This window comes from Macaca mulatta, chromosome 6 (genome assembly GCF_049350105.2).
Source record: "Macaca mulatta isolate MMU2019108-1 chromosome 6, T2T-MMU8v2.0, whole genome shotgun sequence".
Taxonomy (NCBI): Eukaryota; Metazoa; Chordata; class Mammalia; order Primates; family Cercopithecidae; genus Macaca; species Macaca mulatta.
The window spans coordinates 185,387,384-185,528,392 of NC_133411.1; the positions used below are offsets into that span (position 1 = coordinate 185,387,384).

Here is a 141,009-nt window from a genome sequence, read left to right on the forward strand (position 1 = left end):
AAACATACGTGTGCATGTGTCTTTATAGCAGCATGATTTATAATCCTTTGGGTATATACCCAGTAATGGGATGTCTGGGTCATATGGTACATCTAGTTCTAGATCCTTGAGGAATCGCCATACTGTTTTCCATAATGGTTGAACTAGTTTACAATCCCACCAACAGTGTAAAAGTGTTCCTATTTCTCCACATCCTCTCCAGCACCTGTTGTTTCCTGACTTTTTAATGATCGCCATTCTAACTGGTGTGAGATGGTATCTCATTGTGGTTTTGATTTGCATTTCTCTGATGGCCAGTGATGATGAGCATTTTTTCATGTGTCTGTTGGCTGTATGAATGTCTTCTTTTGAGAAATGTCTGTTCATATCCTTTGCCCACTTTTTGATGGGGTTGTTTGTTTTTTTCTTGTAAATTTGTTTGAGTTCTTTGTAGGTTCTGGATATTAGCCCTTTGTCAGATGAGTAGATTGCAAAAATTTTCTCCCATTCTGTAGGTCGCCTGTACACTCTGGAACCAAAAAAGAGCCCACATCTCCAAGACAATCCTAAGTCAAAAGAACAAAGCTGGAGGCATCACGCTACCTGACTTCAAACTATACTACAAGGCTACAGTAACCAAAACAGCATGGTACTGGTACCAAAACAGAGATATAGACCAATGGAACAGAACAGAGTCCTCAGAAATAATACCACACATCTACAGCCATCTGATCTTTGACAAACCTGAGAGAAACAAGAAATGGGGAAAGGATTCCCTATTTAATAAATGGTGCTGGGAAAATTGGCTAGCCATAAGTAGAAAGCTGAAACTGGATCCTTTCCTTACTCCTTATACGAAAATTAATTCAAGATGAATTAGAGACTTAAATGTTAGACCTAATACCATAAAAACCCTAGAAGAAAACCTAGGTAGTACCATTCAGGACATAGGCATGGGCAAAGACTTCATGTCTAAAACACCAAAGCAATGGCAGCAAAAGCCAAAATTGACAAATGGGATCTCATTAAACTAAAGAGCTTCTGCACAGCAAAAGAAATTTCATGTACTCTTCACAGAACCAGCGCTGAAAGCCTTTTCTGTCTCACCAGATCAGCCTTGCAAGGGGATGAGAGTGGGGCGCAGGCGGCTGAGAGCCTTGCTGGGAATCACACAGGTCGTCCGTGGAAAAGCGTGTACCAAGACCCAGGCCTCTCTGGAAGGTGGGCAGAGGAGGCGTTCGGAGGCAGAGGTGGAAATGAGAACAGGAAATCTAAAGAGAGGTGGCGGACGAGAAGGGGCAAAGGACGTGCAGAGGAAGATAGAGATTGAGGGATGGTGATAGGGCAGTGTAAGCAGCAGAAGGGAAGGGCAGGAAACTGCCTCGAAGAGAAGGGGCAGCGGCAGCACGTCAGGGGCTCTTGGTGAATCTCATTCAACAAATGGCAAAATGGAGCCCAAGTGGTTTGCCCAAGGATGTCCAGCACTTGGCAAGGTGGCAGCTAGAACCCGCGTCTCCTAATGGCGGTCCAGGGATCTTTCTTCGCCTGTCACAGGGACAAGGGGCCAGTGCAGCGCTAGTGCGGAGAGACAAGACTCTAGGCACGGAAAAGCAGACGCCGGGCCGGGGCTCCAGCGCTGCAACCACGGCGGTGGACGGAAAGCTCTGCCGACGGCTGGGGGCGCCATGAATCGTCGAGGATCCGGGGAGCCCAGTCCAGCCCTTCCTAGCAAGCGACCGCGAAGCGGCAATGGGACGGTGGTCGAAGCCTGCCCACAGCTTCCGCTTCGAAGGCGGCGTTGGAAATGCCGCGCCAGTATCCTTCGGCACCTCCCGAGAGATGGTCAGGAGCTTTTGGAAACTTTAGGTCAGGGGCCAAAGACCAAAAGGCTGGTATTTCGGAACGGCCACATCTCCTGAGAAACCTCCAAGAATAACAGGTTGCCGGAAAAAGGTTAGAGAGCAGCCGAAATCAGCCGAATGCCATTCGGGGGCTCCGGAGTTTCTCGAGGCACATTCGGGCCCTCTCGGCTCTGCAAGACTCCACTGGAATCTCAGGTCTCGAGCAGATCGTTTCGTCGCCTAAAGGGTAAGGGCGACTTGTACCGACAGTCCCTCGGCAGTTTCCGGAGGTGTTCGGGATAGGCCCGAGCGTGGCGCCCTCTGGCGGCGACCAGGGGTGGGGTAGGGGTTAGTGGGCCAGCGCGCGCAGACGCAGCTGCGCGCCGGCGGTCGTTCAGACCGGATGTGGTTGTGGCTGAGGTCAGTTCCGGCGGGTGACGGTGCGGACGGGTCAGGAGCGTAGAGGCGGCGGCAAAATGGCGGCGCCTGAGGAGCGAGATCTAACCCAGGAGCAGACAGAGAAGCTGCTGCAGTTTCAGGTAGCAGCGAGTACTCGGTGCAGCAAATGCCTCCGCGGGATGGGGAGTGGGCCCCTAGAGGAGTTCAGAACTTTCCTCAGATTGGGCTCAGATTCTTCTTAGACCAGCAGGCCGACCCCCTCCCCCCAGACTCCAACTGCCCTGATTCCCCCGGCCCCCAAGCCTCTGTTGGTCCCTATCCTTCCAGCCATCGCTGCGGCCAGACCCGCCTCGTTTGTGCTTCTGTGCCCTCAGCGTGTCAGCTTCCCTGGTTTCCCTTAGCGGCGTCAGTCCTCAGCCATCCTTCCCAGCCCGGTTATCGGTCGGACCCTCTCCGCCCAACGAGTCTGTATCTGCCGGAGACGCTTAATCCCTACCGCGGAGTTGGCGTCAGTTCGGGTCTCTGACAGAAAAACCTCCTGCCAACATCCCATGCCATTTCCACAAACATTCCCACAAACTGAGGCCTCTTGGATACCAGGTTTCGTGTTGGGGGTTCCGGTCGGGAAGGGGGCACCTACACACAGACCTGGTCCCCGCCCTAGAGGTGTGGGAGGACACCAAGTGAGAAAACAATGCAAGGTGCTAAGTGTCATCAGTGGCTTCTGACGGGATTTATTACTTTTGGCTTATTCCTGGATTCCTGTGCTTCACTATGCTTGAGGAGGGTGGTAACTTGCAGGAATGTTATGTTAATACAGGACGTCGTATTAAGAACGTTTGCCACTAATCACTTACCCTTGAGCTGGAGAATGGTTGGAGGATACCACTAGGGTGGGTAACCTTGGCACTTTGTTACCAGTTTCTTATCTCTGAAGAGACTGTCTTAAAAATATCTACCCCCAAGCCGGCCGCGGTGGCTCACGCCTGTAATTTCTGCACTTTGGGAGGCCAAGGCGGGCGAATCACGAGGTCAGGAGTTCGAGACCAACCTGGCCAATATGGTGAAACCCTGTCTCTACTAAACATACAAAGATTAGCCGAGCATGGTGGTGCACGCCTGTAGTCCCAGGTACTCGGGAGGCTGAAGCAGGAGACTCGCTTGAACCCGGAAGGCGGAGGTTGCAGTGAGCCGAGATCGCACCACTGCACTCTAGCCTGGGCAGCAGCAAGAGTGAAACTCCGTCTCAAAAAAAAAAAAAAAAAAAAATCTACTTCCTGAGGATGTTCTGGAGATCAAATGGACATATGGATGTCAGAAGGGCCTTGTGAACTGTAAAATGCCCCCAAATAGTATTTCTGCTATTAATTTGACTTAGGATAGACCTAACGTTATTGATACACTTATTTCCTTATATAAAATGTGTAAATATTCATTTATTCAGCTATATTTATGAAGAACCTTAGTGCTCAGCGCTGCTAGGTGGAATCCCACTTACTATTTCAGATGTAAGTACTTTGTAAACTTAGTGTACATAACCTCATTTAATACAACAACCCTATGAGGTTCATACTGTTACAGTCGCTGATTTACAGATGAAGGGTATCAGGACCAAGAAATAAAATGCTTAGGTTACACAGCTAGAAAGTGATGATGTCAGATTTAAAGCTATGTCCATCTTCCAGAACCCTTCCCAGGCTTCTGACTTCTGTCTTGTACAACTTATATGTCAGTGTACAGTTGAGTGTGGAATGCAGATGCTGAGATAATAAATATTTTTTTGGCGAGTTCTCACTTTTCTGCAATTTCCTTGAATAGACTTCACTATAATAAATTTTGAAGTGGTTATTTTTTCCCCTCTTAAATTGAGCAGTGGGTTGGAAGTGTATAAATGGAAAAATGCTGTCGTAGATGTAATTGACATTTGATTGGAATTTTTGGTAGAGAAATTGAATTGATGACCCAGCAAATTATAATTAAAGAATGAGTAAACAGCAGACAACCAGCTTACACTTCCATTACACTTCCAGGTAGACCACCAATTTCAGAGTGTTGTTTAACTTTGGCAGACCATTTTACCCCCTAGAACTCTTCAGGGGTAAGCTAACATGTTGTTTAAGTGCAATGAAGCAATGTGAGTTATGGTATCTTTAGTCTCATACTGGGAGAGCATGAATATGAATATATGATAGCATTTCTGAAGTAAAGTGCATAGGAACTTCCATCTTATCTTCTGTGGAGTTTTTTTTTTTTTTTTTTGAAATGGGGTTTCGCTCTTGTTGCCCAGGCTGGAGTGCAGTGGCGCGATCTCGGCTCACTTCAACCCATGCCTTCCGGTTTCAAGCCATTCTCCCGCCTCAGCCTCCCGAATAGCTGGGACTACAGGCATGTGCCACCACACCCAGCTAACTTTTTGTATTTTTAGTAGAGACGGGGTTTCACTATATTGGCCAGGATGGTCTCGATTTCTTGACCTCATGATCCACCCGCCTTGGCTGGGATTACAGGCGTGAGCCACTGCGCCGGGCCAGAACTGTGGAGATTTTTATTAGAAGAGAGGTGGGTAGCAGGTTTGAGCTGTATTAAGATTGCCTTATGAAACTGGATTTATTGAGGGAAATGCATCTTTTTTTTTTCCATTCTATAAGCAATCGCTGGATCAGATTCATTATCCAAATTGCCATTAAACCAACATTTGTTGAAACTCACTAGATGCCAAGCATTATACCAAGCATCAGTTGATGTTCATTAACTCTTTTTTTAAGAAAAATATTTTAGGCTGTGTGCGGTGGCTCACGCCTGTAATCCCAGCACTTTGGGAGGCCGAGGCGGGTGGATCACCTGAGGTCAGGAGTTCAAGATCAGCCTGGCCAACATGACAAAACCCCGTCTCTACTGAAAATACAGAAATTAGCCAGGCATAGTGGCACATGCCTGTAATCCCAGCTATTAGGGGGACTGAGGCAGGAGGATCGCTTAAACCTGGGAGGCGGAGGTTGCAGTGAGCCGAGATCGTGCCACTGCACTCCAGCCTGGGCAACAGAGCGGGACTCTGTCTCAAAAAAGAAAAAAAAAAAAAAAAAAACTTTAAAAGTAGAGATGGGGGTCTTGCCATGTTGTCCAGGCTGGTCTCGAACTCCTGCCTCAGCCTCTCACAGTGTTGAGATTACAGGTGTGAGCCACCACACTTGGCCCCTTAACTCTTTTAAATCTTTTAAAAGTGTAAAGGATTAATCTTGTTCATTTTAATAATGAAGAAACAGGTTCTGAGAGGTCAAATAGCTTGCACAAGTAGTAAGTGGTAGAGATTTAGAAATTTATATCCACTACCATCTTGTGTGTAACTTAATGGAGAAGTCAAGTACACACATGAATAATGGGTATATGATACACACACACACACACACTTCAGCCCAGGCTGAAGTGCGGTGGTGTGATCATAGTTCATTGCAACCTCAAACTCCTGGACTCAAGTGAATTCTCCCACCTCAGCCTCCTAAGTGGCTAGGACTAGAAGTGCCCAGCTAATTTTTGTTTGTTTTTGAGACAGAGTCTTGCTCTCTTGCCCAGGCTGGGGTGCAGCGGCACGATCTCAACTCACTGCAGCCTCCGCCTCCTGGGTTCAAGCTATTCTCCTGCCTCAGCCTCCTGAGTAGCTGGGATTACAGGCAGCTGCCACCATGCCTGGCTAATTTTTGTATTTTTAGTAGAGATGACGTTTCCCTGTGTTGGCCAGGCTGGTCTTGAACTCCTGACCTCAGGTGACCCACCTGCCTCAGCCTCCCAAAGTGCTGGGATATTACAGGCATGAGCCACTACTCCCAGCCCTGGCTAATTTTTTCTTCTATTTTCTTTTTTAATTAAAAAAAAAAAAATTTTTTTTTTTTTAAATTTTTTAGACAGGGGCTAGCTCTGTTGCCTAGGCTGGAGAGCAGTGGCATGATCATGGCTTACTGCAGTGATGAACTGAAGGCTCAAGCAGATCCTTCCACCTCAGCCTCTTGAATAGCTGGGACTACAGGCTTGTGCTACCACGCCTGGCTAAAGTTTTCTGTGTGTGTAGAAACGAGGTCTCCCTATGTTGCCCAGGCTGGTCTCGAACTCCTGTGCTCAAGCAGTCCTCCTGCCTCAGCCTCTCAAAGTGCAGGTGTGAACCACTGCGACTGGCCATAATGTGGTATTTAAAGAGTGCTATGGAGCTTAGGGAAGACCAAGAGTATTCATGAGGGGAGAAAGATGGTTTAGCAGTTAACAATTTTTTTTTTTTTTTTTTTTTTTTGAGACGGAGTCTCTCTCTGTTGCCCAGGCTGGAGTGCAGTGGTGCGATCTCGGCTCACTGCAGCCTCAGCCTCCCAGGTAGCTGAGATTACAGGCATGCGCCACACGCCGGCTAATTTTTGTATTTTTAGTAGAGATGGAGTTTCACCATGTTGGCCAGGCTGGTCTAGAACTTCTGACCTCAGGTGATCCGCCTCCCTCAGCCTCCCAAAGTGCTGGGATTACAGGCGTGAGCCACAGGACCCGGCCAGCAGGTAACATTTATTAAGTATCTACTATGCCTTAGGCGTAGTGTTAAAGTATAACTATTAACGTTTAATCCTTACAGCAGTTTTTAAAGTACCATAGGTGGTATGCATAAGGAAACAAATCTATCGATGTATTTGCTCAAGGTGATTGAGCTACTAGGTAGTGGAATTCTAGTGGGTCTACATCTGTACTTTAAGGCTGAGCTCTTACCAATATACCTTGCTACTTTGGAAGAGGAATAGAATTTCAACAGGTGTTGGGCAGAATATTCAAAGCTGAAGAAATAGCTTGCACAAGGTAGGGAGATGGGAAAGTGAAGTGTCTGTGGTGATGAACTGAAGAGTATTGGAAGCGGACAGTAAGACTAGAAAGGTAAATTAAAGCCAGATTTTGGAGGCCTGTCAAAGCTGGCTTCCAGCTTTGAAATGGTTTAAACTTTAATCTGTAGACAAGGGGAGCCATCAAAGGATTTTTCAACGAGGGAGTGGCACTAGGTTTCAGGTTTGCTTCACTAACAGTATGGAGTATGTGTTTGGAATCTCCACAGGGGTTAGGACAGAACAGGATGACACGTTAGGAGTTGGTTCTCAATATGTTTTTTCATTTGGTATATTGAAATTAGGGAAAGTAAAATATTTGGAAATCTCAGGTTTCCTGTGTTTCACTTTTTTTGTGACATGATTTGGTTAGAACTCCCCAAGGCATTTTATTTAATATCATGTTTCTCAGCCTATTTGATGTCTTCTAGGATTCTTCTATAGTTCTCCACCTCTGTTTGTTTTGGAATCAGTTGAATATGAGTAACTATTGCAGATAATTGTTTTAAGCCATTTCAAATGGGAAAGAATAAGGACATAGGCTTTAAGGAGAGCTAATGCAGGTATGTGAAAGGTTACTTTTATTGGCGTTCATTTTCCCAGATTTCCAAATATAGCAGACTCTCCTAGTGCCTTGGTTCACTGCCTCTAGATTGCTGTTGGAACAGCTGGAGAAGGATGACATGGACAGAGAGAAGGGGGAACTAAAGGAGTTACGCAGGCCAGCAGAGGAAGAAATGATCCCTTTTCTGCTTGCACAGGAGGAAGAAATGTATGGCCCTCATCCTTTTAAATGACAAGTCTGAACGCTGGGCTGTAGAATCAAATTTATAACTCATTTTGAAAATCTTTCTTTTGCCTTCACCTGATTATTACCTAAAGGGAAAAACACATGGTGCTGTTCATGTATTGAAAACAGAACATACGATGGTCCAGTTGAGGTTTTTTTGCCAGAGAATTTGGCACTGTTGAGAAAACAAGAGCTTTGAAAATCCAGGCAAATATGACTTAGCTTTTCAACAGCTTCTGGTGCGTTCTGCGATCTTAAACAGGTTCTTGCTTCTTTGAACCTTTTTCATTTTCTATAAAATGGAGATACTGGCCGGGCGCAGTGGCTCATGCCTTTAATCCCAGCACTTTGGGAGGTCAAGTCCGGCGGATCATGAGGTCAGGAGTTTGAGACCAGCCTGGACAACATGGTGAAACCCCATCTCTACTAAAAATACAAAAAAATTACCTGGGCATGGTGGCAGGTGCCTGTCATCCCAGCTACTTAGGAGGCTGAGGCAGGAGAATTGCTTGAACCTGATAGGTGGAGGTTGCAGTGATCCAAGACCACGCCATTGCACTCCAGCCTGGGCAACCGCAAGACTCCATCTTAAAAACAAAAAAGGCCGGGCGCGGTGGCTCAAGCCTGTAATCCCAGCACTTTGGGAGGCCGAGACGGGCGGATCACGAGGTCAGGAGATCGAGACCATCCTGGCTAACACGGTGAAACCCCACCTCTACTAAAAAATACAAAAAACTAGCCGGGCGAGGTGGCGGGCGCCTGTAGTCCCAGCTACTCGGGAGGCTGAGGCAGGAGAATGGCGGGAACCCGGGAGGCGGAGCTTGCAGTGAGCTGAGATCCGGCCACAGCACTCCAGCCTGGGCGACAGAGCGAGACTCCGTCTCAAAACAAAAAACAAACAAAAAAAAAGTTGGAGATACTATTATCTAGTTCACAGCATTCTTTTTATTTTTTACTTTAAAAAATCTAGTAGGCTGGGGACCTGTAATCCCAGCACTTTGGGAGGCCGAGGCAGGCAGATCACTTGAGGCCAGGAGTTCAAGACCAGCCTGACCGTCTCTACTAAAAATATAAAAATTAGCCAGACATATTGGCATGCACTTGTGATCCCAGCTACTTGGGAGGCTGAGGCAGGAGAATCACTTGAACTCTGGAGGCAGTGGTTGCAGTGAGCCGAGATCGTGACACTGCACTCCAGCCTGGGCGACAGAGTGCGAATCTCAAATAAATAAAAATAAAATATCAAAATAAATAAAAATAAAAATACAAAAGAAGTTAGGTGTGGTGGCACGGGCCTGTAATCCCAGCTACTCAGGAGGCTGAGGCATGGGAATCACTTGAACTCAGGAGGTGGAGGTACCAGTGAGCCAAGATCCCGCCACTGCACTCTAACCTGGGCAACAGAGCCAGATTCTTTCTAAAAAAAAATGTAGTAATATATGCTTGTTGCAAGTTAGCAACATACAATTGTATTTTAAAAAGTAATCAAATCTTATTTTATTTCCCCGTTTCTAGTTCCAGGTTTGTTGTTTGTGTATTTTTGTCTTCTGCATGTACAGATCTACAAACGCTTAATGTGGAAGCTTTCTTAACCTTAACCTTCACTTGACTGATTAATTGGAACAGATATCCTCCTTTCCCTAAACTCTGTTCTGTAATATATTCAAGCGTTTCTGCAAACTTTACTCTGTAATACTCTCAAGTGTCCAGTTGTACTCCTGACAAGAGGCAGTTATGTTTACTCCCAAACTACTGTGTGCTGGTTATGTTTGTCATGTGCATTTAATTAAACACTACATAAACCTATAAAATACCAGTGCAAAAGGAGTTTTCATTGATATGAAACCAAAATGAAAAGCTTTAAACTGGCTCTGTCCGTGAAATTGCTAAAAAAAGAAAAAAATGCTGTTCAGTTAGGTGTGGGCAAGTTAACTGTAAATGACTTTGGGAAAAATCATTGAGATGCAAGATTGTGCACTTACTGCTTGGCAAGTGTTCAGGGTTGCACTCCACTTAAAGAAATCAAATCAGTATGGGTTATGCTAAAAAGATCCCAGCCTGGGCAACATGGTGAAATCTCATCTCTGCTAAAACTACAACAAAAAAATTAGCTGGACTTAGTGGCGCATGCCTGTGGGCCTGTGATCCCAGCTGCTTGGGAGACTGAGGTGGGAGCATCACCTTAGCCCAGGAGGTGGAGGCTGCAGTGGGCCATGATTGCACCACTGCACTCCAGCCTGGGTGACAGAGTGAGACCTTGTCTCAAACAAAAAAAAAAAAAGTAAAAAACAGCTGGGCACAGTGGTGCACGCCTGTAATCCCAGTACTTTGGGAGGCCGAGGTGGGCAGATCACCTGAGGCCAGGAGTTTGAGACCAGCCTAGCCAACATGGTGAAACCCTATCTCTACTAAAATACAGAAATTAGCCGGACTTCGTGGCGGGTGCCTGTAATTCCAGATACTCAGGAGGCTGAGGCAGGAGAATCGCTTGAACCTGGGAGGCAGAGGTTGCAGTGAGCCGAGGTCGCACCAGTACCCTCCAGCCTGGGTGACCGAGCGAGACTCCCTCTCAAAAAACTAAAAAAGATCCAAGGAGTGCCAGTGGATCCATTCCCTGAAGAAAAGGATAGGCTTTTCTCAAAAGGTTGTTGTGTTACTGTGAGTTCTTTGTTAAAATGAAATGTTGACATACTGTGTAGAGTATTTTTATTACTCACTTTGACTTCAGTTAATTGATTAGTTATGGGTCCCATTCTCGCTGGGTAAGAGAACTTCTGTCTTTGTCTTACAGAAATATGATTATATTATACTTAACTGCGTAGCATAGGTAAGTAGTCATGAAGACTGACTGGATTTGTTTATTTGAGACATAGTTTTGCTCTTGTTGCCCAGGCTGGAGTGCAGTGGTGTGATCTCAGCTCATTGCAACCTCTACCTCCTGGGTTCAAGCAATTCTCCTGCCTCAGCCTCCCGAGTAGCTGGGATTACAGGTGTGTGCCACCATGCTCGGCTAATTTTTGTATCTTTAGTAGAGCTGGGGTTTCCCCATGCTGGCCAGGCTCGTCTTAAATTTCTAACCTGAGGTGAGCCGCCCACCTCGGCCTCTCAAAGTGCTGGGATTACAGGCGTGAGCCACAGTGCCTAGCCCAAAATATATTTTTAAAACTTAAAATGAACAACTCCATTAAAAGGTAGGCAAAAGATCAGAATAGACAACTCACCAAAGAAGATACACAGATGGCATGTAAGCATATGAGAAGATGCTTAAATCTTTTTTTTAAAAATAATTTTATGATTTATTTATTTTTAAATTTATTTTTATTTAATTTTTATTATACTTTAAGTTCTAGGGTACATGTGCACAACGTGCAGGTTTGTTACATATGTATACATGTGCCGTGTTGGTGTGCTGCACCCATCAATTCGTCAGCACCCATCAGCTCGTCATTTATATTAGTTATAACTCCCAATGCTCAAATCTTTAAGGATTTGAGGTCCTTAAGGAATTGCAAATTAAAACAACAGTGAAACAGGAACCCTCCTGAGTTCAAGCAACCCGGCCACCTTGGCCTCCCAAAGTGCTTGAATTACAGGTGTGAGCCTCTGCACCCAGCCTCAGCTGGAATTTCTGTTCCATTGGTCTTTTCCTATATGTGCCAATATTGCACTTAATTACAGAGGCTTATGATATATTTTGATCTGGAGGAACACCCCTGCCTCCCCTCCCCTTCCCTTCCCTTCTTGACAGAGTATCTGTCGCCCAGGCTGGAGTGCAATTGTGCAGTCTTGGCTCACTGCAGCCTCCGCCTGCTGGGCTCAAGCCATCCTCCCACCTCCCCCTCTTAGGTAGTTGGGACCACAGGCACATGCCACCATGCCCAGCTAATTTTTGTATTTTTAGTAGAGATGGGGTTTCGCCATGTTGGCCAGGCTGGTATTGAACTCCTGACCTTAAGTGATCCACCTGCCTTGGCCTTACAAAGTACTGGGATTATAGGCATGAGCCACCACATCTGACCTCAGAATAATATTTTTTTGTTTTTTTTTTTGAGACGGAGTCTCACTCTCTCGCCCAGGCTGGAGTGCAGTGGCACGATCTCGGCTCACTGCAACCTCTGCCTCCCAACTTTGTTCTGCCTCAGCTTCCCGAGTAGCTGAGACTACAGGCGTGTGCCACCACGACCGATTAATTTTTGTATTTTTTTAGTAGAGATGGAGTTTCACCACATTGGCCAGGCTGGTCTTGAACTCCTGACCTTCTGATCTACCCACCTCGGCCTCCCAAAGTGCTGGGATTACAGGCGTGAGCCACCGTGCCCGGCCCAGAACAGTATTTCTAACAAAAATAATTGGAGTGGCATTGATTAGAGCAGCATAAAATTTTTCTGTGTACCTCATGGTCTGACTTCACTGTCAAACCTTACATTTTTACCCTTTCTATTTCTATTCCAGTGATATTTTTTAATTTCCCTAACATATTATTCCTTCTCATGCCTCCATACTTGCTCTTCCCTTGTCCTGAAATTTCTCTTTCCACTAGCTTTCAGCTCAGAACCTTGATTTCTTCCTTGATAAGTTCCTTGAAGGACTTAAGGATTTGTTTACTGGTGTGTAGTAATTGTCATAATAATAAAATTATTTACATGTCTTAACTCCACACAGTTTTGGGGGGTTCAAACTGATTGGTGCTTGCTGCATGATAGATGCTTGATTAATATTTGTTCAGTGAATAATTCACCTGAAATCTCAATCCCAAAGAGTTTTTTGTTCTATTCTTTTTTTTTTTCTCTTTCGAACTACAGGCCCATGCCACCACACCCAGCTAACATGGTCTCCTTAAGTTGTCCAGGCTGGTCTCAAACTCCTGGACTCAAGAGATCTGCCTGCTTCAGCCTCTTTTTTATTTTTTATTTTTTGTTTTTTGAGCGTTGAAAGTTAACCATATTCTCATCTTTGCAGCAGTGTAGGGGAAAGAGGTCCATATTAGGAACTTAGCAATTTGATATCTCTGACAGTTACTTTATCCTTGTAGGCCTCAGTTTCTGTATCTGCAAAATGACATAGATATTTGTGTGGGTGTGGGTGTGGGTGTTTTGTTTTTTCTTTCAACTTTCATTTTAGCTAAGGGGGTGAGTGTGCAGGTTTGATACATGAGTAAATGATTTGTTGCTGGGATTTGTTGTATGAATGATCCCATCACCCAGATTGTAAGCGTAGTATCCAACACTTAGTTTAATTTTTCAACACTTGCCCCCTTCCCACTCTACCCCATCTAGTAGTCCTCAGTGTCTGTTGTTCTCATCTTTGTGTCTACGTGTACTCAGTGTGTTTAGCTCCCACTTATAAGTAAGAATGTGGTATTTGGTTTTTTGGTTCTGCATTAATTTACGATGACAGCCTCCAGCTACATCCATATTGCTGTGAAGGATGTGATTTTGTTCTTTTTTATAAGTGCATGGTATTCTATGTGTATATGTACCACATTTTCTTTTTTTTTTTTTTCTTTTTGAGACGGAGTCTCGCTCTGTCGCCCAGGCTGGAGTGCAGTGGCGCCATCTCGGCTCACTGCAAGCTCCGCCTCCCGGGTTCATGCCATTCTCCTGCCTCAGCCTCCCGAGTAGCTGGGACTATAGGCGCCCGCCACCATGCCTGGCTGATTTTTTGTATTTTTAGTAGAGGTGGGGTTTCACTGTGTTAGGCAGGATGGTCTCGATCTCCTGACCTTGTGATCTGCCCACCTTGGCCTCCCAAAGTGTTGGGATTACAGGCGTGAGCCACTGCGCCCAGCCATGTACCACATTTTCTTTATTCAGATCACTGTTGATGGGCATCTAGGTTGATTCCATGTCTTTGCTATCATGAATAATGCTGTGATCAACATATGAGTGTGTGTCTTTTTGGTAGAACGAGTTATTCTCCTTTGAGTGTATACACATTAATGGGATTGCTGGGTCAAATGATAGTTTCGGTTTTTTGAGTTCTTTGAGAAATCCCCAGACTGCTTTCCGCAGTGGCTGAACTAATTTACATTCCCACCAATATTGTATAAGCATTCCTTTTTCTCTATGGCCTTGCCAATACCTAGTTATTTTTTGACTTTTTAGTAGTAGCCATTCTGACTGGTACAAAATGGTAACTCATTGTGATTTTGATTTACATTTCTCTAATGATCGGTGATGTTGACTATTTTTGGCCGTGAGTGTGTATGTATGTATGTATGTGTGTGTGTGTGTGTGTGTGTGTGTGTGTGTGTGTGTGTGTGTGTATTTTTTTTTTTTTTCCTTAGGGTCTCACTTCGTTGCCGGGACTGGAGTGTAGTGGCATGATCTCAGCTCACTGCAGCCTCCGCCTTCCAGGTTCAAGAGATTCTCCTACCTCAGCCTCCCGAGTAGCTGGCACTACAGGCACGTGCCACCATGCCCAGCTAACTTTTGTATTTTTTGGTAGAGATGGGGTTTCACCTGTTGGCCAGGCTGATCTTGAACTCCTGACCTCAAGTGACCCACTCACCTTGGCCTCCCAAAATTATGGGATTGCAGGCACGAGCCACCACTCCCGGCCCTGTATATGTCTTCTTTTGAGAAGTGTCTGAGGTGGGTGTGGTGGCTCACACCTGTAATCCCAGCACTTTGGGAGGCTTAGGCAGTGGATCTCTTGAGCTTAGGAGTTTAAGACCAGCCTGGGCGGCCGGGCGCGGTGGCTCAAGCCTGTAATCCCAGCACTTTGGGAGGCCGAGACGGGCGGATCACTAGGTCAGGAGATCGAGACCATCCTGGCTAACACAGTGAAACCCCGTGTCTACTAAAAAAATACAAAAAACTAGCTGAGCAAGGTGGCGGGCGCCTGTAGTCCCAGCTACTCGGGAGGCTGAGGCAGGAGAATGGCGTAAACCTGGGAGGCGGAGCTTGCAGTGAGCCGAGATCCAGCCACTGCACTCCAGCCTGGGCGACAGAGCGGGACTCTGCCTCAAAAAAAAAAAAAAAAAAAAAAAAAGACCAGCCTGGGCAACATGACAAGACCCAAACTGTACCAAAAATCCAGAAAATTCACCAGGCCTGGTGGTGTGGGCCTGTTGTCCCAGCTACTTGGGAGGCTGAGGTGGGAGGATCACTTGAACCTGGGAGATGGAGGTTGCAATGAGCCAAGCAAGATGGTGTCAGTGCACTCCAACCTGGGTGACAGAGTGACACCCTTGTCTCAAAGAAAAAAAAAAGTGTCTGTTCATGTACTTTGTACCCACCTCCCTTTTTTTTTTTTGAGACAGTATTTTACTCCATTGCTTAGGCTGGAGTGCAGTGGTGCCATCTTGGCTCACTGCAACCTCTGCCTCCCAGGTTCAAGCAATGTCTCTTGCCTCAGCTTCCTGAGTAGCTGGGATAACAGGCGCACACCACCACACCCAGCTAATTTTTGTATTTTTAGTAGAGACAGGGTTTCACTGTGTTGTTCAGGCTAGTCTCGAACTCCTGACCTCAAGCGGTTCACCCAGCTCAGCCTCCCAAGGTGCTGGGATTACAGGTGTGAGCCACTGCACCCAGCTTTTTGTTTTTGTTTTGTTTTTGTTTTGTTTTTGTTTTGTTTTTGTTTTTGTTTTTCGAGACAGGTTCTTGCTCTGTCTCCCAAGCTAAAGTAGAGTAGTGTGATGATAGCTCACTGTGGCCTCAGAGTCTTGCTCAAGTGGTCCTCCCACTTCAGCTTCCAGAGGAGCTGGGCCTACAGGTGTACACCACCACACTGGGCTAATTTTTAAATGTTTTTTAGAGATGTTGCCTAGCCTGGTCTTGAACTTCTGATTTTAAGCAATCCTCCCACCTTGGCCTCCCCAAGTGATGGGATTACTAGTATGAGCCACTCCGCCTGGCTTTTGCCCTTTTTTTTTTAATGGGGTTATTATTATTACTATTATTTGCTCATTGAATTGTTTAAGTTTCTCATATATTTCGGATATTAGGCCTTTGTCAGATTCATAGTTTGCAAAGATTTTCTTCCATTTTGTCTGTTTACTCTGTTGATAGTTTCTTTTGCTGTGTAGAAGCTCTTTAGTTTAATTAGGTCCCACTTTTCAATATTTGTTTTTGTTGCAAATGTTTTTGGGGACTTAGTCATAAATTCTTTGCCAAGACTGGTGTCCAGAATGGTACTACTAGGTTTTCTTCTAGGATTTTTATAGTTTTAGGTCTTACATTTAATGACTAATATTTTTAAACTTTACAGGGGTGTTATAAGAAAGGATCAGAGGCCAGGCGCGGTGGCTCAAGCCTATAATCCCAGCACTTTGGGAGGCCGAGACGGGCAGATCACGAGGTCAGGAGATCGAGACCATCCTGGCTAACACGGTGAAACCCCGTCTCTACTAAAAAAAATACAAAAAACTAGCTGGACAAGGTGGCGGGCGCCTGTAGTCCCAGCTACTCGGGAAGGCTGAGGCAGGAGAATGGGGTAAACCCAGGAGGCGGAGCTTGCAGTGAGCTGAGATCTGGCTACTGCACTCCAGCCTGGGAGACAGAGCGAGACTCTGTCTCAAAAAAACAAAAACAAACAAAAAAAAAAGGATCAGAAAGGCTAGGTGCAGTGGCTCACGCCTGTTATCCCAGCACTTTATGAGACAGAGGTGGGAGGATCACCCGAGGTCAGGAGTTCGAGACTAGCCTGGCCAACGTGGTGAAACCCCAACCCTACTAAAAATACAAAATTAGCTGGGCGTGGTGGCAGGCGCTTGTAGTACCAGCTACTTGGGAGGCTGAGGCAGGAGAATCACTTGAACCCAAGAGACAGAGGTTGCAGTGATCTGAGATCACACCATTGCACTCCAGCCTGGGTGACAGAGTGAGATTCTGTTCTCCAAACAAAACAAGAAAAAAGAGTGGATCAGAAAACACATACTATAGTGCTTGGTTAATAGGTGTTTAATAGGCTGGGCGCCGTGGCTCACGCCTGTAATCTCAGCACTTTGGGAGGCCGAGTCAGGTGGATCATGAGGTCAAGAGATCGAGACCATCCTGGCTAACATGGTGAAACCCCATCTCTACTAAAAATAAAAAAATTAGCTGGGTGTGGTGGCGCATGTCTGTAGTCCCAGCTACTCAGGAGACTGAGGCAGGAGAATTGCTTGAACCTGGGAGGCGGAGGTTGCAGTGAGCCGAGATCACGCCACTGTACTCCAGCCTAATGACAGAGCAAGACTCTGTCTCAAAAAAATAAAATGCAATAGATGTTTAATAAGTAGTTGAATCTAAATCCTAGAGCATCCTCTCATGTCAAGTTTTAAGATTGAAAAGTGATAAATTTTTTTTTTTTTTTTTTTTTTTGTTTGAGACAAAGTCTGGCTCTGTCGCCCAGGCTGGAGTGCAGTGGCGCAATCTCGGCTCACTGTAACCTCCGCCTCCTGGGTTCACACCTCCTTCCTCAGTCTCCGGAGTAGCTGGGACTACAGGCGCCCGCCACCACGCCCGGCTAATTTTTTGTATTTTTTTTTTTTTTAGTAGAGACGGGGTTTCACTGTGTTAGCCAGGGTGGTCTCGATCTCCTGACCTCGTGATCTGCCCGTCTCGGCCTCCCAAAGTGCTGGGATTACAGGCATGAGCCACCGCGCCTGGCCGGTGATAAATTTTTAACATTTTGTGACTTGACATTAAATTTTGCTAATATATATACATCTTATGCATGTGAAATTCTAGGGGTGTGATTTCAAGCTATCTTGAAACATAATGGCAGATTTTCTCAGCCTAGAAGGAGTGAGGGATGGGCAGGGAACAGGGAAGGTCAAATTATTAGATTATTTTTGGAGGACCTATAAAGTTTGTTTCTCTATAGTGTTTTTGAAGTGAAATACCTTCATGTCTCTCAGAACAACTTTTCTGCTTGAATCTGAGCGGTAAACTCACGCTTAGGAAAGATTGAATATAGCCAGCATACTTTTTGTTTCTGTTTGTTTTAGTGGAATTAAGTCTGTTAAGTGAAAGAATCAATACTAGAATAGGAATTAATGGGGGCCGGGCCTGGTGGCTCATGCCTGTAATCCCAGCACTTTCAGAGGCTAAGGCGGGTGGATCACCTGAGGTCAGGAATTTGAGACCTGCCTGGCCAACATGGTGAAACCACATCTCTACTAAGAATACAAAAAAAATTAGCCAGACCTGGTGGCACACTCCTGTATTTGGAAGGGCGAGGCAGGAGAATCGCCTGGCCTGGGAGGCAGAGGTTGCAGTGAGCCAAGAGGGTATCACTGTACTCCAGCCTGGGCAACAGAGTGAGACTCCATCTAAAAAAAAAAAGGAATTAATGAAAGATAATTTATTTGGTTCCCCCAAAATCTAATTGTATTACTTCAGAACCTTTTAAGCTAGTTCGGACTCATCTCAGGATGCTTTTTACAAATGTCTCCTTAATGTGTCCTTCGTGTTTCTTTTTTTTCCTCACTCAGATACTGGAAGACCTCCTGTTTCTCAATAGTAATAGTAGCTAACCTGTTTTAATCTGCACAACCCAAGGGACTGAGCACTATTTTTATTTACATTTTACCAATGAGGAAGCTAAACCTAAGAAAGATGCCTAAGGTTACCAAGCTAGTGCGTGGTAGAATTAGAATAAAGGGTTATTGCTTGTGTGTTTTTTGTTTTTTTGTTTTTTGTTTTTTGTTTTTTGTTTTTTTTTTTTGAGACGGAGTCTTGCTGTGTCGCCCAGGCTGGGGTGCAGTGGCCGGATCTCAGCTCACTGCAAGCTCCACCTCCTGGGTTTACGCCATTCTCCGGCCTCAGCCTCCCGAGTAGCTGGGACTACAGGCACCCGCCACCTCGCCCGGCTAGTGTTTTGTATTTTTTAGTAGAGATGGGGTTTCACCGTGTTAGCCAGGATGGTCTCGATCTCCTGACCTCGTGATCCACCCGTCTCGGCCTCCCAAAGTGCTGGGATTACAGGCTTGAGCCACCGCGCCCGGCCGTTTTTTGTTTTTTGTTTTACTTTTTCTTTCTTTTTTTTTCTCCTTGAGACAGAGTCTTGCTCTGTTTCCCAGGCTAGAGTGCAATGACTTGATCTTGGCTCACTGCAACCTCCGCCTCCTGGGTTCAAGTGATTCTCCTGCCTCAGCCTCCCGAGTAGCTGGGATTACAGGTGCTCACCACCACACCTGGCTAATTTTTGTAGTTTTAGTAGAGACGGGGTTTCACCATGTTGGCCAGGCTGGTCTCGAACTCCTGACCTCAGTGATCTGCCTGCCTCAGCCTCCCATAGTGCTGGGATTACAGGCATGAGCCACTGCACCAGCCTTAAATTTTTCTATTGCTGCTGCGCAAATTAAAATTGCTTGTGTCTCTAACTTTCCAACAAAGCTCAGCCACTTCTTCCACTTACTCTTTTTTTTTCTTTTCCTTTTTTTGTAGGGACAGGGTCTCATCATGTTTCCCAGGCTGGGCGTGAACCCCTGTCCTTAAGGCCTCCTGCCTTGGCCTCCCAAAGTGTTGGGATTACAGGTGTGAGCCACCACACCCGGCCCCCACCTATTTTAATTGCTTGGATAAAGAATATTGTAGGGGTTTTTTTTGGAAATGTTTATTCATGTGGTATTTATGTATATTCAAATATTTATACAGTAAACATCCACACTTGTGTACTGCTATTTGGGTCCAATCAGTTATCAAATATTTGAGAATCTATTATTTGAGATTAAGATATGGTTATATCTTGATTTGCACAGACCATTTGGTTCCACAGCTGGTGTTTCCAAGCTGATTCTTTTTTTTTTTTTTTTTTTTTTTTTGAGACAGGGTCTTGCTCTGTCACCTGGGCTGGAGTACGGTGGCACAACCATAGCTCACTGTAGCCTCAACCTCCCGGGCTCAAGTGACCCTCCCACATCAGCCTCCCAAGTAGCTGGGACTAAATGCATATACCGCCATGCCCAGCTAATGTTTTTATTTTCTGTAGAGGATGGGTCTCACTGTGTTGCCCAGGCTGCCAAACTGATTCTAAGTGAAAATTCTTCAAGGGATGTTAGTATTTTTTTTTTTTTTAGACCTTCCCTTATGTGAAGTTGTGAGATTAAATTTTCTTTTTTTCTAGAAGCAGAACCTTTCAAAGCCTTTAGAAGATTATATTGCAGATATCTTTTTTTTTTTTTTTGAGACAGAGTCTTGCTCTGTCGCCCAGGCTGGAGTGCAGTGGTGTGATTTCAGCTCACTGCAAGCTCCGTCTCCTGAGTTCATGTCATTCTCCTGCCTCAGCCTCCCGAGCAGCTGGGATTACAGGCGCCCACCACATGCCCGGCTAATTTTTTGTATTTTTAGTAGAGATGGGGTTTCACCATGTTAGGCAGGATGGTCTCGATCTCCTGACCTCATGATCCGCCTGACTCGGCCTCCCAAAGTGCTGGGATTACAGGCGTGAGCCGCCGCGCCCGACCTATATTGCAGATTTCTTTTTTTTTTTTTTTTTTTTGAGATGGAGTCTCACTTTGTTGCCCAGGCTGGAGTGCAGTGGCACCATCTCGGCTCACTGCAAGCTCTGCCTCCTGGGTTCACGCCATTCTCCTGCTTCAGCCTCCTGAGTAGCTGGGACTACAGGCGCGCACCACCACGCCCGGCTAATTTTTTGTATTTTTAGTAGAGACGGGGTTTCACCGTGTTAGCCAGGATGGTCTCGATCTCCCGACCTCGTGATCCGCCTGACTCGGCCTCCCAAAGTGCTGGGATTACAGGCGTGAGCCACCGCGCCCGGCATATTGCAGATTTCTAAAAGGAGTATTTGAAAAGAGATATTTGATATGCACTTTTTTTTTTTTTTTTTTTTTGAGGCAGAGTCTCATTCTGTCTCCCCGGCTAGGGTACAGTGGCGCAATCTCAGCTCACTGCAACCTCCGCCTTCCAGGCTCAAGTGATCCTCTTGCCTCAGCCTTCTGAGTAGCTAGGATTACAGGCATGCACCACCACGCCCTGCTAATTTTTGTATTTTTAGTAGAGACAGGGTTTCACTGTGTTGGCCAGGCTGGTCTCGAACTTCTGACCTCAGTGATCTGTCCGCCTCAGTGTCCCAAAATGCTGGGATTACAGGCGTGAGCCACGGAGCCTAGCCAGATATGCACCATTTTCCAGTCTTATTTGACTCCAAACCCTTTGTCCATAGAGAAAAACTGTATTAACATGTTTGTTGATCTTATGCCTAAAGGAGAACAATTTTATATACATCTATGGGCTGATACTCAGCTACTAGTATATACAATAAAGAAATTGAAAGTTTCTTTTTCTTTTTTCTTTTTTTTTTTTTGAGATGGAGTTTGGCCCTTGTCATCCAGGCTGGAGTGCAATGACACAATCTTGGCTTACTGCAGCGTCTGCTTCCCGGATTCAAGCAATTCTCCTGCCTCAACCTGTTGAGTAACTGGGATTGCAGGCACCTGCCACCATGCCTGCCTAATTTTTGTATTTTAGTAGAGACAGGGTTTCACCATGTTGGCCAGGCTGGTCTCAAACTCCTGATCTCAGGTGATCTGTCCTCCTTGGCCTCCCAAAGTGCTGAAATTACAGTTATGAGCCACCATGCCCATCCCAGAAATTGAAATTTTCTGAATTAAGGATTTATTGAAAGCTATTTTAGCTGGGCACAATGGCTCATGCCTGTAATGGGCACCTGGGAGGCTGAGGCAGGAGAATCACTTGAACCCAAGAGGCAGGGATTGCAGTGAGCCGAGATCATGCCACTGCACTCCAGCCTGGCCAACAGAGCGAGACTTCATCTCAAAAAAAAAAAAGAAAAGAAAACAGTTTCTAGTAATAATGAATGGGAGGCATTTTGGCATAAGAGAGAATCTGGGCTTTGGAAGTAATTAGTCTAGATTTCAGTCTTTGCTCCACCATTTACCATTATCTGCATATTCCTAGACAAGGCATGTACATTTTGAATCTCTGGCTTTCTCAGTGATGAAAATAAGGGTTTCAATACTTACAGTATCTATTTTATCACATGGTAGTAGATGTTTAGTAAGTTGCCGGTACTTAATTTGGAGTATCAGTAATTAAATGTGAATAATAAAGATCTGAGTGTGTTTAAGAGTTTGAATTAGTCTAGATCAGAGCCTAGCCACGATCACTTAATTTCCTGAACGGATTTCAGATTTCATTTCTCCTGCTACTATCAGAGAAGGCATACTGTCTATTACATAAAGCAAAGCAAAGCTGTCTGTGTGGTCGGAAGGAGAGAACAAAGATCCCTAGTTTTGCCAAGTTTCTCTCTGGGAATAACTGAAAACAAGACCTGAAATACGCATTCTTAGCAAGCTAAAACCAACAAGCCAATTGGAATTTAGAGAGTATTTAGATCTCAGCTGAGATTTCACACCAACCCCGTGCAGCGTTTGTTAGTATAAACAGATGAGATATGGAAAGATAAACTCCACTTAGGAAAATGAGGAGACTACACCCTGGTTACCCAATCCCTATCCAAATAGCTGTTTGAGCCATCTTGTTAAAATACTACACACCATCTATTATTGTTTGCCATACCTTCTTTGAGTCATGCTTTAGCAAGAGATAGATCAGGGATCACAGTATTTCAAAAGCTAGTCTCCAGGTGACTGACACCTTCTTGTCTTCTGACTTGGGAGAGGCGGAAGTTTGACCAAAGCTGGAGTAGGAAAGTAGTTCACACACTTCTCCAATCTCCCCTATATATTTTACTAGGTGCTTGACCAAAGCTGAAGTAGGAAAGTAGTATAGAATAGTTCACACACTTCCCCAGTCTCCCCTGTGCATTTTACTAGAGATTGATTGGGGTTCAGTCTCTAGTAAAATGCCCCAAAAGTAAATAATGCCTTTCTCCCACTGATACTATCAGGCAGTTACATTTTTAAGTTGCTATAGTTAAATGCAGTGCTCTCCAAAATCCTTGGAAAGGCAGTTTATGGAAGGGGAGTCATCTCTGAAGGGAGGAGGAAGGAGGGAAAGGATCATGGAGCAATGGATTTTTCTCAGTAAGACAGACTGGGATGGACCTGCCCAATGGATGGTTTTCTTTCCTTTTTTTTTTTTTTTTTCTGTCACCTGTCTGTCCCAGACCAGTGGGGGATTTATGGTGGCAGTTGATGACATTAGACACTCGGCCCTAAAACATTAGAGAAGGGGGTGCCATAGTTAACCCTTATATCCATTGCAGCTAATTTGTACAATGCTATCTCAAGCCACCTTAGGTGTCAATAGACTTTTTTTTTTTTTTTTTGAGTCAGTCTCACTCTTTTCACCCAGCCTAGAGTGCAGTGGTGCCATCTCAGCTCGCTGCAACCTTCATCTCCCAGGTTCAAGCGATTCTGGTGCCTTAGCCACCCGAGTAGCTGGAGATTACAGGCATGCGCAACCACACCTGGCTGTTTTGTATTTATACAGAACCGGGTTTTGCCGTGTTGGCCAGGCTGGTCTCAAATTCCTGGCCTCCCAAAGTTCTGGGATTATGGGCATGAGCCACCATGCTCACATAATGCCAGTTTTAGCTGACCTTTATTAAGCACTTACTTCCTCCTCTCCCAAGTCAGAAGACAAGAAGGTGTCAGTCACTTGGAGACTAGCTTTTGAAATACTATGATCCCTGATCTATCTCTTACTAAAGCATGACTCAAAGAAGGTATCACAAAGAAGGTATACCCAAATTGGTATGGGATACTTTCATGTAATTCTTTTCAAAGATTCAACATTCTCAATTGATAATAGGCAAGATAGCAATATCTGTCTTACAGGATCGTTAAGGAAAATGTGAAGATAGCTATCTTAGTTCCTGAAACAGAGTAGGAATAAATGAGTAATAATGAAAAGATCAGTGTTTAAGAAACTAGAAGGGCGGACTTGGTGGCTCACACCTGTAATCCCAGCACTTTGGGAAGCTGAGGGGGGCAGATCACTTGAGGTCAGGAGTTCAAGACTAGCCTGGCCAACATGGTGAAACCCTGTCTCTATTAAAAATACAAAAATTAGCTGGGTGTGTTGGTGGGCACCTGTAATCCCAGCTACTTGAGAGGCTGAGGCAGGAGAATCACTTGAACCCGGAAAGCGGAGATTGCAGTGAGCTGGAATCTCGCCACTGCACGCCAGCCTGGTTGACAAGAGTGAGAATCTGTCTCAAAAAAAAAAAAAAAGAAAAAGAAAGAAACTAGAGAGAGATAAACAAAAGTTGATTGTTAGACTGAGGTAGGATTCATTCATTTATTCAAACATTTCCTACTTTATGCCAAGGCATTGCACTGAGTCTTGGGAGTATAGATTCCCTCCTCAAAAGAAAGTTCCTTTTAAAAGAGAATCATGGCTGGGCACATTGGTTCACACCTATAATCCCACCACTTTGGAAGGCGAAGTGGGAGGATCACTTGAGGCTAGGAGTTCAAGACCAGGCTGAGCAACATGTGGGACCCCCCCCAATCTATGCCCCCCCAAAAAAACAAAAAAAAGTGGGTATGGTGGTACGTGCCTGTAGTCCTAGCTACTTGGGAGGCTGAGGCAGAAGGATGACTTGAGCCCAGGAGCTGATGGTTATAGTGAGCTATGATCATGCTACTGCACTCCAGACTGAGTGGCAGAGAGACCCTCTCTCTAAAAAATACAAAAAAATTTAGGCTGGGCGTGGTGCCTCATGCCTGTAATCCCAGCACTTTGGGATGCCAAGGTGGGTGCATTGCCTGAGGTCGGGAGTTCGAGACCAGCCTGGCCAACATGATGAAACCCTGTCTCTACTCAAAATACAAAAATTAGGTGGGTATGGTGGCAGGTGCCTATAATCCCAGCTACTCCAGAGGCTGAGGTAGAAGAATCACTTGAACCCAGGAAGCAGAGGTTGCAGTGAGCTGAGATCGCGCCATTGTACTCCAGCCTGGGTGACAGAGCGAGACTCTGTCTCTAAAAATAAAAATAAAAAACTGTGAAAAAAGAATTATAATTGGAGTTCTGAAGAAATTACTTTGGTGGGAGCTTGAAGCCTGTGACTGATGTAAGTCTAGCATTCCTCTGCTTCTCTGTTTTACCTCTCTTCCAGAAGTGCTGATAGCCAAACATTATTTTATTGCTGAGCAGAGAATTGGTAGCAAAGCTAATGGAATGTCTCCAGCCAAAACTGCAGTATTCTTTCTCTCTGAACAAATCTGGCATTGCAAAACTTTGGTTGGCACTGAAATGGCAATGAATATTGGCTTGAGACGTACTTAGCATTTGACTTATTGAATCCAGCCCATCCAATATAAATTGGAGTAGTCCTTTCGAAATGCGTTTTGGCATTGTGGGTCAAGAACTCTAAAAATAATGTATATTCTTTGGCTCCAAGTTTTACCTAGATCCAGAAGAAATCCTAAATACAGGCAAACTTTATAAATAGTAGTGTTCATCATAGTGCTATTTTAATAGTGAAAATTGGAAGCAGCCGTAACATCTATATGTAAATTGTTGTAGCCAGTTAGAGTATTGTATAACCATGGTTATGAAGAGTGTATGAAGTTTATGAAGAGTTATAAGGAAGTATTTTGTAAAATGTGCAAAATTATAAATATCTAAGAGAAGTCTCACACAGGTAAGAGAAAATAGAGAAGGCTTCTCAAACCTTGACTTGTATGTAGTGATGTGAGAGGTGGGGTGGAAAAGTTGGTTTTCTAGCCGGGAGAGAAAACACCAGAAGACTCCTGTAAACATCAAAGGCAGAGATGAATGGATTTTCCTCAGCATACATACAGTCTAGAATGGAGAAGAAAAGACCATTAAACAGTTTCCCCTATAATAATTTTATTTAATTATAAAAGAGGTTGAATCAAGCCCTAAACCTTTTCCTTGGAGTGTGGGGAACTAGAAGGAAATATGTAAATGTAAACCAATTGTATTACTAATGATTGGAACCACCACAGGGTAGCCTCTTACCCCACACCATTTCTAATCTTTCTCTAATATTTAAACTTTACCAGCCAGGCGCAGTGGCTCACACCTGTAATCCCAGCACTTTGGGAGGCCGAGGCAGACAGATCACCTGAGGTTGGGAGTTCAAGACCAATCTGACCAACATGGAGAAACCCTGTCTCCACTAAAAATACAAAATTAGCCGATCGTGGTGGTGCATGCCTGTAATCCCAGCTACTCAGGAGGCTGAGGCAGGAGAATCACTTGAACCCGGGAGGCGGAGGTTGCAGCTGAGATCGCGCCACTGCACTCCAGCCTGGGCAACAAAGAGCAAAACTCCATCTCCAAAAATATAAATAAATAAATAAACTCTACCTAACTTATACTAGGTTTAAAAAAACCGATAGAAAACCCAGGTAATCAACCCTGTCTGAGTTATGAATGCAACTGTTTCCAGACGGTGAATGCCAAATGAGTTCAGCACACTAGCTTACTTTGGCTTTTTGAAGAGATCACTAGAAAACTATCCTGCTGACTAGCAGTGAGGTCAGGTAGTTCCCACACAACGCATTTAGTGTGATGAAATAGCGTTTTTACCTTCATCTGGCAGTTTGTTTCCACTTTTTCCCATTCTTTTTTTTTTTTTTTTTTTTGAGACGGAGTCTCGCTCTGTCGCCCAGGCTGGGGTGCAGTGGCCAGATCTTAGCTCACTGCAAGCTCCGCCTCCCGGGTTTACGCCATTCTCCTGCCTCAGCCTCCTGAGTAGCTGGGACTACAGGCGCCCGCCACCTGGCCCAGCTAATTTTTTGTATTTTTTAGTAGAGACGGGGTTTCACTGTGTTAGCCAGGATGGTCTCGATCTCCTGACCTCGTGATCCGCCCATCTCAGCAAAGTGCTGGGATTACAGGCTTGAGCCACCGCGCCCGGCCTCCCATTCTTTTTACCTTTTTAAAGCCAGTCAAATTTAGCAATGAGGGGTTTTATATCTCTTGTTCTTTTTAGAGAGATTTACTTTACCATACATAAAAATTTCTCACAAAGGTAAATAGTTTACCTCGTTGTTTGTAAATAACACCGTTACTCCATTTGCGTAAGCCTTTGAGTACACCTTAATATTTCTCTTCCACCCCCCCATGTTTAATCTATCATCCGATCCTTTTGGCACTACCTCTAAAATAAACCCCAAATATGTCCATTTCTTTTCCATTTCACTGCTGTCATTCTATGCCATCATTCTCTTTTCCATGGACTTCATCTATATAATCTTGCTGGTGTCTTGCTGTCTTTCATGCTTTCTACAGTGACTTCATATGCAAACAGGAATGACTTACTTTAAAATGTGCATATGATCATGTCACTGTCACTAAATTTAGAATGAAGGGTCTGGATTAGTGATTCTCATCCCTATCTATACTTTCTTTTTTTTTTTTTGAGACAAGAGTTTTACTCTTGTTGCCCACGCTGGAGTGCAATGGTACGATCTCAGCTCACTGCAACCTCTGCCTCCCAGGTTCAAGTGATTCTCCTGCCTCAGCCTCCCGAGTAGCTGGGATTACAGGTGCCCACCACCACGCCTGGCTAATTTTTGTATTTTTAGTAGAGATAGGGTTTCACCATGTTGACCAGGCTGGTCTCGAACTCCTGACCTCATGATCTGTCCACCTCAATCTCCCGAAGTGCTGGGATTACAGGCGTGCTCCACCACACCCGGCCTGTTTTTATTTTTTTTTAAAGTAGAGAACAGGGTCTTGCTATGTTGTTCAGGCTGGTGTTGAACTTCAGGGCTCAAGTGATCCTCCCACCTTGGCCTCCCAGAATGCTGGGATTACAAGCATAAGCCACTGCACCCGGCTTATAGCATTTTTTAAAAAGGTCCCTCATACAGGCACACCATGGTGGCTCATGCTTTGGGAGGGCAAGGTGGGAGGATCACTTGAGGCCAGGAGTTTGAGACCAGCCTGGTCAACGTAGTGAAATCTTCATCTCTACAAAAAAAAAGAAAGAAAGAAAAAACAGGGCTCCTCATCTGGTTCTTATACAGGTAAAATGGAAAAATATTGCCTGACATGAATGATCTTTCCCCTGCCTACTTCTCAGACCTTATCTGTCAACTTGTCAAGCTGGTTCTGCCTCCAGTGTTTTCTCCCTTCTTGTTTCCTCCCTCTTTCAAGTTTTGTTTTACTTTTTAAATAAACTTGTCATTAGAAGAGATTTATATTAACAGGAAATTGTGAAGATAATATAGAAAATTCCTATAAATCTCATGCTGAATGTTTCCTATTAGCATCTTGCATTATTAGTGTGGTACACTTGTCACAATCGATGAACCAATATTGATACACTATTATTATTAATGGTTTTTTTTTTTTGAGACAGAGTCTCGCTCTGTCACCCAGGCTGGGGAGCAGTGGCGCGATCTCAGCTCACTGCAACCTCCGCCTCCCGGGTTCACACCATTCTCCTGCCTCAGCCTCCCAAGTAGCTGGGACTACAGGCGCCCGCCACCATGCCCGGCTAATTGTTTTGTATTTTTGGTAGAGACGGAGTTTCACCATATTAGCCAGGATGGTCTCGATCTCCTGACTTCGAGATCCACCCGCCTCGGCCTCCTAAAGTGCTGGGATTACAGGCATGAGCCACCGCGCCCGGCCACTGATACACTATGATTAACAAAAGTCCATTCTTTATTCTAATTCTCTTAGTTTTTACCTGATATTCTTTTTGTGTTCCAGGATCCCATTTAGGGCACTGCATACTATTTAGTAGTCATATCTTAGGTTCCTTCGGGCTGTGATAGTTCTTGGTGACCTCGACAGTTTTCAGGAGTACCAGTCAGATATTTTGTAAAATATTTCTCAATTGACATTTGCCTGATGTTTCTCTCATAATTGGAGCTGGGATTATGGGTTTTTGGCAGGAAGATTTACGGAGGTAAAGTGCTATTTTCACTACAACAAATCAAAGGTACCCTCAGCATGCTTTATCACTGTCAATGTTTTGGCCTTGATCACCTAGCTGTGGTAGCGTTGGTCAGGTTTCTCCACTGTTAATCCCCCCGCCACTGTTTCCATACTGTATTCTTTGGAAGGAAGTTACCATGCCTAGCCCATTCTGGGAAGGAATGAAAAGTTATGTTCTACTTCCTTGAAGGTAAAGGTAAAATATCTACATAAGTTACTTGGAATTCTTCTGCACAGGATATTTTTCTATTCTCCCCAATTTATTTATTCAGCCATGTATTTATATCATGAATATTTTATTGCTGAAAGTGTTCGAGCTTTAGTCACTGGGATCTTTTTCAGTTGAGTCCTCTATCTTTTTTTTTTTCCCTTGGTAGAGAAGGGATCTTGCTGTGTTGCCCAGGCTGGTATTGAACTCCTGGCCTCAAGCAGTCCTCCCACCTTGGCCTCCCAAAGTGTCAGGATTACAGGCATGAGCCACCACTCCCAGCCTCCTCTATCCTTTTGACCACAAGATTCTCTAGGCACATCTTATATATTTCTGGCCCCAGTCCTAGAATCAGCCACTTCTCCAAGGAGCCCTGATTCTTTTTATTAGAGAATGGTATTAGAAACCAAGATCTAGGCATTAGTTGTGCTTGCTACTGGGATGTTGTTGCTTGTAGGGCCTTTCAGCTGACTGAGCAAGGGATATGCATGTGTATATACTAAACTAAGTTTTTCTGTATGCAGTCATCTGTATCTATATTAAGCTAAACATGAGTTGATGTTTCCAGTTCTGTCCATTACCACTCTGTCCATTCTAGCCTTCTTCCTTTGGTTATCTGTCACCTCCCACTTTTACAGTGAGAAAACTGGCTTTCACCATTCATGATGTTTACTTAATTGTTCAAATCTGGGATACATATGCAGATATAGAGGCTTCAGAATTAATACATACTCCCATGGAGAAAAACCTTATCAAGTAGAGGACTGTGCTTATGTGTAATTCCTGTTGCCTTTAGTCTTACAGACTTCATTTCCAAAGTTTGTTAGTTAGCACCCCATCCCCCTTTGAGGAGGTTGTTTCACATATTTTCTAGACAATTAAATTCTTTTGTCAAAGTCTGTGTTCCATCCAGAGATCCTCTGATCTCTTAAATGATGTTTTAAATTTACATACATTAAGGTTCACTCTGCTGTAAAGTTCTGTGGGTTTTTATCTGTCTCAGAGTTTTTGCATATGTTGGCCTTCTGCCTGGAATACTCTTCCCAGATATTTCCCCATGACTGGCCCCTTATCTTTCATTCAGATCTCTGCTCAAATATTATCTCCTTGAGAAAACTTTCCTTGAGCACCCAATCTAAAGGAATCTTCTAGAACAAAATGAAAATTTTGTTAGTGTATTTTCTTCAGTATGTGTGGTTTGTTTTGACCAGTCTCCATTTAGTAGGATGAAAATTTAAAGAGGGCAGGGACTGTATCTGTATCCTGGATATATAGTGAATGTATGTTGATATATGAGTGAATAATCCTGTCCCAGGTGTGTCCAGCATCACTTATTTCTAGGGCATAGTTTTAGTACTGATCAGTAGTGATTGAAAGCAGGCTTGTTCAGTTGGGTTTCCAGCTCACCCTGCTTTACTACTTAAAAAGTGTTTTGGTTGCAAGTTAGGTTAAGTGTTTCAGTATATTAAAGATGGCAGTCACTCTGTTCTCTCCTGCAGTGTTTATAACCATTTATTTAAGGTTATTATTATTATTATTGAGACAAGGTCTTTCTATCGCCCAGGTTGGAGTGCAGTGGCGCAGTCTACTACAGTCTTGACCTCCTCAGGCTCAGGTGATCCTGAGTAGGTAATCCTTCTTGAATGGCTGGGACTACAGGAGCACCACCACACCTGGCTAATTTTTTTTGTATTTTTTATAGAAATGGAGTTTCTCTATATTGTCCAGGCTGGTCTTAACTCCTGGGCTGAAGTGATTCACCCACCTTGGCTTCCCACCGTGCTAGGATTGCAGGTGTGAGCCACTGTGCCAGCCTAAAAGTTATTTTAGGGAGGGATTTATAATCTCTACTCCTACTTAGAATTACATATCAATACCGGCCAGGCGTGGTGGCTCACGCCTGTAATCCCAGCATTTTGGGAGGCCGAGACAGGTGGATCACCTGAGGTCAGGAGTTCGAGACCAGCCTGACCAACATGGTGAAACCCCATCTCTACTAAAAATACAAAAACTTGCCAGGCGTGGTGGCAGGCACCTGTAATCCCAGCTCCTCGGGGAGCCAAGGCAGGAGAATTGCTTGAACCCGGGAGGTGGAGGTTGCAGTGAGCTGAGACCCCGCCATCGCACTCCAGCCTGGGGGACAAGAGCGAGACTTCGTCTAAAAAAAAAGAATTACTGTTAATACCACGGATTTCCCAGCTCGGCTGTACATTAGAATCAGCTGAGGAGCTTTAAGAACAAACACTGCTTCCTGAGTTCTTTCCTGCCTTACTGATTTTCAGGAAAATTCTACAAATTTGTAATGTTTTAACAACCAGCTTGGCATCTAGTCAGAACATTTGAAGTTAAAAAACCCCAACAGCCAGGTATGGTGGCTCACGCCTATAATCCCAACACATTGGGAGGCCAAGGCGGGAGGATCGCTTGAGCCCAGGAGTTCAAGGCCAGCCTGGGCAACATGGTGAAATCCTGTCTCTACCCAAGAAAAACAGAAAAATTAGCCAAGCGTGGTGGCACACACCTGTGGTTCCAGCTACTCAGGAGGCTGAGATGGGAGGATCATTTGAGCCTAAGAGACAGCGGTTGCAAGTGAGCCAAGATCGTGCCACTGCACTCTAGCCTGGGCAGCAGAGCCAGACAGAGCCTGTCTAAAAAAAAAAAAAAAAAAAAAAAAAAAAAAAAAAAAATCCCAAAACAAAATTTAAAAATATAATGTATTAATGTAAAATGAGATTTTCTGATAGTGTCTAGAGGATTTCAGCTTATAGCTATGATGACTGAAGCTTATACAAAAAGACCCTTTTAACTTGGACTGATTCTTCTACAACGATTTAAGCCCATACTGTGTGCTTGGTACTAGTGAATATTACAGTGAATCGTTCCCTGCTCTCAGAGAACTTACATTACCTCTGAGACAGCAATAGAATGAATGTAAATAATCATAAGATAGGAAACAATAGGCACATAAGAGAGAGAGAAAACAATTTTGATATTTAGAGGAGAGAGCAGTCATTTGCACACTGGGAAGATGTTAAGATGAGTCCAATTCCAATTCTTTTTTTTTTTGGAGATGGAGTCTTGCTCTGTTACCCAGGCTGGAGTGTAGTGGCATGATCTTGGCTCACTACAGCCTCTGCCTCCTGGGTTCAAGCAGTTCCCTTGCCGCAGCCTCCTGAGTATCTGGGACTACAGGTATGCAGCACCAATGTGCCCAGCTAATTTTTTTTTTTTTTTTTTTAAGTAGAGATGGGGTTTTACCATGTTGGCCAGGCTGGTCTTGAACTCCTGACCTCAAGTGATCCGCCCACCTCAGCCTCCCAAAGTGCTGGGATTACAGGCGTGAGCCACCACCCCTGGCCTAGAGTCCAATTCTTAAAGAGAATCCACAGCGAGAAGGAGGAGCCCTGGATATCCCAATTGTTTAGTGGGTTGTAATGTAGAGCATTGAAAGTTAAGGGGGTCCTATTAGAAGCCAGAAGGGAATAGTCAAATGAGAAGAGTTCTATAATGGTCAGGACCTAAAATCCAGACTCAGAACTGTCAAAGCCAGCAGTTCTTAAAGGAACTTTTCAATTTCAGTATTTTAAACATTAAAATTTTTTTTTTTTTTTTTTTTTTTTGAGACGGAGTCTAGCTCTGTCACCCAGGCTGGAGTGCAGTGGCCGGATCTCAGCTCACTGCAAGCTCCGCCTTCCAGGTTTATGCCATTCTCCTGCCTCAGCCTCCCGAGTAGCTGGGACTACAGGCACCCGCCACCTCGCCCGGCTAGTTTTTTTGTTTTTTGGTTTTTTTTTTGTATTTTTTTTTTTTAGTAGAGACAGGGTTTCACCGTGTTAGCCAGGATGGTCTCGATCTCCTGACCTCGTGATCCGCCCGTCTCGGCCTCCCAAAGTGCTGGGATTACAGGCTTGAGCCACCGCGCCTGGCCAACATTAAAATTTTTTATTGCAAGTTTTTGTACTACATGTATAATTATAAAAAATGAAAACTTGTATACCTAAAAATCTAAACTTCGGTTTTTGAATTTTGTTTCATTTTTTTAAGCTCTGGAAAAGAAATGCATTCCACATTAAACCCTTCACATTGCACATAAAGGAAACTAAATTCAGAGTTAAAATGTGCCTGTCCATGGCCATAGGGTACAGAATTAGGCAAGAACTTCAGTTTTCAGACTCATCAGTCCATGCTACTACATTCTTGTCAGGTTGAGATCAGTCTCTTTGCCCTGAAGCCTACTGGGTGTTTAGAGGAGTTTCTTGAGGATAGAGGCTATATCTTATTCATTTTCTATCCCTCCAATATAGTAAGTAAGTGCTGTACAGAATAGGCGTATAGCCCACATTTGTCAAATGAAAGGATGGATGGATAGATGGATGGTTTTGGCTTTTATATTAGACTTTAAAGGAATGCTACAGTTTAGCTCTGTGGAAATTCTGGGCATGAGATGTGTACATACATGAACTGTTAGATTTGCTGAATATTGGATATCTGAAGGGAAATAGTGAGAAAATACTGTAACTGCAGTGGCTTACGCCTATAATCCCAGCACTTTGGGAGGCCAAGGCAGGAGGATTGCTTGAGCCCTGGAGTTGGAGACCAGCCTGAGGAATATAGGGAGAACCTGTCTTTACAAAAAACATCCAAAATTTAGCTGGGTGTGGTGGTGCACACCTGCAGTGCCAGCTACTCAGGAGGCTGAGGTGGGAGGATTGCTTCAGCCTGGGAAATTGAGACTGCAGTGAGCAGTCATGGCGCTATTGCACTCCAAACTGGGTGACAGCAAGACCCTGTCTCGAAAAAACAGTGTGGGGGGATGGGGTATGTTAGGTTTTACACAGTTCATATTATAAACTAGGTTAATACCAGTATATAAAACGAAATAAGTTAATGAAAGGCATGACGTTTTGCAGAAAAGGCGCATTACATCATTATTTAGAGGTTGAGTATTCTTTGTCCAAAGTACTTGGAACCACAAGTGTTTCAGATTTGGATTGTGTTGAGATTTTGGAATATTTATGTTATACTGGTTGAGCATCTCAAATCTGAAATGTTCCACTATGCATTTCCTTTGAGACATGTCAGCACTCAAAATGTTTCAAAAAATGTTGGAGCATTTTAGATTTCAGATTTGGGATGCTCAACCTGTACTATCAACAGAATAGTTGTTTAGCATTAAATAATATTTTGCTTAGCCCACAGGTTGAACAATCTTTAATTTTTCAAACTTGAATTTGAGAGAATATTGATCTTAGTCAGTACTCCTAGTTGAAAGCCTTGAAGTTTTAAAAGGAATTATCATTTTTTTAGTTCTTTATGTGTCTAGAACAGTTAGCTGACTGTATAAATTCCGAATCGGTGAAGTTTTACCATACTTTCACACCCACTTGTAACATTTTTTAGTGTATCTTCCTAGCAGCATTTGGTGTAAAAATACTCATATGTATACTGTTGGTTTTTCTCTAAGTAACTTTTTGTTTTTATCCTTCTTTTCAGGATCTGACTGGCATAGAATCTATGGATCAGTGTCGCCATACCTTGGAACAGCATAACTGGAACATAGAGGTATAATAGGATGCATTCTGAGCTTATTTCTTTTTGTCTGGTCTGATTAAGAATCAAAACCGTATGTTTTTCCATAGCAGGAATCTTTTCAGTAGATTTTTTTCAGAATTATGACTCAAAAATAAAAGTGTGGGAAGGTAAAGAATGTGAGAAAGTTTATAAAATCATAGAAAAATTTGTGACTAAATCCCTCGGTATAGTGCCCTACCCCCTACTGTTTGTTAGTATCTTGTTGGGAAAACAGCTGGTTTTTGTATATTTAGTTTTTAACCAGATGTTTTGATGTGAACCTTCTTCTTACATTCTTTGAGATTGTCTGAGTAGTCGTGTTCTCTGCAACTCTTCTCCTTGACCATTGAATTAGCTAGAATTAAAACACTGTCAGTTGATAATGGTAATAGTGTTTTGTCCTCACTATAATGCCTCTGAATTTTTTTTTTTTTTTTTTTTTTTTTTTTTGAGACGGAGTCTCGCTCTGTCACCCAGGCTAGAGTGCAGTGGCATGCTCTCTGCTCACTGCAACCTCTGCCTCCCAAGTTCAAGCGATTCTCCTACCTCAGCCTCCTGAGTAGCTGGGACTACAGGCGCGCACCACTGCACCTGGCTAATTTGTATTTTTAGTAGAGATGGGGTTTCACCATGTTGGCCATGCTGGTCTTGAACTGCTGACCTCAGATGATCTGCCCTGCTCAGCCTTCCAAAGTGCTGGGATTACCCGCGTGTGCCACCGCGCCTGACCATGCCTCTGATTTTTTATTAGCAAGTGTGATGTTAGTTGTTACTTTGAGATAGATCCCCAAGGATGTAAGCTCCCTAAGAACAAAGATTTTTTTGTTTTGTTTTAACTACTGTATTCCTAGCATATAACATGGAAATAAATATCTGTTGATGTTTTCCTTCCATTCTTAGTATATTAATAGTTTATACTGAGTGGATGCTGAATTTTGTCAAACACCTTTTTGATCTCAAATTACTGTTTTAATTATTATCTGCTATTTAAATAGGATGCTGGATTCCTAAAAATGTATTCCTAATATGATTTCATTATTCAACACATTTTTGAGCAATTAAACTCAGGCTCTGACATTATATTAGTGAACAAAAGTAAGTCCTTACTCTTTTTTAATTTTTTTAAGATGGGGTCTTGCTCTGTCACCTGGACTGGAATGCATTGGCACAAGCGTACCTCACTACAGCCTTTGACTTCTGGGCTCAAGCGATTTTCTTGCCCCAGCCTCCCAAATAGCTGGGACTACAAACATGTAACACCATGCCCAGCTAATTTTTAATGTTTTTGTGGAGACGGGGTCTTGCTATGTTGCCCAAGCTGGTCTTGAATTCCTGGGCTCAAGCAATCCTCCTGCCTCAGCTTCCCAAAGTACTGGGATTACAGTTGTGAGCCACCACATCCAGCCAAGTCCCTACTCTTATGGAACTTAATTCTAGAGAATTTCAGTTTGTAATAAATGATGGGAGGGGAACATCACACACAGGGCCTCTCGGGGGGTGGGGGACTGGGGGTCTGGGGGTCTGGGGGAGGGATAGCATTAGGAGAAATACCTAATGTAGATGACGGGTTGATGGGTGCAGCAAACCACCATGGCATGTGTATACCTATGTAACAAACCTGCACATTCTGCACATGTATCCCAGAACTTAAAGTATAATTTAAAAAAAATAAATGAATGCAAATGAGATGAGCATAGGAAATGGAACAGAGGATCTGGAGAGTTTTGCTTTTTGTTTTTTTGTCTTTATTTCTTTTTATTTTTTTTGAGATGGAGTTTCGTTCTTGTTGCCCAGGCTGGAGTGCAATGGTGTGATCTTGGCTCATTGCAACCTCTGCCTCCTGGGTTCAAGCAACTCTCCTGCCTCAGTCTCCCGAGTAGCTGGGATTACAGGCGTGCGCCACCACGCCCGGCTAATTTTTTGTATTTTCAGTAGAGATGAGGTTTCACCATGCTGGCCAGGCTAGTCTTGATCTCCTGACCTTCCGATCCACTCACCTTGGCCTCCCAAAGTGCTGGGATTACAGGCATGAGCCACCGCACCTGGCCTTGTTTTTTTATTTTTAAGAGACAGGTTTGGGCCGGGCGTGGTGGTTCACACCTATAATCCCAACACTTTGGGAGGCTGAGGCGGGCAGATCATGAGGTCAGGAGATCGCGACCATCCTGGCTAACATGGTGAAACCTTGTCTCTACTAAAAATACAAAAAATTAGCCGGGCGTGGTGGCGGGTGCCTGTAGTCCCAGCTACTCAGGAGGCTGAGGCAGGAGAATGGCGTGAACCTGGGAGGCAGAGCTTGCGGTGAGCCGAGATCGCACCACTGCACTCCAGCCTGAGCGACAGGGCGAGACTCCGTCTCAAAAGGAAAAAAAAAAGAGAGAAAGAGAGACAAGGTCTTATTCTGTCACCCAAGCTGGAGTGCAGGTTTGATCATAGCTCACTGCAGTTGAACTCCTGGGCTCGAGCATTCCTCTGACCTCAGCTTCAAGTAGATGGAACTACAGGCCCACACTACCACACCGGGCCCTAGTGTTCAAGTTTTTGTGTGAATATGTGTTTTTTTGTTTTTTTTTTTTTGTTTTTTTTTTGAGACGGAGTCTGGCTCTGTTGCCCAGGCTGGAGTGCAGTGGCCGGATCTCAGCTCACTGCAAGCCCCGCCTCCCAGGTTCACGCCATTCTCCTGCCTCAGCCTCCCGAGTAGCTGGGAGTACAGGCGCCCGCCACCTCGCCCGGCTAATTTTTTTTGTATTTTAGTAGAGACGGGGTTTCACCGTGTTAGCCAGGATGGTCTCGATCTCCTGAACTCGTGATCCGCCCGTCTCAGCCTCCCAAAGTGCTGGGATTACAGGCTTGAGCCACCGCGCCCAGCCCTATGAATATGTGTTTTCATTTCTCTTGGGTCTATACCTAGGAATGGACTTCTCTGAGTCATATGGTAACACTATGTTTAACTTTTTGAAGAGCTCCCAGACTGTTTTCAAAGTGATTATACCATTTTAAATTCCCAACAGCATTGTATGAAGGTCTCAATTTCTCCACACCCTCACCAACACTTGTTAATATTTGTCTTTTAGATCACACTCACCCTAGTGAGTGTGAAGTACTCTCTCTATGTGGTTTTGATTTGCATTTCCCTAGTGGCTAAAATTATGTTGAATATTTTTTCATATTCTTGTTGAACATTTGTGTATCTTCTTTGCAAAAATGTCTATTCAGGTCCTTTGCCAGTTTTTAAATTTGATTATCTTTTTCATATTGAGCTGTGAAAGTTTTTGTTTTTGTTTTTGTTTTTTTGAGATGAAGTTTCACTCTGTGGCACAGGCTAGAGTGCAGTGGCATGATCACGACTCACTGCAGCCTCCACCTCCCAGGTTCAAACAGTTTTCCTTCCTCAGCCTCCTGAGTGGCTGGGACTACAAGTGCCCCATGCCCGGCTAATTTTTGTATTTTTACTAGAGGCGAGGTTTCTCCATGTTGGCCAGGCTGATCTTGAACTCCTGGCCTCAAGTGATCCACCCGCCTCTGCCTCCCAAATTGCTGGAATTACAGGTGTAAGCCAGCATGTCTGGCCAGTTTGTGTTTTTTGAGACAGGATTTCTCTCTGTTGCCCAGGCTGGAGTACAGTGGTACTGTTATGGCTAACTGCAGCCTTGACCTGCCGGACTCAAGTGATCCTTTCACTTCAGCCTCCTGAGTAGCTAGGACTACAAGCACACACCACCACGCCCAACTAATACTTTATTTTTTTATTTTTTTATTTATTTTATTTTTTATTTTTTTTATTTATTTTTTTTTTTTTTGGAGACGGAGTCTCGCTCTGTCGCCCAGGCTGGAGTGCAGTGGCCGGATCTCAGCTCACTGCAAGCTCCGCCTCCCGGGTCTACGCCATTCTCCTGCCTCAGCCTTCCCGAGTAGCTGGGACTACAGGCGCCCGCCACCTCGCCCGGCTAGTTTTTTGTATTTTTTAGTAGAGACGGGGTTTCACTGTGTTAGCCAGGATGGTCTCGATCTCCTGACCTCGTGATCCGCCCGTCTCGGCCTCCCAAAGTGCTGGGATTACAGGCTTGAGCCACCGCGCCCGGCCTATTTTTTTATTTTTTGTACAGATGGGGTCTCGCTGTATTGACCAGGCTTGTCTTAAACTCCTGGACTCCAGTGATTCTCCCACCTTGTCTTTCCAAAGTGCTGTGATTACAGACATGAGCCACCATGCCTGGCGCTTATCTGATATTTGATTTGCAAATGTTTTCTCCCATTCTGTGAGTTATCTTTTTACTCTCTTGATAGTGGTTTGTGGTTTTTGTATTTTGGTTTTTTTGAGAGATGGAGTCTTGGTTTGTTGCCCAGGCTAGAGTGCAGTGGCATGACCATAGCTCACTGTAACCTTGATCTCCTGGGCTCAAGAAGCCCTCCTCCCTTACCCTCCCTGATAGCTGGGACTACAGGTGCATGCCATCTTGCCCTATTCATGATAGTGTAATTTGATGCAGAAAAGTTTTTCTTTTTGATGAAGTCCAATTTATCTACTTTTTTCTTTTGTCGCTTGTGCTTTTGTTGTCATATCTAAGATACTTTTGCTTAATCTGAGGTTATGAAGATTTATACCCTTGTTTTAAGAGTTTTATAATTTCAGCTCTTATATTTACGTTTTTGATGTATTTGATGTATTTGTAGTTACTTTTTATGTATAGTGTGATCTAGGGGTTAATCCACTTTCTTTTGCATGTGGATATCCAATTATCTCAGCATCATTTGTTGAAAGATTATTCTTTCCTCAATGAATTATAAAACTAGGGGCCTACTTGATATTAGCCAAATTTCAAGTTTGAAGCGAGTAATTGAGTTTAGAGGGCACACTGCCCTCCGAAAGACCACTTTCACTTCTGAAACCACCTGCAGTTTCAGATGGTTGCGAAACCATCTTCAGATTTGCTAATTCACTAGAACTCACTGAAAGCTGTTACAGTCATAGTTATAGTTTATTATAGGGAACATATACATTAAAAGCAGCTGATGGAAGAGACAAATAGGGCAGAATTAGCCAGGTGTCATGGCTCATGCCTGAAATCCTAGCACTTTGGGAGGCCGAGGTGGGTGGATCATGAGGTGGGGAGTTTAAGACCATCCTGGCCAGCATGGTGAAACCCCATCTCTACTAAAAATACAAAAAGTAGCTGGGCGTGGCAGTACCTGCCTGTAATCCCAGTTACTCTGGAGGATGAGGTGGGAGAATTGCTTGAACCTGGGAGGCGGAAGTTACAGTGAGCCGAGATTGCACCACTGCACTCCAGCCTGGTGACAGAGCTAGACTCCGTCTCAAAAAAAAAGAGAAAAAGGGGGCAGAGTCTTAAAAGGATTTTGGACATGAAGCTTGCATACTAAAAGGATTTTGGACATGAAGCTTGCATACTACGCTCCTGCAGAGTCAGGAGACATTACCTTCTTGGCATAGATGTATGACAATATGCATGAAGTATAGTAGCCCCCTCCTACCCACAGTTTCACATTCTGTGGTTTCAGTTACTCGTAAACAACTGTGGTTTGAAAATTTTAGGTGTAAGATTCCAGAAATAAACAATTCATAAGTTTTAAAATGCGTGCTGTTCTGAGAAGCATGATGAAATCTCACTCTGTCCCACTCTACCTTACCCAGAACGTTAATTATCCCTTTGTTCAGTGTCTCCACGCTGTATACAGACCCACGTGTTAGTCAATTAGTAGCTGTTATCAGATCAACTGTTGTGCCATTACAGTGCTTTTGTTCAGGTCCCCCTATTTTACTTAATATTGGCCCCAAAGCACAAGAGTAGTGATACTGGCAACTCAGATATGCCAGAGAGAAGCCAGGAAATGTGTCTTTTAAGTGAAAAGGTTAAAGTTCCTGGCCAGGTGTGGTGGTTCATGCCTGTAATCCCAGCATTTTGGGAAGCCAAGGTGGGTAGATCATGAGGTGAGGCGTTCAAGACCAGCCTGGCCAAGATGGTGAAATCCTGTCTCTACTAAAAATACAAAAATTAGCCGGGCATGGTGGCAGGAGCCTGTAATCCCAGCTACTCGGGAGTCTGAGAGGCAGCAGAATCGCTTGAACCCGGGGTGGGGAGTGAGCTGAGATCGTGTCACTGCACTCCAGCCAGCGCAACAGAGTAAGACTCCGTCTCAAGAAAAAAAAAGGGTTAAAGTTCCTGACTTAATAAGGAAATAAAAAAAAAATGTATGCTGAGGTTGCTAAGATCTAGCTTGTGTTTGTGAAATTGTGAAGAAAAAGAAATTCATGCTAGTTTTGTTGTCACACTTCTGCAAAAATTGCAGCCACAGTGCATGATAAGTGCTTAGTTAAGATGGAAAAGGCATTTTCTGAGTGGAAGACATGAAGAGAAACAGCTTCCGATTGACAGCATTCAAGTTTGGTACTATACATGATTTCAGGAATCTACTAGAGGTCTTGGAATATATCCCTGTGGATAAGGAGGGACTACTGTATTGCCAACCAGGGAAGCTTCAGTGCTTCCAGAGTATTTATTAGGGCATCATTACACAGGCATGATTGATTTGCTTGGCTGCCCACATGGTTGAACTCAATCTTCAAGTCAACTGATACCAAGTTGTCCAAAGTTCCCCACCCTAAACCACATGGTTGGTCTTTCTGGCATGGCCAGCTTTCACCCTAAGACTACTGGGTGTTGCAGCTGCAACCTAAAATCTGGTAACAAAGACATGCTTATCAGGTCTGACATAGATTACCTCCCAAAAGGCAAAGGCCAGATATCTCTTTGGGTAAGGCCAACTTTTTTTTACTACATTGAGATAAATATCTATTTTAAGGACAGAGTTCAGGAGGGAATGAGTGTTTTAAACTGCATATCAGTAGTCTGGCAGGAGTTGTATTAGGATCTTTATGTACGGCCAACTCATTACATTTTTAGATTAACTCTGAGAAATATTGTTCCTTTATTTTGCACATAAGGAAACTGAGGCTCATGTTTTTTTCTTCTTTATTTTTTATTTTTAGAGACAGGGTCTCGCTTCATTGCCCCGGCTGGTCTCGAATTTGTGGTCTCTGGGCTCAAGCAATCCTCTCACCTCAGCCTCCCAAAGTGTTAGGATTACAGGTTTGAGCCACCGCACCTGACCTAAGGCTCATACATTGAGCACCTTTTCTGAGAGATGGAGCTAGGATCAGACCGAAGCTTCTCTGCTGCAAACCCCTTCATCAGATGCCACTCATCAGGACTGCTTCACTGCATAACTCCAGGGTTACCGCCCACATTGTATTCTCTGAGGATGGCTTTTCCTGGGATTGTACAGTGAAGCACTTTATATCCCAGCAACCCTAAATAATACATACCATCTGAATAAAGGCAGTGTGCTTGCTGCATAAATGTAGCTTCCAGACAAGTTTCCTCGTCTCCTCTACTGTGTATGCATTCTGGAGCCATCTCTCCACATTGCCTCCCAGTATAGCCGGTTAAAAGGTCCGTGAAGGTACACTCCTCAAGTGACCTTTTGGTGTATTACTGGCCATCCTATTTTGCAATACCACGCAATAGTTGCCTCACCTCTTTTTCTGGGTTGATTTGAGCATCACTGAAACTCTTGCTACTCTGTTTTCCTTCTCAGGCTGCTGTACAGGACAGATTGAATGAACAAGAGGGTGTACCTAGTGTTTTCAACCCGCCTCCATCACGACCCCTGCAGGTTAATACAGCTGACCACAGGATCTACAGCTATGTTGTCTCAAGACCTCAACCAAGGGCAAGTTATTTCATAGCTGGAATTTCCCCCATTTTTATTTTTAAGTATATTCACTTGGTTATATTGATCTCCCTGTGACAGGAGCAAAATAAATATTTAGAATGTAAACCTGTTAGTTAGACTTGGCCCCTTGGGTATATAATTTTGCCTTGATTCCTCAAGGAATTGTTATAGAAACTGCTAAGTTTTTTGTTTTCTATTCTTTGCCAGTTATTTGGAGAGTGTTTTCTATTTCTTAAGTTACAATTTGTTTACTCAAGTTCTTTGTTGCTTCAGTTTACTTAATCTTAAACTACTTTTGAGGAAGTACATGGAATCTTTGTAGGAGCTTTGGCCACGTCTTTGAAATTAGCCTTGAAGGGCTAGTAGCAAGGAGGTGGTTCACTTAAATTTGACAGATATTTAAGAGCACTCCAATAGCCTGGTATTTTGCTACTGGGGATCCAGACATGAATAAAGAGCCAATCTTCCCATTTCAAATTCAATTTTTCACAGTCTAGTGAAGGAAGTCAGATGTGTACCTGATAATGAACTCTGAAGAACTTCTTGGACTTTCTTTTTCTTATCCTTGGGGTTATACTCACTTCTTATACTTTTATACTTGCATTTAGAATCCTAAGAGAACATTCCCTTTAACATTGCAACAGTTAGAATTTTCTCCATCATCAAGCCTTTTTGTGGAGTACTTGATTTTTGTTTTGTTTTGTTCTGTTTGAGACAGTGTTTCACTCTGTCACCCAGCCTGGAGTGCAGTGGCACAATCTTGGCTCACTGCAGGCTAGACCTCCTGGGCTCAAGCAGTCCTCCACCTCAGCCTCCTAAGTAACTGGGACTACAGGTGTGCGCCACCATCCTGGTTAATTTTTGTATTTTTTGTAGAGATGGGGTCTTGCTATGTTGCCTAGGCTGGTCTTGAACTCCTGAGCTCAAGTTATCTGCCCACCTCAGCCTCCCAAAGTGCTGAAATTACAGGCTTGAGCCACTGCACTTGGCCTACTTGATGTTTTAAAACATGTTTCTAAGTAGTGCTTTGTGGTTTTCTGAAGTACAGTAGCAGATTCCCATGTCAGCCGTGGGGCTCCAGAGCTTCCTGTCCACAGACACAGAAAGTGTCTCAGGTTAACACAATGTGACATCCGTGAAATGCTTTATAAACTATAGAGCCCTGGATGTATGCTAGTTTTAATAATTAATAACAGCAATAATAATTAGCATTATTACTAAGATAAGCAGCTATATGGGGATTTGTCATTGTGGTTAATATAATTATTTAACATTTATATACCAATGTCCAAGGTTAGTAATAGTGATTATCTTTCTTCCTATTTCTATATACATTATTTTAGGTTTTTATGTTTGTGTGTTTTGTTTTGGGACAGAATCTCCTTCTGTTGCCCAGGCTGGAGTGCAGTGGCGTGATCTCAGCTCACTGCAACCTCTGCCTCCCAGGTTCAAGCGATTCTCCTGCCTTAGCCTCCCGAGTAGCTGGGATTACAGGCGCCCACCACCACGCCTGTCTAATTTTTGTATTTTTAGTAGAGATGGGGTTTCACCATGTTGGCCAGGCTGGTCTCGAACTCTTGACCTCAGGTGATCCATCTGCCTCAGCCTCCCAAAGTGTTGGGATTACAGGCGTGAGCCACCGAGCCTGGCCTATTTCTGTATACCATATTTTGATGTATAAATCTAAAAAGGAAAGAATGAGTATGTATCATTTGGGGGACATTAACTTGCAACTGAATTTGACAAGTATATAAGTAGCTGTCAAAAATAAGTATTAAAGCAGTTTTGGTTTTTGTTTGTTTGTTTGTTTGTTTTCGAGACAGAGTCTTGCTCTGCCCCCAGGCTGGAGTTCAGTGGCGCGATCTCAGATCATTGCAACCTCCACATCCTGGGTTCAAGCGATTCTCCTGCCTCAGCCTCCCCAAGTAGCTGGGACTACAGGTGCATGCCACCATGCCTGGCTAATTTTTGTATTTTTAGTAGAGATGGAGTTTCATCATGTTGGCCAGGCTGATCTCAAACTCCTGACCTCAGGTGATCCGCCCCCCTTAGCCTCCCAAAGTGCTGGGATTATAGGCAGGAGACACAGCTCTGGACCTTAAAGCAGATTTAATACAAAAATTATGCAAAAAAGAAAATGATAGTAAGATGAAATAAGACCAAGGATGGTGGCACTTAGGAAGGATGAGGTGGCCAGGAAGAAGGAACTGTATTTTAGAGGAACAAATCACATGGAAGGACAAAAAAGAGTCAGAAAATCTGACCTAGCCATTTGATAAAATATTGGAGATTGAGAGAATTGTGTCTAACTTTGTTTTTGGACTTTCAGGGGCTGCTTGGATGGGGTTATTACTTGATAATGCTTCCATTCCGGTTTACCTATTACACGATACTTGATATATTTAGGTATGTACCTTTGGATTTATGTGTTAGTAGAATAGTAAGACTTCAGAGCTCAAATTTAGGCCAAAATAAGTTTTATGCTCTATCAATGTTGACTTGCCAATTTGTCATGAGATTGAATACTCTTCCCGAACTGTCTTTTAATACAGTATAAAAGTATTTTAAATTGTTGAAGCATTGGCAGGCATTGTGAAATGAAATTGTTTTTACATCAGTCTTACCTATTGTTTGCAAAAACCAGTCTGGCTATATTGTCTCCCCCTCCCCCAACCATATTTGTCACCTCTACACTTCGTAGTTGATGTCCACACCCTTTCCTTTCTAACCACTGTCATCTCCTAGCTTCAGACTCCTTAGAACTTTTTTCCTAAACTACTTCTCCACCTGACTACTCACAATCCCAACAAATTCTCTTGCTCTGAGATTACCCAGTTTGCCCTTGATTCCTCCCACAATAGTTGGACCTCTCTAGACACTCCCGTTGTACCTTTACTTTCTTTCTTTTTTTTTTTCTCTTTTTTTGAAACAGAGTCTTGCTCTGTTGCCGTCGCCCAGGCTGGAGTGCAGTGCCACCATCTCGACTTACTGCAACCTTCACCTCCTGGGTTCAGGCGATTCTCATACCTCAGCCTCCCAAGTAGCTGGGATTACAGGCATGCGCCACCACGCCCGGCTAATTTTTGTATTTTTACTAGAGACAGTAGAGATGGAGTCTCATTTTGTTGGCCAGGCTGATCTTGAGCTCCTGGCCTCAAGTGAGCCACCACGCCTAGTACCTTCTGTACCTTTTCACTTTGCTCCAGCAACCCCTAGGTTGCAAACACTGGACCCTTTTATGTATATACCCACTTGCTTCATACCTTCACCTTTCTTCTAGCTTCCTTCATGTACCATTAAGAGAGCTCATCATTGGAAGCTACAGAGGGTCCAGGGCCAGAAAATGAGTGGGGCATAACTTCCTAGCACGTCACACTTGGGTTATCTGGCCCAGAGCCAGATATGGGGAACTAAAATGTTCATGGGCATCCAGGCGAGCAGATGGAGCTGGGATATGTAGTCTGGGCCTTGTGTATACGGGGAACCTGTACCTCCCTTCAAATATGGGACAGCCTTTACCCTGCTGTAGGGCACAGAAGGTGTGGGTCCAGCAGCTGCATAAGTACAAGGGTCAGATAGTACCTTTTATATTGGCCCCTTGGTGTTTTATGAGGCTATCGGCTTAATGACTTTCTTGCTTTAGCAACGTTCTTCATGGTCATCAATTAATTGCTTAGTACTCTTTCCATCCCCGTTTTATTTAAGAATGAACAGGTAGAAACCTTTAAAATCATAATGAAAACTAAGTTGACATCTCTGTTTTTTTCTAAAAAATAAAAAAAGCTGATTGTCCTACATTGTGTAGATTGTAGGAATATTGTATAATGAGGAAAAAAAAATAAAGCCTTTAAGAGATAATTCTAAAATGCTTAATTTCAAAGAAAGTAGTTAAAACATCAGTCTACTAAAGAATTTCTAACCATTCCCCCACATATACAACTTACTACATTTTGTGCTTTTAATTCGCTCTGGAATGTTTGTGTTGATGAATTTGGTTTGATTACTCGGGAGAAATTCCAAGTAGAATTGTATACACGGGGAATTTGTTGGGATAATGACTTTGTTCACTTTTTGTTAAGGAAAGTATTATAGTTTAGTCACCTTGTCTGTGCTAAAAATTTTCCAAGTAAATGAATATTGTTTGCTTTCCCAGGGAAAATATGCATGGCATGTATTACTAATTTTAATGCAGCTGTATCATCCAACCGGCTTGTTTAATGTTAGGTAACACATTAGCCTCTGTCCCATTGCCTTCTCTGGAAACCCAAAGGATAAATAAATGGTACTATGCAAATAGGGTAGGCCCTTTGGAAACAGATGTGTGATACCATTAGGTATGTATTCTTCACTTTACAAGAGCTGCCAGTACTCCACATCTGCCAGGGTACTGTGGAGCAGTTTTATAACTTCCTCCGTGGATACCATCAACAATAAATCATCAAGCAAAATGTACTTGCCCCTTTGAAGAGCAAGTAAATCATAACCGCAACTTTAGATTTGAAGTTCCTATCCGTAATTTGAATAGTTTGGGGTTGTGAACTCAATATTCAAAATCCCAGGAAAACAAAGGAGAAGGAGGAGCAAGTAGGACAACCAGAAAGTGACCTCTGTTCTAAAGCACTGTCCAGTAGAAGTCTCTGTGATGATAGAAGTGTTCTGTATCTCCGCTGTTCAATATGAAAACCATTAAACATGTGGCTGTTGAGCACTTGAAATGTGGCTAGCATTACTAAGGAACTGAATTTTAATTGTATGTAATAGATTTAAATTCAGAATAGCCACATTCGACTAGTGGCTACAGTATTTAGATGGTGCCATTCTAGAGAGTCTGGATGCATAGCCTGACACGTGATCTTTTTGGATACTGTGTCTTCCCTTCCAAATCCTTCTAGCCCTAAATTGTTCCACAAAAAACACTCAGAATTTATGTAGGCCAGTGTTGGAATTTATAATCCCAGTAGTTTGCATTCTTCCTGAACAAGCAATAGAATAACACTTGCTGCTTTATGGCTTTTGAACCAGACTCTACTCTTGGATTTGATGGTCCACTCACAGACCATTCACCTCCCTTTGTTGCGATGCCTCTGGCTCTGTTACAGGAATCTGTACAAATTGGCCCACTCCATATGCACTATAGTAAGCTGGATTCATGTGATATTTATTCCTTCTTCCCCAGGTTTGCTCTTCGTTTTATACGGCCTGACCCTCGCAGCCGGGTCACTGACCCCGTTGGGGACATTGTTTCATTTATGCACTCTTTTGAAGAGAAATATGGGAGGGCACACCCTGTCTTCTACCAGGGAACGTACAGCCAGGTCAGTGCCGCAAACCATGTAGATGCCAACTTACTGAGATGATTCTACCCTCAAAGGAAAGCATAGCCCAGTACTGATCATGTCCTTCTTTTACTTGAAAACCTTAATTAGCTCTTCAGTGCTTACAGGGGGTAATAAAAAAAGACCAAACCCTGTAGCTGGCCCCTCTTTGATCTAATGCTGCCCTTCTTTTGAGGTCTTTTCTGCATAACTTACTTTACCATACCCTCAGTTCCAGCTGGCTCATTCCCTGAACATAGTCCATACTTGCCTACCTCTGTGCCTTTGCTTTTGCTGGTCCCTCCATATGGAATGCCTTCCTCACATTTTTGCTAATTGGAATCTTACCAGTCCTTCAACTAGCTCATGTCACTCCCCACTTATAACTATCCCTGATTGTTGTGCCCTGTCCTCCCCTGTCTCACAATCTAGAATACTAATCTTTCCCTTTGTTCTTCCATAGCTTTTAAAACTTGATAGCAATTTTATATTCTTTCCTATATTATTTGTGTTCATGTCTAATCTCTGCTACCAGACTGTAAGCCCCTTGAAGGCAAAGCCTAAATCTTCTTTATCTCTCACAGAATTGAACAAGAACGTAGACCATAGACTCAGGGTAGCACATCTCATTCAACCTCAGCTATGTAGACCTTTGACTCAAGACCTGACCATTCAGGGAAGGAAAAATTAGAGTTCTGTGGGTGTTAGGTATGTCCCTAGTTTGCCAGAGAAATACATAGAATTAACACTGTGGGAATAGGAAAAACTATGGGAATGCCGTGGGAATAGGCACAAGGGGGTTCTATTATGCAGCCTCCAGAATTCCTGAATCTATCTGGAGAAAGAGAAAAATGCTCACCCTTGCTTCCTGCTTTGATTTTCCCATATCTGCTTTTTATCATAGTCAGTCTCCTCGGTGGCTGTTCCCACCCCACTCAACAAACACTGAGCACCTACTGTATGCCAGGCAGTGTCCTCAGTGCTAAAGATACAGAGATGAGTGAGATGAGCACCTCCCGTGTACCCTCTCTGCTATGATCCTGAGGGTAGACCACCCTTGGCCATGTCAGCAGTTGTACCGTATAGTGTACTCAGGAGCACGCACACGCAGAAGCACGCACAGGAGTCTTGGATGAAAGTCTTTGAAAGTCTTTTACACCCTGTGCTCTTTAGAATGCCTTTGGATCGTACAGTCCATCATTCCTACTCCATATGGCCTAGGATCAGGGTTGTCTTCACGGTTATTTTTTACTTACAAGGATGTTGTAGCTGTGAAGTAGAAAAATTCTCACCTCCCTTTCATATGGTCAGATTCTCCTGTTTTTAATCTTCCTTAGACTGTGGGTGCAGCTGACTTTTCTGTGATTTGTTGGGAACCTGTATTTGTAAGCCTGTCTACTCTCATGTGTCTGTTACAGTTTGAATCCTAACAACACTAAAACCTTTTCATTAAAGCTTGTTAGCATGGAGTTTCTATAGGGAGAGCAATGCCAGGGGTGTGAAGGTAGGAGCTCAGGAATTTTCTGATTTCTCGCTCACCTTTTTTCCTTATTTTTTCCTTTTGTTCTTAAATACATAACTGTATCCATTAGGACCCTTAGCCTAAATATAAGCTCAAGGCACAGTCTTCGTAATAATGAGTGATCTTGTTTCTCACAGGCACTTAACGATGCCAAACGGGAGCTTCGCTTTCTTTTGGTTTATCTTCATGGAGATGATCACCAGGACTCTGATGAGTTTTGTCGGTAAGTGGATTGATTATTTTCCTTCTCTTTTCTGACTCTTTCTGGTGACAGTTCGTAGTCAGCAAGTTGTTCTCATGTCCTTTTCGTACCTTTCCACAGCAACACACTCTGTGCACCTGAAGTTATTTCACTAATAAACACAAGGATGCTCTTCTGGGCATGCTCTACAAACAAACCTGAGGGATACAGGGGTAAGTTATGTTTCTTCTGCCTCATTCAGGTTGTTGGAGAATCTTTGGAATAGTCTGGAAAGACATGCCGTGCCATTTATTACAAGAGTGTTCGTTCTGTGGTAGGATACGATGCTAGTTACTGTTTTATATTGTCTCATTTAATCCTCTCAGCAGTCCTGAGAGATAGGGGGTCATATTACCTTCACTTTATGGTTTAGGAAACAGGCTCAGAGAGTTTAAGCCACTGGCTGAAGATCACACAATTAGCAAGTTTTATTTTTTTGTTTTTTATTTAATTAAAAATTTTTTTTTTGAGATGGAGTCTTGCTCTGTCACCCAGGCTGGAGTGCAGTGGCGCAGTCTTGGCTCACTGCAGCCTCCACCTCCTGGGTTCAAGCGATGGTCCTGCCTCAGCCTCCTGAGTAGCTGGAACTACTGGTGTGCGCCACCACACCTAGTTAATTTTTTTGTATTTTTAGTAGAGACAGGGTTTCACCATGTGGCTTCAGACTCCTGGACTCAAGTGATCAGCCCACCTCAGCCTCCCAAAGTGCTGGGATTACAGGTGTGAGCCACTGTGCCCCGCCATAATTAGCAAGTTGTAGCATATGATTGGGTCTGCCAGATTCTAAAGCCCATTCTTCACATTCAGCATTGCCAAAGCCTGCCACATTCATAGAAATATCCAGTCTTGGCTAGCAGCTTGCCTTTAATCTTAATGGGCTTTTTACTGAAGAGTTTATTCTTTTCATCAACAATTTTAACAGAGCCCTTGCATAGTGAGTCAGTTGTTTGAGTACCTTGAGTACTAATATGGATTTGGAAAGTTCAGATCTTTAGAGATAAGTATTTTTAGGCGTTTAGTAAAAGATATGAAGGCATCCAGTGAGGAAGAATGTAGTCATTTTTGCGGCTACTTGTATCCAGCAACCTTTGAGTTTATATTAGCATGCCATATACTGTGCCATGACTTTAGAACCAAAGATGCGGCAGATGTTGTCCCTGCATCCCGGAATCTGAATCTTCAGCCTATTTGTTTTTAAACATCCAAATTCCTGCATGCATTTTGCCATTCTAATACAGCTTTGACGGGGGCGGAAGGGAGGTTGTGAGTAGAAGGAAGGTAAGGACTTTTTTTAATAGAAGTTTATAAAATCTCTTATTTCACACCATAAGGAAAACATAGATAAAACTCTGTTATGGTAAAAAGTTTAGTCATTTGGAAACCAATTTTCTTTTTGTTTTTTTTGTTTTTTTTTTGAGACCAAGTCTTACTCTGTCACCCAGGTTGGAGTGCAGTGGTGCGATCTTGGTTCACTGCAGCCTCCACCTCCCGGGTTCAAGTCATTCTCCTGCCTTAGCCTCCCAAGTAGCTGGAATTACAGGGACGTACCACCATGCCCTACTAATTTTTGTATTTTTTGTAGAAATGGGGTTTCATCATGTTGGCCAGGCTGGTCTCGAATCCCTGACCTCAAATGACCCAACCACCTCGGCCTCCCAAAACTGCTGGGATTAAAGGTGTGAGCTACCAGCCCAGCCTCAACTTTCTATTAATAAACTTCTTTGGAACAGAAAAACTAACCTTTTTACGGGTAGAGAAAAGATACATGGGGAGAAAGGGTAAGGAAAGGATTAGGCAAGAGAAAAAAGACGATGGTGGAGATTATCATCAGTATCATCAAGCTGAGACTTGCAGCCTTGTGCCCTTTTAGGTTTGAGCCCTTGTACAGGGAAAAACTGCCAGATTCTTTATAGATCCTTTTCCTACCATCAAGTAGACATTATCCTTGAACTCTGCAGCCTTCCCTGGCATCATCACAACAACCACACCGCCACCAGGAAAGCCTGTCTTATTCTAGTCAAGCACCTAGGGATAGGCATGCAAATTGATAACAAAAACAAAAGATTACAAAACTGGGAGGAACTTGGCATGGTGGCACACGCCTGTACTCCCAGCTACTCAGGAGGCTGAGGTGGTCAGGTCACTTGAGCCCAGGAGTTGGAGACCAGCCTGAACAACATAGTGAGACCCTGGCTCAAAAAAAGAAAAGAAAGAAAGAAACTAGGAAGTGGGGAAAGGCAGAGACCAAATGATACCTCCCGTCTTCCTCAACCAGGATTAAAATAGTTCTCTCTCACTCATTGTGAAAAGTCTAAGGTTGATCTTTTTCACCGTCAAGTCCTGCCCTTGATCTGTTGGGTCTTTTTGTCAGTCTCACAGGCTTTACGAGAGAACACCTATCCATTCCTGGCCATGATTATGCTGAAGGATCGAAGGATGACTGTGGTGGGACGGCTAGAAGGCCTCATTCAACCTGATGACCTCATTAACCAACTGACATTTATCATGGATGCTAACCAGACTTACCTGGTGTCAGAACGCCTAGAAAGGTACAAGGGAGTTCCCTTCTGGAACAGAGAGAGACCAGTTGTAAATTTGGAGGGCTGACCTGGGGCTCTACCAATACTGACTTCTTCTGTGCATCAGGCCACTGTTAGCTTTTAGCTTTGCCCATTTATCGTCAAAATATTTACATAGTTTGACCTAAATTACTCTATATCAGGTAATCTGTTCTTAGAGATGTTCAAAATAAAGACAAGGGCTGGGTGCAGTGGCTAACACCTGAAATCCTACCACATTAGGAGGCTGAGGCAGGAGGATTACTTGAACCCAGACTGGGCAGCAAAGTAAGACCCCATCTCTACAAAAAATAAGAAAAAATTAGCCAGGCATGGTGGTACATGCCTGTAGTCCCAGCTACTTGGGAGCCTGCGGTGGGAGGATTGCTTGAGGCCAGGAGTTGGAGGCGGCAGTGATCTCTGATTGTGCCTCTGCACTCCAGCCTGGATGACAGAGCAGGACGCTGTCTTTAAAAAACAAATGAATGAATAAACAAAATAAAGACAGGCCTCTATGCTCAAGAATGTACATTGTGGTATTTAGAATAGCCGAATACAATATAAAGAACTTTGATGTAAAAAAAAAAAAGTGGAATGGCTATAATTCCTCTCCATTACATAAGTTATGTACATTAATTATAGGAAATCCTAAAACCACAAAAAAGCACAAGGAAGAAATTTAAAATCACTGATAATCCTGCCACCACTTGAACATTGTTATATATTTTTTTAATTTTACACACAACACACACCCCTCTATATGTACACATTTATTTGTAAAATTGGGACAATACTTTTTTACAACCCTTCTTCATGTAAGAATGTATCACAGCCTTTTCCCTCATCATTAAATATTCTGCCACATTTTAAAAATTACTGCATAACATTCTATTATCTAAATACATCATAATTTAACCAGGCCACTCTTTTTGGATTTTTGGATTACTTTCTGTTTGTTGCTATTATAAATAGCATACATGGAGATAATTTTTTGCAATTTGTGATGGTTTCCTTAGATTAAAATTTAAATTCCTGAAAGTACAGTTTCTGGGTGAGACAATATAAGTATATGTTTACGACTTTTGATTTGTAATGCCAACTTGCCCTCAAGAAAGTTAAACAAACTTAAATTTATGGAAAGCTTTTAATAACATGGGGACATGCTTGTTACATATTAGAAAAATGCAGAATCAGGCCGGGCATGTTGGCTCATACCTGTAATCCCAGCACTTCGGGAGGCTGAAGTAAGAAGATCACTTGAACTCAGGAGTTTGAGGTCAGCCCGGGCAACAAGGTGAAACCCCATCTCTACAAAAAATACAAAAATTAGCTAGGTGTGGCGGCACACGTCTGTAAGCTGAGGTGGCAGGATTGCTTTAGCCTAGGAGGTTGAGGCTGCAGTGAGTCATGATCGCACCACTGCACTCTAGCCTGGGTGACAGAGCAACACCCTGTCTCCAAAAAAAAGAAAAATGCAAGGTCAAAACCCTATAAATCTAGTGTTATTTTAACTGTGTAAAAAAATGTATAGAAGAGGAAACTTTCTGAGGTAACTGAAATGTTCTTTCTTGATTGAAGTGGTGATTATGTGGTTACATTTATCAAAATTCATTGAATTGTACATTAAGATCTGTGCATTTCATTGCATGTAAATTTTGTCTTAATTTTTAAAGAAAGTATAAAGCAAGAATGTTTTATCTGTTCAACTATTTTGATTGGCTAAATATTTTGGGTAAGACAAAACAGAAATTTGTTGGAGAGAAAATAGGAGCTATGCCAAATGTTATATAGTGTTTTATCTTTGATTAGGGAATCTCTGAATCATTCTGAAAACTCTACATTTTCAGATCTGCTACAATGTGTATATGGATGTATATGTGTGTGTTTTGGTTTTATGAGATCAGTACAAAAATGCAGTAACCCAAAATATGATGTTGATGATCCCTTCATAATAACAGTACTCTGTTACATTTGTTAGAATTAGGGGAAAAATTTTATTGTAAAAGAGGAGAGGACAACTTGCTGTTTTCTTTTCTGCCAAATTAAACTGAGATAAAAGGTGGCTTATTCAGATTCTGCCATGCTTTGCTTTTGGAATCCCTTATGGCAGTGTGAAATAGTCATCTGCTAAGAATATCACCGTTTTTACACACACACACGCACGCACGCGCGCACACACAGAAAATTTCAGTGTAAGAAAACAGAACTTGTGAGAGTGCTGTTTTTCTTCTCTTGCTTTTGATCTGTTCACAGGGAAGAAAGAAACCAGACCCAAGTGCTGAGACAACAGCAGGATGAGGCCTACCTGGCCTCTCTTAGGGCTGACCAGGAGAAAGAAAGAAAGAAACGGGAGGAGCGGGAGCGTAAGCGGCGGAAGGAGGAGGAGGTGCAACAACAAAAGTTGGCAGAGGAGAGACGGCGGCGGGTAATGGACCTGTGGCTTTACTCCCTGTGGTTCCCAAACTGCCGAGACTTTGCCATCTTGGTCTTAAGTGTAAAAGGAATAAATGATAGCCACTTTAAACAGACTAAGAGAAAAACAAAAGGAAAAAGGAAAGAAAAAAATAGAACATGTTGTGATTATGGGTGATTTAAATTTTTCATACCATTTAAATACTCATTCTTTTTTAAATAAAAATTTTTAAAAAGAGACAGGCTTTGCCATGTTGGCCAGCCTGCTCTCGAACTCCTGACCTCACGTGATCTGCCTGTCTTGGCTTTCCAAAGTGCTGGGATTACGGGCATGAGCCACCATGCCTGGCCCTAAATATTCATTATTGATACCAGTATTAGCTGATTTGGCATTTTACTCATTATCTTTTTGTTTTTGTTTTGTTTTGTGTTGTTGTTTTTGTTCCCTAGCAATGTATTTTTTTTTTTTTTAAAGAGATGGGGTCTCACTGTGTTGCCCAGGTTGGAGTGCAGTGGCTATTCACTAGTGCAGTCATGGCACACTACACCCCGAAACTCCTGGGCTCAAGCAGTCCTGCTGTGGCCTCTCAAGTAGCTGGAACTACAAGCACATACCATGGCACCCTGCTCCCTTTCCCCTTTTTCTCAAATAAATACCTAGACATAATAAATAATACATGAGATATAATTGTACTTTAAATTTAGGTTGTTTTTGACTATTCCCAAGAGGTTTTTCTTAGAATACTTAAACATTAATTTTTCTTCTGACGACTGTATAATAAAGCTACATGGTCATTGTATTTATTTCTTGAGCCATAGCCTCACCTTTGCTTTGTGTCTCTGCAGAATTTACAGGAGGAAAAGGAAAGGAAGTTGGAATGCCTGCCCCCTGAACCTTCCCCTGATGACCCTGAAAGTGTCAAGATCATCTTCAAATTGCCCAATGATTCTCGAGTAGAGAGACGATTCCACTTTTCACAGTCTCTAACAGTAAGGACCACCTAAGTTCTGTGAAGTGTATGTAGCATCTGGGCTATAGATTTGGAGCTTTTACTGACTCTTGAGAGTGTCTGTCTGCTGCTCTGATGAACAGGGAACAGAGAGAGAGATGGGTATGCCATCAGTGGATACCAGGAACAGTACTGCAGAGTGGACTGCTGTAGGCTCCTTCAGTTCTAGCTTCCAACTCAAAGCAATGTTTAAGTTTTTGTTTAATTATGTTTGGGCTCTGCTAAGAAAAACAGGTACCTTACATAAGTCCCTCAAAAGACTTGTGTGTTTGAAGATGGGAGACTCTTCTGTGCTGTCTTCCTGCCTTGGCTTCAGAATCCCACCAGACGCCTGCTCTGTAGAAAAAGCACTGGAATGACATACCTGAATATAAGTGCACTTGCAGTTTGGATGCAGTTGTCTTTCTCTTTCTACTCATTTTCTGAGGCCCCATTTTCTGAGGCTACTTTGTATATATGATAGCCATGTAATAGTGTTTGTCATTTCCACATGGAAGTCATTAAAAACAGAAACTCAGTCTCACAGCATGAGGATCAAATTTTCATTCTTCCAGGGTTACTAAATGTGTTTCCTTGGTCAGTTTACTTAATTTCTAAGCCTCAACTTCTTCATCTGTAAAATGGGTTTAATAATAGGCATGGCATGGCACAGTGCTCATGCCTGTAATCCCAGCACTTTGGGAGGCCAAGGTGAGTAGATCATTTGAGGTCAAGAGTTTGAGACCAGCCTGGCCAACATGGTGAAACCTCGCCTCTACTAAAATTACAAAAATTAGCTGGGCGTGGTGGCACACGCCTGTAGTCCCAGCTACTCAGGAGACTGAGGCAGGAGAATCACTTGAACCCGGGAGGTGGAGGTTGCAGTGAGCCAAGATCGTGCCACTGCACTCCAGCCTGGGCGATAGAGAGAGACCCTGTCAAAAATAATAATAATAATAATAATAATAATAATAATAATAATAGGCATTCCCTAGTAGGATTGTTGTTAGAATTAAATTCTCAACATTGTGCCTGGCTCCTAGTAAGCACTTAAATACTCACTACTATTTTTGGTATTTGTAACCAAAAGAAAATTTGTTTATATTGAGAGTCAGTATGTCACCTTTCCAAATTTATAGCTGTAGTGGATTCTGCAGTTTTCCTGATCATTCAGAATAATCAAGGGTAAACCTCGTAATTAAAAGATGATGCACTGTAGTCAGGTGAGGCTGGGTAGTACATTCATGGCTTCTGTTTGTTTAACTGGACAACATTGGGCAAGTTGCAAAACTTTTACAGGGCCTCAGATATCCCATTAGTGAACTGGAACTATAATCTGCCCTCTGATAAGTTTAAACTGCAGATAGGTGTGTCATACACTGAGCTAGATACTCTAGGAATCGTTTAGATGAGTGAGACATGGTTTTGGAATTCATGGAGCTTACTGGCCAGTACAGAATGTAAGTAAGACTCAGAGAACTAATACAGAATTAAAGTTATGAAACATTCTGGTAAGAGAGAAGCAAGTGGCTTCCTTGTTTTATTTCTCTCTCATTTATGCATTTATTTATATTAGGGGAAGTGCTCATGTCTCTAACTTTGTTTGTTTTGAGACACAGTTTCGCCTTGTCACCCTAGCTGGAGCGCAATGGCACTATCCCTGCTCACTGCAACCTCCGCCTCCTGGGCTCAAGCAATTCTCCTGCCTTAGCCTCCCAAGTAGGCACCTGCCACCATGCCTGGCTAATTTTTTTTTTTTTTTTTTTTTAGTAGAGATGGGGTTTCACCATGTTGGTCAGGCTGGTCTCAAACTCCTGACCTCAAGTGATCCACCCACCTCGGCCTCCCAAAGTGCTGGGATTACAGGTGTGAGCCACTGCACTCAGCCACATGTCTCTAACTTTGGATTTTTAAATTGAGATAACATGGATGTGCCTCACACAGTATCCACCATGTAGTAGGTGGTTAATTAGTGTTAATTTTCTTCCCCTGGTGTCCCGTTTCTTAACTATGGGTTTGTATATGTAGTTTAGCTTTCATGTTCACTAGCAATTTTGCTATTGTACACACAAACTACATGGAATTTCTACCCCAAAAATTCTGATAAAACTATATATGAAAAACCTAGGCCAGGTGCCGTAGCTCACGCCTATAATTGCACTCCAGCCTGGGCAACAAGTGTGAAACTCTGGCTCAAAAAAAAAAAAAAAAAAAAAAGAATGAAAAACTTAACAAAAATTTACTCTCCTGAGAGTTTTGGAGGAAAAATTTGTTAGAACTGTGGAACAGAATAGGCTTACAGCCAGAAGGGAACCAGCCATTCATTCATTTAAAAGTCTTCATTGATCCTTGAAGACTTTTAAATGAGTTCCTCACTAAAAGCTGTTTTTTAAAAAAGAGTATCATGGCCACCTGAGATGAGTCTAAGAGAAATGTTTGCTCATAAATGGGGCTTAGAGATGGAAAAAGGTGTAAAGTAGCAGTGCCCTGATAGTGCCGGCCTGGAATTTAACATTCACAGAGATAATTACATAAAACCTAATAATGCTATAGTGTTTTTTAGTACCCTTAAAGACTTTGTGTCGGCCAGGCGCGGTGGCTCATGCCTGTAATCCCAGCACTTTGGGAGGCCGAGGTGGGTGGATCACCTGAGTTCAGGAGTTTGAGACCAGCCTGGCCAACATGGTGAAACCCCATCTCTACTAAAAATACAAAAATTAGCCAGGCGTGGCGGCACAGGCCTGTAATCCCAGCTATTCAGGAGGCTGACGCTGTAGAGTCGCTTGAACCCAGGAGGCGGAGGTTGCAATGAACAGAGATAGTGCCATTGCACTCCAGCCTGAGTGAACAGAGCAAAATTCTGTCTCAAAAAAAAAAGGCCTTGTATCATCTTCCTGTGAACTTGGTCCTTTGTAAATAATCTCGAGGAGTGACAGATTTGTGGGTAATGCTCAGCTCTGGAAAGTAGTGAAATGCCAAGATAAGAGGGATACGCTGCAGAACAATCGCCAGGTCCCATGAGTGGTCATAAAAGAGGCAACTGACTTTGTTTTAAACAAATGTATAAGAGATCCAAAGCCCAGAACTAATTTTTCTGTCCATTGCAAACCGAAAGGGACCTCTGGTAGTAATATAATCTGTTTCCTGATGGTTATCAACCCTTTGCCATTAGTAAATAAAAAATGCCAGCCGGGTGCGGTGACTCATGCCTGTAATACTAGCACTTTGGGATGCCAAGGCGGTGGATCACTTAAGGCCAGGAGTTCAAGACCAGCCTAGCCAACATGGTGAAACCCCATCTCTATTGAAAATACAAAAATTAGCCGGGCGTGGTGACATGCACCTGTAATCCCAGCTACTCCGGAGGCTGAGACAGGAGAATGGCTTGAACCTGGGAAGCAGAGGTTGCAGTGAGCCGAGATCATGCCACTGTACTCCAGCCTGGATGACAGAGTGAGATTCCATCTCAAAAAAAAAAGAAAAACAAAAGCCAAGTTTGTACCAGGTATTCTCAAGCAGTGATTAAAAAGGAATCAGAAAGTATTTTTTTGACCGGGCATGGTTGTTCACACCTGTAATCTCAGCACTTTGGGAGGCCGAGGTGGGTGGGTCACCTGAGGTCAGGAGTTCGAGACAAGCCTGATGAAACCCTGTCTCTGGCCAGGCTAGGTGGCCCATGCCAGTAGTCCCAGCACTTTGGGAGGCCAAGGTGGGTGGATCACGAGGTCAGGAGTTCGAGACCAGCCTGGCCAACATGGTGAAACCCCATCTCTACGAAAAATACAAAAAAATTAGCCAGGCATGGCGAAACGCGCCTGTAGTCCCAGCTGCTCGGGAGGCTGAGGCAGGAAAATCGCTAGAGCCCGGGAGGCAGAAGTTGCAGTGAGCCGAGACCCTCCCACTGCACTCCAGCCTGGGCAACAAAGCAAGACTCCATCTCAAAAAAAAAAAAAAAAAGTTTTTTTTTTTTTCACTCTTGTATCAAACCCATATTGGTTTCATATCAAGAATACTTGGTGTAAGTCTAATTGATGCATCTTAAGAAAGAGTGAACGTTAGTGGGAATTGCAAAGAGAGAAGGAAACTGAAAATGAGTGGGGCTGATAGACTAAAATATGAGAAGTTTATAAAATCAGGAATGGATTAGATAAGAGGAACATGGATTTACTGCTTAAATTCTGGATTATAGCCCTTTAAAAATCCCTCAGGAGGGCAACATGACAAGACTGTCTCTACAAAAATTTTTAAAAACTAACCAGGCATGGTGTTGCACATGTGTGATCCCACTTACTTGGGAGGCTGAGACAGGGGGATTGCTTGAACCCGAGAGGTCGAGGCTGCAGTGAGTTGTGTTTGTGCCACTGCACTCCAGCCTGGGTGACAGAGTGAGACCTGTCGGGTGGGGGGGAAGTCCCTAAAGAGCTAAGTTTAAGAAATAAAGGGCTGCTTTACACAGAGGGAAATAAAACCCAGAGAATTCATCATTGTGAGAGGTGTATCAAAAAGAAAATAAGAATAGATTCCTCCCAAAAAGGAAAAATAACTTGAATGACACGTTCGTCATCTTTGGGGTTGATCTGAAAGAGGCTGGCAGAATTGTTGTTAGAAGTAGAATGCTAGATGGAGGGGCCACAGAGCAGAGAGAGGGAGAGATGGCAGTGGCCTGTGGGGCATCTCACACACAGTTTAAATTTTAGCATCATGGACTCTCCTGATACTGCCTCCCTTCTCACTGAGGATTTTACCTGTACCTTGTCAGAGCCAGAGCAGGGTAAGGAGGGCATTCCCACAGAGAGGAGATTCATATGAGGTGCAACATGTTTATTTTATTGTATTTTTTTGTCCATAGGTTATTGGGGAACAGGTGGTGTTTTGTTACATGAGGAAGTTGTTTAGTGGGATTTGTGAGATTTTGGTGCACCCATCACCCAAGCAGTATACACTATACCCTATTTGTAGTCTTTTATCCCTCGCCCCTTCCCACTCTTTCCCCCAAGTCCCCAAAGTCCCTTGTATCATTCTTTTGCCTTTGCATCCTCATAGCTTAGCTCCCACATATCAGTGAGGACATACAATGTTTGGTTTTCCATTTCTAGTTACTTCACTTAGAATAATAGTGTCCACTTTCATCAAGGTCGCTGTGAATGCCGTTAATTCATTCCTTTTTATGACTGAGAAGTATTCCATCGTGTATATATATATACTACAGTTTCTTTATCCACACGTTGATTGATGGGCTTAAAACTGGATCCTTGGCTGGGTGCAGTGGCTCATGCCTGTAATCCCTGCACTTTGGGAGGCCAAGACAGGCAGATCACGAGGTCAGAAGATCGAGACCATCCTGACTAACACGGTGAAACCCCGTCTCTACTAAAAATACAAAAAAATTAGCCGGGCATAGTGGCAGGTGCCTGTAGTCCCAGCTACTCGGGAGGCTGAGGCAGGAGAATGGCGTGAACCTGGGAGGCGGAGCTTGCACTGAGATCGTGCCACTGCACTCCAGCCTGGGCGACAGAAGTGAGACTCCGTCTCAAAAAAAAAAAAAAAAAAACAAAAAACTGTATCCTTTTGCTATTATGTAAAAGATAATTGGCAAAACTTGAATAGGGTCTGAATGATAATATATTATATTATAGAAATAATGTGTCAGTTACATTTCCTGATTTTGAGAGCCAAGTTGTGGTTATATAGAAGATTGTCCTGTGAGTCTGTGATCACCTCAGAATACTTGAGGCCATGTGTCTTACAGTTGGCACTTCACTCTCAACTGATTTTTTTTTTTTTTTTTTTTTGAGACGGAGTCTCGCTCTGCCGCCCAGGCTGGAGTGCAGTGGCCGGATCTCAGCTCACTGCAAGCTCCGCCTCCCGGGTTCACGCCATTCTCCTGCCTCAGCCTCCCGAGTAGCTGGGACTACAGGCGCCCGCCACCGCGCCCGGCTAGTTTTTTGTATTTTTTAGTAGAGACGGGGTTTCACCGTGTTAGCCAGGATGGTCTCGATCTCCTGACCTCGTGATCCGCCCATCTCGGCCTCCCACAGTGCTGGGATTACAGGCTTGAGCCACCGCGCCCGGCCTCTCAACTGATTTAAAGAAAAAAATTCTGTGTCCTATACTTCCAACTTTTCTGTAACTTTGTGATGATTTCTAAGTTAGCATTTTATCAGACACGTCACAGAAGAGACAGATGAATTCAGAGTAGGACTAGTGTTGGGTTTGTGTGATTTCTTTTAAAAGGGCTGCCCCATGCATATGCTGTGGGGAATGAAAAGATCTAGAATTCCAGTGTCATGTGATTCTTTCATATAGAGTCATCCTGGGGAGAGTTGGGGGATATTTGACTTCAGAGTTGTGTGTGTGTGTGTGTGTGTGTGTGTGTGTGTTTCTCTTTTTCTCACCGCCCTTCTTCTATATGACCTCTGCAGGTAATCCACGACTTCTTATTCTCCTTGAAGGAAAGCCCTGAAAAGTTTCAGATTGAAGCCAATTTTCCCAGGCGAGTGCTGCCCTGCATCCCTTCAGAGGAGTGGCCCAATCCCCCTACGCTACAGGAAGCCGGACTCAGCCACACAGAAGTTCTTTTTGTTCAGGACCTAACTGACGAATGACATTTTTTTCTTCCTCTCCCCTCCTACCCCAGTCCCTAAATGAAATAGGGAAAAAAGAAAACGACGACAACAAAGCAGAAAAAAAAAAAAGAGAGAGAGAGAGAGAAATTCATATTATTATTATTATTATAATACAATATTTTTTTTAAAAGACTGCTGCATCCTTAGGAAGGATCAGAAACCATGCTGCCCGCAAGAGTCACAACCTGTGTGTGTGCGCGCAAGGTTAGCAACAAACGTACCCACTCGGCAAGCCCACCCTTCCTATGGCCTCTGTGCACGCACCTTCCAGTGAACAGAGACTCTTCACCTTCAACCCATCCATCATCCCAGCTGGGAAGGGGACATTCCCACTAGTTCTCATTCATTCTTGCTTTTATGGAAAATAAAAGTGAAAAACCTCCATCAACCAGCTACTTGCAGCATCTCCTGAGGACTTGCTTCTCCTGCCTCTGGGGAAGAGAGGGAAGAGAAAGCAGAGAAGCAGAGATGTTCCTTGAACTGCCCACAATTTTTCAATAACTTTTGTTTCTGTTTTGTAATGACCAAAGGAATGAGGCTGACATAGGTGTATTTTTTTTTCCTTTATTTGATAAAGAGCCAATTCTTTAAACCCATGAGTTTATGCCCTGGGCTCCTTAGCCCACAATAGTGTAATAAAAGTGCCCTGGGCTGGTTTGTGCTTATTTCTGCCATTGTCCCTCTCATGTTCCCAGAGAGGTCATTCTTTTTGGTCCAGCTCTTGCTGTCCTTTCTTACCACCTGTGCACCCTACTTGGAGCAGTAGGAGGAAATCTGGGTCTGTGACCCTGCAAAGGCTGTATATGTAGATACACCTATGTATGTGGTGGAACTCATCTTTACACACAACTGCAGCTTTTCCTTGGAGTCTGTACCAGGTGGTGGTTATGGGGTCCGAACCAAAGGATAGCAGCTCTTCATTCCTCTTCTGACATGTGCATGCTGCTCCTCCCAGCCCTGGGCTTTCCTGAATTGCCAAGCCTGGTGCCTTTCCAAAGGACTAGCAGGGCCTGTGGTGGAGCCAGCAGAACCACAGGAGAGTGCCCTGCCTGTCTCAGTGGAAGTGTATTATTGTTTTAAGGATAGAAAGCACCAGAGGCCTTGAAGGGAGCCAAGACAGAACTCCCAGCCTGTGTAATCTCTTGGAAGGCACATTTTCGTTTCTGATGCAGCCACCTTCTGGAGGCAGCTTTTATCCTTTCTCTCTATTGCTCTGTTGAAGTAATAGGGTTTTTTTTAACCTCTGGATATCTCGTCTGTGGTTCAGTTTATGGTAATGGGTACATGGGTCAGGCCATGTATTAACAGATGCCAGTGCGCTCTGACAAGTATTCCAAAGTGTTCTGTAGCTAGACTGGTGCAGGCTTGTACCACTGCAACCAACTGACGTTACTGCAGTTCCTAGTATGCTGTGAGGACGGGGGTTCAGATCAACATAAAGCATAACTTGCTAGAGTTGTAGTCTCAAGGCTTTCTCTCTTGCTTAACTAAAACCTAAGGACCACTGTTTTTGGTAGCAATTATATGGTTACTATCCACTGCAGTCCTGAGTTGTTGGGGGTAAATCCCATATGACAGAGTAAGGCACCCCACAGAAATTAACCTGGAGAGCCTGAGAAATTGCCAGTGGCCTTGGCGTAGCTGTCTAGAACACCATCTCTCGGAAAATTTAACTCTGTCCCTGGCTACCTGTTGTTCTTCCACTTGGTTTTCTGCTCTCCCAAGGCCAGACGAGTGGGACTCACCATCTGACTATTGTCAATGAAGTGTATCTGGACTGAACAGCAGGATAACCCATGTTCTCCACTTGAGGATAACCTTACGTGCAACTTTCCTGCCGACAACCATGCCGAGGCATTTTCCCACTGAAGTCAGAGCCTTCCTCCCCGTCTGGAATTCACAGGTTTTCCCTGGCAGCACACAGGAGGGTATTAAGAACCTTTGTGAGGCTAGGTACACTATATAGGTATCTTGTCCACACCTCTTCGGGGAAGTTACGATTTTTTTCCGTCATAATTCAGTCTCATCTTACTCTACAGTGTGCACTTTATGCCTCTTGCCTTTTGATAACAGTGAAGGAAGTCAGCTGCCAGAATATTAAGAAGGGTCTCCTTCACGTCAGTACAACTGTTGGGGTGGCCTACCCATTTACTTCAGGTTTCAAGAGGCTTCACCAGAAGCACATGCCCCTGTCTAGTCCCATTTGAAACAGTTCTGCTTTACTGAGACCCTAGACCGGTCTTCTTGCTGACCCTAGTGCTGCTGCCTACATGCCATTTCCTTTCCTCCTAAGTCAAACACAGGCTGCACATTCTGTCACTTAATGCCAGTACAATCTGTGTCACTCCTAAGGGCTTTTGGGATTTTGACGGGACCTGCAAGGGAGAAGACACTGAGAAGCCGATGATCTGCAAGCATTTGCTCTTGTTTCCACATCACCTCTGGGATATTTCAGCTGTTGTTTCCAAATGGCAAGCGATCAACTAAAAGCACTTGTTTCAAGTTTTGTTCTGCACTCCGAAGACTGCAGTTGTAGATTCAGCTGAATAGCCATGGGAAGTGACCGAGCAGACACCCGATTGGAGTCCGTTGAATATTTATACCCTCCGTGGAGCCCTTCTGATCTTTTCTTCCACTTCTGCAGAATTTCCTCTAGCAAATACTTCTTTCTCCTTGCTTGCCTCCGCCATGATATTTGAATAAGAGATGGCCAGAGGATAACACTTACCTTTTAAAAACTAAGCTAAAAAGAACCTAGAACCTTCAACTGAGCAGTTGTGAAAATTGCTAATGGTGCCAAGGCCAAGCAAAGAGTTTCAGAAAATGACTGAGAAGGAGCGATAACCCCCAGAATGCAAAATCAGGGGCATCATCATCTGGTGCTTGAACAAGGAGCTCCACTCTACAACTGGTTTTTTAGGACTTGTGAGGAACGCAGCAACGGAAATCCATCCACAAAGGATGCAGTGCCCCAACTTGTACTGCGCCTGAATAGTCATGTGATAATTTACTGAAGAAATCTAGTGTACTTTAAATTTTTTTCATAAAAGTTTACATTGTATTGTAGGTTAACATTAAATGTTTTATAACAAAAATTTCATAACACGCTGTGGGTCTTTCTGTGTAGGACAGATGTGGTAGATAATTTTCTATGTCTGAAGGAGAGGTTGAAAAACACCGGAAAGGAACAGCATGGTGTGGCATTGCCAAGGAAGGGAGAGTCAAAGAGAAGGATGGAGTTAGGTCTTTTCTGTTGTATCCCTGTGGAAAAATAGCAACTTAGTATGATGGAGAGAGAGCAGACAGGCCTGGGTTCAGATTTGGGCTCTGGTTTCTCAGGTTTGCAACCTCGGGCAATTTCTGTAGCTTCCCTGAACTTGAATTTCCCCAACTATAAATGAAGATAATGCCATTCACCTCAGAATAGGTTTATAGATTCAATCAAGTAAATGTATATGAGGCTCTTGATACAAAGATGTCATTAAGTGTTTCTTCCCCTTCTATGGGAGTGTATTTTGTATTTTCTTGCAGTAACTTACTTTCTTAAGGAATTTGTCACTTCTGTTGGAACCAACTTGTGTCCTTGCAAAGCAGTGGCTAGAAGAAGCCTCTTCTGGCGGTGTGCGGTGGCTCAAGCCTGTAATCCCAGCACTTTGGGAGGCCGAGACGGGCAGATCACGAGGTCAGGAGATCGAGACCATCCTGGCTAACACGGTGAAACCCCGTCTCTACTAAAAAAATACAAAAAACTAGCCGGGCGAGGTGGCGGGCGCCTGTAGTCCCAGCTACTCGGAGGCTGAGGCGGGAGAATGGCGTGAACCCGGGAGGCGGAGCTTGCAGTGAGCTGAGATGCGGCCGCTGCACTCCAGCCTGGGGGACAGAGCGAGACTCCGTCTCAAAAAAAAAGAAAAAAAGCCTCTTCTTATCTTACAGATTCTGGATGATTGGCATTCTCCTAGGTACTTTTGCTCATGTTTTTATTTTTTATTTATTTTTTGAGACGGAGTCTTGCTCTGTCGCCCAGGCTGGAGTGCAGTGTCACGATCTCGGCTCACTGCAAGCTCCACCTCCCGGGTTCACGCCACTCTCCTGCCTCAGCCTCCCGAGTAGCTGGGACCACAGGCGTCCGCCACCACCCCCGGCTAATTTTTTGTATTTTTAGTAGAGACGAGGTTTCACCGTGTTAGCCAGGATGGTCTCGATCTCCTGACCTCGTGATCCGCCCGCTTCGGCCTCCCAAAGTGCTGGGATTACCTGCGTAAACCACCGCGCCCGGCCACTTTTTTTTTTTTTAATAGAGTCTGGCTCTGTTGCCCAGGCTGGAGTGCAGTGGCATGGTCTCAGCTCACTGCAACCTCCGCCTCCCGGTTTCAAGCGATTCTCCTGCCTCAGGTTCCCGACTAGCTGGGATTACAGGCACGCGACACCACTCCTGGCTAATTTTTGTATTTTTAGTAGAGATGGGGTTTCACCATGTTGGCCAGGCTAGTCTCGAACTGCTGACTTCGTGATCCGCCCGCCTCAGGTTCCCAAAGTGCTGGAATTACAGGCATAAGCCACTGCACCCAGCCTCATGTTTTCATTTCTGAGAGGGAATTTAAGCCTCAGTTCTCTGCCTTTCTCCTGTGCAGATACTCACTTTTGTGGATACAGATTCTTGGTACCTTCAGAGTTGTCCCCCTGTTCCTAGCCAAAGATTTGGGACCCTCATTTTTTTAATGTGCATTAAGTGTAAACTAGAATTCTATTGCTCAGTTTAATAAGTGTGCAAGAGTTTATTTACATAAGGTGAGAAGCCACTAAAACATTTCACAATTGATTTTGAAACTTAAAATCAATTGTGGTGGTTAACGACTGTAATCCTAGCACTTTGGGAGGCTGAGGCGGGCAGATCACCTGAGGTCAGGAGTTCCAGACCAGCCTAGCCAACATGGTGAAACCCTATCTCCACTAAAAAATAAAAAAAATTACCCGGGCGTGGTGACACATGCCTGTAGTCCCAGCTACTCAAGAGGCAATCGCTTGAACCCAGGAGGCAGAGGTTGCAGTGAGCCGAGATCTCACCACTGCACTCCAGCCTGGGTGACAGAGTGAGACTCTGTCTCAAAAAAATAAACTAAGTATAAAAGTTTTAGCTGGGCGTGGTGGTGCATGCCTATAATCCCAGCTACTTGGGAGGCTGAGGCAGGAGAATTGCTTGAACCCAGGAGGCAGAGGTTGCAGTGAGCCAAGGTTGCACCATTGCACTCCAGCCTGAGCAACAGGAATGAAACTCTATCCCAAAAAAACCCCATAAAGTTTTGCTATCAGAGAACAGAATCAGAGGACTCAACACTCCAATGCCAGATTACACTTTTTTTTTTTTTTTTTTTTTGAGATGGAGTCTTTGCTCCATCGCCCAGGCTGGAGTGCAGTGGTACAATCTCGGCTCACTGCAACCTTTGCCTCCCGGGTTCAAGCAATTCTCCTGCCTTATCCTCCCGAGTAGCTAGGATTACAGGCATGTGCCACCACACCTGGCTAATTTTTGTAATTTTAGTAGAGATGGAGTTTCACCATTTGGCTAGGCTGGTTTCGATCCTCTGACCTCAAGTGATCTGCCTGCCTCAGCCTCCCAAAGTGCTGGGATTACAGGTGTGAGCCACTGCACCCAGCCAACATTTGGTTTTAAATCCTGGCTCTGGCCATGACCATGGCCAAGTGACTGGCTTTAACTCCGTAGACCTACTTTTCATCTGTAAAATAGGGTTGATTGTGGCGTTGCTGTGAAGTTGAAATGAATTGCTGTTGCAGAACGCCTGGCACGTAGTAGGTGTTTGGAATACCTCCTGTTGCTGTTTTCAAAACAGTTGTAGCTTACTACTGAAGATTTACCCTAGAAGTGGCTGAGTGCCTGGCATTTTTTTTCTTCACACCTCTCTCTGGCGTGGCAGGCAGAGCTCCATGTGCACTTTTACCCTGATGGAGCCTTGGGCCCCCAGGGTCCCTCACTCCTATAAGCTTGGCCACTGCACTGTCTGTCCTCGCTAACAGAGTGATGCCCCAAAACTCCCAGGTTTCTTCCCCTTTAACTGAAACCTGGTTTTCCCTTGATGATGCCACTTGAAAAAACCCTTAAGCAAAGGTCGCTAATTTTCCCATGAATCTTGACACCAGGAGGCAGGATCTGCATTTCTTTCCTTTTTTTTTTTTTTTTTTTTTTTAAGATGGAGTCTCACTGTGTTGCCCAGGCCAGAGGGCAGTGGCATGATCTCACCTCACTGCAACCTCCACCTGCCGGGTTCAAGTAATTCTCCTGCCTCAGCCTCCCGAGTAGCTGGGACTACAGGCGCATGCCACCACGCTCAACTAATTTTTGTATTTTTAGTAGAGATAGGGTTTCACCATGTTGGCCAGGATGGTCTCAATCCCTTGACCTTGTGATCCACCAGCCTCAGCCTCCCAAAGTGCTAGGGTTACAAGCGTGAGCCACCGGCCAGGATCTGTATTTCTTTTCTGCCACTTTGGTGCGTGGTCTTGAAGGACAGTGCTGAAGAGCATGCCATCTGCTTGTACGACTTTGTCCTGTTCTGCTTGCTATTACTAGCCATTCTCCAGAAGTTGGCAACTGATATTTTTTTTCCTTTTTTATTTTTATGTTTATTGAAAGTCTGACTCAAAACAACAGGTATTTTTGCCTCCACTGGCAGCCTAGATGACTCCCACATCTGCATACATGGATTCCCTGAAATTCCGGTTCTACTGTTTCTGATTTAACTTGTGTTAAAGTGTGGTGGAGACTTCAGAGTCAAATCTAGATTTGAAGTTGTTCTGCTGCTTGCTGACAATGATATTTGTTGACCTCGGAACCTGTTTCCTCACCCATAAATATTACAATAGCACATCCTTGTAAAGTTGGGGTGCTGTTTAAGTGAGCTGATGACTGGAGTGCCTGGCATTGAGCATTGGGCTGCTTAGTCAGTGTTAGCTTGCTTCCCTCCCAGTCCTCTCCCAGCGGGGCCATGCCTCACTTGGAACTGCTTTGCCCTCAAGACCTCAGCACCACTCCCTGCGAGCACAGCCTTTCTCTCTCCAGCTCCCGCTGTCCCTGATCTGTTTGCAAAGCCATTCTGTCCCTCTGCAGTTGCCTCAGTTCTTCCTACTAGAACCTCCTTGCCTTCATTCCTGTCTCCCTCACAAGCCAGTACTGACTGCCACAATTCTGAAGTAAACTCAACTGTTTGATTTCTTTCCTACTCTTCAAGCTGGAGAACCTCAGCATATATCAGAGCAAACTTGGGAGCCCTGAATGTTGGTGGCCATTCCTTGAATCCGGCTCTAGGATACTTCCTGCACCACTGCCACATAGGAACGGCTCCAGCATGTCCAGTTTTCCCAAATCCAAGCCCACCTGCATCCTCATTCTAAGCTCATTACTATGAGAGCACGCCTCCTGAAAAAAATTGACATCACAGAACTTTATCTTCCTTTTTCACCTCAAAATTGTTTTGTGGGCTGTGTGTGGTGGCTCACGCCTGTAATCCTAGCACTTTGGGAAGCCAAGGTGGGAAGACTGCTTGAGCTCAGGAGTCTGAGACCAGCCTGGCCAACATGGCAAAACCCTGTCTCCATAAAAAATGGAAAAATTAGCTGGCCATGGTGGCATGTGCCTGTGGTGCCAGCTACTCAGGAGGCTGAAGTGGGAGGATGGCTTGAGCCTGGGAGGTAGAGGTTGCAATGGATCATGACTGTGCCACTGCACTCCAGCCTGGGCAACAGAGCAAGACCTTGTCTCAAAAGAAAAAAAAGTTGTTTAGTGATGTTACCTACTTCCTCTTTCCCTTTTGTCTTGTGGATGTATATTTTTAATGAAACATACTTTACAAACAGTAAAATGCCCAAATTTTAAATCCACAGCTTGATAATTTTTTAACTATGTATGCACCAAAATCAAGATGCAGAATACCTCCATCCCCCTGGAAAGTTCCTCTGGGAGCCTGCTCAGTCAATAGTGCCTTCAGAGATCATTCTTCTAACTTCTCTTCACCATTGTTTTGCCTGCTCCTCCTCTATATTTTTTTATTTTTATGTTATTTATTTATTTTGAGACAGAGTCTTGCTGTGTCGCCCAGGCTGGAGTGCAATGGCTCGATCTCAGCTCACTGCAAGCTGCACCTCCCGGGTTCACGCCATTCTCCTGCCTCAGCCTCCCAAGTAGCTGGGACTATAGGCATCCACCACCACGCCCAGCTAATTTTTTGTATTTTTAGTAGAGACGGGGTTTCACCGTGTTAGCCAGGATGGTCTTGATCTCCTGACCTCGTGATCCGCCTGCCTCAGCCTCCCAAAGTGCTGGGATTACAGGTGTGAGCCACCACGCCCGGCCTCCTTTTATTTGTTTTGTTTTTCGTTTTTTGTTTGAGTTAGGGTCTTACTCTGTCACCCAGACTGGAGTGCTGTGGCATTATCATGGCTCACTGCAGCCTCGAACTCCTAGGCTTAAGTGATGCTCCTGCCTCAGCCTCCTAAGTAGCTAGGCACCACCATGCCCAGCTAATTTTTAAAATTGTCTTGTAGAAATAGGATCTCACTGTTGCAGGTTGCCTGTTCTTACTAAACTGTGTGCGTGTGCGTGTGCGTGTGCGTGTGCGTGTGTGTGTGTGTGTGTGTGTTGCAGGGGTAGGGGGGTGGTTTATCAACTGTTTTCCTGGTTGAGTTTAATTTCTTTTCATGTAGGAAAACTTAGAAAATGCAAAGAAACAAAAAAGACAAGGAAAAATTCATAATGCCACACTGGCCAGGAATGTCCATTGTTAATATTCTTTTTTTTTTTTTTTTTTTTTTTTAAGACAAAGCCTCACTCTGTTGCCCAGGCTGGGGTGTAGTGGCACGATCTCGGCTCACTGCAACCTCTGCCTCCTGGGTTCAAGTGATTATCCTGCCTTAGCCTCCCGAGTAGCTGGGATTACAGGCGCCTGCCACCACGCCCAACTAATTTTTTGTGGTTTTAGTAGAGACAGGGTTTCACTATGTTGGTCAGGCTGGTCTCGAACTCCTGACCTCAAGTTATCCACCCACCTTGGCCTCCCAAAGCGCTGGGATTACAGGCGTGAGCCACTGTGCCCGGTCTCCACTGTTAATATTCTGATGTTTATCTTTCTAGACTTTTCATTGCATATAAAAACTTTTCAATCAGGACACAGTGGCTCATGCCTGTAATTCCAGTACTTTGGGAGGCTAAGGCGGGTGGATCACTTACGGCCAGGAGTTTGAGACCAGTGTGGGCAACATGGCAAAACCCAGACTCTACTAAAAAATACAAAAATTAGCTGGGCATGGTGGCACAGGCCTGTGACCCCAGCTACTCAAGAGGGTGAGGTGGGAGGATCAATTTAGCCCAGCAGGCAGAGGTTGCAATGAGTCAAGATCATGCAATTATACTCTAGCCTGGGTGACAGAATGAGACAGAAAGGGGATATAATATAAATAGTGTATTACTTCAAGTTCACACATTCTTCTGCATCTTATTTATTTATTTATTTAGAGTCTCACTCTGTCGCCCAGGCTGAAGTGCAGTGGCGCGATCTTGGCTCACTGCAACCTCCGCCTCCCGGATTCAAGTGATTCTCCTGCCTCAGCCTCCCAAGTAGCTGGGATTACAGGTGCCCACCACCATGACCAGCTAATTTTTGTATTTTTAGTAAAGATGTATTTTTAGTAGAGATGAGGTTTCGCCATGTTGGTCAGGCTCGTCTCAAACTCCTGACCTCAGGTGATCTGTCCTCGTTGGCCTCCCAAAGTGCTGGGATTACAGGCGTGAGCCACCGTGCCCGGCCTCTTCTGTGTCTTTTTAAATAGCTGTACAGCATTTCACTAAATGGAGGTACCATATATTGATGAAAATTATCTTGTGACATGCTAAACTTTTTTTCTCTTTTCTAAAATAGCAAATTGATAAACATCCCCATACCTGAATGTGAACATCCATGCTAGTTTCCTCAGGAGAAAAAAATAATAATCCTAGAACTGCTTAGTCAAAAAGGGATAACAGTTTTTCTTCTTTTTAATGTTTGTGTTATCTCCAAACTGTAGTCCAGAGAAGTCATTTCTCCTCCTGCCAGCAGTGTATGAGTATGTGCTCAGCCTCCCACCTGTCACCATGCTCAGAACCTTCACCAACAATCTTCCCCTTCTAAACCACTTGGATCTCTTCATCTTCTCTCTCAAAATGTTTGGAGTCCCCTCCCTTACAAAACTTCAATCCCAGTTTACCCACAAGTTGCTGCCAGGATGGTTTACACAGCCAGCCTCCACTTCCTCCTAAGCCTCCTGTAATTGAACTTTCGTCTCCACTGACCATCTCTTATGGTCACCTGTGACCTCCTAATTACCATCTTCATTGGCTTCTTACAAAACTTCTCTGAATGTAAAAGTTCTCCAGCTGGTACCCAACACAGAGTAAGTCCGCCTGTCTCTGTTCCCACAGGTTTGAGGTCAGACTGTGTGAACTAGGTTAAGGAATTCACATTTTGCCCCAAGGGCCAGTGAAGGGCTTTATCAGATGTGGATTATAGGTATTTCTGTCACCATAGGGATTAGAAGGGAGGTGTGTAAGTCTGTTTTCATTGCTAAAAAGAAATACCTGGCCGGGTGCAGTGGTTTACGCCTGTAATCCCAGCACTTTGGGAGGCTGAGGTGAGTGGATCACGAGGTCAAGAGTTCAAGACCAGCCTGGCCAAGATGGTGAAACCCTGTCTCTACTAAAAATACAAAAATTAGCCGGGTATGCTGGTGGGTGCCTGTAATCCCAGCTATTCGGGAGGCTGAGGCAGAGAACTGCTTGAACCCGGGAGGCGGAGGTTGCAGTGAACCAAGATTGTGCCTCTATACTCCAGCCTGCGCGACAGAGTAAGACTCCATCTCAAAAAAAAAAAAAAAAAAAGGGCAGAGCTTTATTAAAAAGTTGTAGACAAGCCAGGTGTGGTGGCTCACACCTATAAATCTAGTGCTTTGGTAGGCTGAGGTGGGAGGATCACTCGAGCCCAGGCATTCGAGACAAACCTGGGCAACATGGTGAGACCCCGTCTCTACACATTTTTTTTCTTTTTTTTAAAATTACCCAAGTAAGGCCAGGAGTGGTGGCTCATGCCTATAATCCCAGCACTCTGGGAGGCCTAGGCTGGCGGATCACCTGAGGTCGGGAGTTTGAGACCAGCCTGATCAACATGGAGAAACCCCTTCTCTACTAAAAATACAAAGTTAGCCAGGCGTGGTGGTGCATGCCTGTAATCCCAGCTAATCGGGAGGCTGAGGCAGGAAGGAGAATCATTTGAACCTGGGAGGCGGAGGTTGCAGTGAGCCTGGATCACACCATTGCACTCCAGCCTAGGCAACAAGAGCATAACTCCACCTCAAAAAAAAAAAAAAAAAGCCAAGTATGGTGGCTTGTGCCTATACTAACCAGCTACTCGGAGGGCTGAAGAGGAGAATTGATTTTTTATTTTTTTCTTTTTTCTGAGATGGAGTCTCACCCTGTCACCCAGGCTGGAGTATAGTGGTGTGATCTCCACTCACTGCAACCTCTGCCTCCCAGGTTCAAGTCATTCTCCTGAATCAGCCTCCCGAGTAGCTGGGACTACAGGTGCCTGCCACCACATCCAGCTAATTTTTGTATTTTTAGTAGAGACAGAGTTTCACCATGTTGGCCAGGCTGGTCTTGAACTCCTGACCTCAAGTAATCCGCCCGCTTTGGCCTCCCAAAGTACTGAGATTACAGGCAAGAGCCACTGTGTCTGGCCAGGAGGATTGCCTGAGCTTGGGAGTTTGAAGCTGCAGTGAGCACCACTGCACTGCAGCCTGGTCAACAGAGCAAGACCCTGTCTCTAAAAAGAAAAAAGAGGGCTGGGCGCGGTGGCGCACGCCAGTAATCTCAGCACTTCGGGAGGCTGAGGCAGGTGGATCACTTGAGCTCAGAAGTTCGAGACCAGCCTGGCCAACATGATGAAACCCCGTTAATACTAAAAATACAAAAAATTAGATGGGTGTGGTGGCGCATGCCTGTAATCCTAGCTACTCGGGAGGCTGAGGCAGGAGAATCGCTTGAACCTGGAAGGCGGAGGTTGCAGTGTGCTGAGATAGTGCCACTGAACTCTAGCCTGGGTGACAGAGCGAGACTCTGTCTCAAAAATAAAAAAATAAAAAAAGGAGAAAAGAAAGAATTGCAGAAAAGTATAAAGAAAAAATAACCATTATTCCTACCATCCAAAATGATTAATATTTTGGCATATTTGCTTCCAGTTTTTTGTTGTTGTTGTTGTTTGTTTGTTTGTTTGTTTTTGAGACAGAGTCTTGCTCTGTCATCCAGGCTGGAGTACAGCAGTGCGATCTCAGCTCACCTGCAACCTCCGCCTCCCGGGTTCAAGCAATTCTCCTGCCTCAGCCTCCCAAGTAGCTGGGATTACAGGTGCCTGCACCACACCCAGCTAATTTTTGTATTTTTAGTAGAGACGAGGTTTCACCATGTTGGCCAGGCTGGTCTTGAACTCCTGACATCAGGTGATTTGCCTGCCTTGGCCTCCCAAAGTGCTGGGATCACAGGAGTGAGCCACCGTGCCCGGCCAGCTTCCAGCTTTTTTCATGGATATACTTTGGTTAAAATAACAGAAAATGTGGGCTGGACTCGGTTGCTCATGCCTGTAATCCCAGCACTTTGGTAGTCCGAGGCGGGTGGATCACCTGAGGTCAGAAGGTCAAGGCCAGCCTGGCCAACATGGTGAAACCCCGTCTCTACTAAAAATAAAAAATTAGCGGGCTATGGTGCAGGCACCTGTAATCCTAGGTACTCGAGAGGCTGAGGCAGGAGAATTGCTGGAACCCAGGAGGCAGAGGTTGCAGTGAGCCGAGATTGTACCACTGCACTCGAGCCTGGGTGACAGAGTGATACTCTGTCTCAAAAAAAAAAAAAAAAAAAAAAAAAATTACAGAAAATGTTTATAGATATGCTAAAATAAATCCATGCTATGCAAATGTGGCTAACATCTAGCCAAGCTGGACTTTGGCACTTACCCCTGGGCAGACCTGACAGCATGCTGGGCACTGATCAGCCACGAGTCTTCAACATGAGGGTCTCTCCAGGGTGCCCTTTCTCCAGAGCCTTCATCTCAGGTAGAAACAGCAGCAGAGGCCTACGGATGTGAACCAGCTTGTCTGATCTGCAGTGAGGAGGGGTGTAAGGAGTCATCGTTACACAAAAAATAATCGGAAACGGGACAGGTAACAGGTCATTTCACTACACTGGGGCACTGGAAAGAGAGGGCAGGGCCTGTGTAAGGGCACCTGGGCCCAGGGGTGGAGTCAGCTCCGCACACACTTTCTCTCCCAGCAGTGCACTCACTTACTCGCTTACTCGCTTACTCAGTCACCTATTCAGATGATACTCTCTGATGCCCGCTGTGTCCTTGCCCTCTTGCTAGGTCTGGGAACATGGCAAACATGATGGCCTTCAGTCTAGCGAACGCGGGCAGTCAGCGGGATCCATCCTGACAGGTGAGATGCACAGAGAAGAGCCACCTGCAGGTGTGCAGTGGAGCCCAGAGTGGAAGCGCAGCTGCTCAGGATTGAGGGAGGGGTCAGGGCAACTCGCTTGAGGAGAGGACATTTGCACTGGGCTGTGAGAAAGGAGCATGCTTGCCAGGAGGAGAAGACACGTTAAGGCATTTGAGGCAACACAGGTGATGAAAGGGCGGAAGGTGCAGGGGCAGATGACCTGGGTCTGAATCCCAGCTCTGCTGTTTGTTGGTTCTGTGACCTTGGGGAAGTCATCTTCCCTCTCTGAGCCTCTGTTTCTTCAATGGGAACTAGAAGGAAGGTAATAACAGTTTTACTGTCAAGAAAACAGAAGAGCCCAGGCATAGTGGCACACACCTGGAAGCCCAGCACTTTGGGAGACTGAGGCGGGAGGATGGCTTGAGCCTGGGAGGTCAAGGCTGCAGTGAGCTATGATTGCGCCACTGCACTCCAGCCTGGGTGACAAAGCAAGACCCTACCTCTAAAAAGGAAAGAAGGAAAAAGAGAAAGAAAGCAGAAGGGTCCCGCAGGGGTGAGATGGCAGCACGGCAGGACAAAGAGTGTGAGTGTCCCCGGGCAGAGGAAGCACACGCCCTGCATGCTGGAACGGACACTGGGGAGCCACAAGGGTTGGAGCATGGCTGGAAGGGAGGAGAGAGAGGTGGGAACTGACAAAGTGTGACTGGATTGGGATACTGGTTCTTCCACCACCTCCATCCCTCCCGCAGGGAGGCTGGAGAAGACGGGAGAGGAGGGAGAGTCCAGCTTGCAAACTTACCCTTTGAGAGCCTTCACCTTCCTCTGAAATGGCAAAGGAGATTTAAATTCAGGACTGGATCCAGTCTGACTTCAGTGTCCTCATTCAATAAAGGAACAACATATTCTGTTGCTGATGGCCCCTCAAAGAGCCCTCTAAGGGCCAGAGGCCTTCCGCTTCCTATTGTGGCAGGGCAGTGGCAGTGGCAATGGAGGTGGCAGGAAGGGAGGGCACACCTGGAGCTCCCAGGAGGCAGGGGGGATAGGCTGAACAGGGGCCTCCGAGGTGCAGAGGCCAACCAAGCCGGGGTGCCTCCATGCAGGCTTTCCAAAAGTAGATTCTCTGACTTGGGGAATGCAGGAATGGGGACTACAGAACTACCTGATACTCCCATTTTCTAGCTGGGCCTAGACCCAGGCCATTCTAAGCCTCGTTTTCTCCAAATAGAAACAGAATATAATAAACACCTCAACTCTGGATGCCAAGATGCAAATGAAATGCGAGGGTTTGTGAGGCCCTGGGACCTGGCCCTGCTCCTGCCCCCTCTGCCACCTCACCAGCTCCCAGCTCCCTCCAGCTCCCACTCAAGCACCGCCCTGCCTCTGCCTTGCTCATTCTGTGTGCTGTGTGGAATGCTCTTCTCCTGACTGGCTCCTTCCCACCACTCAGGCCTCACTCATCTCCAGGTTGCTTCCTCTGAGAGGCCACTCCTACGTCAAAGTCCACAGATCCTCTGTGGCTTGTTACTTTTCCTTCATAGCCCTTGTTGTGCTCTGAAATAATTGCTGACTTCCATTTTGTCCCACTGTCCTTTGGGAGGGCCAGTTTCCTGGAGACAGCAGCTCCATCTTGTCCACTGGAGTAGTCCCAATGCCCAGGATAGTGCCCGGCTTGGGCAGAGGCACTTGGCCAGTTCTGCTGAATGAATGGTTTGGCACAAATGACCTTTTTACAATTTTGAAATAATTTAAGATTCATAGGACATTGCAAAAACATTACAGAAAGGACCTATGTACCCTTAGTTTCCCTCAAATGGCAGCATCTTGTTTAAAACCAGAAAATTGGCATTGTTACAATGTACAGATTTTACTAGTTTTACATGCACCTATTTGTGTGTGTGTGTGTGTGGTGTGTGTGTAGTTCTATAAATTTCATCACATGTGGATGTGTGTAGCCCACACTATGATCAAGATACAGATCTGTTCCATCAGTGCAAACATCTTACTTATGCTGCCTCTTTAAAAATCATGCCACCCTTGCCGGGCGCGGTGGCTCATGCCTGTAATCCCAGCACTTTGGGAGGCCGAGACGGGTGGATCACGAGGTCAGGAGATCAAGACCATCCTGGCGAACACAGTGAAACCCTATGTCTGCTAAAAATACAAAAAATTAGCCGGGTGTGGTGCCCAGCGCCTGTAGTCCCAGCTACCCACGAGGCTGAGGCTGGAGAATGGCATGAACCTGGGAGGCAGAGCTCGCAGTGAGCCAAGATCACGCCACTGCACTCCAGCCTGGGCCACAGAGCGAGACTTCGTCTCAAAAAAAAAAAAAAAAAAAGTCATGCCACCCTCTTCCCACCCCCTATTTTTTTTTTTTTTTGAAATGGAGTCTTGCTCTGTACCCCAGGCTGGAGTGCAGTGGCATAATCTTGGTTCACTGCAATCTCCGTCTCCTGGGTACAAGCGATTCTCCTGCCTCAGCCTCCTAAGTAGCTGGGACTACAGTCAGGTGCCACCATGCCTGGATAATTTTTTTTTTTTTTAATTTTTTGAGACAGAGTTTTGCTCTTGTTGCCCAGGCTGGAGTGCAGTGGTGCGATCTCGGCTCACCATAACGTCTGCCTCCCTGGTTCAAGCAATTCTTGTTGCCTCAGCCTCCTGAGTAGCTGGGATTACAGGCATGTGCAACCACGCCCGGCTAATTTTGTATTTTTAGTAGAGACGGGGTTTCTCCACGTTGGTCAGGCTGACCTTGAACTCCCGACCTCAGGTGATCCATTGGCCTCGGCCTCCCAAAGTGCTGTGATTACAGGCATGAGCCACCGTGCCCAGCCTTAATTTTTGTATTTTTACTAGAGACGGGGTTTCATCATGTTGGCCAGGCTGGTCTTGGACTCCTGACTCAAATGATCCTCCTGCCTCGGGCTCCCAAAGTGCTGGGATTACAGGCATGGGTCACCACGCCCGGCCAATAGTCAGTATTTTTTATTTTAGTTCTTTTAATAGGTGTGTAAAAAATTCCTCATTGTGTCTTAATTTACATTTCTGCAATGTTAAAGGTGTGGAACGTATTTTTGTGAGTGCATGAAATATCTCTTTAGTAAAATGTATGTTGATCTTTTGGGCTTTTCAGAGTTTTTTTTTTCAGCTTTCTCAGGTTGAAATTGAGAGTTTTTATATATCTGAGATGTGAGTTATTTGTCAGATATGTGGCTGCAAATTAAAAGTTTTTAATCTTGATAAGGGCCAATTATAGATTTTTCTTTGATGGATTGTTTTTGGTGTCATGTCTAAGACCTTTACACCTAGCCCTAGATTTTCACCCGTTTTCTTCTAAAAGTTTTCTAATTTTATGTTTTACCTTTACATCTATGACCCATTTTAAGTTAATTTTTGTGTAAGTTGTGGAGTTTATTTGTTGAAAAGACTATCCTTCATTGAATGTTTAAAAATCAGTTGGTTATACTTGTGTGGGTGTATTTCTGGGTTCTTAATTCTGTTCCATTGATGCATTTCTCTGTCCTCTGCAAATACCACATTGTCTTGACTAATGCAGCGATGACAATAAGTCTTAACATCAGGTACAGTTGATCTTCCCACTTTATTTTTTTTTCTTCTCCTTCTCCTCCTCCTTCTCCTCCTCCTCCTCCTTCTTCTCCTCCTCCTTCTCCTCCTCCTCCTCCTTCTTCTCCTCCTCCTTCTCCTTCTCCTCCTCCTCCTCCTTTTTCTTCTTCTTCTTTCTTCTTCTCTTCTTAAAATCAAGTACAGTTGATCTTCCCACTTTATTTTTGCCACCTTCTTCCTCTCCTTCTCCTTCTTCCTTCTTCCTCCTCCTCCTCCTCCTCTTCTTCTTCCCTCTTTTTCTTCTTCTTCTTTTTTTGAGACAGGGTCTGCCTCTGTCACCCAGGCTGGAGTGCAGTGGCATGATCTTGGCTCACTGCAACTTCCACCACCTGGCCTCAAGTGATTCTCCTGCCTCAGCCTTCCAAGTAGCTGGGACTACAGACATGTGCCACCATGCCCGGCTAATTTGTGTTTTGTTTTGTTTATAGAGACGGGATTTTGCCACATAGGTTGCCCAGGCTGATCTCAAACTCCTGAGCTCAAGCAATCTGTCTCCCTTGGCCTCCCAAAGATTACAGGCAAGAGCCACCATGCTCAGCCTATTCTTGTTTTTCTTTCTTTTTTTTTTTTTTGAGACAGAGTTTCACTTTTGTTGCCCAGGTCGGAGTGCAATGGCACGACCTCGGCTCACTGCAACCTCCGTCTCCTGGGTTCAAGCAGTTCTCCAGCCTCAGCCTTCTGAGTAGCTGGGATTACAGGCATCCACTACCATGCCCGGCTAATTTTTGTATTTTTAGTAGAGATGTGGTTTCACCATGTTGGCCAGGCTGGTCTTGAACGCCTGACCTCAGGTGATCTGCCTGCCTCGGTCTCCCAAAGTGCTGGGATTACAGGAGTGAGCTACCACGCCCAACCTATTCTTGTTTTTCAAAATTGTTTTAGCTACTCTCATTCCTTTGCCTTTTCATATACATTTTAGAATAAGCATATCTGTATTTTTTTTTTTTGCTTGTGGAGACAGTTTGAGACCAGCCAGGCTGGCCTTAAGTGATTCTCCCACCTCTGCCTCCCAAAGTGTTGGCATTAGGCCAGACGTGGTGGCTCACACCCGTAATCTCAGCACTTTGGGAGGCCGAGGCGGGTGGATCACTTAAGGCCAGGAGTTCATGCCCAGCCTGGACAACATAGAGAAACCTAGTCTCTACTAAAAACACAAAAAGCTGGGCGTGGTGGCCCACACTTGTAGTCCCAGCCATTTGGGAGGCTGAGGCACGAGAATCTCTTGAACCCGGAAGGCAGAGGTTGCAGTGAGCCAAGATCGCACCACTGCACTCCAGCCTGGGTGACAGAGTGAGAATCTGTCTCAGAAAAACAACAACAACAACAACAACAACAACAACAACAAACCCACAAAAACAGGGCCAGGCGTGGTGGCTCACGCCTGTAATCCCAGCACTCTGGGAGGCCGAGGCAGGTGGATCACTTGAGGTTAGGAGTTCAGAGCAGCCTGGCCAACATGGTGAAACCCTCTCTCTACTAAAAATACAAAAAATTGGCTGGGCGCAGTGGCTTACGCCTGTAATCCCAGCATTTTGGGAGGCGGATCACCTGAGGTCAGGAGATCAAGACCATCCTGGCCAACATGGTGAAAACCCGTCTTTACTAAAAATACAAAAATTAGCTGGGCGCCGGGCGCGGTGGCTCAAGCCTGTAATCCCAGCACTTTGGGAGGCTGAGACGGGTGGATCACCAGGTCAGGAGATCGAGACCATCCTGGCTAACAGGGTGAAACCCCATCTCTACTAAAAAATACAAAAAACTAGCCGGGTGAGGTGGCGGGCGCCTGTAGTCCCAGCTACTCGGGAGGCTGAGGCAGGAGAATGGCGTGAACCCGGGAGGCGGCGCTTGCAGTGAGCCGAGATCCGGCCACTGCACTCCATCCTGGGCGACAGAGCGAGATTCCGTCTCAAAAAAAAAAAAAAAAAAAAAAAAAAATTAGCTGGGCATGGTGGCGTGTGCCTGTAGTCCCAGCTACTTGGGAAGCTGAGGTGGCAGAATCACTTGAACCCAGGAGGCGGAGGTTGCAGTGAACTGAGATCACACCACTGCACTCCAGCCTGGCGACAGAGCCAGACTCCGTCTCAAAAAAAAACAAAAACCAATCAAACAAACAAAAAAATCAGCTGGGCGTAGCGGTGTGTGACTGTAGTCCCAGCTACTCAGGAGGCTGAGGCAGGAGAATCACTTGAACCTGGGAGACAGAGGTTGCAGTAAGCTGAGATCGTGCCATTGCACTCCAGCCTGGGTGACAGAGTGAGACTCCATCTCAAACAACCAAATAAACAAACAAGAACAATGACAACAAAAAACCAAAGTGTTGGCATTATAGGCTCGAGCCACGGTGCCCAGCCTATGCATGTCTGTGTCTTAAAAAACAGACAACAAACCCTTGCTGAGATTTTGATAGGAATTGCATTAAACCTACAGATTGAGAAGACATGCCACCTTCACTATGTTGAATATTCCAATCCAAGTACATGGTTTGTTTCCACGTATTTAGGTCTGACTTCTTTCATTAGAGTTTTGTAGTTTTCAGCATGCAAGTCCTGCACGTTTTGTTAGATTTAGTCCTAAGTATTTCATTTTTCTTTGAGCAATTAGAAATAGTGTTATTGTGTTTTAAGCTGGGCGCGGTGGCTCACCCCGGTAATCCCAGCACTTTGGAAGGCTGAGCCAGGCAGATCACTTAAGTTCAGGAGTTCAAGACCAGCCTGGGAAACAATATGAGACCCCATCTCTACAAAAAAATACAAAAAATTAGTAGGCTGTGGTGGCGCACGCCTCTGGTCCCAGCTACTTGGGAGGCTGAGGTGAGAGAATCGCTTGAACCTCGGAGTCAGAGGTTACAGTGAGCCAAGATCATGCCACTGCACTCCAGCCTGGGTGACAGAGACTCTGTCTCAAAAAAAAAAAAAGGTATTAATTGTGTTTTAAATTTCGGTTTCCATGTGTTCGTTGCTAGTACATAGAATCAATTAATTTTTTTCTTTTTTTTTTTCAGACAGAGTTTCACTCTTGTCGCCCAGGCTGGAGTGCAATGGCGCAATCTTGGCTCACTGCAACCTCCGCCTCCCGGGTTCTAGTGATTCTCCTGTCTCAGCCTCCCGAGCAGCTGTGAGTACAGGCGCCCGCCACTATGCCTGGCTAAGTTTTGTATTTTTAGTAGAGACAGGGTTTCACCATGTTGGCCAGGCTGGTCTTGAACTCCTGACCTCAGGCGATCCGCCTGCCTCAACCTCCCAAAGTGCTGGGATTACAGGTGTGAACCACCGTGTCCAGCAGAATCAATTAATTTTTTTATGTTGATATTGAACCTGTGACCTGAACTCATTTAGTCCTAGGAGTTTTTTTGTAGATTCTTCAGATTTTCTACCTAGATTTTCATCCTATCAGCTATAAATTGGGAATTTTATTTCTCCCTTTCCTTACATATTAGGCATTTATTTGCCTAATTTTATTTCTTTTTTTTTTTTTTTTTTTTTGAGACGGAGTCTCGCTCTGTAGCCCAGGCTGGAGTGCAGTGGCCGGATCTCAGCTCACTGCAAGCTCCGCCTCCCGGGTTCACGCCATTCTCCGGCCTCAGCCTCCCGAGTAGCTGGGACTACAGGCGCCCACCACCTCGCCCGGCTAGTTTTTTGTATTTCTTAGTAGAGACGGGGTTTCACCGTGTTATCCAGGATGGTCTCGATCTCCTGACCTCGTGATCCACCCGTGTCGGCCTCCCAAAGTGCTGGGATTACAGGCTTGAGCCACCGCGCCCAGCCCTAATTTTATTTCTTTTTCTTGCCTTATTGTGCTGGCTGGGTCTTCCAGTACAGTGTTGAACAGGAGTTGTGAGAGGAGACAGCCTTGCCTGGTCCCCATCTCAGAGGGGAGGCCTCTAGCCTTTCACTATTAAGTATGATGCAAGCTGTAGGGGTTTCTGTAGATGTTCTTTATCAAGCTGAGGAAGTTAGCTTCTATTCCTAGCTTGTTGACAGTTTTTATCATGGATGAGTGTAGAAGTTTGTCAAAAATTTTTTTGCATCGACATGATCATGTGATTTTTCTTTAGCATTTGCAAAATACTGTAAAAAGCTTGGAACCTTCCCGATCTTACAATTTTCTCAGACCTATGGGGCCCTAGGAGCTCAGATGCTACCGCTGTTCCAGTCCACCTTGTACCAGTGTGCTCCAGGGAATGTAGCCTGAGCCCTCCACCTGGCCAAACTAGCCAAATGCGGGAAATGCCACCGTATAGATTCTTGGAGCTTTACAATGTCCATCGTCATAGCCAAGCCTCAGTGAAGCCCCGCGATAGATTCCTGTTACCTTTGACATGGACTTTAGCACATTTATTCGACCACAGAGCTCTTGTTTTGCACAAACCCTGTTAGGGCCTCACTGGACTTTCTCAGAAACACACTTAGAGAACTGTTTTACTGATCTTGTCCCCTCTTTGCAGATGATCCAAAGACTGGAAAGAGAAGTGCCCTGACCAGGGCTCTGGTTAGTGGCATCACAGACACAAGGTCGCAGGTCTCCTGACTCCAGCCCACTGTTCCGGCTCCAGACCACACTGCTGTGACACGCTAACAAGTCAGCCAACATTCCTCATCACCAAGCTGGTCTCTTTCATGGCTCCTGGGTACTCTATCCCCACTGAACCTGGGTCCAAGGGGTACAATTCTTCCTAGTTTCAGTGGGGTTGAAGGGTGGGCAGTATGAACACAGGCCTGGCCAGTAAACGGATCTGATGTGGGCACACAACCAAAGTCAGCCTGACAACACTCGATCCCCAAAGGTGATGCTAAATTAGAGGAAACTGAGCAAGGGCTACCAAGCGCTACTGCGCAGAGAAAAGCAAGGTTGCAGGCCGGGCACGGTGGCTCGCACTTTGGGAGGCCAAGGTGGGAGGACCGCTTGAACCCAGGAGTTCCGAGACCAGCCTGGGCAGCACAGTAAGACTCGTTCCCATTGGAAAAACAAAACAAGTTTTCCTCATGACAGGCCTAAGCCCCCTGATCCAGTCAGGACAGAAGAACCTACCTTGAGATTCATTTTTATCTATTTATTTTTTGAGACAGTCTGCTGTCACCTAGGCTGGAGTGCAGTGGTGCAATCTTGGCTCACTGCAATCTCCACCTCCTGGATTCAAGCAATTCTCCTACCTCAGCCTCCCGCGTAGCTAAGGCTATAGGCTTATGCCACCACACCTGGCTTATTTTTTTTTGAGAGTCTTGCTCTGTCACCCAGGCTGGAGTGCAGCGGCACGATTTCGGCTCACTGCAAGCTCTGCCTTCCGGGTTCACGCCATTCCCCTGCCTCAGCCTCCCAGGTAGCTGGGACTACAGGTACCCGCCACCACGCCTTGCTAATTTTTTTTTTTTTTTTTTTTTTTTTTGTATTTTTAGTAGAGATGGGGTTTCACCATGTTAGCCAGGATGGTCTCAATCTCCTGACCTCGTGATCCGCCGGCCTCAGCCTCCCAAAGTGCTGGGATTACAGGTGTGAGCCACCGTGCCTGGCCTAATTTCTTTGTATTTTTAGTAGAGAAGGGGTTTTACCATGTTGGGCAGGCTGGTATTTTTTTTTTTTTTTTTTTTTTTTTGAGATGGAGTCTCACGCTGTTGCCCAGGCTGGAGTGCAGTGGCACGATCTCGGCTCACTGCAAGCTCCGCCTCCCGGGTTCCCGCCATTCTCCAGCCTCAGCCTCCTGAGTAGCTGGGACTACAGGCGCCCGCCACCGCGCCCGGCTAATTTTTTGTATTTTTAGTAGAGACGGGGTTTCACTGTGGTCTCGATCTCCTGACCTTGTGATCCGCCCACCTCGGCCTCCCAAAGTGCTGGGATTACAGGCTTGAGCCACTGCGCCCGGCCGGCAGGCTGGTATTGAACACCTCACCTTAAGTGATCCACCAGCCTCGGCCTCCCAAAGTGCTGGGATTACAGGCGTAAGCCACCGCGCCTGGCCTCTACCTTGGGATTCAAATCACAGGAGACCACTAAGTGACTTTTCCCTCAAACCAATTAGATGGAATCCTGTCACCTGCTAACAGAAGCCTAACTCACATGTGAAGCAGATAGCTTGGAATAGGCCACCACTGAACTGGCTTGGCAGGCCCCTCTGGATGAGCGGGTGTTGGCCACCCCACAGTTCCACAGCAAACAGCAATCTTGTCTGCTCCGGGCCTCATCCCCATCCCACCTCCCACCAAAAAGACACAGGCAGCCAAAGGCAGCGTGGGCGGTCGTTGGTATACATCATACATTTATTAGTGAATATCCCTCTGAAATCAGCAACAATATTAAAAAAAATAATGATTGCACTACTTGGTCAAGCAGAACTAGCAACTTTCATTTTAAAAAAAGTACAAATCTGTTAAAAATTTCAATCAGTATACACATATATATAATACAACATACTAGTTATGTTAAATGCTACAAACCAATGTGAATCCCATGGAATGGAAAAAACCACACATTTAAGCTTTAAGAACCATTTTTTTCTCTATATATTAGCATTTTCTCAAATACATACATGGGAAAAATGAGGTAACTGTAAAATGTGCAAGGAACAGGGCCCCCAAAATTACATATATTTCTATATATATATGTAATTTTATATATATATAAAACCTTTCTAACACAGAACACAGGCGCTGGGCCCAGCCGGGGCTGGGGGAAGGTGCCCACTGTCATGCCTAGGCCAGAAGTTGGTAAATAAAAGAGTAAACAATGGCAAGCCCCCACCACAGGAAATCATTGGTAACATGGCATCTACAGCAAGGTCGGCAAATCACAAACATCCTAAGTAATTGTTGTATAAATCTTGGTTTTAATGATTTTTTCAATGCTGTGTTCCCCCCCAACAGCTGCTTGTTGGAATCACTGCTGCAGCCGACACACGGCCTGCGAGCCTGTTTCCGCCTGCCCCAGGAACCGTAAGGGGTTTGAAAACCTTTTGTTGGGGTCGGGAAGGGAGGGGTCGGAGAGGGTGGTTCTGTGTAAAACACGTGGGTTTTCAACACTGCTATAAATATATAAACGTCACCTGGAGTTATATACAGTAAGACTTTGGGTTCTCCATGGGGGTGGGACCAGGCTGACGGGCCCCGCGGCAGGCTGGGGCGGGAGCTGGGAGCCAGGGCCGCTGCCGGGAGAACGAGGGTGGTTGGAGCATCCCTGAGGCAGCAGGCGCCAGGGGCTACCTGCTAGGATGTGCCGGCCCCACACGCAGTTCGTTCAGGGCAGCAACCCCAGCTGGGTGTAGGACAAGAAAGGATTGGGACCAGGGAAAGAGGGTGGGAAGCTCAGCCAGACCCTACAGCGGCCTCCTCCAGGGCTTGGAGGACAGGGAACAGGTTGGGAGGGCCCCCTGGAGATGGGGGTCCACGGCCTTCCTGGTCCCCATTCTCCTGGGATTTCCTTGGAGGAGACTCGCCCAGGCAGGTGGGAGACGGGCCCCGGCTGGAGGGAGAAATGCCCTGAAAAGCGTTGGGTCCCGGTAGGCTCTAGGGACGTGTGCAGTACAGTGCATGGCAGTTATCAGCTGAGCACAGACCCCCAACCCTGCCCCACGACCACCGGCCGGCCGGGCACACGCATGCATGCAGGCTGGCCAGCACGGCCGTGCTCGGCCCCTGGGCACTCGGTCCCAGTTGGTCCCTATACTCGCCCCTGTTAAACCAAAAGAAAACATAAATTGTCTTAAATATCCACATCCCCAAATCCTACACGCGATTTCGGGCCAAATGAATAAACAAAAACTGCTGCTCCTCACGTTCATGCAAAACAACAGAGGGAGAGGAGACTGGGCACGGGTCTGGCTGCATCCCTGGGAGGGACAGCCACCGGGAACACAGGACTCCCTCTCCCCGTATGGCCCAGGCCCCTCAGGATACGTGTGCCCCAGCTCGGGGCTAGGCTGGGACACTCTCCAGCCTGAGGGTAGGGCTGGAATGTTGTGCCTGGGATGAGGGTCCTCTAGGGAGCCAGACTCAGCCCTCAACAGCAGCCAACGCAGAGCCGGCTGCCTGAGTTCACTGTTTGGGGTCAAGGGGGGAGGATTCAGCTCTGGAGCTCAGGAAATGGCCTCGTAACACCGTCAGTCTATGCACCTGGCAGTGCCACCTGGGCAGAGGGCACACCATTTCAGAGCACGAGACCTTCTGACCCAGGATGGTGCTGTCTGCCCATCCTGGGGCCAAGGATCTCCACCAGCCGCAGCGGGGGAGTGGACCCCTGGCTCTCAGTGCCAGCAGGAAAAGGAGGGACCCGAGGGCGCACAGGAGGGAGACCAGATTAGGGACACTCAGGCAGCTCCGTGGCGGGCGGACGGGCAGGCAGACTAGGGAGGGAGTCTTTGGAGCTTGGCAAATGCAGGGGCTTATTGCAGGGACTCCTCGCCGGGCTGACCCTGGCACCAGCTCTGGAGATACAGGCAGGAGCGATGGGGCAGGCCTGGGCCACTCCCTCCCCATCCTCCCTGGGCCCTACCCCCAAGTTTCCAGAGCTTCACGCAGGGTTCTCCTGGGCGGCTGTGTGGCCTCACTCAGCCTCCCTGGGCACCTCGGAGGCGTCGGCCCGGCAGATGGGACACGTCCGGTTGGCCTGCGAGAACATGCATGTCAGGCGTTGCTCTCACCAGCCCCAACCCATCACATCTGTGCAGCCACCTGGGGGGACTTGGTCCCCTTGGAGCCGGAACTTCTGAGATGATGACAAGGACAAGGAGGGAAACAGCCCAGGCCTGCCCATCCCCGTCACTGCACGAGGAATGCCCAGGAGCCGGCCTGGGCAGTGTTACCTTCAGCCACTTGTCAACACACTTGGTGTGGAACTCATGGTTGCAGGGCAGCACTCGGAGCAGCTGCCGCGTCTCGAAGTCGCTGAAGCAGACCACACACCTGCGGAGGGGCACGGAGCGTCACCTCCGCGCTGAGGTCCACGGGAGCGCTCAGTGGAGTGTGACTGCCCTGAGAGGGGTGGCCCACGGCAGCCAGCTGTGTTCAGACGGGTGGGAGGTGGGGCACGGTACTCACAGCGTCTGCTCTGACTGGCGGCTGTCCGGGTTAAAGCGGTATGACGGGAGCTGCTCTATGTCTGCTTTGGTGAGGCCCCGGGGCTTGGCATCTCCCAACCGCTCGGCCAGGTTCAGGAGGGCCTGCATGCGGGCAGGAAACGGGTCAGCGGCGCCCAGGGCTGCAGGTCTCCCAAACCCCACCTCCCAGCATGGGGCTCCACGGGACCTCATAGTTCTCCATCTCCACGTCATCCACGTCCAGATCCAGGCTGATGGTGGGCCCCATTGCTGTTGGTGACATTGGCAGCATCGAGCTAGAGAGAGACAAGTGTGGGGGCCCAGGGTCAAGGTCAAAAGGAGTGGGGCGCACAGAGCCGCTCTCCTGACTCCCTCCTTGCAAACAGAGCCCAGAACGTTGCAGCGGGGACGGGAGCCCAGCTGGTGTGCCTGTCAGGCTTGGGGGAGAACGCAAGATGGCTTCAGAGGCCCTGGGGCCCCTGGAGCTGTGTTTGGGTCTAACCACTGGAGGTTCTAGGAGAACAGGGCATCAGGGACCTCGGGTGGATGTGCAGATACTTACAGGAAGTAGGGCAGGAAGCTGGGGTAGTAGGGTGGTGGGGGTGGTGGTGGGGGCGGCGGGGGCAGTGGCTGCTGCAGGCGGTATCTCTGGGTGCTCAGTCTCCGCGGCATCATGTGAGAATATGGCTGCAAGAGGGGTCAGGTGCGGGTCAGCCCGACGGGCCTGCCTCCCAGCCGGCCCGGAGCCCAGTGGGGTTTGCGGTGGCACTCACCACACCAAAGGACAGCTCCTGGTGCAGCGGGTCGTGGGGCAGGTAGTGCAGGGGCACCGATGGGGAAAGGGCTGGGCCAGGCGCAGAGGTGGAGTAGGTGAAGCTACCGAGGGAGTGCTGGTCCCCACGCAGGTCCACGTCATTGTCGAGCCGCTGTAGGGGCTGGAAGAAGCGGCGCTGGGTCAGGAAGTCAGTGAGACAACGCTGTCCTCGCCCCGCCTCCCCCGGCGCCATCCCCCTCCATCATCATCCCCCTCCATCATCATCCCCCGCCAGCATCAGACCCTGCGACTCACCATCCGCGGGTGCTGGGCCTGCAGAGACACAAACTGCCCCAGGGGTGCCATGTGGGTGGGCTGCGGGGGTGGGGCCGGTGGTGGGGGATGCAGGATGTAGTGGTCACTGGAGATGAGGTGGGGGTAGGCCTGATAGGGCACAGGCAGCTGCTGCATGGTGCACGCCTGGATGAGCTGCCGAGAGAGGGGACAGGAGGCTGACAATGTTCTCCTGGGCTCTGCGCCAGGTCTATGCCATGCCGCCCAGCAAGAGGCCCCGACCGGGCACACACCCAGCAGCTCCAGGGTCTGCACAAGAAACCGTGTGGAAGGCCCACCCCTGTCCTAGGCCCCCAGGCAGGCCACTCTACTCTTCAGGCCCACAGCCTCAACTCCCGGGCCTCTGCCAAGCTGTAAGGCAGGCACAGGGGGCACAGGGGCACTGGAAGGCCCCTGAACCTTGAAACACTCTATTACCAAATGTGAATACACGTACGCTCTCCTGGGGCGGCCAGGCAGGCGCTCTGACAGCCTGGATGGCTGGATAGCTCAGCTCAGTGCAGGGCTGCCCTGGGCCCGCCGAGCCGCTGGCCTGTGCCTGGGGCTTGCAGCTGGTGGAGTAGGAGCTGGAAACACTCACTCACCGGGGGCGGGAGGCAGCAGAGGGGGTAGTGCTGCCCGCTGAACATCACGGAGCATGCTGGGAGCTGCTGGGCACTGCAGCCAGGGATGTGTTGGCCTGTAGGCAAGGGGAAGCCTTGGGTCGTCACTGTGGTGACCGTGTAGGACAGAGGGACAGGTCCCTGGTGCACCTGTGGGTAGAGAGAACGCCAGGAAAGTGTGAGAGGGAAGCTGGCCCTGAGGGCTACTCTCAGGAGAAATCGTCCTGCCACGATCAGCTGCCGGCTCCCTTCCCTTCTCCACAGCGGCCTACCTCAGTGCAGACCAGACTGTGCCTCTACTCCCAGGGCCCCGGGGCAGAGAAAGCCCTGTGGGAATCCAGCTCTGCCAGTCATCCACTGTGGCCCCTTCCCCGGGCCTCAGTTTACCTACCTGTAAAACAGGGCTAATAATGCCTCCCTGGAACGTGAAATGAAGCAAGCTAGGTGAAATCAAGGCCTTGCTGCCTCTGCTTCTTAGAATGGCTCACAGGGCCAGGGGCACAGGGGATAGGGTTCTGCCTACCTGCTCGTGGAGATCAACCATGAACGGGCTCTGCTGGGTGGCTGGGTGCAGCATTCGGGGGCCCCCGCCGGCAGGAGCCGAGGCTCGGCGCTCCTCTACGGGGAGGTGTGGAGGTCGGGACGGCGGCTGCTGGGAGGGTAAGCGCTCATCCCGGGCAGGTGGGCTGGCCAGGGGACCCTCGAGGCCGGGGCTGCACCACAGAGAGGAGGCCCCGATAGGACTGAGGGGGGCCACTCGTGCACAGAGCAGGGAGAGAAGCCAGGGTGACTCCCCCCATGGGGAGGGAAGGCAGCTCAGGGCCCTGCGCCCCACCCCTGCTGGCCCCCGTGCCCCAGCATCAGAATGGTGAGGCTCCTTCCTACCTTCCCCAGAGCTGGCCCGGGGTGCTGCCGGGTCCCGCAGAGAATCGCCGCTGACCCACGGGGGCAGAGGGTGGCCACCTAGTCACTGCCAGAGCCCATGGTCGCATCAGGGGGGCAGGGGGGTGGAGGGGCTGGGCCGGGACTCACAACTCTAGGAGGCAAAGAGACAAGGAAACTGAGGTGCCTGGTCAACATGGTGAAACCTCGTCTCTACTAAAAATACAAAAACTAACCAGGCATGGTGGGGGACACCTGTAATCCCAGCTACTTGGGGGGCTGAGGCACGAGAATCGCTTGAACCTGGGAAGCAGAGGTTGCGGTGAGCTGAGCTGAGATCGCGCCGCTGCACTCCAGCCTGGTGACAGAGCGAGACTCTGTCTCAAAAAAAAAAAGAAAAAAGAAAAAAAGAAACTGAGGCACAGAGGAGTCCAGGCGCTTGCACCACGAGGGGTCAGGAGACAGAACCAAACCTCTGCAGTGTGACCCCAGGGACCAATGGTGCTCAGCCGCGCCCCTCCTCTGAGGCCTGGGGTCCACTGCTGAAGAGCCAGGACAAGTCAGCGGGCCAGCACCCAGGCCTCCTCAGTTGTGAGCTCAGGGAGCTGGCCAGTGCGCTTCCAGGCCAGTGGGCTCCCCACAGGCTCCTGCTGGGCGGGGTCTCAGGGCACCCTGTCTCGGAAAGGGGCTTAGGGATGGACCTTTTTCTGCCTTATACCAGGGGCTACAACTTGGCCTCCAGGTGGCAGCTGGGGGTTCCTGAGGAGGCTCCAGCATCCTCCCTTCCCTCTGGTTGGCTCCAGCAGGGATTCCAAACAGGCCTGGCACCCAGTTCTCCTCTTACGGGCGCCAGGCAAGAGGTTCTACCCTGCTCCTGCCCTCGGGGGCTTCCAGTCCAAGGCAAGACACTATTCTTTCTTTCCTTTACCTGCTCCCACTGAGCCTAGCCAAGTGTGACTTCATCTACCTTTCCAGAATGTACAGCTGGCCCATTTTATAGAGGAGGAAACTGAGGCTCAGCCAGAAGAAACCTGCCCAAAGCCCCACGGTAGTGTTAAAGCTGGGAGGTGGGCCAAAGACAAGCCTCTCCCCGTGCTCTGCTGCCAACAGAGAGCACCAGTCCCAGGCTTCACGGGAGGCAATGAAGGAAGCCGGCCTGGGGAGACTGGAGTCTGGCATGCAGCCAGGCCTTTGCTCTGGGGCCCCCAACCCAGCCCTCAAAGTGGGAGGTGGGGCCTGTTGAGAAAAAAGGGAAGCAAGAACCCGAGAGAGGAAGTTGAATAGGAATGGGTTGGGCAGGGTCTCCTGCCTCGGGTCAGAGCCGAGGGTCCAGGTGGGGGATGTCCAGGGACCTGGCTCAACCTCAGGGTTCTGCTCAACTCAAAGTTGGGATGAGGCCCTTGCTGGAAAAGCTCTAGAACCTATCAGGCCCTGCAAAGCTGAAGGATGCGTCCGACAGGACCAGCTCTTTGTTGTTCCTGCCACAGGGAGGCCCCTTCCATCCCTTCTCCCACCTAACAAAACTCCTATGCATCCCCGATACCCAGCTTTCTTTTTTTTTTTTTTTTTTTTTTTTTGAGACAGAGTCTCGCTCTGTCGCCCAGGCTGGAGTGCAGTGGCGCGATCTCAGCTCACTGCAAGCTCCGCCTCCCGGGTTCACGCCATTCTCCTGCCTCAGCCTCCCGAGTAGCTGGGACTACAGGCGCCCGCCACCTCGCCCGGCTAGTTTTTTGTATTTTTTAGTAGAGACGGGGTTTCACCGTGTTAGCCAGGATGGTCTCGATCTCCTGACCTCATGATCCGCCCGTCTCGGCCTCCCAAAGTGCTGGGATTACAGGCTTGAGCCACCGCGCCCGGCCTATACCCAGCTTTCAAGGCTGCCTCCCTGTTGACACAGCCAGCCAGCGTAACTGTCAGCTCAACACCTAGTTCCTTCCTGCCAACAGCGACAAGAACCATTTCCTCTGTGCTGCACTTCACAAGCCTGGGCCCTACTTCTCAAAAGGAGCCCACATGGGAGACGGGGCCCGGCCAGCAGAGGGTGTGGGCAGGGCCAGGGACCACCTTGTGTCCAGCTCAGGGCAGGCCTGATGGGATAAATGTGCACGGAACAGAGCCAATCACACAGGTCCGAGGCCACCCAGTCTGGCAGCGATGACTTTAATGCCAATGACTGAAAATTGGGAGATTACAAAAAAACCTGGCGTCTCATGACAAGTCTGGTCCCACTTGTTTCTGCCTGGCCCCCTCACTGGGAGCAAGAGCCTTCCCTCCAGGTCACCCAGGCTCATCCTTTGCCTGCCCATCATCGGGGACTGGGTTTGTGACCCCTGGCCTGGGCCAAGTGCACATCGTGACAGGCATGTCTACACGCACAGCCTCCCTCATTCCTGCCGACAAACCAGCCAAGCAAACAACGGCCAAGGGAGACTCAGGAAATCCCCAAATAACTGAAACAGCAGATGCCTGGCCCATCCCAAGCCTCCTGGACCAGACGCTTTGGAGGGATGGGGAACAAGGGCACCTAGATTTTTATCAAATTCCCCAGAAGTTGTCACAGCACAGCTAGGTTTGGGAATTTCTACCCCAGCTAACCTCAGAAAGCCTGGGAGCCCGCAGTTCTGCTGGTGCGGAACAAGCACCATAGTAACTATGCTGTTTCCCCCGCGCCAACTTGGTGAGTCCTCCCAGCAGCCAAGACACCAAGGCTCGGAGAGGTGAGGTCCAAGGCCAGTCAGCCGGAATCGTGAGTGCACAGGGGCATGACCTAAGCAGTCTGGCCGTAAAGCACCCACGATTAGCCACCAAGCCAGCAGCCTTGACTGCTCCTCTTATGCCAGGATGTCTTGCAGATGGCTGAGCAGTGCCAGACCCAAGGCACTCTCACAGAGGCCCAGGCCTGTGGGTGTCTGCTCTGTAGACACCCTACAAAAGCACCCACTCCCCAAGGCAGGGAAGGTGGTAAGGAGCTGGGAAAGCAAGCCAGAAGACAGAAGGACCTCCAGCTATAAGAGCGTCGGCCCTCACAGACTCACACATGACAGTGACCTCTAGCTAGATTCTTGCCTACAGACCGTGGGCAAGGGCTTCCCCTCCTGAGCCTCAGTATCTTCATCTGTAAAATGGGAACAGCTCAATAACTACCTCCCAGTTTACCATCAGGGACTGCTCCAAGGCAACAGCAGAAGCAGCTTGTAAAGTCTGAACGTAGCTTGGGTGTGAATGATCATTATTAGAGACTACAACACGCTGACCTCCATTTCCAACCCCCAGCAGAGCTTGAAGGGCGCCACTTCCCAGGCAGCAGGCTACTCTAGGGGAATACCTCAGCTGGGAAGAGTGGATCCTGGCTCTTTAAGCCCTGCCAGGAACAGGGGTGGCATAGAAGGGTTACACCCACTTCACAGCTGAGAAAACTGGGGCTGAGAGAAAGGAAGTAAGTTACTCTAGGCCACAAGGCCAGAGAGAACAGAACTGGTCCGTCCTAGTTGGCCTCCTAGGCCCAAACTCCCCCAACCCATAACTCCTTGTGGCATCAGTAGCTGGAGGAAATCGCCTAATCCCGAGTGGCCAAGCCGTACAGGAGGCTGGGAGAGCACTCTCTTTCAGGCACCCGTCTTTAGCTCGGTGGTACAGAGAAGCAAGCAAGGCCCAGAGTTGGAGCTAGCAACTTGCTCAAGGTCAAACAGCAAGGGTGGCCAAGTGGCCTCCCCTAACAACTGCTCTGCCGGTCCACATTTCTGTGCTGTGCTGTCACAGAGGTCTGTGCGATCAAGTCTTGGGAGTCCCGTCGCTGAGCCCCGTCCGCCCTGAGGCATGCAATGCATTCTGCAGTTACCACCACCCCTCTACACCCACCCAGGAAAGCCGGCCAACCCCTTAGGTCCAGCGCCCCAAGCACCTACCCTGACCTCGGTCTAAGAGCCCCAGGGATCTGTTTGCAGGAAGAGACACTCCCTTTTGCAGATAAAAACAAAGTCAGACCCTGGGGGCATGAGTAGACACAGCCAGGAAGAGAAGCCCCCCTTCTTACTTCCCCATACCCCACTCCAAACAAGCAGGCTCTGCCCAGCGCAAGCAGAGCTTCCCAGCTGGAAGCCGCTGAGGGCCGGACCACCAGACAAGGAGAGAAAACTCCCTGGGTGACCTTGGTCAAGGAAATCCCTTTGCTTCTGAGAGCCTCAGTTGGCACAACTGTAAAATGGGGGTGGAAATCTTTCCTTCCCAGAGCGCCCAAATAAAACCAGAAGAGTCAAGAAGAAACCAGGTGGTCACACTAGTGGGGGAGGAGACCAGTGTCCCTGGGGAAGGGGGGCTCTCCAACGCGGGCCAAGTGCATGTTGTGGGGCTCTGGGAAGCTTACCCAGCCACCCCTCTCCAGGCATAGCGCTGGGGAGCCGAGGCGCGGACGTCTGCCCCGAGAGGGGCCTCCCTCGTCCGCTTCCCACTCTTTTGTGCCGCTCTCGGAGGGACACCGGGGGCGGGAGACAAGACTGCAGCGCAGGGGCCGGAGCGCTGTGACTTTAAGAGCCGAGGATCCCGGACCATGTGCTCGGCGAGAGACAAAAGCAACAACAAAGGAAGTGGCGGCCGCAGGGGGAGGGGGGCGGCTCCTTCCTCTCCAACCGCAGCGTTCAGCCGCAGGAGAGTGGAGACCCGGCCTGGCCACGGGGGGCCCGGGGGGGTTCCTGATCCCTGGGGTCTCGCTGTCCGCAGTCTGGATCGCCCGTGATTAACCCCTGCGGAGCTAGCTAGATCACGGCCCCCATTCCCAGGGGAGGGGAGCAGGAGGTCCATGAGTAGGGGAATAGGGAGTTGGGGGCCCTGGCCCCGACTCACCTTTGGCCGCCCGGCCACACGTTGACTCCTTTGTTTCCGATCTAAGACGGCCAAACTGGGCAGGGGGCAGGGGGGGGCCTGCCTGGACCCTTTAAGAGCTCCCGCCCTGCGAAACAATGTGCTCCCCTCCCCACCCCCGGGTCCGGGGGCAGCCCGGCTCCTTCCGGGGCCTCTCTCTTTGTTGTCCGCCCGACGGCGTCTGCCTCGCGAGGCCCACACGCGGTCAGTCTCTCTCGGCCCAGGCCCTCAGGGAGCGGGAGGCGGAGAAGGACGCAGCTGGGTCTGCGCGGCAGCCGGCGGCTGGCCCTTTAAGAACTGTCCGCGGCGGCAGCGGAATGTAACAAACCCCACATTTGATTCACAACATTCGAAGCGGCGGGGTCGCGCGCCGGGCGGGAGGGGGCTCGCGGGGGCGCGCCAGGAGGATACGGCAAACAGTAGCCCGCTGCAAGCCCGCGGGGGCCCCGCCCCGCGCCGGGAGCTCCGCCCTGAGAGCCAATCACTCGCCGCGACCACGCACGTGACTACTGGGCCGCCATCTTGAAAGATTTTTTTAACCACCTCGCCCCCACCTTCGCACTTAAAGTGACCGCAGCCCTAGTCAAAAGCAAGGGGCGGGGCCACATGGACTGATATAAAGATGGGGAGACCCCAGGGTGGGCAAAACCGATCGGCTGCAACTCGAACTTGCTATGCAAACTCGCTAACTACTCGCGCCTCTGAGGCTGTTTCCCTGCCGAAGAAACTGTACTGCAGGAGAACCGGCAGTACGGACTTACTGTGTCATGGTCCCCTCCTCGGGGACAGGGTGCCGCCTGAGATACTGAAGTGCAATGGGTCTGACCTCTGACAGGGCGAGAGCGGCCTCAAGCCGGCCCAAGTGGTTAGGCTAGCTCTAACAACCCTGGGCCGGCCACCTTCCCGGAGATGACGTCACCCCCAAGAGCTGCAGCACCGCGCTGACATCATGGCCCGGCCGCCCCACATCTCCTTGTTTATACTACGCGGCGTCTTTAAAAAGCTGGGACGGCCCACATTGCCCAACAGACCAATGGCGGGCCACCCATGCAAACGAGATAACGTCCGCCGGGCAAGGAGATTGGCCCTGCTCGCGCTGACGTCACAGAGACATTTAACCGCCCCGCCCCCAGCGTGGCGGCGAAGGAACAGGGGCGGGGAACAGGTAGTAGTTTAAAGCAAAACTGCAGGCACCGGGCGCTCTAGCTGCTAGGCTGGCCTTGAGAGTTTGGTGTCCCCGCGGAGACCTCCCTACCCAGGGAAACTGGGAACTAAGCCCAGTGAAGCCTCTATACTTTAGTTTTCTATTCCTCTCAGCAGCTATGAGACGGAGGGATTGCTAATAGCCAGTTCTTTTTACAGATGGGGAAAGTGAGGGCCTTCCCTTACTCCAGATCACACAACTAGAAATGTGGCGGAGCAGGACTTTGAACCTAACCCAAAGCCAAGCCTCGTTCTCCTTTGCCTCGAAGCCCACCCACCCGGGCAAAATTTATACAAAATGGGGTATTGCCTCCACCACAATTATATAAGCAGAAAATCAGTAATTTCCTAAATATCCGAGAGCTGGAAGAGGTCGAATAATGAATATTGGGTGCATGCATATATAATCAATAACGACTCTTGGGCAGTTACCACAAAGAGGCAGCTGGAGGCGACATGGAGCTACCTCCAAGACAGCCATAAACGAGGCGCCAATGCAAAATGTTAACATCTGTTAACCTGCGTGGTGGGCCATGGGGCAGGGGGATGGGGGGCTCACTTTCTTTGCTTCTTTGGTATATTTCATAATCCCAAATTTTAAATAAAAATTGAAACCAAGATGCTGAACAGGTGTAACAGTATGTATCAGGTTTTTTTAATTGGACATATACCACATCTGCATTTATTTCTGGAAGGGTATACAGAAAACTGATTAACAATTGTCCTTAGGGAGAACTGGAAGGGAGAAGTGGGTCAGGAGGATAGACTATTGTATATATTGCACATTAGCTCTTTTTAAAAAACTCTATGCATCATAACCCACTGAAATTTTAAAAGAAAACTATTATAGAGACTATGTCTTAAGTCTTTTAAGCCAGAAAACCGTTTGTTCCCTTAGAATCAGAAATCCCCTTTCAGCTTGGGGAACAGACATGTTTATGGCAATGTTTAGACCAGCAACAATCAGTATCACTGTGCAACACAATGACTGAAGATGGAACTGAGCCGGCTGTTTGCAGATCTCTAAGCAACACAAGAGCAAGTTCATGATGCAGTGCTATCGATGTTACCCGGAATGCCAAACTCTATCCATCACAGTTAAAAATTACGTGTGCATGAGAATAAGTGTGGATATACAAGGTTATGTCTTTAACCAGTTCCTTATCATCAACTGTTCCTTCACCTCCAATGTCTCCTTCAACCTTTTGTTTTCCCCACTACATAAAAGCAATTTGAAAACCCTCCCCTTGGCCGGGCGCAGTGGCTCACACCTGTAATCCCTGCACTTTGGGAGATCGAGGCGGGCAGATCACAAGGTCAGGAGTTTGAGACCAGCCTGACCAACGTGGTGAAATCCCGTATCTACAAAAAATACAAAAATGAGCCGGGCATGGTGGCATGCACCCGTAAACCCAGCTACTCAGGAGGCTGAGGCAGGAGAATCGCTTGAACCCAGGAGGTGGACGTTGCAGTGAGCCGAGATCACGTCACTACACTCCAGCCTGGGCGACAGAGCGAGGCTCTGTCTCAAAAAACAAAACAAAACAAAAAACACCCTCCCCACATTCGAAGGTACCTACATATTTGTTAGATTACTGCCTGCCTGCCCTTATGGATAGGGCCTACAGTGGCTCCCTACTGCCAACTGCATGGAAGCCTGGCTTGGAGGCTGTACTTAACAAGCTCTTCCTGCCCAAACTTTTCAGGCTCGCCTCTCCCCAGTCCCTCCTCTCACACCATGGTGGTACTTCCTCTGGCCTTCTCTCCCTGCCACCTTCCTGCCTTTTTTCAGGCTAGACCGCCTGCCTGGGATGCCCTCTCTTTTCCTTTCTGCCAATCCATTTCACTTTTCGGCCGTTTGAAGCTCTGTTCCTATCTCGCCTTTTACAGGAAGCTGCCTGTGGCATCTCCAGCTGTGCTGAATCCCCCATTTTTGAACGCAGAGCTAGATGCACCCCAGCCTTTACCTCATGCCATTTAATTTGCACACAGTCCTGTCACAATCTCTGTGTGTCTCACTCAGTAATTCCCCTGGCAGAAGGGGTCTGGCTTTTTTAAGCGTGCAGACGTCCAACCTTCACTGGCATATACGAGTATCCCAGCCTCATTTTGCAGATGAGGATCTGAGGCTCAAAGAGGTGAAGTGACTTGTCTGAGGCCACACAGTGAGACCACCTTTACCATCCCCACCCCAGGAAAGCGACCCTCCAGCCACAATCTAATCCTGTACTTTTAAGCCACCAAGCCTCTGACTGTGGCATTCTCCCTGCTTAATACGTCCTCAGTATCTCCTACTTACTGGGTAAAATCCTGCTCATGCTTTGGGGCTAGCTCACGGACCACTCCCTTGGAGCCTTCCCTGCCCTGCCGGCTTGCTCTGGCATCCTCAGTCCATTAGGATTACCATCACATTGCATCACGAGAGCAGAAGGCCATCTCCATGTGACTGCTCCCCCTGCTCTCAGCAGGGCCCACAACACCCAGTCTAGGGCCTGGCTCACGCTGGGTGGCGGATGCCCAGGGATGGGGCTCTGGGTCTGCCTCTTGTCCTGCAGGACCAGGAAACCCCTGCCCTGTCCTGGCCCCAGGAAACCCTCAGTAAATCCCCAGTCACTTGAGTTTCCCCTCAGCGCCAGAGGCCAATAACACATCTCCCCCAACCTGAAAAACCTTCGTGGGTGATTGTGAAATCACTCTGGATTAAATGGGAAGGGAGGCACAATTTTCCCAGAATTTTCCAGTTTTTCAAATGAAGCCAGAAATCTGAACTTTTCTTTGAATCCCTCCTCAGGGTCACTGATGGATCTCAGGCTTTGGAACCCTGCTGTGGGGACATGGCCTGCATGCCTACAGTGCCAGCCGCATTCTCCTCACACCCCAAGCCCTCGAAGGCAGGTGTTGTTTACTTTCATCTCACAGAGAGGAAAGCGGTTCAGAGCCATGGAGGGGCCGACCCTCACCACAGAGCCCAGAAGTGTGAAACCTCAGATGGGAGTGGCCCATCTGCTCCGGCATCTGCTGTGAGGTTCCATGGGGGAAATGGGGGTCCTAGAGTCTTCCACAAGCTCTGGGCAAGTCCTATCCTGATCCTCTCCTCATCATGATCTAAGAGCTGGCCACCAGCATTGGCCCCATTTTACAGATGAGGTGAGAGGTGACAGGACTCACCCAGTGTCATGCAGCCATCAAGAGGCAAACCTGGGATCCCATTCTAATCTCACATTGTGTGGTCTGTGCAATAGGAATGCCAACACAGAGGCCCCCGTGGTTGCTGAAGAACCAAATGCAGATGTCCCCAGGGAAAGGGGAGAACACAGAGGCTCAGGGACTCGTGGATGGCTCCAGATCAGGGTGCACAGGAGCCTGAGAGGGATCCAAAGTTTGATCCTTCCAGCGCAAAGCACTAGATGCCACATTCCGGCTTCCTCCCCCAGGCCTCCTCTGCAGAGGGGAGGGGCTTGGGCAGGCTGAGGCAGGAAGAGGACATGGCCATGTTTCCTGATGGGGCCCTGCCCGACCAGGGTTCTCACCTACCCCAGAGCCTGGACAACTGGCTGCATCTCTCCCTCAGAGTCAGAAAGTACCCCATTTCTTTCTTCCAAGGCCCCTCAAACCTCCCTCCAAAGAGGCAGGGCCCAGTCACCTTCCCAGGATGGAGCTGGCGGGACACAGAGACTGGGGTACCAGCCAGGGACACAGCACAGCCTGGCAGAGCCAGCTCAGGGCTCACACCTCCCAGATACCAGAGCATCAGATCAGGGTCCAGAGCCTCACACACCAGGGAGAGAGTAGACAAGGCCCCGCTAAGTCCTCTCCACTCAGGGCTGGCCTCAACACCCCTGGGCCCCGAGTTCTGGCTCCCTTGAGTGGCTGTGCAGATGGCGGCCAGGGCAGGCCGTCTGGAAAGATGCTCCAAGTCTGGGGCTCTGGCCCTCAGCGCTCGGGCTTCAGTTTTGAGACCTTGGGTAAGTTCTACGGCTCCTCTCCTCCTCAGTCTCTAGTCTGTAAAGTCGGGTGATCGATAATAACTAGGCCACTGGGGGAAAGGCCTACATTGAGGGGTGAGACAGAGCCCCTAAGGCCAGCCCGTCCTGCCTCTGCTTAGCCTGTGACCTTGGGGAAGTCAGTAAAGTCTGTGAGGCTGTTTGTCCAGGTGTGAAGCGGGGTGAAAGCATCCTCCTCGGTGGGTCAACAGAGGTTCTCTGTGTGTGTGCCGGTGGGCTGTACCTGCCGACTTTTCGGGTCTGGGTCTGCATTTGGAGGTGTGCGCTGTGTGGGTGTGGCGTGGGGGCGTTCCCCTTTCTGACTCCTCCTCCGCACCCCGCAGCTCTCACTACTGGAACCCCCAGATTCTGCAAAGGGGGCAGGAACCGTCACCGCATTGTTCAATGATGAAAACCGAGGGCTGCAGGAGTGCGGTCCCTGGAAGACCCAGGAAGACGAGTCTTCCCGAATCCCCCACTGTCCCTCCATCTCACTCGTCCTCCTCCCCCTACTTCCCAGCCCCCGGCACCAGCTCGACTCGAGCTTAGTGGCTTTCAGGCAACAGAAGCTGTGTGACCTTGGGCAAGACACGGACCCTCTCCGGACCCCGCGGCGTTCCGACATCCAGAATGCAGTAAGGACGGCGCTGGAGTGCAGCGGTCTGTTCCCCGGACCTGAAGCCACTCCAGGGCAGGGCTCTGGCCGCTCTGGCTCCCCGGCGGCTGGCACAGGGGGCGTCGGGGAAATGTCTAGGACAGACATGGCGAGGCCAAAGAACTGCAGCGTCTCCGGCTCGCGGTCCGTGACCCGCCGGAGGTGGCGGTCGGGACATGCGCGGGGCGCAGGGCACGCGGGGGCTCGGAGTTCCCTGGGGCTCCCCGAGCTGGGGCGTTTGGACCTAGCGGACGGGGAGAAGAGCGGCACAGCTCCCGCTGCCGGGCCCGGGACTGCGAGCTCCCACCGTGCGGGCGCCGGCAGAGGCCTGGCGGGAAGCCCCCGCGTGCTCTCCTCCGCCGGCCCGCGGCCGCCCCCTACCGCCGCGTGCTCGCCGGCCCTGCGCCCGGGGCGCTCGGCGCAGGGTCCCGGCCCGGCGTTACCTGGGGCCGCGGCGGGGCTCCACCCCCTCCCGGCGGCCGGCGCGTCGCTCCCGCTGCAGCCCGGGCTCGCGGTGCGGCTGCGGCCCGCGCGCCGCCTGCCGCGGCCCCTCTCCGGCCCCGTGCAGGGGAACCGTCCGCGGACCTCACCGCCCGGGCGCGCGGGGCCCACGCCGGCTGCGCAGCTTCCAGGACCCCCGCCCCGGCCCCTCGCGAATGGAGCTGCCTGGACCGCACCACGCGTGCGGGAGCGCGGGTGGCGCGGGCGGGGCGGAGCCTCTTTCGGCCGCGCCCGCCCAGCGTCAGTCGGCCAGGGGAGCGTAAGGGCGCGGCGCCTGGGGCCTGGCAGCCTCCTTGACCTTGGAGGAGTGACTTCGTTTCCTCGTCTGTGAAACGGGAAACAATACGACCCCGTGGTCGTTCAGAGAATCTTCGCTTCCCGGAGAGTGTGTCCCCTCCCCCAGCCCCGGTGGGCGCGGGGGTAGCCAATAGAGAGCTGCTCTGGGGTCAGCAGATCTTGGTTCCCCACTTTGGGCCATTCTCTGGCCTCAGTTTTCAAGTCTGCGGAATGGAAGTGATGATACTTTCTTCAGAAGGAGGATGGGAGACTCCAGTGACAAAAGACAAGGCGGCCGGCAGAGACGTGGGGAGGGATTACGCTCCCCGCAACCCCTGTGTCCCCATCGCTAGAGTCAACCTGGACCAGGGTATGGCCGGCACCTGCTCAGGCCGCGGGTCCCAGCCCCGGAGGGGAGCCCCACCGCCCCCGCCCCCTGGGCGCATTAGGCCAGCGAGGGCTGCACCCTGCCGCGGGCCGCGCTCTGGCTGGCGTGCAGGTGGTGGTAGTCCATGCAGACCGCGCCTCCTGCAGGCTGCCCAACCAGGTCGTCTTCTCAGCCCAGGTTTAGGTCCTCTGCGGAGGGCTGATTAGACGGTGGAGCGGCTGCCTCCCGGTCTACTTAATTTTTAAAGCTGCCGTTCGTTGACAGAACAGCCAACTAAAGGAGAGCTTTAGAGGGAATGAGTGCGCTGGAAGGAGGCTCTGGGGTGGGGAGAAGTTGGTCTCATGGGTCCCCAAGTTCGTTCCTTCTTTCCTTTCCTCCTCCCTCCCTCCCTCCCTTCTCTCTCTCTCTCTCTCTCTCCCCCCCTCCCTCTCTCTCTCCCTCTCTCTCTCTCTCTCTCACTCCTTTTCTTTGCTTGCTTTCTTTCTCTGTCCTTTCTTTTTTTGACGGAGTCTTACTTTGTCGCCCAGGCTGGAGTGCAGTGGCACGATCTCGGTTCACTGCAACCTCCGCCACCCGGTTCAAGCGATTCTCCTGTCTCAGCCTCCCGAGTACCTGGAATTACAGGTGCATGGCACCACGCCCAGCTATTTTTTTGTGTTTTAGTAGAGACGGGGTTTCACCATGTTGGCCAGGCTAGTCTTGAACTCCTGACCTCGTGATCCGCCCGCCTCAGCCTCCCAAAGTGCTGGGATTACAGGAGTGAGCCACCGTGCCCAGCCCCCAAGTTCTTTCTAGGGTGGAAGGCTGTGAGTCTGTGACATCACGGGGATATTCTTGGGTTGGTTATTTGTAAGAGCAATGAAGGGACTTTGTACCCTTCAGAGTGCAGCTTCTGGGCAGGACTGGGGAGTTGAGGGATTGAATGCATTCACACCAGGGAGTCCCCCTCAGCCCAGACTCTGCAGGTCCTCTCAGGCTGTGCACTAGGTGGGCGTCAGAGATATTGCAGGTGAAGAAATGGCGGCTCAGAGGGAAGGAGACACTTGCCCAGCTCCGGGGCAAGCTAACACTTGATTTCGACTTGACAAATTTCTCAGTATGTAGTGGGTGCGCATAGCAAAGACAGGTAATGAGAACTTTTCCTTTTCTTTTTTTTTTGGGGGGGTAGGGGACAGAGTCTCACTCTGTCACCCAGGCGGGAGTGTAGTGGTGCAATCTTGGCTCACTGCAACCTCACCCCACCCCACCCCCAGGTTCAAGCAATTCTTGTGCCTCAGCCTCCTGAGCAGCTGGCACTACAGGTGCGCGCCACCACACTGGGCTAGTTTTTGTATTTTTAATAGAGACGGGGTTTCACCATGTTTCGTGTTTCACCATGTTGGCCAGGCTGGTCTTGGACTCCTGGCCTGAAGTGATCCGCCCACCTCAGTCTCCCAAAAGTGCTGGGATTACAGGCGTGAGCCACTGCGCCCGGCTGAGAAATTTTTCTGATTAAAAAAATTTTTTGGCCGGGCGCGGTGGCTCACGCCTGTAATCCCAGCACTTTGGGAGGCCGAGGCGGGCGGATCACAAGGTCAGGAGATCGAGACCATGGTGAAACCCTGTCTCTACTAAAAAAAAAAAAATACAAAAAATTAGCCGGGCGCGGTTGTGGGCGCCTGTAGTCCCAGCTACTCGGGAGGCTGAGGCAGGAGAATGGCGTGAACCCGGGAGGCGGAGCTTGCAGTGAGCCGAGATCGCGCCACTGCACTCCAGCCTGGGCGACAGAGTGAGACTCCCTCTCAAAAAAAAAAAAAAAAAAAAAATTTTTTTAAGGCACACACTTCAGACAGTGACTGTGAAGGAACCCTGATGTGTATCTAAACTGTTGCCTCATGTACATCACCCCATTACTTACCCTGTGCTAAGTGCTGTCATGCATTACATCATTACTCCTTAGAGGAGGCCTATGAGGTGGAGTCTGCATTAGGCCTCTTTTCAACAAGGACACCAATAATGTGGGAGATGATGTACCTTGCCCAAGCCCCCAGCAGGTAAGTGGTGGGGGGATTAGGACCCAGGTCACCTGAGTCCATATCCTGGGCTCTTAGCTCCACTCTGCCTGGCTGCCTGCTGTTCCATGAAGCCAACCCTGGACCTAGACCTGGACCTGGATCGTCACAGCCCAGATCCCCGTGTGCTTCCCAGGCTGCCTTGTGGCAGGTGGATGGTGCCCCTTGAGATGGGCAGGGCACCATCTGGCCACACATCTTGATGGGTCCAAAGGTCTGGGCAGGCCAGGACACACCTCTGGCAGCCGGAGCAGTGACTCGAAGCTGTCGGCCTCAGCCGTAAGGGCAGGGAGGGAGGGCAGGGGCTTGGATTGGGGTCTGCCCTATTTGGGGCACAGCAGAGTGACCAAGCTGACTCCCATGGTCTGAGGCAGAGTGGGGAGCCTGGAGCCTTGGGTGGGGTCACCTGCCTCGCCTCTTACCAGTTAAGCCACCAGTGATGACTAGTGCCTACTTCCTTCAGAAAGGAATCTGATGGCTGTGGCAGGAAAGTCAAGGGCAAGAATCGTTGCACAGACATGTGCTAATATCCCGGTTCTGCCACCTTCTGTAATCTTGGGTGGTGATCTAACCTGTCCAGGTGTCTCTTTTCCCATCTGTAATAGGGGAAAAAAATCATCCCTGGAGTTACTGGCAGGATTAAATGAGGTGATATTAGTAGTAATAATGCAATGGTCGCCACCATGCCACCATGAAAACTAACATTCATCGAGACCTTACTGTGTTGGGCACTGTGCCTGGGACTTTCAATGCGTGATTTCATTACATCCTCACCACCACCTTCCCAGGTAGGCATCATGGATTACCTGCAATTTCCAGATAAGGAAACAGTCTTAGAGGGGTTATGTAACTTGCCCTGCCAAAATTGAACCCATTTGTGAGTATATAGTAGGTAAACAAAAATAATAAAAATAAAATAAAAAATTGTAGCCGGGCACAGTGGCTCACGCCTGTAATCCCAGCACCTTGGAAGGCCGACATGGGTGGATCACCTGAGGTCAGGAGTTCAAAACCAGCCTGGCCAAAATGGTGAAACCCCATCTCTACTAAAAATACAAAAAATTAGCCAGGCACGGTGGCGCATGCCTGTAATCCCAGCTACTCTAGAGGCAGAGGCAGGAGAATTGCTTGAACTCAGGAGGCAGAGGTTGCAGTGAGCCAAGATTGCGCCATTGCACTCCAGCCTGGGCAACAAGAGTGAAACTACGTCTCAAAAAAAAAAAAAAAAAAAAAAATTGAACACAGCTGTCTGCCCCAGGAGGAGCCTGGTCTCTTAACCCCTGCATTGTAATAGTCATATCAAGTGCTACCTAGTGTCTACAGCCTCCTTTCCTCAGAAATACTTCTCAAAAAGAGGAAAAGTCTCTTGGCTATCAAAACTCAGAACTGCATCATAGCTCATAGCTCCCAGAACCTGCTATATGCAAAGTAGTTGTTTTTTTTTTTTTAGACGGAGTCGTGCTCTGTCACCCAGACTGGTGTGCAGTGGCACGATCTTGGCTCACTGCAACCTCTGCCTCCCGGGTTCAAGCGATTCTCCTGCCTCAGCCTCCTGAGTAGCTGAGATTACAGGCACCTGCCACCGTGCATGGCTAATTTTTGTATTTTTAGTAGCAACAGGGTTTCACCATTTTGGCCAGGCTGGTCTCGAACTCCTGACCTGGTGATCCACCCACCTCAGCCTCCCAAAGTGCTGGGATTACAGGCATGAGCCACCATGCCCAGCCTATGCAAATGTTTTAAAATGAATGGATGCTGGACTTAATGGATCTCAATTCCCTTTTTGCTTTGCCTGCTGGGAAGCTGATTCATGACCCACCTATACAATTACCCAGAACTTGAAGGCAAATATATATATAATTCGTTTATTTTTTGACAGACAAGATCTCGTTATGTTGTCTGGGCTGGAGTGCAGTAGCTATTCATAGGCACAATCTCACTACTGAGCAGCACCTGAGTTTTGACCTGCTCCGTTTCTGACCTGGGCTGGTTCACCCCTTCTGAGGCAACCTAGTGGTCCTCCGCTCCTTGGGGTTCACCATATTAGTGCTGAATTTAGTGTGGACACCCTGTCAACATAGTGCACTACAGCAGAGAAATCCTGGCCTCAAGCCATCCTCCTGCTGCAGCCTCCCAAGTAGCTGGGACTACAGGTGCACACCACTGCCCCCAGCTCAAGACAAGTATTTTGTGGCCTCGATTCAGGCATAGATTACCCTTGTTTTTCTCACTTGGCTTCCCTTCATCTGGGCTTCTTCTCCTTTCTCTGCTCATGGCATATATATTTTGTTAATATGTTTTACATTTGGAGAGTTGGGAAACAAACTATTAAAACGCCTGACTATAGCAACTGCCTGATACACAGTCATACATCCCTTAACAACGGGACACCTTCTGGGAAATGTGTCATCGGGCAATTTCGTCGTTGTGTGAACATCATACAGTGACTTACACAAACCTAGATGGTACCACTTACTACACACCTAGGCTGTATGCCACCAGCTGTCCTCCTGGGCTGCTAACCTGTGCAGCCTGGGACTGAACCAGACACTGCAGGCAACTGTAACGCAGTGGTAAGTATTTGTGCATCTAAACACAGAAAAGGTGCAGTGAAATACGGTATTATACTCTCAAAGGACCACTATTGTATGTGTGGTTCGTCGTTGATCAAAACACAGATATATGGTGCATGACTATGTATCTATTGTGAATTAGACATGTCCTCTGCCCACAAGAAGAGGGCCACCCAATGGTGATGACCCAGTGTTGTGCCTTAAAAAAGTTGTGCCCAGGGTCGCCTTTCTGTGTCAACTGTGATGGCTGAGCCAAAGGGAGGATAAGGAGGACTTGTGACTGAGTCCCTGCGGGAGGCCACCACATCGGGCAGCGCTTAAAGCCAGCCTGGGAGCCGGGCTCCGTGGCTCATCCCTGTAATCCCAGCACTTTGGAAGGCTGAGGCAGGTGGATCGCCTGAGGTCAGGAGTTCGAAACCAGCCTGGCCAACATGGTGAAACCCTGTTTCTATTAAAAATACAAAAAATTAGCCGGGTGTAGAGGCACATGCCTATAATCTCAGTTGCTCGGGAGGCTGAGGCAGGAGAATCGCTTGAACCCGGGAGGCAGAGGTTGCAGTGAGCCGAGATTGTGCCACTGCACTCCAGCCTGGGCGACAGAGTGAGACTGTCTCAAAAATAAATAAATAAAAGGCAGCCTGGGGGGGGTGGATGAAGCCCCTGGGGACGGGCAGATGCCTTTGGAGGGACTCAGTGCGGGGTCGGGTCAGTGTCAATAGGCTGGAAAGTGGGTTGTCCAGGCTCAGGTAGCCCCCACTCCTCCATGAGAACCTCACAGGGAATGGTCTGGCCACGCAGTGTTTGATTGTAACACTGTTTCACCACTTCCCTCTCCCGACTTAACCCCCTACTTTTCCACAGATCTCCTGTCACTGAAGACTTGTAGCAGGCAGGGGACGGGGGCTCTGGCATCACCTTCTATCACCGTCCCGCCTCCAGCCTGCCCCAGGGCTGGGCCTGTTCCCAGGTCCTCCGGGCTCAGGGTTGGTCAGGCCCCTTCTCCTGTGGTGTGGGCCTCCAGCCCCAGGAGCACCAGGAGCTCTGGCGCTTTGGTCTCTTCCTCCTGTCCGGGGCTCCCAGCTCTACTCAGTGCCCCATTAGGAGTCAGCCCGCTCCTGGGAGGTGTGGTCTCTGGCAGGGTTAATAATTGCTCAGTGGAGGTGGAGATGGTGCCAAAGTCTGCTGGCCACATAGCTGCGGGCCGCAGAAGGTGCTCAGCTGTGCCCCGGCACCTGTCTGGTGCCTGCCTGCCACCTCCGTGGCGAAGGGGACACAGGTAGGGACCATCCAGCCCATCGGGAGTCTCTGGGCCAGAGATATTTGGTGGGGGTTGGGGGAGGTCCCTAGAGCCAAGGCAAGCTTGGGGGTCTTTAAAGTCTCCCCTGAAGCTGGGCAGGGGAAGTCCCACGCTGGATGGGGCAGACCCGGCTGGAGTCCCAGCCTGCTGTGAGGCCTGTTTCTTTGGTAAACGTGGGATAATAATACCTCCTTCCCTGGGGGCTGATGGCCCCCTTCCCATCCAAGTCCTCGCAGGATGATTCTTCGCAGGATAGAAGGGAGGCAGGCGCCCCTGGGAAATGAGGGAACTGGCCTGGCCCCTTCACAGGATGCTTGGGGGTTGAGGAGGGGAAGCTGACCTGGGCTCTTACCCCAGCTGCTCTGTTCACATCCCAGCTCCACCCTGACCTTGGTGGGCTACCTCACTCTTCTGGGCCTCCGTTTCCTCATTTATCAAATGGAGATGAGAAGAGTTCCAGAAAGGGCCTGAAGAGCCCTGAGGTGAAGGTGGGCATGTGGCCCGTGACTGAGCCCAGTGCCACCTCAGCCAGTACTAGGAAGTGTCAGGCAGGGACTGACCCAGGCCGGCCCCGGCTCTGCCCAGTCTGGGCCCTGCACATCTCTCTGCCCTGGTAGAGGAGGTGGGGACCCAGCTGACAGTCGGCGCCACGCTGCATCCCTCAGGCAGGCATGTGCTGGGTTGGATACCAGGCACAAGGCAGGGTCCCAGTGAGCACTGAGGTCCCATTGATGGAAACAGGTCATGGCCCGTGTGTAGACTCCATGATTTTTATCCTCACTCCATTTCTCAGCAGGGGAAACTGAGGCCTGGAGAGGGGAGAGGGCTTGCCTGGAGTTGCATGACAAATATGTGAAACGCTGGCATCTGAACCCAGGGCCGTTTGACTCTGTATGTGTCTGCTGGGCCAGGTGGCCTGGGCCATAGGCACTGGGAAGGCCTGTGGCGGGGAGCTGGTGTTCAGGTTCCACATCCTTGCTCCACGCACCCAGGTTCAGCTGGAGTCCGCTCTGTGGGTGCAGGCATGGCCTCCTGGATCAACGGAGCCCAGACCAAGGCTTGCCCAGGGACCCCTGGATTTGGAGGCAACCTGGGTCTAACCTGCTGCCCCTGGCTCACCCATCTCTGGGCATCTGTGAGCCTTGGTTTCCTTGGAATAATAGGATAGGATAATTCCTGCTTGGGAACAGCTGTGAGAAGTCAATGAAAAAGCAGAAGTGAAAGTGCATGGCGAGCTGGCCATAGCGGTGGTGGTGCTGGGGGAGCTCTGTAGCATCGTGGCTGATTGCACCCCGGGGGCTCCCCGCACTGAAGGAGTACCCACCTCCCCACCCTGACCCTCCTGGAGGCCCTGGGAAGTCCGGGTATCCTCACTCCCAGTGGTTCCCAATTCTAGAAAATCTTGGCACCGTGGACTGCTCTGAGATGCGGCTGAAGCCCCCTCCTAGCCAAGGCTGAAGAGCTGGCACCTCCTGGGCCAGGTGGGACTAGTGAGGGTTCCTGGAGACTACACATCTCATGGTGTGGGGGCCAGAGTCTCCCTGATTCTCCTGTGTCCTTTTTGGTCTTTCCCTAAGCACTTTCTTTTTGAGACGGACTCTCACTCTGTCTCCCAGGCTGCAGTGCAATGGCGCTATCTTGGCTCACTGCAACCTCTGCCTCCCTGGTTCAAGGGATTCTCCTGCCTCAGTCTCCTGAGTAGCTAGCATTACAGGCACATACCACCACACCCAGCTAGTGTGTGTGTGTGTGTCTGTGTGTGTCTGTGTGTGTGTGTGTGACGCAGTCTCGCTTGTCGCCCAGGCTCGAGTGCAGTGGCGCGATCTCAGTTCACTGCAACCTCTGCCTCTTCGGTTCAAGTGATTCTTCTGCCTCAGCCTCCTGAGTAGCTGGGATTACAGGTGTGCACCACGATGCCTGGCTAATTGTTGTATTTTTAGTAGAGACGGGGTTTCACTATGTTGGTCAGGCTGGTTCAGACGTTTTCTGAGAGGCCGGAAAGAACAGGAGTGGCCAGAGGGCTTGGGAACAAGGAAGCAGTAATTTCTGGAATGTAGGTGACCCCCATTTTAATTTATTTTATTTTATTTTTATTTTTTGAGACGAGGTCTTGCTCTGTCGCCCAGGCTGGAGTGCAGTGGCGCGATCTCGGCTCCCTGCAAGCTCCGCCTCCCAGGTTCACGCCATTCTCCTGCCTCAGCCTCCCGAGTAGCTGGCACTACAGGCACCCGCCACAACGCCTGGCTAATTTTTTTTTTTTTTCTTTTCTTTTTTCTTTTTATTTTTTGTATTTTTAGTAGAGACAGGGTTTCACCATGTTAGCCAGGATGGTCTCGATCTCCTGACCTTGTGATCTGCCCACCTCAGCCTCCCAAGGTGCTGGGAGCTCCCAAGGTGGCGTAAGCCACTGGCCCAGCCAATAGTTCCCTTTTTTTTTTTTTTTTTTTTTGAGAGGGAATCTCGCTCTGTCGCCCAGGCTGGAGTGCAGTGGCCGGATCTCAGCTCACTGCAAGCTCCGCCTCCCGGGTTTAGGCCATTCTCCTGCCTCAGCCTCCCGAGTAGCTGGCACTACAGGCACCCGCCACAACGCCTGGCTAATTTTTTTTTTTTTCTTTTCTTTTTTCTTTTTATTTTTTGTATTTTTAGTAGAGACAGGGTTTCACCATGTTAGCCAGGATGGTCTCGATCTCCTGACCTTGTGATCTGCCCACCTCAGCCTCCCAAGGTGCTGGGAGCTCCCAAGGTGGCGTAAGCCACTGGCCCAGCCAATAGTTCCCTTTTTTTTTTTTTTTTTTTTTGAGAGGGAATCTCGCTCTGTCGCCCAGGCTGGAGTGCAGTGGCCGGATCTCAGCTCACTGCAAGCTCCGCCTCCCGGGTTTAGGCCATTCTCCTGCCTCAGCCTCCCGAGTAGCTGGGACTACAGGCGCCCGCCACCACGCCAGGCTAATTTTTTGTATTTTTAGTAGAGACGGGGTTTCACCGTGTTAGCCAGGATGGTCTCGATCTCCTGACCTCGTGATCTGCCCACCTCGGCCTCCCAAAGTGCTGGGATTACAGGTGTGAGCCACCGCGCCCAGCCAGTTCCCATTTTTTAAAAGAGCAAACAGAGAAAAGAGCCCGGGGACGTGGTTGTGCAGTGACTGGGGCCTCGTTTCACACCCATGCATCAGCCTGAGGCTGCTCCAGCAGGGAGAAGTGGGTGTCTGTCCGCAAGTCCCAGCCCAGGGGCAACTCCATTCACTCCTTTTCCATTTTGCCCCTTGCTCCTGCCCCTTGCTGGGGTACCAGGAAATTAGGAGCCCAGAGGGGGGGCCACCAACTGCCTGAACACAGCTCCATAGCTGACCTGGGCCTTACAGAACGGAGAGAATTTGCATATAGGCAGAAGGCAAAGAAAGGCATTCTGGGCAGAGGGAACGGTTTAGACAAATGAAGGAGGAAGGAAAATGCAGGGTGTGGACCGAGACCAGGAGCATTCAACACCACTGAACCTCAGAGTGGGAGAGAGCAGCTCGTGTGAAAAGCAAGACCCAGGAACTTAAAGGACCTCGCCCGCCAGGCTGTGGGGGCCTTCCCCAGCCCACACAGACACTGGGCCTTTCCCCAGGTGTCTGAATCCAGAGGCGGATGCTCTGGACTGTAGAACACCAGCCTCACCATGATCATGAGGAGGCAGGACTGCGAGAAACCCAGGGCCAACCCCAGCAGCGCAGGAGGCAGGCGAGGCAGGGATGAGGCAAGAAAGAGCGCTGGCCTGGGAGGCAGACAGGGTGGCACCCCTGCTCTGCCTCTGACACCCTGGGAGCTGCTGGGCAGGAACCCCTGGCCTCCCGCGCTCATGTCAGTGTGCATAAAGGGGATCGATAAATCCAGCTCTTCCTTCCAGGGGGCGGCGGGGCCCACATGCGGGGGCAAGACTGCGTGTGCGTCACGCAGATGCGAAGGGGTGTCGCTGTTGCTCTGAGTGAGGGTCTACAGGCTTCTCGAGACCCTCCGTCCTGCCCTATGAAATGGGGAGAGGAGAGTTGGGAGACACTTCCATGAGGGAGGAGTGTGGCGAGTATGGGGAAGGGGCTGTAGGGAGAGGCCCCTTGGGGACTGGGTGAAGGTCCTGGTTCGGGCTGTTCTCTCTCAACGTCACATGTCTGTGGGCTCAGCGTGGCTTGTGGGAAAATCAGGCAGCTCAAGAAGGAAAACCCAGGAGCCTAGAAAAGAGAGAAGGCACAGGCCTGGCTTGGGTTCTGGTCCCATTACTGGCTGGGCCACGCCCTTTCCCCTCTTGGACCTCAGTTTGCTGAGGATTAAATGGTAATGGGGGCAAAGTGCTAGCCTCAGCACGCGGCCCTTCCTTGCTGGTTCCCATTTGCCTCTGGGATTGGGAGGAGGGACCCTGAGGGCAGGAATCTGCTGTCCTGCAAGCTGGACCCAGGGGAACTTTGTAATGATGATGAATCCACCTTGACGCCTGCTGGCTGCACACCTGCTGACTAATTGTCCTGTGGCAGTTGACTCATTTCTGAAGGATAGAACATGAGAGAAAAAAGTGATGAGGGAATTAGGTCCCAGATTACAGCCTCAGAGGGATGCCAGGGCTGCATGCATCCAGCCCCTGGCTGTTCCTCACACCACAGACGCCTGTAGACTAGCATTACCACTAATGCGCAGCTCACCTGCATCTCCACCGCCAGCCCGCCACCACCACCATCTCCCTCCCACAACTGTCACCTCCACCTGCGTCTCCACCTTCATCAGCACACACGTCATCAGCACGTCCATCCCCACTTACCACCACCAGTGCCACCCCTACCCCCGAGGGATCCCTATCCTGATATTGGACCCTGCCTCCATGACCACCTCAGCCACTGCCCTTGACTCCAGCGCTAACCTGTCGCCCTCCAGGGCATAGCTGTAGCCACATCTCTGTCCCTGTCTCACTGAGGATTGTGGCTCAGCACTGCTGGGTATTCTGAGGATTGAGAACTTACTAATTCCCCTGAGCAGAGGGGCACAACTGTATTTATCAGTCTGGCTGAGTGCAGCCCTGCCGTCCAGCATGTGGGCTGTCCCCAGCTGTCATCTCCGGGGTTCTTGGCAAGCCAGCATTTTCCATAGCAACTTCCCAAGGTTCCCCTGGCTAGAGTCACATGGAAGGTAGCATCAGAAAGAGCCCCAGGGCCCCTCCACACATAGCCCTGGCCCTGCCCATTTAGCTCTGACCTCTGCAAGCAGTCTCAGACCCCAGGGAGCGTGGACAGTCACCAGGGAGGGAGGAAGCTGTTTCTATGGTGATTGCAGTGGGAGGAGCAGGCATAAGGTGAGGACAACCCCATAGAAGGAAGAAGGTTTGCATTTGCTGGGCGCCTATTGTGTGCCAGGCGCTGAGGTGGCACATTCTTATTCCCACTCATCCCCGCTGCCCACCCTCATCACTTAGTGGGGTTATTATTCTCACAGGGGAGGGAACGCTTAGAGAAGGGCAGTGAACTGCCCAACGAAGCTCTGCTGCTTCTTGACTCTAAACTCAAGCCAGCCTCTTCACCTCTCTGAGCTTCGTTTTCCCCATCTGTGAAGTGGGTAGAATGGTACCAGTCTAGAAGGGTTTTTGTTTTGTTGTTTTTGTTTTGTTTTGTTTTGTTATTTTTGGAGACAGTGTCTTGCTCTGTCTCCCAGCCTGGCGTGCAGTGGCACGATCTCTTCTCACCACAACCTCCACCTCCCGGGTTCATGCCATTCTCCTGCCTCAGCCTCCTGAGGATCACAGGCGCCCGCCACCTCACCTGGCTAGTTACTGTATTTTTAGTAGAGACGGGGTTTCACCATGTTGGCCAGGCTGGTCTTGAACTCCTGACCTCATGATCCGCCCGCCTCGGCCTCCCAAAGTGCTGGGATTACAGGCATGAGCCACCACATGCGGCCTCCAGGGGTTTTTGTGAGCATTACATTAGCGCCCGGCTCAAGTTCTGGCAGGCGGGAGGTGCTTCCTCCATGGGTCTCTTGCTATTCAGTGCCGTAATGTTTAACAGTTGTTGAACATCCCACCCAGGGCTTGTCCACATCTTTCTTCATCATTGCCTGTGTTTCATGTTATGGTCACTTCCAGCTTCCCATGATTATAAATAATCACTCCTGGTGAACAACTTTCTGCAGAAAGAGCTTCTTATTTTATGTTAGTTGGATGAGTAGGTCAACAGGGTGAACATTTTGAAGCTTTGGGGTCCACATCTGAACTGGGGTTTTCTCTTCTTGCTAGGGCCCTGGGGCCACGGGAGGGCTGCCTCCTTCTCCCTGCCTCAGGGAGAGGCGAGGGCCTTGGGGTTGGAGAGCGGCTGTGATTCCCACTCGCTTTCAGCTGTGAGGGCCCCAGCAGCACACTCCCAGCAAGAGCCCGTCTGCTCGTCTGCAAAATGAGTTGCTGTGAAGATGAAATTCTGTGAATCCCAAATATTCTACCTCCAAACTACAGCCCTGCTCTTGCCTCTTCTCTCCAGCCCTGCTGCCCCCGGTTCAGCCCGGCGACACACAGCAGCCAGAAAGATCTTAAGAGGAAATTAGTCCCTGCCACTCCCCTGCTTAAAACTCTGAAATGGACCAGGTGCGCTGGGTGGCTCATGCCTGTAATCCCAGAGGCCAAGGTGGATGGATCACCTGAGGTCAGGAGTTTGAGATCAACCTGGCCAACATGGAAAAAACCCCGTCTCTACTAAAAATACAAAAATTAGCTAGGTGTGGTGGCACACGCCTGTAATCTCAGCTACTCGGGAGGCTGAGGCAGCAGACTCACTTGAACCCGGGAGGCAGAGGTTCACTGCACTCCAGCCTGGGAGACAGAGCGAGACTCCGTCTCAAAACAAACAAACAAAAACCCTCTGAAATGACCTTCTGTTTTCCTGTTTTCTGTTTTTCTTAGAATAAAATGAAATATCCTTCCTGTTTTTCACAGGGTGGAGCATGCTCTGGCCCTGAAAAATTTCTGAATCTGCCTCCCTCCCGTCATTCTCCACCTGTCTCCCTGCAACCCAGCCATAGGGACCTTCTCTGAACTCCTGGAATATACCTGGTTCTTCCCTGGCCCAGGCCATCTCTCATATTGTTTGTGCTACTTGGGACTCTCCCATAACAGTGCTCACCTTATCACAGCAATATGGGTATTTAATTTAAAAAAAAATCAAATAGGCCAGTCACGGTGGCTCACACCTGTAATCCCAGCACTTTAGGAGGCCGAGATGGGAAGATCGCTTGAGCCCAGGAGTTTGAGGCTGCAGTGAGCCAGGATAGCGCCATTGCACTCCAGAATGGGTGACAGAGCAAGAACGTGTCTCAAAAAACACCTAACAGGCTGGTCCAAGTGCAGTGGTGTTTACAGCTAATTTATCACAACCCGTTGCAGATCGCTTTATTCCTTCTCCACTCAGACTGCTTCACTTGACTAGCCTTAAAAACAAACAAACAAAAACATCAAACAATACAACAAGGTTTATAACAAAAGCCGGCCTTTTCCCGACCCACACCCGACGTCCCCAGTATCCACTCTCTAGAAGCAACTGCTTTTACCTCCTTTGCCCCTCCCCTCCCTCCCTCCCTCCCTCTCTCTCTCTTGCTCTCTTTCTTTCTTTCTTTTCTTTTTCATTTTGGACAGTCTTGCTCTGTCACCACCTAGGCTGGAGTGCAGTGGTGCGATCTCAGCTTACTGCAGCCTCTGCCTCCCAGGTTCAAGCGATTCTTGTGCCTCAGCCTCCTGAATAGCTGGGACTACAGGCACATGCCACCACACCTGGTTAATTTTTGTATTTTTTGTAGAGACGGGGTCTCACCATGTTGGCTAGGCTGGTCTTGAACTCCTGACCTCAGGTGATCTGCCTGCCTCGGCTTCCCAAAGTGCTGGGATTACAGGCATGAGCCACCATGTCCAGCCCTTCCTTTCTTCCTTCCTTTCCCTTTTTTTTTTTTTTTTTTTTTTTTAGCAATGGGGTCTTGCTCTGTTGCCCAGGCTGGAGTGCAGTGGTGAGGTCTTGGCTCACTGCAGCCTCAAACTGCTGGGCTCAAGCAGTTCTCCCACCTCAGCCTCACGAGTAGCTAGGACCACAGGCGTGCACCACCGCACCTGGCCTGTTATTTAACAATATTTTGCTGTTTTGCTTTTTTTTTTTTTTTTTTTTATATAGGGTCTCACTCTATCGCCCAGGCTGGAGTGCAGTGGTGCATTCATGGCTCACTGCAGCCTCAAGCTTCCGGGCTCAAGTAATCCTCCCACCTCAGCCTCCCAAGTAGCTGGGACTACAGGCATGTGCCACCATGCTGGCCTAATTTTTGTATTTTTTGCAGAGACGGGTTTTTGCCATGTAGGCCAGGCTGGTCTCAAACTCCTGAGCTCAAGTGATCCATCTGCCTTGGCCTCCTAAGTGCTGGGATTATAGGCGTGAGCCACTGTGCCCGGCCTCATAATTTTTAAGACATTATCTGTTTATTTCTTTTTTATTATCACCTTCTTAGATTTTTTTTTTGAGATAGGGTCTTGCTCTGTCACCCAGTCTGGAGTGTAATGACAAAATCTCGGCTCACTGCAACCTCGACCTCCTAGGCTAAGTCATTATCTGTTGATTTCTTTTTCTTTCTTTCTTTCTTTTTTTAAATTTTGAAACAAGTCTTGCTCTGTTACCCAGGCTAGAGTGCAGTGGCGTGATCTTGGCTCACTGCAACCTCTGCCTCCCAGGTTCAAGCGATTCTCCTGCCTCAGCCTCTCAAATAGCTGGGGTTACAAGTGCCTGCCACTGTGCCTGGCTAATTTTTGTATTTTTTGTAGACATGGGGTTTTGCCATGTTAGCCAGGCTGGTCTCAAACTCCAGACCTTGTGATCCACCTGCCTCGGCCTCCCAAAGTGCTAGGATTACAGGTGTGAACCACTGCGCCCAGCCTATCTGTTAATTTCTTAAAGTGAAAGATGAGGATTTTATTATCTTACAGCCCAACACAGTTTCCCAGTGCGTACAGTAAGACTGTGGTCCATCGACCATGGGAACAGTCCCAGCTAAGCCACTGGCGAATGATGTTCCTGGATTCTTTCTAGTACAGCTTTCCTTTCCTGCATGGTCACTGGTTTTGCTTGCTTAGTTTTCTTTCTTTCTTTTTTTTTTTTTTGAGATGGAGTCTCGCTCTGTCACCCAGGCTGGAGTGCAGTGGCGCCATCTCGGCTCAGTGAAAGCTCTGCCTCCCAGGTTCACGCCATTCTCCTGCCTCAGCCTCCCGAGTAGCTGGGACTACAGGTGCCCACCACCAAGCCCGGCTAATTTTTTTGTATTTTTAGTAGAGATGGGATTTCACCATGTTAGCCAGGAGGGTCTCCATCTCCTCACCTTGTGATCCGCCCGCCTTAGCCTCCCAAAGTTCTGGGATTACAGGCGTGAGACACCGTGCCCGGCTGCTCGCTTAGTTTTTTACATGGTATCACAAGTTCATCCCTTCGCCCTAGCCAGAGGTGTAAATCTCCTCGAAATGTTCACGCCATCAGTTCTATTTCCATGTGTGTAGACAGCCCTCGAAAGCTCGCTGAGCCCTTCCTCCCATCGGGACCCGCTGTGGTCTCAGTGCCCCTTTCCCTCTCTTCTGTGTTGATCTCTCTGTTTCCTTTATCTTGGCTTACTCCCTTCATAGAATGGATTATGTTCTCCAGTAGCTTCCCAAGAAAAGATGCAGAAGAGGTAGCATTTTTCACTTTGCATGTCTAAAAATGTTTTTATTTTGCTCTCATATGTGACTGATAATTTTGGTGGGTGTGGAATTCTAGGTTGGAGATTATTTGTCTTCAGTATTTTGCAGGCGTCGTGTTCTGGTTATTTACTGCTGCTTGATAGAATGCCCCAAAACTTAGTGGCTTAAACAACAATTTATTATTATATTTCCTGATTCTATAGGATGAGAGTTGGGAGAGGGCATACCAGGAATTGCTCAACTCTGTTCCATGGTGTCTGGGGCCTCAGCTGGGGGTATGTGAAAGATTAGGGGTTGGACAGTGGGGACTGGCTGGACATCTTGCTCTCCCTCAATGCACAGGCCTCTCAACGTGGGTAGCCTGGGCTTCCTTATAACATGGCGGCCTCAGGGTAGTTGAACTTCTAACAAGGTATCTCCAGGTTCCAAGAGCAAAGTGGCCCAAGAGGCCCAGGTGTCAGCTGCAAAGCTTCTGAATGCTGCATTTCTACCACATTCTGTTGATCAAGCAAGTCACTAAGGCCAGCTCAGATTCAACAGGAGGGGATTAGACTCCACTACTCAATAGAAGGAATGTCAAAGAATTTGTGACACCATTAATCTCCCACACACAGCTCCATTAACTCCAGGATTGTTACCGAAAAGCCCCATAACCTTCTGATTCTGGGTGTTTGTATGTCACTTGCTTTTCTCTGCAGAAGATTTCAGGGTCTTGTCTTTGTCCCTAGTACTCTGAAAACACTTTGGCTTGGGTTTTCTCTTCCTTCCTTTCTAAAATTTGTTCTTGGAATTCTTTCAGTCTGGAAATGTGTTATTCACTTCTACAAAATCTATTGTTTGTCCTCATTTGATAGTTTCCTTTCCCTGTTTTCCTTCTCTGTTTCTCTTTCTGGGACTTCTATTAATCACACATTGGACCTCCTGGATTAATCCTGTAATTTCCTATTTTTCTCTCCTAGTTTCCGTATCTCAATTTTATATTCTGATCCCTCCATTACATTTTTAATTCCTGCATTATGATTTTTGTAATCTATAACAGTGGCTGTCAATTAGGGGTGATCTTACCACCACTCTCCGTCCCCCATCAGGAGACATCTGGCAATGTCCGGAGATATTTTTGGGTGTTGCAACTTGGGGGTTGCTACTGGTATCTAGTGGGTGGAGGCCAGAGGTGTTTAACAGCAAGGAAATATCGGCTGGGTATGTGAGAATTAGATAAAGGGTGGTTGTGGCATGGCTTTGGATTGGTTGGTTTGCATAGGAGAGGCAGGTCTGAAGGCAAGGTGCTTGCCGTCTCCGGGAATTAGCCAGTCTCTCCCTAGCCAGCAAGGCCCCAAAGATGTCAAAGCATCATAAAACACAGAAAATAAAAACAAATGGCTGGGCACAGTGGCTCACACCTGTAATCCCAGCAATTTGGGAGGCCGAGGCAGACGGATCACCTGAGGTCAGGTGTTCGAGACCAGCCTGGCCAACATGGTGAAACCCTGTCTCTACTAAAAATACAAAAATTAGCCAGGCATGGTGGCACACACCTGTAATCCCAGCTACTTGGGAGGCTGAGGCAGGAGAATCACTTGAACCCAGGGGGTGGAGGTTGCAGTGAGCCGAGATCATACCACTGCACTCTAGCCTGGGCGACAAGAGTAAAACTCCGTCTCAATAATAATAATAATAATAATAATAATAATAATACGCCAAAAAAGAATGATTAATATACCAGATTCAAGGGAAGAAGACACAGTCCTCACCTCTTGCAGGGAGGTATGTCAAAAGATCTGTGGTCCTGTTTGTCTGCCATGCCACTTAAAGTGGTTGCCTCCTTTCACTCTCGTAGTGCCCACATTTCCCTCCTCCACAGCAGGGACGCAGTGCACTATTAGGTGGGACTTTGTTTACTCGTCTGCAGTCTGTCTCATTCAGAACCTGCACTGTTTTGCTCACCATTGCCTTCCCATTGCTGGGAGCAGGGTCTGGCAGGTAGCAGCTCATGGACACCGAATAACTATTTACTGCGGGAATGAATGAGTCAATCAGGGTACTCGGCACATAGTAGGTGCTCAGGAAACGCCAGCCGCTATTTAAGATTGTCAGCCTTCCTGATGTCCCATGTTTCCCCAGCAGGTCTCGGGGGAGCATGGCGAGATGAATCTGAATGAAAAGAGGGAATGCTGTGCTGGGGCTTCAGGGTGGGGGTGCCAACCATGCCCGGGGAGCACACAGCCAGATCAGAAGCAGGATCTCTGACTGTTGAGGGCACACTCGGGGAGGAGGGCCTGCAGCTAGCCAGTGCTGGCCAGGGCAGAGTTCCCCAGAAGGGAGGGACCAGGAATAGGAACTCCAACAATGAGAAGGGCAAGAGACAGACTTTCCTTTTCCTGCAACAATAACTTCTAACATTCATTACGTACTTACTGTGAGCTAGGCGCTGTGTAAGCCTCAACACAAACTCCTGGTGTAGGTGCTGTTATTATTCCCATTTTACAGATGAGGAAGCTGAGGCCCAGAGAGCGTATGTTACTTGCCCGAGGTTACGCCAGATTTGGACCCAGGCTCTCAGGTCCACATACCACATTACACTCTGCTTTATCTCGTGGGTGTTCTGGATAAGCCACCTGCGGTTGCAGTGACTCACTGGCTCATCCATGCATTCCTTTCAGAAATACTCACTGAGCCTCCACTGGGCTCAGCCCGGTGCTTGGTCCTGGGGTCACAGAGGTGCATCAGACTTGGACATTGCCCTCACATCTCTTCTGGTCTGGTGGGAGAGGTTCGTTTGTAAGGAGATCACAGACACCAAGAGCTACAGAGGTTATTCGAGGGTCTATGGAGCATCCTGTGAGGTCACGACGGATGGGTGGAGGAGGCAGCTCCTCCGTGGGAGCACTGAGAGGGTGTCTGGACAGAAGGGGATCCTGGAGTTGGTTTTTGTTTGTTTGTTTGTTTGTTTTGAGACAGAGTCTCCCTCTGTCGCCCAGGTTGGAGTGCAGTGGCATGATCTCGGCTCACTGCAACCTCCGCCTCCCAGGTTCGAGTGATTCTCCTGCCTCAGTCTCCTGAGTAGCTGGGACTACAGGTGTGTGCCACCTTGCACAGCTAATTTTTGTATTTTTAGTAGAGATGGAGTTTTACCATGTTGGCTAGGCTGCTCTCAAACTCCTGACATCAAGTGATCCACCCGCCTCGGCCTCCCAAAGTGCTGGGATTACAGGCGTGAGCCACCATGCCCAGCCTTGGAACTGGCTTTTAAAAATGAAGAGAGCTCATTAGGTAGCAAGGTGGGGAAGAGCATTCCAAAAAGAGGGATGGGCAGTAGTAAGGGCAGGCAGAGGGAGCCCGTGGGCTCACAGGAGACGAGAGGTGGGCTGCGATGCAGGGAGCGGTTCGAGGTGAAGCTGGAGAGGTCGAGGCTAGTCTTTGAGAAGCCCTTTTATGGAGTCTGGACTCTAGCAACGGGGAGCCATCGAAGGGTTTTGAGCGAGGGCGGAAAAGATTAGATTGCGTGCAGAAGGATTAGTTTGGTTGAGTGGGATGGATTCGAGAGGCTGGAGGAAGGGAGGCATTGAAGAGGCTGAGGACAGTGTCCCCAGGGAGGGCAGCCAGTATGGGATGGACAGATGCAGACTGATTAGAAAGAGCCAGAGTAGGCCGCACGGATTGGGCGTGGGTGTTCAGGAGAAGGAGGTGTCAGAATGGCGTGGGCAGGTGGGTGGCTCCCCGAGGCTGGAGCTCGGGAGGAGGGGTGGGCGGTGTGAAGGAGAGGAGCTCTGGTTTTTGATGCTGTTTCACCATCAGGGCTCGGCTCTGGAAGCCATCCTCCTCCCCACTCCTCCCCAGGGCTGCCTGCCCACTTCAGATGCTCTGGGGCAGGAGGGAAAGGGACATGAAGAGGTGCCCAGGACCAGGTGAGCGTGCTTGGTAGTGTTAACTTCTTAAAAAACACAAAATATCAATCTAGAAAAAGAGAGGGGACTGTGTGCAGGTGGCCATCCCTCCGGCCAAGACCAGAGACAGACACTTCGAAATGGGGTTTGGGAAAGAAGCTTGGTGCTAGACAGGGTGGCTACACATACATATTCAACAGGTTACAGGAGGAGCTACGCATATTAATAAAGGAGCTCCTGACACATGCATGTTGAACACACGTGCATGTAACATAGGATCCATGCTCACTTGGGGTGGCGACTTAAAATTGAAATGTATCACAATTACACCCTGTACATCAAAACGTCTTTTTGAGACACGGAAGTTGCATGAGTAAGCAATCTCTGTATGAGCTGGAGCCAGTCTGTGGTCGGTGGGCTCTTATCAGGAGAAAGTTACTGAAATCAGTCTCTTGTCCAGTCAAGGCTGTGGTTATGGGCTGGGCGCAGTGGCTCACACCTGTAATCCCAGCACTTTGGGAGGCTGAGGCAGGTGGATCGCTTGAGGTCAGGAGTTCAAGACCAGCCTGGCCAACACGGTGAAACTCTGTCTCCACTGAAAATACAAAAATTAGCCCCGTGTGGTGGTGGGTGCCTGTAATCCCAGCAACTTGGGAGGCTGAGGCAGGAGAATCACTTGAACCAGGGAGGCAGACGTTGCAGTGATCCGAGATCGTACCACTGCACTCCAGCCTGGGTGACAGAGTAAGACTATCTCAAAAACAAACAAACAAAAAAAGCTGCGGCTATGGCTGGTAGAACAGGGGCTCAGTTCGTCAGCATCTGTGAACTGGATGAGCTGTAATTGCTTTAATTTGGCTTTTCTCGAGGCCAGTGCTTATTTAGCTGCTAGGCCAGTGCTTATTTAGCTGCTAGAAAAAAAGAAAACCCTCGTGGCATTTAGAACAGAGTTTCTTCTTTAGGGCTGCCTGACTTCACCCTGGCCTGGCATGGCCTCAGGTCCTGTTTATAATTTGGCATCTTACTGCCACGGAATGTCTATTCTTTCAGTCCTGTGATCTCTATTTTAACATTAATGCTGGTCAGTTATTGTGTGTCGACTGTAAAAGAGAAGGGTGTAATGAGGCGTGATTGACCTCTCATCCCCTCATCCCGCCGTGGCTGGAAACTAAGTTTTTTATTTTTTTATTTTTTTTGAGACAGAGTCTCGCTATGTCGCCCAGGCTGGAGTGCAGTGGTGCTATCTCGACTCACTGCAAACTCCGCCTCGCGGATTCACACCATTCTCCTGCCTCAGCCTCCTGAGCAGCTGGGACTACAGGCGCCCACCACCGTGCCCGGCTAATTTTTTTGTATTTTTAGTAGAGACGGGGTTTCACCATGTTAGCCAGGATGGTCTCGATCTCCTGACCTTGTGATCTGCCCACTTCGGCCTCCCAAAGTGCTGGGATTACAGGCGTGACCCACTGCGCCCGGCCTGGAAACTAAGTTTTCGAAGTTTTACTGGGGTCTCCTGGGCCACAAGCGGGGCCATTTAGTTGGCGGGAGGTGTACGATTTTATTTTTAGTTTACAGTAGCAAATGTGTTCCTTAGTTTGCTTCCAAGCTTTAGTTTAATTCATTTTTGGAAAAGTTAATATATTCAATTAGCACAAAAGAGTATACAGTAAAAAACTGGGCACAGTGGCACACGTCTGTAATCCTAGCTACTCAGGAGTTCAAACCCAGAAGTTCAAGGCCAGCCTGGGCAACATAGTGAGACACTATCTCAAAAGAAAAAAGTATACAGTAAAAAGCCCTGTCTAACAAAAAGATTATAGAGTAGCATAGCGAACATAGAGCATACAGACAATTTTCTAGACAGCAAGAAACAAAACATGTGGGGGCCCCTCCTGCTCTCCTGCTTTCTGTGGAGTGACACGTCAGTTGTCTTTGGGAATTTTTTTTTTTTTTTTTTTCTTGAGACGGAGTCTCACCCTGTGGTCCAGGCTGAAATGTGATGGCGTGATCTCATCTCACCGCAACCTTCGCCTCCCGGGTTCAAACACTTCTGCCTCAGCCTCCCGAGTCTCTCGGATTACAGGCACCCGCCACCACACCTGGCTAATGTTTTTTGTATTTTGGTAGATACGGGGTTTCACTATGTTGGTCGGGCTGGTCTCGAACTCCTGACCTCAGGTGATCCGCCCGCCTCGGCCTCCCAAAGTGCTGGGATTACAGGCGTGAGCCACTGCACCCGGCCTTGTCTTTGGGCATTAAAAGAGCCTTGGCATTTCAGGTCTCTCTGTGACAGTGAATCAAGTCCCCCTTTTCTCGTTTTCCCAAATGAGGGACAGCTTGCAATGTAAGATGACCAAAAAGCCTGGCCCAGCAGGGTTTTCTAAGGGTCTCTGTCCAGTTGTCAATCAACAAGAGGATCCTAGAGTTATGCAACCCTCCCTAGACCCACCTGACTGGGGAACCCTTCTGCCGTGGCGCATCTCAGAGGGCCAGGGTTCCATGGAGCACAGTTTGGGAAAGGCTGCAAAGACAGCCATTAGATGTATCAGCCGGTGAACAGAGGACCCTGCCCGCCCATAGTCTCTGGATGGTCCTGGACAAATTATGGTCCCTCTTCAGAGCCTTGATTTTGAAAGATGCTATTAGTTTGAACACTTCTAACAGGCAGGTGGAGATAGTGCAGTGGTGGAGAGAATGAACTCTGGACTCCAAAATGCCTGTGTTCCAAGCATGGTCTTGTCATTGACTCCCTGTGGCCTTAGGCAAGCCCCTTCCTATCCTGGTGTCTTAGCAGCCACCTCACAGTTGTAGGAATAACACAATTGCATGTCCAGTGCCTTGGAGCAGTTCCTGGTGCATGGTGGGTCCTGGATTCAGGTTCAGCTGTCGTGCTCCTCCCCACCCCACCTGGCCTCCCCCTTGGTTCCCCCAACCCTGGAGCATCTGGAAAACGGACAAAGGGTGATAGAGGCCCTGGGGGAGAGCTACTAAGCGGCGGTGGTGGGTGGGCTCGGGTCAGACCCAGGCAGATGGGGGTCTGCCAAAAGGAGGGAGGCCTGAGTCCAGGAACCATTCCCTGACCTCTTCCCTTAGGTCCCTGCGGATGTGATGGCCCGGCTATGGCTGTCCTGCTTCCTGCTTCCTGCTCTCGTGGTGTCTGGTAGGTGTCTCCTCTCCTGGCCACGCAGCCCTAACCTAGAGACCCTTGGCAGGACCCTCCGGAAGGGAGGGGGATCCCTCATCAGCGAACACCAGCTCCTATGGGCCAGCCCTGTGCTTGGCTGAGCTGGGGAGGCCTGGGGAGGAATCCAGGCCTGGACGGGTGGCCTGGGTGGCCATAAAGACTTGTGTGGGCTCCCAGGGGAGCAGGTAGGGGCCGGTTTTGCAGGGGTGTTCCAGCACTCTGTGTCCCTGCAGTGGCAGCCAATATGGCCCCGAAGTTCCTGGCCAACATGACGTCAGTGATCCTGGCCGAGGACCTGCCTGTGGGTGAGTCCCAGTCCCTGTGTCTGCCCCACGCCAGGTCCTGATTCACAAGAAAGTCCTGGGGCGCCCTCTTGAGCCCCCACCGTCCCTGCAACTCCACGGCTTATTGTGGGACAGAGAGGACCTGAAGGCAGTTCCTTTGATTCCAGCAGTTTGTTTTCTCCTCTTCAGATTCTGGGTCAAGAGCAGTGTCCCCAAAGCTGTGAGACGCTTCTCCAGGGGCCCTCACACCAGCGTCAAATTATCCGGCCTCCCCCATTGCCCATCGCTTTCAGTCTCTGACTGGAGGATCCCTTGGGCCAGGCTTCCTTCTCTTTCCTCACACTTGCTAATCTCTCCCACCCCGACCCTGGCTTTTTTTTTTTTTTTGAGGGAGAGCAGGTGTCAGGCTCAGACCCTTTCACAGAAGCTGATGACTCACTTTGCTTCGTTTTTATTTGTAAAGTTACTTTCTATCTATGGTAGGTGAGATGGGTTTTGCGATGTAAAGTTTGCTTTTAAAGTGCATGTCTTTACATGGGATGGAAAGTCAATTTAAAGAACGAGCACCAGGAATAGAACACGGACGTAGCAATGGTCTCGGCAAAAGTCACAGCAAAGGTCATGGCAGTGGCGCAGGAACAAATGAAGTTTGGTAACATTATTTTGGAAGGAGCCGGGGGGCCTAGATATCAGATTCCCAGAAGGCAGGATATAGATTGGGGCAGTAGAAACCATAGGTGGCCGTATTGGTTGGGACCCCAAATAACAGAGATGCAAGCAAGGCAGAGGTGAATTACTGTCCCCCTGAGGCCACCCAGGAGCTGGGAGCTGTGGGGGCGTGTTCCATCAGGCTGTCCTCCCTGTGGGGCTTGGGGCGGCCTTCTTCCTGTTCAGTGCCCCACCTTCCCTAAGGCATGGTCCCACCCACATGGGCCAGGATGGCTCAGACAAGAAACCATTCCCGCCACAGAAGGAGGAAGGGGCCAAGACGGCTTCTTCCTTTCTGGATTTTACACACATTGCATCTGCTTTTGTCTCTTTGGCGAAAACTAAGCTGCAGACCCACGCCTAGCTGCAAGGGAACCTGGCAAATGTGGCCTTCATTCTGGTTGGCCATGTGGCCAGCTCAAAATCTGGGGCTCCATTGTTTTCAGAAAAGAGAGACAAATGGATATTGGGGGACAAGTCACAGCCTTTGTTATAGCGCAAAATGGAATCCAGGAATATCGAAAGCTGCCAGATGAAACAAGAGACACCAAGGAGTATTGACAAATACAAAACTTGTGCAAGCAATCCCCTGATCAAGAGAAAGTATTTCCATCACCCCAGAAAGTTCCCTGTGTCCAGTTCTCGTCAATCTCTGCTCCCTATAGGCAACTGCTGTTCTCATGTCTACCCCATGGAGGCTGGAGAGGGAGGAGTGTATGGGACTTTTTCTTTTTTTTTTTTGAGACAGAGTCTGGCTCTGTGCCCCAGGCTGGAGTGTAGTGGTGCGATCACGCTCACTGCAGCCTCCACCTCCTCGGCTCAAGCGATCCTCCCATCTCAACCTCCCAGGTAGTTGGGACTACAGGCATGCACCACCATGCCTGGCTAGTATTTTATTTTTCTAAGTAGAGACAGGGTTTTGCTACATTGCTCAGGCTGGTCTCAAACTCCTGGGCTCAAGCAATTCTCCCACCTCGGCTTCCCAAAGTGCTGGGATTACAGGCATGAGCCACTGTGCACCACTACACCTGGCTAATTTTTTATTTTTATATTTACTTATTTTTGAGACAGAGTCTCGCTCTGTAGCCCAGGCTGGAGTGCAGTGGCACAATCTCAGCTCACTGCAACCTCCACCTCCTGGGTTCAAGCAATTCTCCTGCCTCAGCCTCCCCAATAGCTGGGATTACAGGTGCACACCACCACACCTGGCTAATTTTCTGTATTTTTAGTAGAGACGGGGTTTCACCATGTTGGCCAGGCTGGTCTCGAGCTCCTGATCTCAAGTGATCCTCCCACCTCCGCCTCCTGAAGTGCTGGGATTACAGGCATGAGCCACCTCGCCTGGCCTAATTTTAAAATTTTTTTGTATAGATGGGGGTCTCGCTATGTTGCCTAGGCAGCTCTCAAATTCCTAGGCTCAAGCAATGCCCCATCTCAGCCTCCCAAAGTGCTGGGATTACAGATGTAAGCCACCACACCTGGCCTTCTGCTTTTAAAAGAAATTCAACTTTCTTGTGGGCCATGAAAGTATCAGGGGGTGTAGGCTCCCACGCCAGTGGCTGAAGCCCTCGGAGCCCTGTGGTGGAGCTCAAGGGAAACACATCTTCGTGAAGAGGAGAAACTCCTTGCTAATGAACAGCGGGGCCCGCGGAGGTGTTGGAGCAGAGGCTGGAGGGGTAAAGGAGGTGGGGCTCAGGGATAGGGTGGGTTTGATGAATCTGTAAAAAGTTCCTTTCAGGCTAGGGAGGGGACAACCAGCCTGCTGCTGTGCTCAGACATGCAGTACAAGAGTTAGGGCTCTCAGGAGGCCAGCAGCAGACTGGATACAGCTTTTGAGCAGAAAGGGGGTGTCCTGGAAGGTTCTCCAAAGCTCTAGTCTGCATCCAGCTGCCGCAGCTGGAAAGGTTCACGCCAGCCACGTCTAGTCTTGTGTCACGGGAACTCGGTATTCCGGAGAGGGCAGGGCCACAGGCTTGGCAAGGGGAGGGGCAGATGCCTGGGTACAGCCCCCGCCCCCCACACTGTGTCCACTGCCCTTCAAGCCACTTGGCACAAGAGAAGTCAGGATGCTGCTATCCAAAGGCCTCAGAATGCATGTGGAGGAACAGAGGCCCTGAGGGCTGGGGAGGTCCCAGATGGCAAGTCCAGCCTGTGTACGGAGCAGCCAGGCACCCAGCCCAGCCTCACAGCCAGCTTGGCCAGACCAGCACTGAAAGGGTGGCTGTGGACCTTGGGTGGCCCCTGTCCCATCCCCAGGTGCCCAGGTCTTCTGGTTGGTAGCTGAAGACCCAGACAATGACCCTCTGACCTATGGGATGAGCGGCCCCAATGCCTACTTCTTCACTGTCACTCCGAACACTGGGGAAGTGAAACTGGCCAGCGCTCTGGACTACGAGGTAAAGAGCATCAGCCGGAGAGGGCACGGGACGCAGAGGAGGGGCTGGGAGGGCTCCGGGAGCCCACATCCTCGTGGCAGCACCCCCTGTGCTGCCACGCAGGATGGGCTCACCACCGGCCCCTTCTCTCTGGCTGCTGCAGACACTCTACACATTCAAAGTCACTATCTCCGTGAGCGACCCCTACACCCAGGTGAGTCGGGAGGTGCCGGGGGGGTCGACAGGGATCGCGAGAGCCCGTTTCTGACTGCGTCCCCACCTCTGGCAAGGGAGAGACCCCCAGTTAACAGTGAATTTAATGTCTATTTATATCAAGATTATACGAGTCCATTTCCTTGTCATCTGATATTATCAAGATGTCAGTATTTTAAAAATTTTATTTAAATTATATAAATATATTATTTGTATCATAGAGGGCTTTTTTGTTTACATATAAATATATTGGTTATATTTTAAATAGAAATTAAATGTATTATTAATGTATATAAATATTGATTAGAAAAGTGCCGAGGCCGGGCGTGGTGGCTCAAGCCTGTAATCCCAGCACTTTGGGAGGCCGAGACAGGCGGATCACGAGGTCAGGAGATCGAGACCATCCTGGCTAACACGGTGAAACCCCGTCTCTACTAAAAATACAAAAAACTAGCCGGGCGAGGTGGCGGGCGCCTGTAGTCCCAGCTACTCGGGAGGCTGAGGCAGGAGAATGGTCTAAACCAGGGAGGCGGAGCTTGCAGTGAGCTGAGATCCGGCCACTGCACCCCAGCCTGGGTGACAGAGCAAGACTCTGTCTCAAAAAAAAAAAAAAAAAAGAAAAAAGAAAAGTGCCGAATGCCTCCCCACCCCAGGGCTCCAGAGGCAAAAAGATCACTCTCAACTGCTTTGGCTGAATGTGTTGGCGACTACACTCTTATTTCCCACTTTGGAAGGCCAAGGTGGGCGGATCATCTGAGGTCAGGGGTTCAAGACCACCCTGGCCAACATGGAGAAACCCCATCTCTACTAAAAATACGAAAATTAGCTGGGCGTGGTGGCGCCGGCTTGTAATTCCAACTACTCAGGAGGCTGAGGCACAAGAATCGCTTGAACCCGGGAGGTGGAGGTTGTGTTGAGCTGAGATCGCACCACCTCACTCCAGCCTGAGTGACAGGGCAAGACCCCATCTCAAAAAAAAAAAAAAAAAAAAAAAAAAATTACAGGTAAAACTAAAGTTCCCTTGGAAAATCCTTCCCGGCTCACTCCCACTGAAGTGTCGACCGTCACTGTGTGCTTTGACAGCCCTCAGCGCTGAGGTGCATGCCTCCATGCATTTCTTGGTGTGTTTTCTGAAACCCAGTGGGACCCAGCTGTCTATATTGTCTTGAAAGCTGCCTTGCCCATTCAGCGATTGAGCTTAGAGCTATCTCTGGGTCTGCATACAAATCCCTAATTTTTGTAACGTCTGTATCTAGGGTGGGAGCCGCTCTTAAGCTGATCCCCTCTGGTGGCCACATCATTGTTCACAGATTTATACTATGGCAAACAAAGTGAAAATGCACATTCCTGTAATAGGACAGGAACTTTTTTCCAATTTTTTATTTTATTTTTTTGAGTTAGGATCTTACTCTTGCCCAGGCTGGAGTGCAGTGGTGCAATCACAGCTCACAGCAGCCTCTACCTCCTGGACTCAAGTAATCCTCTTAACTCAGCCTCCAGAGTAGCTGGGACTACAGGCGCTCACCAGCCATACTCAGCTAATTTAAAAATTTTTTGTAGAGACAGAGTCTCACCATATTGCCCAGGCTGGTCTTGAACTCCTGGGCTCAAGTGATCCTCCCATCTTGGCCTCCCAAAGGGCACAGGCATGAGCCACTGCGCCTGGCTGGCTGGCACATTTTATATTTAAAAAATTAACTGCTGTGTGTGGTGGCACACGCCTGTAATTCCAGCACTTTGGGAGGCCAAGGCGGGCAGATCACCTGAGGTTGGGAGTTCGAGATCAGCCTGACCAACACGGTAAAACCCCATCTCTACTAAATACAAAAAACTAACTGGGTGTGGTGGTGCATGCCTGTAGTCCCAGCTACTTGGTAGGCTGAGGCAGGAGAATCGCTTGAACCTGGGAGGTGGAGGTTGCATTGAGATGAGATTGCGCCATTGCACTCCAGCCTGGGCAACAAGAGTGAAACCCTGTCTTAAAAAAAAAAAAAATTAACTAATGATGCCTGCAATTTACTTTCAAATGGTTCAGAAAACAACATGTGGAGAGAACCTGGTCTCTACAAAAAAAAAAAAAAAAAAAAAAGCCCCCAAAAACATATGGTGAGAAAGAGAGACCAAACAGTAGGTTGATCTGGATGAAGGACACCAGCTCTTTGTACAATACTTGCAACTTTTCTGGTGTTTTAAATTCTATTTTCTGGGGTCCCCTGGGCTTTCTCACTTGCAGGTGCAGAAGGAGATGCAGGTGATTGTGGAAGACAGAAACGACAACGCACCCGTTTTCCAGAACACCGCATTCTCCACCAGCATCAACGAGGTGACGCCTGCCTTAACGGGGCTGTGGGGCAGGGGGCATCCCAAAGAGCTTCTCAGAGTAGGAAGAGCCAGAGGCAGTCAGGGGGGCATTCAGGGTGGGGAAAAACCTCTCCTAGCAGGGGCATCTTCAAGAACCAAAGCCAGGGGGATGCAACCCCACAAACAATGGTGACAGCAATATTTTGCAGTCGATCAGGTTAGGAATTATTTCAGTGATGAAAGCAAAAAAAAAAAAAAAAAAAAAAGGGAGTTGATTTTTTTCGTGTATCTGAAAAATGTAGAGGTACCTCAGCATGGCTAGATCCAGGCACTCAAATCGTATCTTGATTTGATTTGAGCCAAATCATATCGTGAAATTTGATTTGAAATCATATCTTCAGGCATGGCTGGATCCAGGTACTCAAATCACATCAAGATATGGTTTGAGTTTCTCTCCTCCTCTCAGCTCTGCTTCTCTCATTGCCTCCAACCTGGGGGATGAGAGGCAAGTCTCTCATGTGGTGATAAAAGTACAGGCTTGCCAGGCGCGGTGGCTCATGCCTGTAATCCCAGCACTTTGGGAGGCTGAGGTGGGCAGATCACCTGAGGTCGGGAGTTCGAGATTAGCCTGACGAACATGGAGAAACCCCGTCTCTACTGAAAAAAAAAAAATTAACCGGTTGTGGTGGCACATGCCTGTAATCCTAGCTGCTCAGGAGGCTGAGGCAGGAGAATTGCTTGAACCTGGGAGGCAGAAGTTGCAGTGAGCCGAGATTGCGCCATTGCACTCCAGCCTGGGCAACTAGAGTGAAACTCCATCTCAAATAAATAAATCAATAATAAAAATATATAAAAAATAAAAAAGAACAGGCTCACATTGAAGAGACCATCTTTCTCAATCTTTCCAGCCAAAAGCCCAGGGCTGACTTTCATTGGCTCATTTTAGATCATGTGCTCTCCTTGAGTCAATTTAGGGGTGTGGAAGGCTTCACAGGTTAGGTCTGCATCATGGGCCTTCCCCATAGCAAGGAGGAGGAGTGGGGCCAGTTCCACTTAAGCTACGTGGGTGGAAAGGAGGTTCCCCAATGGTCACTGGGCAGCAAACACCACCACTCCTGAACTGCCGTTGCCATGTGCCTGCAAAGACCTTCCAGGTGGGGGGCCCCACACCAGGCCAGACACGTGTGGTCTGGACAGCCATGTGACAGGCTCTGATGGAATGCCTCGGCACCTGGCACTGTCCTAGGTGCTGAGGTTACCTGGGGAGCAAGACAGACCTGGTTGCTACTCTCAGCAGCTCACCATCTAGGGAAGGCCACAGACAGGAACCAATGAAACAAAATGAGCAAAATGATTTCAGGTGGTGGTGAGCCCCGCCCCGAGCACGAGAGAAGGCAAAGTGAAGGAAGTGGCTGCAGAAGGCGCTACTTTAGGTTGAAGGGTCAGGAAAGGCCTCTCTGAGTTGAGGGCATCTGAACAGAGACCTGAATGGCAAGAAGGAGCTGGCAGGGGATGCTCCAGGAAGGGGTGCTCCAGGCAGGGGGAACAACAGGTGCAAAGGCCCTGAGGCAGGAACAAGCTCAGCCAGTGCGGCTGGAGGGGAAGGGGTAGGAGGAGGTGAGGTCAGAGAGGCTGGTGGCAGCCCAGGCTCGAAGGAGTCTGGACTGTGATCTGGGCAGAATGGGGGCACCCTTGGGGGATTTGAAGCACAAGAGTGATGTGGTCTGATTCATGATTTTCAAAGATCTCTTTGGCCACCATTAGGAAGTAGAGGTCATGGCTGGGTGTGGTGGCTCACGCCTATAATACTAGCACTTTGGGAGGCTGAGGCAGATGGATCACCTGAGGTCAGGAGTTGGACACCAGCCTGGCCAACATGGCAAAACCCTGTCTCTACTAAAAATACAAAAAAAAAAAAAAAAAATTAGCTGGGCTTGGTGGTGGGTGCCTATAATCCCAGCTACTGGGGAGGCTGAGGCAGGAGAATCGCTTAAACCCAGGGGGCAGAGGTTACAGTGAGCCGAGATTGTGCCACTTCACTCCAGCCTGGGCGAAAAAGTGAAACTCCGTCTCAGGCAAAAACAAAACAAACAAAAAAAGGAAGTAGAGGTCGTGTGTACAGGAGCCCAGGAGCAGAGGGCTCCCAGAAGAAGCCCCCAGCTCTGTAGGGTGCTGTTTGAAACCCATGGCTATAGGCTGTAGAGAGCACATGGGATGTCTGAGTGTGCAGTGGCACCGTGAGGCTGGGCTCTAGAATGATCCCTCGTCCTGGTTCTGAGGGGCTCCGAAAATCAGAAGCCAGCTCAGGTGGTGGAGAGGCTGTGTGGGGCGGGGAGGAGGGAGATCCTCCCTGCCGCCCCGCACCCCCAGCTGCCTTCCACCCGCAGCCCTGGTGGGAAGGACAGGGGAACACTGTCCCCTGAGTGCACAGCTGAGGACACTGAAGCTCGGGGGGCAGTGACAGACGAGGGAGAGGAGGAGCTGGGTTTGAGCTGGTAAGCGACAGGTCCCTCCCTGCAGACCCTGCCCGTGGGCAGCGTGGTGTTCTCCGTGCTGGCCGTGGATAAAGACATGGGACCTGCCGGCATGGTCGTGTACTCCATAGAGAAGGTGAGTATGAAGGGGGCCCTGACCGCCTTCGTGACCGCCAGGGGGCAGCATATCCACAGACAACCCATGGGGCCTGAGCGTTGGGGTGGGGACGTTGGTCGTGCCTTGGCCCAGCCCTGGCCCCCAAACCTTCCTCTGGCCACCAGCCCCCCTCCCCGGAAACCTCGCTTTGCCCACTTGCCTAAAGAGGGTGCCTGCTGCAGACCAGACCCTTCTTCCCGCCCGCCTGCTCCCAGGTCTTGTCCAGGTTCCACAGACAGTAAGGGGCGTGTGAACCCATTTCTCATGGAAACAGAGTTGCTGTTGATAGCGCCATTTACCGAGCACCAACCGTGTGCCTGGCACATACCATGCAGTCACCCTTTGGTATCTGTGGGGAATTGGCTCCAGGATCCCTGAGGACACCAAAATCCCTGGCTGCTCAAGTCCCTGGACATGCAATGGGGGTAGTATTTGCATGTAACCTAGACACATCCTCCTGTGTACTTTAAATCACCTCTAGGTTACCTCTAATACCAATGCAATGCAAATACTATGTAAATATAGCGTATTATGTATGCTATATTGTTTAGGGAATCATGGCAAGGGAAAAAGTTTGTACATCTTCAGTACAGACACAACCATTGTGAGCATAGCTACAGTTTTGATCTGTGGCTGGTCAAATCTGTGGATGTGGAACCCACAGAGATGGAAGGCTGACTGCATCTTATTGGATCCTCCTTTCAACCCACTGAGGGTTGTCACCAGCCCCATTTCCCAGAGCTGGAGACTGAGGCTCAGAGAGGTCATGCGACCTGGTGCCAGTGGCGTGACTGGTCAGTGGTAGAGCTGGGGCCTTCCCTGTGTTGCTGAGTGGGATCCTCGGGGCAGGGCTGTCCCTAGGGAGACTGACCCAAGTCTGCTCTGCCCCAGGTCATCCCTAGCACTGGGGACAGCGAGCATCTCTTCCGGATCCTGGCCAATGGCTCCATCATCCTCAGTGGCAGCCTCAGCTACAACAACAAGAGCGCTTTCTACCAGCTGGAGCTGAAGGCCTGTGTGAGTGGGGGTGCCAGAGGGGGGGCCTAGGACCCACGGCGCTGGCTCACGGGCGGCCATCTCCCCGCAGGACTTGGGCGGCATGTTCAACAACAGCTTCACCATCCAGTGCTCCCTGCCTGCCTTCCTGTCCATCTCCGTGGTGGACCAGCCTGACCTTGACCCCCAGTTTGTCAGGGAGTTTTACTCGGCCTCTGTGGCTGAGGACGCAGCCAAGGTGCCCGGGGGACCTGTGGGGTATGAGTGGAAGCGGGAGGCGGGGGAAGTTTGAGGAGCACTGACCAGGCACCATTCCAGGGAACCTCGGTGCTGAAAGTGGAGGCTGTGGATGGCGACAAAGGCATCAATGACCCTGTGATCTACAGCATCTCCAGTGAGAATGGGGTGTCCCCAGGCCAGGGCTGGGCCGGGGCCGGGGTCAAGGCTCCGTCAGAGCCACTGGAGCAGCTGTTCTAGCTGTTCCACCTGTCCCCTTGCTTGCCAGACTCCACGTGGCCCGGGTGGTTTGACATCGGGGCAGATGGGGTGATCAGGGTCAACGGCTCCCTGGACCGTGAGCAACTGCTGGAGGAGGATGAGGAGGTGCAGCTGCAGGTCACGGTGAGCAAAGGCCCCACCACCCCTGTCAGAATCCTGCTCTCTAACCTCTGGCTTTTGGTCTCTCTGAGCACTGGCTCTCTGACCTCTGACCTCTGCTCTGTGCCTCAGGCCACCGAGACACACCTCAACATCTATGGGCAGGAGGCCAAGGTGAGCATCTGGGTGACAGTGAGAGTGTTGGACGTCAATGACCACAAACCTGAGTTTTACAACTGCAGCCTCCCAGCCTGCACCTTCACCCCCGAAGAGGCCCAAGTGAACTTCACTGGCTACGTGGACGAGCATGCCTCCCCCCGCATCCCCATCGATGACCTCACCATGGTGGTCTACGACCCGGACAAGGCAAGCGTGGTGGTGCGGGTGTGGGCGGGGGTGGCATGGTGGCCTACGACCCGGACAAGGCAGGTGTGGTGGCGTGGGTGTGGGCGGGGGTGGCAAGGTGGCCTACGACCCGGACAAGGCAGGTGTGGTGGCGTGGGTGTGGGCAGGGGTGGCAAGGTGGTCTACGACCCGGACAAGGCAGGTGTGGTGGCGTGGGTGTGGGCAGGGGTGGCTGGGGGAGGCCAGTGGAAGCCCGGATTGAGTGACAGTGCCATGTGGTGCTGGGTGGTGGTGCTGGTGGTGCAGGGCGTGGTGACGGAAAATGGGGGTGCTGTGTGCTCTCTGGAAACCTTCGTCGGTAAGCAATGTCATCCTCTGGGCAATCTGTGTGGGGCTGAATAGGAGGCCGTGCTGAGTGGAGGCTGATGTTGAACGTCAGATGATGCTGAGTAGAACGTCATTGTCCGTGGTGATGGGTGGCTGACGAGGTCTCCTGGCATTGGGTGGCCATGATTTGGGTAGTCATGGGAACTGGAGGAGGCTGAGCAGTGTTGGGACAAGTGGTTTGAGGGTGTGAGGTGGGAGGGTGCTTTTTTTTTTTTTTTTGAGATGGAGTTTCACTCTGTTGCTTAGGCTGGAGTGCAATGGCCCAATCTTGGCTCACTGCAGCCTCTGCCTTCCAGGTTCAAGTGATTCTCCTGCCTCAGCCTCCCGAGTAGCTGTGATTACAGGCGTGTACCACCTCACCCAGCTAATTTTTCTGTTTTTAGTAGAGATGGAGTTTCACCATGTTGGCCAGGCTGGTCTCGAACTCCTGGCCTCAAGTGATCCACCCACCTTAGCCTCCCAAAGTGCTGGGATTACAGGCGTGAGTCACCATGCCTGGCCATGGGAGGGCACCCTTAAGTGGAGGCTGCAGTGAGAGGTGGGTTACATGGTGGCGCTGGAGGATGAGTAACTCTGGAGGGTGTGTGATGTTAGGTGATACTGAGGGGGTGGGAATGTTGCATGGAGGACAGCGTCGGGCAGGGTTAGGTTGGCCAGAAGGGTGGCACTGGCCAGGGGGGTGATGTAGGGTGTGAGTGGTGTTTGGTGTTGCTGTGGGGGTTGGGGGTGGGGGATGTGAAGTGTGGGTGGGAGGGACAGTTGACAGGGGCGAGGGGTGTGTGTCCAGGCTCTAGCCCAGGCCTGGGACCCACAGTGCCTAGGGAGCTGTCTTCTACGGAGCCCACATTTGCAGGGTCTGGTCACCAGCCCAGCCTCCTGCACCCTCTCTCGCAGTCTTTTGAGAGGCCCCTTCCATGGGACCTCATCGGGTGGGGCATCCAGAGATAAGAGCCTGGGGACTGGGGGAAGATGCAGGTAGGCAGAGCAGGGGGGACAGGTCCCTGCTAGACAGCCTACCTTTACAGGGCAGCAATGGGACCTTCCTGTTGTCGCTGGGGGGCCCCGACGCAGAAGCCTTCAGTGTCTCCCCGGAGCGGGCAGCGGGCTCAGCCTCCGTTCAGGTGCTGGTGAGAGTGTCCGCGCTGGTGGACTACGAGAGGCAGACGGTGATGGTGGTGCAGGTGAGGGCTGCTCTGGAGTGCCGGGGGCAGAAGCTGTGGGGCACTTGGGCCCCACAGCTGCTGCCTCCTCCCCTGCCTCCAGGTCGTGGCCACAGACTCAGTCAGCCAGAACTTCTCCATCGCCATGGTGACCATCCACCTTAGAGACATTAATGACCACAGGCCCACATTTCCCCAGAGCTTGTACATCCTCAGGGTGCCGGAGCACAGCGCCACTGGCTCTGTGGTCACCGACAGCATCCACGTGAGTGATGTGGACACGGTGGGGCTGTGGGGTCCCAGCAAGCAGGCATGCGTGTGTGTGTGAGAGACAGTGTGTGTGTGTGACAGTGTGAGAGTGTGTGAGAGTATGAGTGTGTGTGTGTGTGAATGTGAGTGTGATTGTGTGAGTGTGTGTGAGTGTGAGTGTGTAAGAGAGAGTGTGAGTTTGAGTGTGATTGTGTGTGTATGTGTGTGTGAGTGTGACTGTGTGTGACTGTGTAGGGCGTGTGTGTATGTGAGAGTGTGTGACTGTGTGTGAGTGTGAGTGTGAGAGTGTGAGTGTGTGTGAGTGTGAGCGAGAGTGAGTGTGTGAGTGTGTGAATGTGAGAGTGTGTATGATGTGTGAGTGTGATTGTGAGTGAGTGTATGTGTGAGTGTGTGTGATTGTGAGTGTGTGAGTGTGTGAGAGTGTGAGTTTGAGTGTGATTGTGTGTATGTGTGTGAGTGTGTGAAAGTGTGAGTGTGAGAGTGTGTGTGACTGTGTAGAGTATGTGTGTATGTGAGTGTGTGTGACTGTGTGAGAGTGTGAGTGTGAGTGTGTGAGACTGTGAGTGTGAGTGTGTGAGTGTGACAGTGTGAAAGTGTGAGTGTGATTGTGAGAGTGTGTGAGTGTGTGTGAGTGTGAGAGTATGTGAGAATGTGTGTGAGTGTGAGAGTGTGAGTGTGAGTGTGTGAGTGTGTATGTGTGAGATGGGGGTGACCATGAGTGAATCCGAGTGTGCTGGGGATTCTCCCTTCGTGTCAGGAAGCATGACAGCTCTGTCCCCACGAATGGCATGGGTGGTAGTGTGTGCATTGCCTCCACACAGCACCCTGCCGTGTCTCTGCCTCACAGGCCACGGACCCAGACACGGGCGCATGGGGCCAAATTACCTACAGCCTGCTCCCAGGAAATGGGTAAGGGCTCAGGGTGGGCCGTGGGCAGGTGGGTGAGCAGGGCCCAGGCCCACCTGTGTGCTTCTCCGCCGAGATAGAATAGCTGGGGAAGACCGAAGGCACTCAGTTATATTTCAATTTCAGATAAGCAAAGAATGATTTTTTAAAATAATGAATATGTTGCATATACTGCATGGGATATGCTGAAATATTTGTTGTTATATATCTGAAATTCACACTGAAATGGCCATCTTGTGTCTCTATTTGCTGAACCTGGCCCCTCTGAGCAGGGTAGACCTCTTCCAAGTGGATCCCGTCTCAGGGACGGTGACGGTGAGGAACGGTGAGCTGCTGGACCGGGAGATCCAGGCCGTGTACTACCTGACACTGCAGGCCACAGATGGCGGGAACCTGTCCTCCTCCACCATGCTGCAGATCCACCTGCTGGACATCAATGACAATGCGCCCGTGGTCAGCGGCTCCTACAACATCTTCGTCCAGGAGGAGGAGGGCAATGTCTCCGTGACCATCCAGGTGTGAGCCCGCCTGGACCTGGTGGGTAGGGCTGGGGGAGGGGACCGAGCCTGCTCTGTGGGTATGCTGGCCCTGGGTAAAGTCAGGGCTCTGCTGTGTGGCTCTGAGACAGTCATTCAGAATCTCTGGGCCTGTTTCCTCTCAGGAAATGAAGAAAATTACAGCCTTACTCTCAGGGTCATTGGGGAATAATTTGATGACTTGTGTGAGGAGCTCAGCATTGGGCCTGCCACAGAGCAATCCCTCAAAAACATACACTTCTTTTTTATTTACCCACCTGCCCCACTCCAAAAATGACTTGAGGTGGCTTAGGTAAATAGTAAGATAAATATATGAAAGAAATAAGAAAAAAGAGAAAATAAGGGTGGCATTTGTTAAAGGGCACAAAGGTAAAATTAGAACCCAGTGCTACAGAATTGCTCGGAGTGAGCTGCGATTTCTGATCTGAGCTTCGTGGAGGCCAAAGCAAAAAGGGAAATGAGATCAGTGGCCAGGTTCACAGAATTCATGAGATAAAAACCCACTAGTGGCTCCAGAGAAACACCAGGGAGTAGCTTCCTCCCTTGTCCTGAGGAGTTTGGAAGCTTCGCCCCTGAGGCATCTTGTGAGAAGTGAGAAACCAGGTCCTCAGAGTGACAATCTGGCGGCCACAGAGCCCTCCCTTCTTTCCAGCACTGTGTAGTTTCCAGACCATGTTCCTATCCCTGATCTCTTGACCAGCTTTTGAAGCAGGCAGTCTAATACTTCCCATTTTGCAGGAGACAACAGGCTCAGAAAGGTTAAGTGATTTTCTATGGTTACACAGCCAGTAAATGACGGCGCTGGGGCTGCAGCCCAGACCTTTCTGGCCCTGAAGCTTTGGCCTTTCCTCCTTCCTGCTTGGCACTTCTCCCCTGGTCTGTGAGCTCCTTGGGGCAGGAGCATTTCCGGTCGGCTGCTGTAACCATGGTGCCCAGTGTGAGCCCCAGGAAGCACTCGATGAATTAACTGACCTGAGTTCAGGGCACCACGGGATGAGCAGACAGGGTCAGGCATTTGGGAAAAAAATGTCTCCAGCTGCTTTCAAATGATGCATGTAATAAACAAGATCCCAGCAGAACGAAATGGAGGAGCTGAAGGTGGGGACCAGCAGGGAGGAAGGAAAGAATTGGTTAAGTCAGAGTGGTCCCACTCTGGATTCAAGGCCACGTTTGCTGAGCACCTACCCAGTCTTTGACTGGGTCCTGGGTCCTCAGAGATGAGTCCACCACTCTTCCTGTCCCCAGGCAGCTCCCAGTTGGGAAGAGGGCATCAGTCACCCAGTGGTGTCACCTGTGCTATGTTGAGACCGAGAGAAAGAGCCAACCTGGCCTGGAGTCAGGCAGGGAAGTTGTGGGGGGCATCGGGGTGAGGGAACAGAATCTGCAAAGTCCTGGCAGCATGGAGGAACCCATTGTGTTATCCACGCTGGTTCACCCCAAAGGCAAACCAAGCACGCCTTCAGGGCGCTGGCAGGGCAGGAACACACACGTACACACACGCTCACAGACGTACAAAGTGGGTGAAGAATCAGCTATTTAAAACATATAGCACTGATGACTGGGCATGGTGGCTGATGCCTGTAATGCCAGCACTTTGGGAGGCTGAGGTGGGTGGATCACTTGAGGTCAGTAGTTCGAAACCAACCTGGCCAACATGGTGAAACCCCATCTCTACTAAAATTACAAAAATTAGCTGGGTGTGGTGGCACACGCCTGTCATCCCAGATACTTGGGAGGCTGAGGTAGGAGAATCACTTGAACCCAGGAACTGGAAGCTGCAGTGAGCTGAGATCACACCACTGCACTCTACTCTGGGCAACAGAGCGAGACTCCACCTCAAAAAAAGAAAAGAAAACGAAAGGATAGACATGGTGGCTCACGCCTGTAATCCCAGCACTTTGGGAGGCTGAGGTGGGTGGATCACCTGAGATCAGCAGTTCAAGACCAGCCTGGCCAACATGGCGAAACCCCATCTCTACTAAAAAATACAAAAAAAATTAGCCTGGCATGGTGGTGGGCACCTGTAATGCCACCTACTTAGGAGGCTGAGGCAGGAGAATCGCTTGAACCCAGGAGAAGGAGTTTGCAGTGAGCGAGAGAACTCATGCCATTGCACTCCAGCCTGG

At 48.6% G+C, this 141,009-nt stretch overlaps 3 protein-coding genes across 9 annotated transcripts in view; 2 read left to right on the forward strand and 1 right to left on the reverse strand.

Annotated features, from left to right (window-relative positions):
• The first annotated feature begins 447 nt into the window (after positions 1–447).
• On the forward strand, positions 448–64,952 carry FAF2 (Fas associated factor family member 2). 2 transcript variants are annotated; one of them, XM_078003942.1, is made up of 11 exons: positions 448–2,067; positions 34,362–34,430; positions 42,057–42,191; positions 44,524–44,600; positions 47,371–47,509; positions 49,169–49,254; positions 49,354–49,445; positions 51,644–51,821; positions 54,084–54,255; positions 55,089–55,232; positions 61,654–64,952. In XM_078003942.1, exons 2-11 carry the CDS (start codon positions 34,383–34,385, stop codon positions 61,834–61,836), a joined length of 1,254 nt encoding a protein of 417 aa, XP_077860068.1. In that variant the 5' UTR covers positions 448–2,067; positions 34,362–34,382; the 3' UTR covers positions 61,837–64,952. The 2 variants fall into 2 exon arrangements, with proteins under 2 accessions (XP_077860068.1, NP_001247827.1); NM_001260898.1 differs by lacking the exon at positions 448–2,067 and adding an exon at positions 2,236–2,359 and having other exon boundaries at positions 61,654–61,900.
• Positions 64,953–85,799: 20,847 nt separating this feature from the next.
• Positions 85,800–96,390, reverse strand: RNF44 (ring finger protein 44). 4 transcript variants are annotated; one of them, XM_077937461.1, is made up of 12 exons: positions 96,235–96,390; positions 90,853–90,993; positions 90,620–90,770; positions 90,258–90,447; positions 89,717–89,884; positions 89,094–89,267; positions 88,798–88,959; positions 88,587–88,711; positions 88,233–88,320; positions 88,026–88,147; positions 87,791–87,890; positions 85,800–87,594 (listed from the first exon to the last, which is right to left on the reverse strand). In XM_077937461.1, the coding sequence occupies exons 3-12, from the start codon at positions 90,724–90,726 to the stop codon at positions 87,532–87,534; spliced, it is 1,299 nt and encodes a 432-aa protein (XP_077793587.1). In that variant the 5' UTR covers positions 90,727–90,770; positions 90,853–90,993; positions 96,235–96,390; the 3' UTR covers positions 85,800–87,531. The 4 variants fall into 4 exon arrangements, with proteins under 4 accessions (XP_077793587.1, XP_077793586.1, XP_014996963.3 ...); XM_077937460.1 differs by lacking the exon at positions 90,853–90,993; XM_015141477.3 differs by lacking the exons at positions 90,853–90,993; positions 96,235–96,390 and adding an exon at positions 95,456–95,829.
• An 11,863-nt stretch (positions 96,391–108,253) lies between these two features.
• Positions 108,254–141,009, forward strand: part of CDHR2 (cadherin related family member 2) — a 47,723-nt gene continuing 14,967 nt past the window's right edge. The window contains exons 1-17 of one of the 3 annotated variants that reach the window (XM_077937453.1): positions 108,292–108,379; positions 121,085–121,182; positions 125,084–125,150; positions 125,408–125,479; positions 128,423–128,562; positions 128,705–128,755; positions 130,988–131,077; positions 133,576–133,665; positions 134,578–134,703; positions 134,774–134,920; positions 135,001–135,076; positions 135,188–135,303; positions 135,412–135,645; positions 137,037–137,192; positions 137,275–137,436; positions 138,289–138,350; positions 138,620–138,863. In XM_077937453.1, the coding sequence (XP_077793579.1) occupies positions 125,099–125,150; positions 125,408–125,479; positions 128,423–128,562; positions 128,705–128,755; positions 130,988–131,077; positions 133,576–133,665; positions 134,578–134,703; positions 134,774–134,920; positions 135,001–135,076; positions 135,188–135,303; positions 135,412–135,645; positions 137,037–137,192; positions 137,275–137,436; positions 138,289–138,350; positions 138,620–138,863 (1,818 nt within the window). In that variant the 5' untranslated portion in view covers positions 108,292–108,379; positions 121,085–121,182; positions 125,084–125,098. Of the gene's footprint in view, positions 108,380–121,084; positions 121,183–125,083; positions 125,151–125,407; positions 125,480–128,422; positions 128,563–128,704; positions 128,756–130,987; positions 131,078–133,575; positions 133,666–134,577; positions 134,704–134,773; positions 134,921–135,000; positions 135,077–135,187; positions 135,304–135,411; positions 135,646–137,036; positions 137,193–137,274; positions 137,437–138,288; positions 138,351–138,619; positions 138,864–141,009 lie in introns of all 3 variants that reach the window. The other 2 variants (XM_015141480.3, XM_077937454.1) reach the window with 2 other exon arrangements.

Excerpts from the sequence above, each read along its gene's own strand:
- FAF2 (NM_001260898.1), top strand. The coding sequence starts at position 2,297 with ATGGCGGCGCCTGAGGAGCGAGATCTAACCCAGGAGCAGACAGAGAAG. Across the intron at positions 34,431-42,056 it reads AGCATAACTGGAACATAGAG|GCTGCTGTACAGGACAGATT; the intron begins GTATAATAGGAT and ends TTTCCTTCTCAG. Across the intron at positions 47,510-49,168 it reads ACCAGGGAACGTACAGCCAG|GCACTTAACGATGCCAAACG; the intron begins GTCAGTGCCGCA and ends TGTTTCTCACAG.
- RNF44 (XM_077937460.1), bottom strand. The coding sequence starts at position 90,726 with ATGCGACCATGGGCTCTGGCAGTGACTAGGTGGCCACCCTCTGCCCCC. Across the intron at positions 90,448-90,619 it reads CCGGGCCAGCTCTGGGGAAG|CCCCGGCCTCGAGGGTCCCC; the intron begins GTAGGAAGGAGC and ends TCTGTGGTGCAG. Across the intron at positions 88,712-88,797 it reads AGGAGCTGTCCTTTGGTGTG|CCATATTCTCACATGATGCC; the intron begins GTGAGTGCCACC and ends CCCCTCTTGCAG.